Below are 117,763 nucleotides of genomic sequence, written 5' to 3'. Positions count from 1 at the left end.
TTTTTTTGAAAAAAATCATTTCCAAGAAAATTTCTCGAAGAGATTTTGAAAAAAATCTAAAACTATTTACCGTTTGTTGACAATCATTAAAATCTATTTTTTTAAGACGGTGAGGGATGATGAATGATAAAAAAATGGATTTTGATAAAAAGTTATTGAAAATAGATTTTCATTTTGATGAAAAAAACGATTTTTTTACTAAAATGATTTTTGAAAAAATCTGAAACAAACACAAGATAAAAAATTAGATTTTGTTTTGGGAAAAATAGATTTTTTCGGTGAAAATTCTGAAACAAACATGCCCGTATTTTCATTTTGATGAAAAAAATGATTTTTGTACTAAAATAATTTTTGAAAAAATCTAAAACAAACACAAGATAAGAAAATAATTTTTTTTTGGAAAAATCTGAAACAAACAGGCCCATTATGTTACAAGTCTTCAAAATAGTCTGAGAATATTCTTATCATTATTATTTTGCATTTTGTGTTAAATAATAATCTAAAAATTATAATTTTAACATACTAGCCTATATTTATTTTTTACATGTTTAAAGATATATCATAATAATAGAATGTCCCTTAATTTTGTATCACAAAAACAAAAATGTCCCTTAATTAAGAAGAATAACAGAATGTACTTTCAATGATCATAAGAATTATATATATAAAAAAAATTGATCATAAGAATAAAACATACAGTATTCTTTCTTTTGAAAAAAAAAAGAAGAGAGAATATACTTTTCGGGTAAAACATTTCATCCCCCACTATTAATAAAGAAAATAACAAGAGACACGAACCTAAATTTTTATCCTCGTCGTTTTCATGTCTGGTTTTTACTTTGAAAATGAAAACTTAACATCATTTCATATTATATCGGCCGTAATCCATGATTACAAAACCGGCATTGTGCGATTTTTTCAAACATTATCTCTTTTCAACCTAAAACTTACATTTTCCTCGATGCAATGCAACCAAAACATCAGCATTTGACATTTTAACAAATCAATATAATTCTTTACTGGCAATTAATTCCAACGTAACAAGAACATTTTCCCAAGACATCAACATCCATCGAAACTTATATAGTCACGGTGATGCGCAATAGAGCTCATAACCTCGAGAGACGTTTGATATTATACAGACTATAGGGAAACAGATGGATTCAAATGTTATTAATCAATTATTTCCTCTATAGCCTTGAAAAATCTCAACTAAATTAGCACCTTTGAACTTTCCTTTTTCAAGCAGAAATATATGTTTGCCAAAAAACCAAGTTTCTTGTATCTATAGAAAAAAGATGAAAGTGCCACGCTACTTGGATTCATCCATTGGGGCACAAGATTGAGATCTTAATTCCTGATCATCTTCCCTGGATTCCTCAGACTTGGAGACAGAATCCTCAAGAGCCTCAAGAAAAGACAAAACTGTGAACTTGTCTGCAAAGAAGAAAAAAAAAGTAATCAGCGATATTAAATAATTAAATCAATAAGCAGATACAATAGTTCCTAGAAAATAGTTCTTTCTATTTTTTTTCCTTCAATTTTCGTTTGCTTTCTTAAACACATCAAATTCCAGCTGCCTACACATGCCCAAACCCTATTGTGCACAGTAGCAATTCCCTTATAACTGCCACTCCAGTATTGGAAATCAAATTTGTGATATTGAACCAAATGGCAAAATGCAAATAAAGGGGGTGGGGAGGTGGGGAGAGAAACTTGGTAAACAAGCTCTGAATGTCCCTACAGCTCAGCTTAGATTGAAGAAGAAAACCAAAGCTGACGCTGAAGACGCATGCATCAGAGATTTGAAATCAATAACAATTAAAGTGGAGCTAACAAGTATGAAAGTACTACAAACTTACATTTACTTGGATCAACTCCAAACTGAGACAAATCTATCTGTCCTGTGCGAAGTACCTGTAGCAATAAATATATATAATCATGCCAAGTATTTTTTGAAATGAAATGTAAAAAAGAATGAGGGAGGTACTATGGCCTTTACATAAGTAAATGAATCTACTTGCTGACGGAAAGGTGGGCTCTGCAACAACTCCAATATATCTTCCGGAGACCAAGTACCCTACATCAAAGAATATTACATGAATAACTGAAAAAAGGGATACTAAAACTCAATCCCTAAATTGGTATATACCTCCGGCAAATATTGGGCTAGACGCTGCTCCAGTGGTAATGTCCCAATTAATGGCATTATCAGATCAGGCTTCAATATGTCACCAAGTTCCAAGCCTAATTAAATGCAAGAAAAATGTCAGCATAGAGCGAACAACATTTTGCCAAAAATACAACGATATAAAAAACCTGAACTTTCATGGTGCATACTAATGCCCTTCATCATGAGATACAGTTTATGTTGAAAGCTTAAATTTTTAGAGAGTATATAGAAAGTTGTAAAAGTAGATTGCAAGTGCAATTTGGTACATAAAATTTAATTGGTTAGGAGTCTTGATGCCAGTACTGGGGGACCTTTTCACCTTGTTGGAGAGCTGTTGTTTCTAACTCAATCAAGAGAAAATTAAGGGATTGTTTATTTGGCATGCAACTTTGTGGGTTATTTGGCTAGCTTGTAATGTTATTTTCTCAGGAAAAGCCCTTCTAATGGTGTTTCTTGGCAATGGTTTTTAGGGACTAGCTCCGGGCCTCCTTGTTTATTTTATGAATGGTTTGTAGATCCTTTGGGTTGTCTCTTGAGATAGGGGGTAGGATTTTTTGTTTTTTGTTTTTCTTTTCTAGTGTATCGGTGGGGGGGGGGGAGTACCACTTAATTTGTTTTCCATCTTGTGGGTGTTGTACTACTTGTACTTTCTTTCCTTTCCTATTTCTAATAAAGTTTTGCCATTCAAAAAATAAAGTTGTAAAAGTAGATTGAAATTTGAATGTTATAGCATGCAATTGTAATATTATCTGTTGACAAATCTATGATATTGTCTCAATAGATGGCAAGGTAAGGGATATAATGTGAAGTGATTACCTCCATCAGGATCAAGAATACTATCTGCAAACACATCATCAGAAAAACAACAGGTCAGGTCTCAACACAGTTAGAAGGGAATAGAAGAATATATCTCTCAATGAAATATATTACCTGCAGCAGGACCAATGTTACTCAATATTCTTTGAAGATCTTCCAATTTAACTGGACCAGAAGAAGTTACATCGCTAGTTGCATCGACGCCCAAGTTTGGAGCAAACAAGTTTGCAGCTCTTTCCAACAAAAAAAATCAAAACCTTTAGAGTTCAGTAGACAAAATAAGTAGACATGCAATGCAATCATAAGGGATTGATAACTAAATTGCCACGATAAATGCATGAACACATAGATCAATTTAATTTGGAAGCTCTCGCAAATGAAAACATTTGAATATCCAAAATAAGTACCTAGATGAGATGTCATCCTCGGCCATATCGTCAGAAAGTTGAAGTGGAAGGGATACATCAGGTTCTTCATCCCCAAGGAGCTCTGTTAGTGAGTAAATGTTGATGAGTACATTTCCCTTTAGTTCTAGGGATGAGAATTTCATTCTAACTATTTGCCTATGTCACTTTGAAAGGTTGCAAAGTTATGCATGAGTCAAAACCAAATAAAAGGTTGCAGACTTGAAATTTTTCTGTAATATTCTAAGCCCCTGTGTAAATAATCATAGTAATTTGTTTCACCTAATATCTATGTTGTCAATAGCGCCGGTAGTGGCTGCTATAGCAGTGAGTCGAGTCAATTTCAAGGTTGCCGAGACAGAGCAAGGCAGAGCGGCCATTAATGGGGTTGCGGGCGAGATTGCGGGTCGCGGGCGACTCGGATCTGGAGCGGCGCTATTTGTTGAAAACGGAATCAACACGTAAGATTGCACGTTTTTACGATCTTCAACACCCTTGCCGTGCTCGTTCATGGCTGGAATCGTAATATGGTCAGGCGATTCTTTTCTTTCTCCTTCGATTCCGGGTTCACGGGTCGGGTTATCAACCCAGATTCTTTAAATTGGGATTTACCTTCACAAACCCTAAAAAAGCACATGTTTTTAACTTCCTGTCACTGAAACGACAGTGGCTTTGCCTTCTTTTTGTCATTTTCCCCTTTTTTTTTATTCTGTTATGCGCTTTTCATTCTTTTCTTTTTTAATTTGTTATGGGCTTTTCTTTCTTCTTTTTTTTTTTTTTATAAATAAAAATATGGTTCTCTTTTTACAACTTGTTTTCAATAATTAATTAATTAATACTAACTGCTAATGTGAATTAAATAAACCATAATAATATTAATAAAAAAAATTATTTATTCTATATTAGTTTATAATTAATATAATTTTTATTGTCCGCAACGCGTCACTTAAATAGCGCCCGCGAGGCTTCCCGCTACCGCGACGCGTCAATTTTGAGGTTGTCCGCATCGCGTCGCTTTTCCGCTTTAACAACCTAGCCTAATATGCAGTTTAATGAAATTTAATATCCATCAAACCATGTATGTGCAAGTGAAGGATCATAGGGAGTCACCTCAGACTATTAGCTCTTTAATTAAAAAAAATGGCGCCACAGTAACCAAAAGGATGAAACAACCAAAAAGAACCAATGAGGAAATACTTATATCACAAACACTGAACAAAACCGTTACTCTATGATTTGCAAAAAGTATGGGGCTGTTAATTACTTTCCTAAGTGCCCAATGAAAATATATGATGCAAAAGCAGTGTTGCCAATCGTAGACTGCAGAAAACAGCAGTGCTGTAGTGGTTATTTGACAGCACTTTTTACTAAATTGCATATTGCAGAACAACAGCAGTTTGTTTAAGTTCCGCTACGCTATAGCCATTATTTGACAACAATGTGCACAAGTAGTCCTAAATGGTTGTTCAAAAATAAAAACCATACAAGGAATATCCAGTGCCAGTACATACATGCTCTACATGGGTACATATACCCAATACTCGCTTATCATTCGAGGACAAATCCGTGCATGCAAAACTACATGTTTTGTCGCTGAAATGTTTGGTTAGCTGCTAAATGAAACAAGTTGCTACTTCATTCTCTTCAAAATTCTACTTCATTTGCCTCAAAACAATGTTTAAAAATTGACATGGAAATAATGTTGCGTTGTCTTGGCTTCTCTGCTTTAATTTATATTAATATAAAAACTACATCACAGTGAAATAAGTACATTAAAAATAACAGTAGAAAGAAACTGATGAACCACCAGTAGGTTCATGTGCCAGTGCATATGAAGTAGCATCCTTATCTATTATCTTGTATATATATGTTGTATTTATTTCTAGATGTATGCTAATATTAAACTTGATGAGCAATTCACTGAAGCAGTTCAAAAAATTTCTTCTCTGAAATTCTCTAAACCTTTCTCAAGTAGGCAGAATTAGAATTGCAGGAATCTCCACTGACATAAGGCTGTTGGTAGAAAGGAATCTTGCTATTTTACAATTCAAAGCAAAAGGAGAGAAACTTACCTAATGGTCTGTTAAGATAATCATTCACAGAGCTGCACAGTTGTGAGTCATTCTCAGCATTAGATTCCTAGTCACAATAAAGGATCATGTAGAAATTAGAGATAAAAGAACCAAGAACTGGTCATGCAAGCAGAGTACTTAGGGAGACAGACAAGTGGGTATTCAGTAATTAGACAAACCTGCATCCAGAAGAAGAACTTTCTGTCATCACTATTAAACTTCAATATGTAAACCCTTCCAGATGTTTGATTAACCTAAGCAACCAATAATTAGAGACGTCAGAAAACTCAGAACTATCAAAGGAATTGTAACCAAGATATTAAAAGAAAAGCAGTGGAACCTGCTCAAAAGTAGCCTCATTCGGAAATATTATCTGATCCTGTGTTCGCTTAGGTCAAGAAGCATCAAAATAAATCCAGTAGGAAGCAAGCAATGTTTCAATTACAATAAGAAACAGTAAGGTTGCCAAAATAATAATGGTCAGGAAAAAGCAGGAAGAATAGAATAATGCTACAATATTTTCAAACATATCCTATAGAGATTTACTCCGTTTATATGCCTTTTGTTTGAATTTTTGTACATGCTACTCTTTCACAGACAATAAATTTCAAACAAAATCATCCCAACACTTATTCACTTCTAACATGGATTTGCTAGCTATTAAGCATTTTTTTTTAGTTATCTAGTTGAGAGAAAACTCCCCAAGACCCCAACAGTTTCCACAGGCCATGGCAATAATATACTGAAACAAGGGCCTTTCTTTCTCTTCAACATACAAAAGGCAGAGTGTGGAGGAGTGCTGTTGCAAGAAGGAAAGTAAACAAGAGAAAATCTGCCTTTTATAGAACAAATTATCCCATATTATCCATTACACACACACACACACACACACACACACACACACAGAGACAGAGAGAGAGAGAGAGAGAGAGAGAGAGAGATGATTAATACGGACATTTCTGCACTTACATGAAAAATAAATATTCAAGGTTATATTCTAGCCATTCACAAACAAATTAAAAATCTATCTGTTAACTACTAATTCAGGTTGACCCATATACACTGTATTTCAAAGGGTAAGCTGGAGTATCTCCTATCACATAAAAGATGGTACTCGCCTTAGGTGAATTGGGAATGCAAGGAGAGAAGACCAATTAGAAACATAACAGGAGAGTTGAGCAGATGGAGGAAATATTGGATTAGTCAAGTAGTATGAGGTGGTGTAAGACAAAGGAAACTACAACATGGAAAACAATCAAAAGAGATTTGAGATTAATGGTCTGGTTTTAAACTTAACATAGCATTGTGGCATCATATGATCTATGTGGCCAACCCCCACATAGTTAAAAAAATGTGGTTTGTTTTGCTACAATTCAACTTAAACTTTAGGTAAAACATAAACACTCCTTGTGTTTTGACTAGTTATAACATCGTTAACATGTAGTTTATCTTGTCAAACATTCAACCACTCAACTTATCATCTATTCCATAAAGGGTGCTAGATAAACCTCACAAGAAACTGAAAATAATATTCACTTACAGAAAATAATAAAAACAAAATCAAGAAACTAAGGACTATAAAACTATGAACCATGTGTGTATTGTTTGGGTACGTATTAGCCCGTCCCAACATCCTGATAAATAACAAAATTATTCAATAAAAAATGAAAAATGGGGTTTTCTCGCTCCTTTTGTTGATAATTTGATCTCTTCTCTAATAGCTTTCAGATTCTTTTCATATTTCCTACTATTCAAACATTCATTTTCCTATTTTCTGCTATATAAAAACCCCCTGTTCGAATTTCTCTGTGTATATTTATTTGACTCTGTACTGATTTGTAATGTAGTAAATCAGGAAAGGTTATAGGCAGAAATAATCAAGTGATTCATTTTGCACGGAAATTTAATCGTTCAAGCAATTCAATACAAATTCTAATCTCCTATTTAGGTGATTCAAATTCTTTATCATATCAATTCTATGACGTTCTACAATTTCGTCAAAATACATGCAACAGAAAGAATGAACACCAAATATACATATTTGGGGAGAAAAAAAGGATACATCTTCAACAACATTTAGTGTACGGTCAAGCCACTGAAAATGAACTAGTCCCTCCTCACCCTGAGACAAAAACAATCACTTCAAATAAAAACCACTGGCAAACATGGTTGAAATACTGAATAGCGATGTTGAAACTTCAACCAGACATATTCAAAAGGATGTTAAAAAACAAGAAGAAAAATCAACCGATATTCAAGTAAACCATACCCTAGTAATACGAATGAGTCCTTTCCGTGCATCAGGAACTACCCTTTTTCCCTCGAGAAACATTTTACCAGCACGAAACTCCAGCAATGTTTCCTGCCACACGGACAATTTTTCCAATGTAAAAAACAAACTGATCATTCATATTCATACCAACGAAAACAAAGAGCACAAAAACTACAATACATATACATCAACACTTCCATCCCAAATCTAACTAACTTTTTGTTTTTGGCTTTCACCGCCAGTATCCGGCCCACGGGACCACCTAATCTGGTTCGGGGGTCAGTTCTGGCATCAAGTAAATCTCCCTAACTTTGATGATTAACTTAAAATTACAATGGTAAGCCACACATTTTAAACATAAAATGCACACAATCATCTAGATGCAATATGAAGCCTTCATACAATAAACTATGAAGCAGCACACAACACAGCACATAAGCTTCCTGACAGAAATCCAAATAGTATAATATACAGTTTTTGTTTATCTCAAAAAAAAAGAAACAAAAAATCCTTTGTTACCTGAATTGCAGGAAAAGCGTCAATAGAAGAACTCATCTGGGTCCAGTAAACTGCAAAAGGAGCTACAGAACTTCAATAACAAATTAACATTAGTGAAATAAAACCCTAGAGTGAGAAATATGAACTTACAAAATTGATTAGTGAAGTGAAGAAAAATTGATTGATTGATGGAGCGAAACGAAGAAGGGTGTGAAAGCGAGGGTTCCGTTTATCTATCTCTGCCGCTTCCGACCTTACTACCCTTTCTTATTACCCCTTTGTCTTCATTAAAACTACGGAATTGACATTCACTTTCTTGATTTTTTTTAAATTATTTTTCAATTAAGCCTCTAGTTCTATTTAATTTTTTTTTTTACTAAAATTTAATTTAATTATTTTAATTTGTTTTAAGAGTCAGATTCATTAGTAACCGAAAGAGAAAAAAAGTGAGATTCATCTTCATTCTTTTACATATTTCTGACGGATCAATTTAGTTTCTGAAAAAAATAAAATTCAGATTAATTTATGTTATTTTTTTGTTGCAGACTAACTAGTTTTTGATTCGTTACCCCCTTCGAAAACATTAGCACGACTCAAATTCAAGACCTTGCAGATTTAAGACATATCTTTATAAATATACTTATGTATTTTTATAAGTATATTTTTATTCCTCACTCATCTTTTAAAGATAATAAATTACAAAAATAATCATATATTCTTAGTATAAATATACTTTTTGGGTTAAAGAACTCGTTTGTATTGACTTATACTTAAGTTTATGCAAAAAAGTTTACGTAATTTATGAAAAAACACAACTTATAAACACACAAATTTTCCTTGTAAAAACTTATGAATTAACGTAAAAATTTATTTATTTCCATAAATTATTTTTATAAACTAAAAAGTAAGTCAAATTCAAACGGCTCTAAATTTTACGATATTTTTTTATTTTGATGCATGATGTTTTTTTAGTAGTTGGTATATTTTTCAAAATTTGAGTTTTACATATACGTATCATTTATTTATAATTTTTTAATAATATTATTTAACAAGTACTCAATCCCTCAAACTCAAAACTTATTAAAAATTGTGCATTAAACTTTTCAAAAATCTGATTGTTGAATTTTCCAACATAAGTATTATGCGTGCCTATAGATTTTCGAAAAAGATTAATCATAAGTAACAACGTTAAAAATTGAAGAAAAAAAAATATACTACCGTCAATCAATATCAACCATATTTTCCGCCACATTACCCCACTAAACTTCACTTTCTTAATATGATGTGAAAGAATATTTTATTCTTATTAGTTGTCAGTATAAAATTAATTTACATCAGACCATGCATATTCTTTAAACTCTTAAAAATTACCAATATGATGATGTAGTAACTTAAAAAGGAAAAAGAAAAAAGAGATAAACACATTCACACCCTCAAAGGACGAGAGAGAGGGAAGAAAAAAAAAAAGGAAAGGAAACGGTAAGCGTTTTAGGCCGCGAAGTAGCGTTGAAGTTAGATAAGAAAAGCAATTCACAGTGGCAGTTTGAACTTGTATCTGTATGCCGTCTATTGCGAAACACAGTTTCATCAGACACATTCCCATTTCAAACAATAATCACTCACGCCGCCGATTATTCTTCTTTCACTGTCAAAATTCCATGGATATTAACCAAACTGAAAGAGATACTCATCACGTCCATTACAACCACACCGATCCCTCCAAATTCGCCAGATGGAACGCTAGGTATTACTATTACTATCACATTAATTCATTCACCTTTCTTTCATATTCATTCATTTTATTCAATTTTGTTACGTTTTGTTTGATAGAGAAAGCTTCGAATTCATGTACGCAAGACCTTGGCAACGAGTCAATGATTTTTACTTGAATACTGTCCGTGCCAACTCCTCTTTACACCTTCTATTTCAATCCCAGGTTAACCCTAATTTCCTACAACACTTTATCAGCGAAGTGCTTATGCATATAAGCTAGTATAACTTATTTTCATAAGTTACTTAAAATAAAATATTGTGCATTATTAAGTTTTTGTATGTTTACTGTTCTTAATTATTGACTTTCTAACAGACCCTTCCTGATCACGACGATTCTGGAGTTCCAGAAATTTCTGATCAGAATGAGTTGGAATGTGGTGTATCCAAAGATCGCAGTGGGAAGTGGGCAAGATTTAATTTCAAAATTGTTCTTTCGTATCATGGGGGTTCTTTTGATGGGTGGCAAAAGCAGCCAAGCTTATACACTGTTCAAAGGCAAGTTGTTCTTCTCACAAAAATATGTGGTATTGAGCATACTACAAACTATATACATTAACATGCAACGATTATTGTCCAGAACGATTACCAATAGTTGTTGAGTTTTTTTGTTATAGAATTAAGAAATGAGCACATTATGATTTTGGTCATATAACATGCTTTTACAAATCAGCTTTCTCCTTTTGTAATCTATTTAAAAAATCTAGCTTTTATTAGTTATGGTTTAAGTTGCATATAAATGCATTTGAGAAAACCATGATACACTATGACATGGTACAACATGCCTTTTATTTTTGTTACAGCATTAATACGGTAAACAAAATAAATAAGTATGTTTAAATGGATTTCTTTTTATTGGGTTGTCATTCTGCTTCTTGCACAAATTTCTTGATACAGCATAGTAGAAGCGTCACTTGGTAAATTTGTTGATGAAAACAAAACTCAACTGCTAAAGGACAAAGGTTTGCCTATTGAAGGTTGTGCCGCTGTTGCTGGTCGAACAGACAAAGGAGTGACAGCCCTTCATCAAGTTTGTTCTTTCTGTAAGCCGTTTCCCTATTCTTATTGATGCTTTTGCAATTTCCAAACCTTCTTATAAAAGAATAAAAGAATTGCTATATACTCAATATGAAAGAAGACAAAATTGGAGCCCCAAAATCCTCTCACAAACAGTTTCATGACAAATATTTTAGCATTCCAGGGCCATATGTTATGTATAACTAGTAAATTTAACGTAACTTGATGGTAAAATTGTTATGGATAAATGGGTATTGAGGTTGAGAAATTTGATGGTTCTTTTATCGCACTCTGTCAGATTTGGTTGAACCTTTCTCCCTAATCTAGTCTTCGTTTTGCACAGACACTTGGAAGAAGGATATTAAACCAAGAGAAATTGAAGATGCAATAAATGACGCAGCACCAGGAAAATTAAGAGTTGTATCTGTATATGAGGTAATATCCTTTTAAATAATATGCAATTTCAAGCTAATGCTTGATACAATTATCAGTTGCAATGAATACAAAGAAAAAGAAAAAAAACAGCTTGCTGGTCTCACATTTATAAATGTGATAACAATAATAATGTGAATTATTGTAGGTATCACGTGCCTTTCATCCGAACTTCTCTGCCAAATGGAGGCGTTACCTTTATATTTTCCCACTCACTGATGGATGGGATAAGAACCAAAGCCGTGGAAATGGGGAGTCTTGTGAAAGTTTTACATATAATGAAATTTGTGATTCTGTCAGCAAGGATGAGTTAGGAAATGAAAAGAAATCATATGTGTTCAGTGTACGGAAGGTGAACCGGCTTTTGCAACAACTAGAAGGAAAATTACTGTCCTACAAGATGTTTGCCCGTGATACAAAAGCTTCAAGAAATGAGTAAGAACTTCATGCTTGAATTTCTATCTCTGCAGTGCACATTGCAGATACTTTCGCATTGTACTTTTAGGGAAGATACCAGATTCATTGTTTGTATTTGGAATCAAATCTTAAATTGTATGGTGTATGCATTAGTATTTTAGATGAATGAGATCTATCATTTAAATGATAAGTTTTTGTTTGACAGCACTCAAGGAATGAGACCTACATATTTCCTTGGTGCTGACATTACTTTTAAGTTTTAAGAGGGGGATTGTCCTTTCACTGAGTTAACTGATGACTGTCATTCTGTTTCAGTGGTCCACCAACAGAGTGTTTTGTTCACCATGCTCGAGCTATGGAAGCCAGATTGCCTATAACTGTGAGCGACTTTTTAATTTTTAATATTTGTGCACTATGTAACTTATTTTTATAATTTTTTTATCCCTTTTTTGTTGCCCACAATTGTTATTTTAAATTAGGAGCTATTTGAGTTTGTGTCCTCTTTGTATGTTTTGCTGTGTTTGTGGACATGGCTTGTTCCAATTGGCAGAGGGTGCACACCAGCGCTCTCTACTCTAAGCTTCTTGTTAGCTAAGAAAAATAGATTCCTCTAAGTGGGGCACATGTGTTTGTGAAGATACATTGGTTGATCCGAAGACATGGCCACTACTGGTCTATGGATTCTGTTTTGTGTACTGTTCCCCAAGTTCCATTAAGTGGGGCACATGTGTTTGTGAAGATACATTGGTTGATCCGGAGACATGGCCACTACTGGTCTATTGATTCTGTTTTGTGTACTGTGCCCAAGTTCCATTAAATCACTAAATAAATCCACTTTATTTCTAGCATATCTTCACATTTATCCTTTCATATGATTTACTGGCAGACCAAACTTCAAATTCAAATTCTAGTCATACTCATTAGGTGAAACATTAATTGTTCATGGTTTTGCTCATTGTCGGACTAGAGAGGGAAAGTTTGTCCAAGTAAATACTGAATAGGGGAAGTAAGGGCAATTTCAGGGGAAGTAAGGTCCTCTCTATTTCTCAAAAGAAATGGGGAGCTCCATTTTATTTTTAGAAATGGTGACATGTATTTTGTATACTTGGACTTTTAATTTATACACTCAAATCATTAATAATGGAACCCTCCATTGTTTTGAGAAATATAGAGGATCCCTATCCATACCCTTTCTTTTAAGATTTATAAATGACAAATATATGGAAGTTTGTTTATGATGGGTTTCTTGGACTGGTGGCTTGATCTGGGTTTTCAACCTCAATATAATTTACATTGCACATTAAAGTGTATACTGTTTATTTTGGGGTACTTCGGGAAGTGAAAGTGTCAAGATATAGCAGATGATAGTTTTTATCCAGAAGAAAGGAGAGTTGAAAATAGTTGCAAACAAATGAAAATCAATTGAAAACAAAATCTGTAAACGCCACTTGACGTTAGTCCCAACTTTTTTTACATACACACCATTTATTTATTTATCTTCTGAGACATTAGTTGTTAGAAATGTTAGAATAGGACTAGAGAAATTTCTGAATCATACATTAGGTCATGGTGATTTTGCTTTTTTCTGCCTAGCATGGGGTTCTTCAGCTAGCATTCAAGATATATGGTACTACTAGTGGTTTCATTTCTCATGAACACTAACGGAATCTTGTCCATGAGATGAAAATTTTATCGTATTATTTCCATTACAATTCTTGACCATTTAGTTCAATTTGCATTGAAATGGATTGAGCTTGATATTGTTGGTTGTCAATTAGCCTAGATACCAAACATGTTTGATGCATCCAAGGATGACTTTAACCAATAACCACATATTTCTGATTGGAGGACACAATAAAACATGCAAATTATGCTATTTGTCCATGTACTTCAATATTAACAGATTTCACCTGTTCATAATATTTGCACTGTCATGATTTATATGCCTTTGGCTTCTTTCTCTTCATTTTCGTCTATATAACCTAGACAAAAATTTCTTTTCAGCGTTTTTCCTGTGAAATATTTAACCATGCCAAGAAACCCTTTGTATTGTGTTTGTATAATGCAAAAGCTATATGAATTTTTATGCCAATATATTTTTGCATTTATTGCATCTTCCAGGACATCTTTCAAGTCTTTTCCTTCCGAATGACAATAAGAATTTAATACTTTCTAGTTGTGCTTTAACTATTCTCCTTAGTTTTACAGAGTTCTTTGCTGTTGAAGAGAAACTTATTTATGTTTCATTTCGCTTGTGACATTTCTAGGAAAATGGAGAAGAAACAAAGGTTATGTGCATCGAGTTAGTAGCTAATCGCTTTTTACGCAAGGTAACCGTTGTATTTTTTATTTTTTATTTCTTGGAGGAAACCATATTCACTGAAGGTTTTGGCTTCTTCAATTTGGAACAATCACATCAATAAATTTTGTTGATGTAAACATGAAAAGTAAAGCAAAGTTTTATTGAAAGGTTAACTAACTCAATATTATTAGAGGAGTTGTAAGCAACACTCACTCTAACACACACTCTCTTATTGGATAAAATTCATGTAGGTTACCTTGGGTCCCATATTATTTATTTATTTTTACATGTTGACATGGCTGAGGCTAATCACACTTTTGCAGATGGTTCGTGTGCTTGTGGCAACCACAATTAGAGAAGCTGCAGCTGGTGCTGAAGATGATGCCTTGCTAAAGCTTATGGATGCCACATGTAGGCGTGCCACTGCTCCTCCAGCACCTCCTGATGGCCTATGTCTAGTTGATGTTGGGTATGTAGAATTTGACCGGGAAAAATGTTTCATCATGGAAGACTAGAGGTTTGTTAATTGTTAGTTGTAGAAAAGCAAATTTCTATGAAGAGATCATTTTTTAGAATGATTCTAAACTCTAAAGGGTCAATATTAAAAGATCAAACATTGAGGGGGCAAAGTGAAAGCAGTTGCATGTGTGAAGGATAAAATTATCAGGTGATCGAAATGACAGTAATCACATATGTGAAAAACAATCTGTGCTTAAAAAAAGGGGGAAAACTAAAATCACATTGCTCTTAAACTAACCTTAGTGCAGGGGAGAAACCGGAAGGGGAGCAATTTGGGTCCCCTATAATTGTGCAGGCGCCAATCTAAACTATTGGATCAAGATTGGACAGCCCATGTTCTGACTTGTATTTTGGACTCTTCATGCAAAATTGGGAGGAAACATTGCAGATCTGTTGTTCAGTATTGAACAATTTAGGTTGTGTGACTGTATCAAATTCATGATTCATTTGTTGGAGGGATTTCAGATCTGAATTCTCTCTTTAATTTGTGTATTGACTTAACTTTTCTCATTTTCTTTATTTATCAAATCAAACACAGGCACACATCCTTAAATGTTACCGTCTTCACTATTACAATATTTTGTTTCATTTCTTTTGTTTCATAGACGAAGTGACAAGTATCACCTTAAATTTACACAACTGCAATGTCTCAAGTTCAAACTCGGGTGAAGGTGTCCAACTGAACTAGACTTTATGAACGATAAGAAAAAATGTTTTTATATAAGTATTCATAAGTATAATCCTATTTGAATGTTTTTGATACCGTAATTACCCTTTTGATAATAATTGAGTATTACTTTTCTTTGAAATTTTAAAAAATATAGACTTGAATATTTTTATTTTTCAAAATACAATGTTTATTTGAATTAGTTTTTATTTAATTTTGAGTTAAATATATTTTTTGTCCCTACAAAATAAAGACCTATTAAGTTTAGTCCTTATTTAAATTTTATTGATTTTTTAGTCTCTATATCATTTTTCTACATGCAGTTTTAGTCTCTATATATATAATTTTTGTTGTAATTATGTTTAAAATATTATAAAAAGTTTCTTCGTAAAAAATGAACTCAAAATTTGATTCATTGTCCAAAAATCTGTTACTTTTGGTTTGAACTTTTGACGTTTTAAAAAAATCTCGAATTTTTAGTAAATGATACAGTACTTTTATATACAAAAAATCATTGAATATCTTAAGAGTTTAAGGATAATTGAATTAATTTGGTTTTAGCAAAAACTATAAATTTTTGTTAAAATTGTGGAGAATAAATATTTATTAAAATTTAAATAAGGACTAGAGTTAGAAGGTCCTAATTTTATTGGGAGTAAAAACATATTTAACCCTTTAATTTTAAAAAAAACTAGTCCCTTTAATGTATATTATTCTTTACATGAACTAAAAAAAGTTTTTATTATATATAATGATTAAAATTAAATAGAAACTAATACTTGAAAATTATCATGTTTAAGAATAGTTTGGTGCTAGAGTGGAAATTGATACAAGTTAGTGCAGAGAATGGATTGATGAAGCAAAGCATTAATGAACATGGATTGATGATGCAGAATGTTATTTATTGGCTTCTTTTTATTTTTGTATTGTCATAGGTTATTATTATGCAACCTTAAAAATAGGCATACAAAAAGTGTTATCCTGTTTAAGTTTGAAGGCTGTCCGAATAGTTCTAGATATTGTTATTGTTATGGAACCATGACTCTCTCAATTACATTCTCTGTCTTCTATTCTTAGCTCTCCTTTTCTATCTTCTCTCTCTTCCTTGTTTCAATGCTATCAAAACTTTTCCACCCTCCACCAAGCCTTTTCTTCTTCAACCCTAGTAGTTTCTCTTTTCTTTTTATCTCCATTGAGAATATCAAACCTTTACTGGGCGCACACGCCGCCCGTAGCGCGTGTGTGCCATATATCCTTCTTCTCTATGGCACTAATAAATCATATTATGAACAATAAAACCATATTCATTATATTGTTATGTGTTGTTTCATCTTATGCTGCTTCCGACTCTGAATTGCTCCTCAAGGTAAAGGAAAATCTAGAAAGACCTGACAATGTATTGACATCATGGAACGAAACAACAGCTCCTTGTGACGGCGATCATAGCAATTGGTACGGTGTTCGTTGTTATCAAGGAAAAGTTTGGGGATTGAAGCTTGAGCGTATGGGGCTAAAAGGGACCATTGATATTGATTCTCTTAGGCAGTTACCATATCTTAGAACTATTAGTTTCATGAATAATGAATTTGAAGGTTCTTGGCCTGAGATTAACAAAATTTTTGGTCTTAAGTCGATTTTTCTTTCAAATAACAATTTTTCTGGGGACATTCCTGGTGATGCTTTTGAAGGTATGATGTGGTTGAAAAAAATTCATTTGTCAAATAATCAGTTTACAGGTGCTATTCCACCTTCTGTGGTATTGTGTCCAAAGCTTATGGAGTTGAGATTGGATGGAAACTACTTCATTGGTCCTCTTCCTCATCTTAGACAAGCCAGATTGAAATCATTCACTGTAGCTAATAATCAGTTGCATGGACAAATACCAACCACACTTAGTAAAATCGCGGTTTCTTCCTTTGCCGGTGAGTAACGAATTTCAATTCTCATTGTCAAATTAATACGCACATGCACATGCATAAACATGTATCGTGTATGCATAAGTAACTATTGTAACTCAATGTGATATTAGTTTGGTGAAATCATGTTAGGTCTGTAAGTACAAATAACGCATGCACAAAATATATAAATATATATAGGTATTTTATTCTTGTTGGTCTGATGTCTCGAATAGGATACATTCTTATAGAAGGATAGTCGTAGATTTAAAAAAAATTGGGAGTAGTGTTGTTTAACATTGTAGTACAATTTGAACAAACCGCTATTGTTCTTTGATGCACTGTTTGTTTAGTACAAAATAAATGGGATTGATTTATTTGTAGTTACCTACTGATATAAACACTTGTGAGACCTCTTTGAAAGAGCTTATGACATATCCATAAGCTGTTTTCAGATTATTTTCATAAGCTCTCTAGGATAGCTGATGAAACAGTTTAAAGCTTCCTATGAAAAACAATTTGACTTTTTTTTCTTTCTATAGGTGTTTATGTTATATGCAGTTAGTTAAGCTGTTTATCCAAGCATGACCAAAGTATATATAGTAGCATCAATCTTAACCAGTATTTGTATGTTGGAAATGATGAGCAGGTAATGAAGGTTTATGTGGAAAACCATTGGCTCCATGTACCGCAAAGAAGCCGTCAATTGCAAGTATTTGTGTGGTTATTGTGGTTGTTTGTGTAGCACTGATTGTGATTGGAGCCGCAGTGTTTTTCATCCTTCATCGGCGACAAAAACGGGAGCAATCACTGGGTCAAGAGAATCCACCTTCAGGGTGCAACAACAACAAACTAGGACGGGGAGATATCGGTAATGACAGTATAAGGTCAACAGGATCAGTGAGTTCCACTCACAGCAGAAGAGGTGATCAGATGAAGTTGTCTTTTATAAAAGATGACAGAGAAAAATTTGATTTGCAAGAGTTGTTGAGAGCTAATGCTGAGATTTTGGGAAGTGGTTGTTATAGTTCTTCTTATAAGGCTTCTTTGACAACTGGACCAACAATAGTTGTGAAGAGGTTTAAGCAAATGAATAATGTAGGGAAGGAAGAGTTTCAAGAACATATGAGAAGGATAGGAAGATTGAATCATAATAATTTGATTCCTCTTGTGGCTTACTATTATAGAAAAGAAGAAAAGCTTTTGGTTACTGACTATGTTCAAAATGGCAGTCTGGCTGTTCGCCTTCATGGTATGTCTTATATATATATATATGTAGGAATTCATTTCTAACTTTTTAAAGGTACAATCGTTCAGGATAGCCAAGTAGAACCTTGACTTGAACAATTTTTTACCATACTTTACTTACCTCTCAATCGAACTCCAGATTACTATAGCTTTTTTTCTTGGGAATCAGAGAGTTAAGACAAAAAAGAGGCTTGATTAGTTTTTCATAATAAATTGAATCTAATCTTAAATTTACAACTTTTCAACCAAAATTGTACTTATATCTCCTTATGTATGCTTATGTGTGTATTTGTTCATTAACATTGTTTGCTAATAATTTAGTTATGCATGGCTACTTGTTATTTCAGGACACCAACAACTAGGTGAACCAAGCCTTGATTGGCCAACAAGATTGAAGATTGTGAAAGGAATAGCAAAAGGTCTTGAATATCTATACAAAGATATGCCAAGCCTAATTGCACCTCATGGAAATCTAAAATCCTCAAATGTACTTCTAACAGAAAAATTTGAACCACTCCTCATAGATTATGGATTAGTCCCAGTTACAAACCAAGAAATGGCCAAGGACATAATGGTAATATACAAATCACCTGAATATTTACAACAAGGAAGAATCACAAAGAAAAGTGATGTTTGGTGTCTTGGAATATTAATAATTGAAATTTTAACCGGTAAATTTCCAGCTACATTTTTACAACAAGGTAAAGGAAGTGAGGTGAGTTTAGCAAGTTGGGTGGATTCAGTAGTACCAGAGGAGTGGAATAGTTCAGTGTTTGATAAAGATATGGGTGAAACAAAGAATGGTGAGGGTGAGATGGAAAAACTTTTGAAAATTGCATTGAGTTGTTGTGAAGGGGATGTTGATAAAAGATGTGATTTGAAAGAAGCTGTAGAGAAAATTCAAGAAGTAAAAGAGAGAGATGAGACAGGTGACATGAAATGAAAATAATAATTTATTTTCTTCATGTCTTGTTTTTATCTATATCCCTTTCAAAAAACATATGTCACATTAATATGAGAGATGGATATATTAATTTACCCAAGGGGCATTTTCTCTACAGACTGCTTCTTCTGATGTACTGCTAGTTTATTTTGATAGTTTATAAATGATTGCTTAACAATATTCTGTAGATTATTTTGCATTAGGGTATTGCAACCTTGAGGAAGTGGCATACATAGAGCAAATTGATCACTTATATCCTCGGTTACGCAAAGCATTCATTTTGTAAACTCTCACATGTTGATTTTGTTAGGAGATAAGTCAATTGAGCTACTCGCACTCTTGTTGGTGCGACTAAATCTCTTGCTTGTTCCTATCTTTTTAGTGATATCCAACATGTATTTAGTCAATTATTATCAATGAAATGTTATAATCATTTGTTTGTTAAAAAAAGAGTAAAACAGCCTGTATTTTCATAGCTAAATGGGATAAAGCTCCTAGACAATATTCTATTGCGTATAATAGTTTTATACGATGAAACTTGTTACATTTTTTCCCTTTAATTTGATCAAATATTTTTTAACAGATAACTTTAATTTTTTATCTTCATAAATTATTTTGATTTTTTTTATAAGCATAATTTAATTTGATTAATTAAGCTTCGTTCAATTGTTTAAAAAGTAATTGATTGACGATTTTTACACTGTAATTAAAAGAATTAAAAAAATAATAAAAAATCTTCTCAAAAAAAGTTCAAAAAAAAGGAAAAAATAACTTCGTATAAAAAAAAAAGATTTTCGTATATCATTTATTTGTTGGATTGATCGTTGGATATTTTAACAAAAAAACAACTAAATTAATCGGATATATATAAGCTGATACAAAGTTATGTTCTATTATACATAGATAACTCGTTCATTGTGCAGCCTCAGTGCACACCACACTTGTTAAATTCATTCCTTATAATCGTTATTCAAAAACCGGCGAAAAATAAAATTAATAATTATATTAGCTTGGAGAATAAGCTATTTTTTTATTTTTTGTATAGTGTGTTTCATGTTTTGTCAAGTGGAAGGGGAAGTTATGGCAAATTATAAATGCATTTGGCGAAGAGGATAAATCCTCATAATATTTTATCATAAAAAAAAAAATACAAACTCATAAAGGATGGGTAGAAAATAAGAATTAGTAGGTAAAGATCGAGTGTAATCTACAAAGTCTAATTTATGTGCATATAAACGTTTTAGATATTAACTTGTTAATTTTTTGTCTTTAGGTATATTGAGGGAAACAATAGAAACGAACAAATGAGGTTGGTGACTCTTTTTGTCAATCAGAGAAACTTTGAGTGTCAAATTTGATTTCACGATGGTAAATTATGACTCTTTATCTTAACTCTTAAGTCATTTGAAGAGTAGTAAAAATCCCAAAATTTTATCATGAGCACCCTAATTTACGAGACATATCACAAACCTTCATTTATTTATTTTCATTGTGTGGGTGTCATTATTTGGTATATGACTTTGATGATTTGTGTTTTTAAAGATGTTTTAATTTTTCTTATATATTTATATCGGAAAATCTCTACCCTATAGTATGTTTGTTTTAGTCACTAATCTTCTAATCATTTGTTCTTTTTTTTTTGACAAATTCTAATAATTTGTTCTTAAATTGTATGTATGTTGTAGTTAGGTCGCGACTTCGTGACATTTTGCATTGGTGTATCATCAACCTTTCTTTTTTATTTGTACCGTAATTTGTTATGGAAATTTGAGCTCTTTTTTTTTTTTTATTATGCAATTCATTTGTCATTTTTTTTTAAATTGTCGTGTCTCTTATTTCATTTCTCTATCTTCTTATCCATAATTTCACGCTTATTTGTTGCAAAGTGAATTTTCACTGTGATCGATAATCAATACGATAATGGATCATCTCAAACTTTTTTTTTGTTATAAACTATTTCTAGAGAATAGCTAGAATAGAGAAGAAGGAGAGAAAGGGAGAAGAGAAAGGAATAGACTATTGTATTGTTCTATTCAAGGTGTGTCTTTTACATTGTGAGATAGTCATATATATAGGAGATTACATGGGCCAAGAATATGGGCCTAGACTAATGGACATCCACATCTATATTATTCATAACACTCCCCCTTGGATGTCCATCGATGATATGCCTCATTAAAACCTTACTATTAAAAACCCAGTGGGAAAAATCATAGTGAAGGAAAAAGAGTACAACATCCTTTGTGTGTGAACTGCCTCGTTAAAAACCTTACCAGGAAAACCCAGTGGGACAAAACCACGGTGAAGGAAAAAAGAGTGCAGAACATATTTATATCTCCCCCTCATAAAGACAATTATTATACATGAGATGAAAAATCAAATAATCTTCTGTACTAGCTGCTCCAAAGTTTTACTAAAAGTTGACTCTGTAGAAAAATTTGTCATATCTTCTTTATTATAGTCTTCTCTAAATTAGCATTGCGTCTGATATTATCTTCATGTTGAGTTGTTGCAGGAACCATCATTTTGTAATAAAACAACGAATTTCTTGTATGTGTTGAATTACAATCCTCAACAAAAACATCTTCTCAGCTTGCTTGATGTAGTGCTAAAATCTTCACATGATTGAATGATATTGGTGTTTCTTTAAGGTATAAATATTATGCTTGACTTTGTTCCAATATCTATGTTAGTTGAATAAAATACCACGACATGTATAACTATATATAGTAAAATATATCAGTGTCCTTAATTGAATTAAGATATGGTACTTCAGGACCAATTCAAATTGTTCATCACCTTTCTTGATGCATTACACGATCTTTGCTCAGATCAAATGACATCGCAACCATTTTAGTACACAACAGATTTGTCCATGTCAAACTGTTTTAATATTTTTGCTATATAATTTTATTATAAATTTGCGATTCCAAATAAACTTTGCGTATCCAACATATTTCTTTAATCTACAAATTTCAGAAGCTCTTCAGGAGTTCTGATAATATTTATAGCAAATGATATTTCTCAACAAATATATTAACATTTGATATATGGTACTTCAGGACCAATTAGTAGTTCACTATTGATGAACTTTCAACAATTTCATATAGAATCATGTTTTATATAAGGTTCATGATTCACGAAGCATTCTTCAATTACTTATTTTGTAAGAAAAATAACAATATCTCATAAGCTCTTCAGGAGTCTTAATGATATTTTTATCATCAATATAAGCCTCAGATATAAAAAAATTCATTGTCAAATATAACTAAAACCTTCCGGGATCATCATTATCAAGTGAGCCAGTCAAATACGTTAAAACACATATTTCACATGAATTGAGTATTTCATATGCTACTCAACTTAATTAATTTTTGAATTCACTTCAAGTGAATATGCTTCTTGAAAATCAATGATAGACATTTATCAATATACTTGAATAAGAACTCAGACTCTAAATATTTTATTTCCATTATTTTTCTCTTGAAAACTTATTCATATCGAATTATTTTCATTTGCAGATGAAATGGACTACGGGTCCAAAAACATTTCGCTTTGCAAAGCTAGTTTAATTTTGTATCAATTGCGTCTATCTATTTAGTCAATCATTTTATTGTCTATAATCCTTAATAGACTTTGATTTATGATCCTCATTGTCATTTATCACATATATAGCGCTTTATTATGTGCAAAAATATTGTCAACGTTGACTTCATCTCGGTTCCATCGTATTCCATTCATGACATAGTTTGTCGAGATCTCTATATTTTCGTAAATTACAGGTACCTGATAAGTTCTTCTGGAACTGGAAAATTAATTATGTCAAATACTATTTTCATATCCTCACTCGGGTCATCTTTGTTTTTAGCTCCTTTTCTTATTTGAGGATTTTTATCTTTGGAACCGATTTGCTTACCATGCTTCACGCGTGGTTAGGAATCATTTGCAATATTAGATTGTCCAATAGGGACATTCATTTTTATTGGAGCATTAGCAGCTGTTGATTGATTTCATAAACTTTGCAAATGAGTTATCTTTTGAACTTCTGGTTCATATTGATTTCTAAGAGGATCAAAATAACAATTATTAATTTATTTCTAAACATTTCAATTGAACTTCTAGTTCATATTTTTAGCTGCTTATTATCTCCCCCTAATATTGGGAAAACTAATTCACCAATTGATAATCAGCCCATAAAGCTGTAAAAAAATCTCCAATTATTGGCTCACTTTGGAGATTCATATAAAAATTATTTTCCCAATATTCTTTTACTACCCATTTAAATGCATTATATTGGAGCAATTGAGACGTACCCAACACATCCAAAAATGTTTATATGGGAAAATAGGTTTATAAACTAAAATTCAAATAAATTAGGGGAGAGCTTATGTATATAATAATTTGTTGGCATGATGCTATTCAATATCTCAACATACATGTTTGAGTGTTCCCAACTATAACTTAGAATGAATCTTCAGGTCCATTATTTTTTTGTTTGTATGAACATATTTCACAAGATGTTTGGTATAAATTTCAATTAACATATGATATTTATCAAATACTTTATAGAATAATATATATAAAATGATCTCTTAAAAATAATCTCACAAACTTCTGGTTGTGAGTTTATAACAAACATACATGTGACCATTAGGTTGATGCATCAATTCAAATTTTAGAAATCTAATCGGTCCACATGATCGGTGTATTGATTTACAAATATCACCTTATATATATTCTAAAAAAATAAAAGATGTTCATTTACTTAATTTATCAACTTCCTTTGGGAACTAGTAACACATAAAAATTATTAGATTAAATGAACTTCTGGCCATTCAATACATATCCATAGAAATTTTTCGCATCATAATAGACCAGAAATGACCCAACTGATCTTGCCAATGACAAAATTAATATGATTTATTTGTAAACTTCTGGTTTACTTGAACGTGTGCTTAAGTTGCACTAATATCATAAGTACACCACAAACTAGAGATAAAAGTTGATAATATGTCTCGTAATATAGAGATAAAATATCTCCGTCGTTTCTTGTTTCAATATGATATTCATTTATGTGAATATCCTTCGGTAACAAATTTCTTTAAGACTTAAAATATAAAATATATTAGCAAAGTGCAACTTTGTTTCTCGATATAACAATGCATTGACTCTTCTGGAGTCTTCAATAATTTTCGTACTACCAAATCTAAAATTTAATTTTTCATAAATAGTAGTATCGATGAATATTTTCAAGCTAAACAAATATGTTTCTACAAAAAAAATCTTTTCGGTGGAACACAATAAAAAAATAGTAATAATTTATTTGTATGAGAATTAAAAGAGTAAAAATAAAGTATAACAAATTTTTTTTTTTATGTGGATTTAAGTAGAATTAGAAAATAAAATATAGTAACAATTAAAAGATTTTAAAATTAAAATCAATCAATTGATTTAAATATGTAACCGAATAATTAAAATCAATTTATGTTTGCAAGGAATAATTTGTTGTTTTTTTTTTTTTAAGAGCAAAGAATAATCATTATTATGAGAGGAAGAAAAAAAACGTTTGAACCATGCATTCAATCACGAGTTTAATATATCAATAATATCCATCCAATGTATGTACAACAATGGATATACAAAATATTCTTGAACTTTTTTTCTTTTCAAAGTTGCTACTTCAAGAGCATATTCAAGAGACATAAATAATTCTTCTATTGATTTCCTTTTAATTTTGGTTCACCTTATACCAAGATCAAATATATCATATAGATTGTAATCATGTTGTAAAATTTTGTAAGTTCTTCAGGAACTTAACAATATATCTCTATCAACAATGGCTATGGAAAATTACAATTTTCCAATCCTTCTGGAATACTTGATATTAAACTTTTGCTTATTCAAGAACTATATCTTTAGGGAAATTAAAATATTAGTTCTTCAAGAATTATACCACCAATATTTATAAACATTGATTATGAAAAATTGTTCTTGAGCGATACTACAAGAAATGCTTTAATATTGAATTTTAAGTTCTTCAAGAACTATACAAATAATTTTTCATTAACAATGGTTCGGGAAATTCATATTCTTTGAGTAATCCATCGGAGATCATTATTATTAAAGCATTAGTTCTTCAAGAACTATATCACAAGTGATCTTCATAATGATTAAGAATAATTTATTCCTTGTGCATTCAATTGGATTTTCCCTTTTTCTTCTTTAGTTCTTCAGGAACTAATTTGCCCACTTTTTACTCTTTTTTTTTTCATTATTTTTTTCACTTCTAGTGAGAAGCCGAAATTTTAAAATTAACACAGTCATGACTATTACCACGACCATGACCACAATTTTTTTTTTCATGGTAATCGTATGTTACTACATTCACTTCTGGGAATGGAGTAACATCAGTGGGTTAGATTTCATTCACTTCTGGGAATGATTTTTCATTCATTTATCATTGATATATACTATCATCAAATAATAAAATTAAGCAAATAATTAGATAAACATAGTAAACACAGTCTAATAAAAGATAATTCCAATTATTTTTATTAATACTAATATAATGTAACGTACTAAAATTTTATAATGCAAATTAAATAGTAACATAATGAAATTAATAATAATTATAATGTAACATATGCTATGAATGAGATTAATTAGTATCTTATTGAAAATAAATTGGAATATTTTTATGCTTTAGCTTTACAATAAGATGATACATATTAAATTATTATTATTATTTATTTTTAATCAGCATGATATGCATAGATTATATATACACTATTATTATTATTATTTTTATTATTATTATTATTATAACAATAAAAAAATAAATTCAATAAAAATTATAAATAGCCAAAACTCTAAAAAAATTTGATAAAGCTATCCTTCAGGGATGCATGTATATGTATTTTGAATTCTTCTGGAATTCATAAGAAATAATTTATAAGAAGTTCTTCAAGAACTATATAACATCATTATAATGTAAAATTAATCATTTATGCAATTCTTCAGGAATGCATACAACATCGAGTTCTTCAGGAACTGTATAACATATATTATAATGTAATAGGAATACATATATTGGTACAATCCTTCAGGGATGTGTCCCAATTGAATTCATCAAGATTTCATGGAGAATAAAATTTGGATTTTTAAGTTCTTTAAGAACTATATAATAGATCAAATCAGTTTTTTTTTTTTCAATCCTTCAGGGATTGATATTTTAGAAGCGTAGGTTTATGAATCTTCAGGATTCATATTTTAAAATTTCATCATACTATGAATCTTCAGGATTCATATTTTAAAAATTTCACTACGATACTTCTGGATCGTAGGCTGTGAATCAATATGAAAAAAAAAACGAAAAAAATAGAACAAAAAATACAAGAAATAAAATTATCACCTCTCATGGTTGCTATACCTTTCTAGAGAAGGGAGAGAGACTATCGTGCTGATAACGTGTTATGAACTATTTTTAGAGAATAGCTAGAATAGAGAAGAAGGAGAGAAAGGGAGAAGAGAAAGGAATAGACTATTGTATTGTTCTATTCAAGGTGTGTCTTTTACATTGTGAGATAGTCATATATATAGGAGATTACATGGGCCAAGAATATGGGCATAGACTAATGGGCATCCACATCTATATTATTCATAACATTTTTCATGTTTCTTCGTGTTTTTTAATCTCCACCTCTAAAACTCTTTTTTTTTTTTTTTTCCTAAATCAATTTTCTCTCCTTTTCAATGGATAATAGATATTTCAACATAATATCCACAAGACCGAACTCAAACTAACAATGTCAATATCGCTAAGTTAGATATCTTCATATGAGTACAAACTCAAAAGCTTTAAGGGGCAAAAGAGAGTTATAGGAGGAGGGGAAGTCTTCTTTACAAACTATTGCTCTCTCTTCCATAAAGAATGCAGATGATTTCTCTTCGGGCCCCCCGTGTTTCTTTTATACCCCCCAATATTCCAATTTTGCCCTTGTGAAAAATTCGGTTCGCAGAAACCGAATTTTTTCTAGTGCAAATTCAGAGTAAATTTCGGTTTTTAGAAACCGAAATTTGTTTTCAAGGCAAAAAAAAACTTCGGTTTCTACGAACCGAAGTTTTTTCGAGGGCAAAATTGGAAACTCAGGGGGGATAAAAGATTCACGGGGGGTGGGGAGAGAAAACATCAAGAATGCATGCCAACCTAACTCCAACAATAAAAAGCCGATAAAAAGCCCATCCCAATGAACAAAAAGCCCATAATAACCTCAACGTAACCCGCGCAATAATTCCGAAAAACCCTTGAATTTCGTCTTCCCGCTCGCCAAAGCCTTCAAAGTTTCCAAACCCTTAAAATATCTTTCCCTCACACACACACACACACACTCTCTCTCTCTCTCTCTCTCTCTCTCTCTCTCTCTCTCTCTCTCTCTCTCTCTCTCTCTCTCTAACACCATTTCTCAAATCTCTTCACATCCTTTTCTCTTCCCAGTCTCTTTCCGTCATGGCTAGTAAGCGCAAAACTAGGTCATCCTCCACCTCCTCCGGTGACGTCGTAGTCCTTACAGCCGATTCAAATTCCGCCAACACTCAAACTAAATCAACAAAAAAGACTAGGTCATCCTCCTCCGGCAACGCTCAGAAAAAATCTAGGAAGAAGACGAATCTGGATACTGCTTCTTCTGCTGTGGAAACGAATCAAGCAAGTGAAACTGTTCCAGTGATAGTTGACGGTAACGATGAGGAAGATGAAGTTTCGAGCTCCAGATTTCTTGGAGATCCGGTTCCTGACGAGGAAGCTAAACTGCGCTGGCCAAAACGGTACCAAGAGAAGGTAATTTTCCTTTTTCTGGATATGCATTTTAACGATTTGTAGAAAATTGATTATGATGTTTCAAAATTCTCTGTGATTTTAGTTTCTAAATGTTGCAGAATCTACAAATTGAACATGATATGTATGTTGAATAATCTATGAATTGAACATATTGTATGAAACTTCTATGTGATTTGTAGTTTGTAAATGTTGCAAAATCAACTAATTGAACATGATGAAAGTAAAATTAAAAATCAATTAGGTATAGTGAGTAAATGCAATAGTTCAATGGTGCTTAAATATAATCTATTGAATCTTGATTTGATTATCTATGCCTATTATCTCATTTAAATTATATTTTATTGTGTTTTGGGAAATGAAGAAATCTACTTGTTCAATGTCAAATATATTGAATTTTGATTTGATAACTCTGACCATTGTCCCTTTTTAATTCTATTTTAGGAAAAGAAATCCACGGGTTCACGGTCTAATAGGTAAGTTGTAAATTGTGAGAACTATTCCTTCACATTATTGAGATATCAACAAACAAATGTGTGCTTGACGAGATCTTCTAATGTTCTTTTGGTGTTGTTTTTATGCACAATAGTGATGATGAGGAAATTATTCGAGCTCGGTGTCACTACACTTCAGCTGAAGTTGACGAGAGTGTGATTTACAAACTCTTTGATGACGCTCATGTGCAAGTGAGTTCTAATGATTGAAGTCTTATGTCTGAGTTCAAATTTATTGTTGTATCATCACTTTTATACATGATCTAAGGGCTTGTTTGATTTCAAAAAGAACAAAAACTCATTTCAACCTTTTTTATGTTTACATGTAATGCAATAACAAGCATGCCCATTACATACTTTCACATTATACCCCCAATATTAGACCCTCTCAATCATCTATGTTGTCTTAGATATAGTCTTAGATATCTTGAATGATTAAATGTAGGTGTAGAATTAAATAAATGAGATTGGATTTGTGATTTTTTAGCCACTTCCGAGGTGTTGATCCCTACTCTGCTAATAATATGACTACAGAGGAGTGTTAACAACACTCTCTTTTGAACACTTTCTTTAATACTCACTCTCTAATTAGTTGAAATCAATGTGAATCCCTCACTTTAGAAATAGATCCCATATAAAGTGGAGACCCACATGAATTTCACGCAATTAAAAGTGAGTGTTTGAGAGTGCTCAAAAGAGAGTGTTGTTAGCACTCCTCTATGATTATATGCATCGGTCACAGTAAGATTAGAAGTATTAAGTTTGCCCTTTCTTATGTCACATAGTAAAAATATGCGCTAGCATACATGGCTGCAATCCAGCTATCATTTTATGCTGATGCTTCATTATCAAGATGAATTTTTCTTTGTCTTTGTTATTGAAATATGACATTAGATTTAATATCATGCCATGCTTGTAGTTGTGATGGTATATTACTATATGTTATATACAAACATGTGTTGATTTTTTTTTTTTTTAAAAATATTCAGGGGCCGGAAGGAGGTGACCATTACATTTGTAAAATCATTGAGATGTTTGAGGCGATTGATGGGCGATTGTACTTCACTGCACAATGGTATTATAGAGCAAAGGACACGGTAAGTCATCTTTTATGAGATCTTATTATATATACAAGATTCAATCACAATCATTGTTTCAACTGTGACTAATTTCTTTTTGGAAATGTGCTGTAATTGATTTAGTTTGAATACTTCTTACATTGCAGGCCATTAAAGACCTTGGATATCTTATTGAACCGAAGCGAGTTTTCTTTTCGGAAGTCCAGGATACTAACCCATTAGATTGTCTTGTTGAAAAGTTAAACATTGCCAGATTACAGCTAAATGTATGTTAGCAAGTTATCTTTTTCTTGTTACTCTTTTTAAGTTTTCAATTCTAATTATTTTTGTTAAGTTTAATTATTCTAGTGTTGTCTGAATTATTTAGTAATTTTAAATAGATATGTAATCAAACATAAACTGATTGAAACTCTGAGTTTGTCAATAATTTGTATTTCTCTAGTTTAGTAATGACTAAATTTATTTTCAGGTGGATTTTGATGCAATGAAGGAAGTTATTCCACCTTGTGATTATTACTGTGATACACTCTATCTTCTGCCTTACCTCACATTTGTTAAATTACCATCAGGTTAATTTTAATTTTGAACTTTTGGTGTAGCAGTAATTATTTTCCAATTTTAAACTTCTCATTTTAGTACAATTTTGCTACTCAGAAACTATAGAAAATGGCAGTGAGTCTTCATCCACCATTTCTTCAGAAACTGAAGTGAATGGAAGATACGAGGTTAACTCTAAAAATGCAAACGTTGATATTAGTGAAGAAAGGAAAGAACCAGAGCTGAAGTTGCTTGATTTGTATTCTGGATGTGGGGCAATGTCAACTGGATTGTGTCAAGGTGGAATTCTGTCCGGTTCGAATATTGTTACGGTGAGTTCTACTTTTTTTTGTATATTTGAAAACACTCAATTGAATTCTTTTTGTTTTGGTCTTTGTTTTGATTTATGTTTTCGATTGTCTTTTTAATAGAGATGGGCAGTTGATCTTAACCAACATGCTTGTGAGAGTCTTAAACTAAACCATCCGGAAACTGAGGTAATTTTGTATTATTCTGATTGTATGCATGCATGTCTGCTCCTTTTTATTTTAGGTTTCTTCCCTTACTTTTAATTAGACGAAAAGGACGAACTTATGATGATATCAATGATGTAAGGGGTCAACTTAAAATTTTTAAACATAGAGGACTGATTGAAAACTTAAAATAAATGTAAGACCACGATTAATCCTTCAAAATTTCTTATATAAAGCATCTCTCTTTTAAGTTTATGAAGTTCAAAATAACACATGATACATTAAAATTAAAATAATAGTTTGATAATTATAAACTTCATCAATGACTCTCTTATTAGATTAGACGCTCTAATAGCACTCTTTCAATACTAATCTGCACTCGAAGTAGAAATAATCTGGGATGTTGTGTTTTAATTAATATGATAATAAAACGCTTTTAATGCTGAATATTGATTATTGACGCTTTGTTGACTACTAATTAGGTTCGAAATGAAAGCGCAGAAATTTTCCTCTCATTGTTGAAAGAATGGGAGAAACTTTGTTGTTATTTCTCTTTGATCGATAGCAATGTGCCACATGACGAATACTTAAACCTCTTTAGTGCGGAAGAGGAAGATGAAGAGGCTGATGGGACTGATTGCGAAGAGAGTAACAATGAGGAAATCTTTGAAGTTGCAGAAGTGCACGATATACGTTTTGCTGAGGCAAATAAGGAAAACAAACCTGGGTTATACTTTAAGGTAGTCTATGATTACTTTGTCTATTTTTTTCCATCACTGCTAAAATAACTGTTTTTTTTTTGCTCTTTTTGCTTGGATTTAATTAATTTGATCATTTTATTTTTTTATATTACATATTAGGTTTCATGGAAGGGCTACGAATCTGATGAAGATAGCTGGGAACCCATTGATGGTTTGAGGTTAGTTACTAGTTTCCCAAAAAGAAACATACTATACAGCTTTGTGTATGTCTGAATTTAATTTTAGAAGAGATAATAGTATTTTGGGAAGTGTAGAGTTGATTTTGAAATGTTGGAGTGTTAATGAATAGAATTGATTTTACCTCAAAACTTGCTTTTAATTTGAAGATGCAATTTAGAGTTTTGACTCTTGAATTGTTATTTGCATAAATTTATTATTCAACTCATTTTTACTTAAATATATCTAAACGTATTTTTTTTTTATATTTAAATCACTTTAAAAAAATTACAAAACTCATTCAAAATTAATTGTTGCTACCACATAACCGAACATATGCTCATTATTCTTGCAAGCTCCATTAGAAGCATGGTTGTATGTTTTCCACATAAAAAGCAATAATTTATTTTGAAGTAGTTGAACATTTGTAGTATAATGTAATTGCAAATGATATTAATAATATTGTGGTTATTTTGCAATATTTTATCTTTGAAATGGTTTCATGCTTCATTTTAGTTTTTATTGTTTTCTCATCAGTATTTGCATAATTGAATGCTTTTTTGTTTGCCATGTATATGTATCTTGTTGAAATTCCCATGTGGTGAACACTGATCATTTAAACTGTCTATGCAACAGTAATTGTAAGGAAAGGATAAAAGATTTTGTGATTCGTGGCTTCAAGTCAAACATTCTACCATTGCCAGTAAGTTTGAAACGGTTTTGAAAAAATGTCTGGAAAACTGTATCATAGCTAATCATAAAATCTAAGAGTTATTAATTATTGTTGTTATGTAGGGATATGTGGATGTAGTATGCGGCGGACCTCCATGTCAAGGAATAAGTGGGTTCAACCGTTTTAGGAACAATAAAAATCCCTTACAAGACGAAAAGAATCAACAACTTGTTGTTTTTATGGACATTGTTAGTTATCTTCGACCGAGATTTACATTGATGGAGAACGTAGTCGATCTCGTAAAATTTTCAAACGGCTTTCTTGGAAGATATGCATTGGGCCGATTAGTGCAAATGAAATATCAAAGCCGTTTGGGAATTATGGCAGCCGGAGCTTACGGGCTTCCTCAATTTCGACTACGTGTCTTCATATGGGGGGCTGCACCTTCGGAGGTATTATTTGTTAGTGTGAAAGCCATGCATTAAATTAATCACTATTAACTTCACATCTTCTGAATGTTTATTGAACCGACAAGTCAATTTTCTCCTATCTTAACAAAATCTAATCAATATTAAACACATTAAATTCACATCTTGCATGTCTTTCTAATTACTTAATGAACCCTATCTTGTACTTTTTTTCTGAAACAATGAAGAGCAAATTTTTGTTTAGCTTCGGATGTGAGGAAAACTGTGGTTGAGCATGTGAATTTTGGTTTATATCTGGTAATTTATTTTTTTCTCAAGAATTACTGATAATAAAAACAAAAACAAGTTCAAATTGGTTCTATTTTACATAGGTTTCAAATTGTTTTCCATTTATTTTGAATTGGTTGGTTTGATTTTGAATCGGCTCCAATATGTCCTTTGTTAGTTTGTTAGTATTTGACATTTCATAGTTGGTCAATTAGGTTTGATATTCAAGTTATTTTTTATATTGAATTTTTGTTTTTATTTATATGTTGAATTGGAATTATTTATGCTTTGCAGAAGCTGCCTCAGTTTCCTCTTCCAACTCACGATGTTATAGTAAGAGGTTTTGTTCCTTCAGAGTTTGAGGTAAGTGTGTATTTTTAAGTGTGATTAACGCCTTTTATTGGAATAATGCTTCATGTACATTAGGAGCAAAAGATTTGATATGAATGATGTTTATAACGTTTGCAGGGCAGCACGGTTGCTTATAATGAAGGGCATACTGTTCATCTGCAAAACAAACTTATATTGAAAGATGCTATTTTTGACCTACCTCAGGTATATTTTATTCTTTTTATATTTTTCCTTGTAGGTTTTTTTATGGTCCTAGTTTTTGTGTCATTATATGCATTAATATTTTATTTTACTTTTTACAAATGTATTTAGATTGAGAATAGTGAGATTCGGGATGAAATTGAATATGACAAACCTCCTGAGACAGAGTTCCAACAGTTCATCAGATTAAGCAAAAGTGGTAATATGTTCTTAGACATTAATATTTTTTCGATATAGAATCTAACCCCATTTTTTCTTCACAACTTATATTTTAAAAGTAATATTTGTTAACATGAAATTAGCGTGGTTTAGATTGAATGTTCATTTATTTGATATATATTATCTGCATTTTTTCAGTAATATAATATTTTGCTTATGTAAGTGCTTTATATTACAATTTTTTTGAATTGGCTAAATATGAAAATTCTTGCACACTTAGTTTATCATATGAACTTACTCTCCAATGTAGCAATTTGTGATTTATTTAAGAAATGTGCAGAAATGTTGGGTATTTCAAATGAGATGAAGTCTTCAAAGTCATTCCTTCATGATCACCGTTCTTTACAACTGAATACCGATGATTATCAACGCGTGTGTCGGATCCCAAAGACGAAGGTATTTATTGATCCTTTGCCACAATTGTATTTCTTTAGAATGTTTGAGTTAGTTTTATTAACACACATTCCAACATGTTTCATTGTTTTTGTTGAAACTCAAATGGTTCAACTTATTTGTAGAGAGCCTGTTGGGATATTAAGAAGTTTGTTAACATTTTTGAATTATTTGTTAACAATGATTGTATATATATATATGTCAGGGAGCATGCTTTAGAGATTTACCTTGTGTTCGTGTGCGGGACAATGTAGTCGAATTGAATCCTGATGTCAAGCGTGAATATTTGCCTTCGGGAAAGCCACTGGTAATAATTCTTGGATTGTCAAAATTCTAAATTGCATTTGAATAGAATTGTTTATGCTCATTATCAAACCATTCATATTCATGAAATGTTTAGCAATCAAGTTTTTGCATTATAAATTATCAAGTTTCTTGCAATTTGATGCTTTAATCAACCCTACAGGTTCCGGATTATGCGATTTCTTTTGTGGGTGGAACTTCACGATTGTAAGTTTTAATCAAGAAATAATTTTGATTTGTTATTCTAAAGTGGTAGCTGAATTATTATTATTGTTATTAGGCCTTTTGCTCGATTATCGTGGGATGAAACTGTTCCAACTGTTGTCACAAGAGCAGAACCTCATAATCAGGTATATTTTTGTATTTTAAATTTTATTTGAAAATCACTGAACAAAAGACTTTGGAAAACATTATCATTATATCACATCTTATAGTTTTACTTTTAGAGTTAGTTTTCTTGTACCAAACGATGAGTTGAGAAGATCATAGAGAGAAACAAAATCTCTTTTGAAAATCTAGCATTGTTATTATTAGTTACAATTTAGTGTTTGCATGGAGGATGTGAATGGAAGTTTTGTGATATCAGACATGTATAATGCATTATGTGGATTTGATGAGGAAGATTATGATATAGATTGGAAGAGGATATGGAAATTGCAGGCGCCGGAAATGGTGAGATATTTTGTCTGGTTAATGAAGCATGGGAGGATTTTATCTGACTCTCAAGAGTAATATGTGAGTTTTGTGGTGATCTTCTGGAAACAATTTTACATGTTATTATGAGAGATTGTCCACTTGTAATTCCTTTGTGGTTAAATGTAGTTCATTATTGTGCAATTTAAGTATGGGACAGTAGACAAAATAAGGAGTTTCAATTTAAGTATGGAAGCTGGTTGGAATATTGAAGTGGATTGGAGAAATTTTTTGTCTATGGCCTGTCACATAATCATGCTAGTATGGTGATGAGAAGCATAAGGATTTATTGTATTGCTGACATATCTATCAGTACCAAGGGAACAGTTCAGCCAAGCTCTGGTGGTTTGGGTGAGTTTGAACATGGATGGAGCTTGTAGAGATGGTGGTTATGTTGGGTGTGGTGGAATTCTAAGAGGAAGTAACAGTGAATGGTTGGGAGGTTTCTCCAGATTTATTGGACAAAGTAGCGTTTACTTGGTGGAGTCGTGAGGAGATTTTTGAAGGACTTGTGTATGCTAGGAGGATAAAATTTAGAGCCATTGAGCTGCATATTGACTCACTTGTTGTGAAGGCTACAACTTTGAATGGGACTGGCGCATGGTCCCTTAGTGAGAAGATTCGGCGCTTACTAGAATTAGATTCAGATCTTGTGGTGCATCATTCTTACCAATTTGAAGATGCATTAACCAACTATGGTTGTTCGATGGATTCAGAAAGTGTTTTGTTTGATGTTTCTCCTAGTAATGTTAAGCACTTATTGCTTGCTGATTTGGTTTTTGGCATGTGTAAAATTTTCCGCATCAGACTTGCCTGATCCCTGATGAAACAAAACTTTTATTTATATTGTATATGCAACTTCCATGTTTTTCTGTGATGCGAATATCTTGTTGGCACTTCAAAATGAAAGTTTATATGACATCCTTGATTTTTGTTTTACTAGAAAATTTTGCATCCAGATCAAGATAGAGTATTATCAATACGTGAAAATGCCAGACTTCAAGGTTTTCCCGATTTCTATAAGCTATGTGGACCTGTCAAACAAAGGTAACTAGCAATCTTATTCTATTTGTAGTCATATGGTTTCTATGCTTACACCGGATGAATTTGAACTATGAATTCATTTATTACTTCATATCATTTCTTGATAAGTACTTCCCAACCATGATGGATAATGATATAATAGTTCGAATTAATGCATGTTATCTTGCTTCTCCAAATATCTATCTATTATATGGGTGTACTACATTGAAATAATTTTATATATTGTTATAGGTACATGCAAGTTGGGAATGCAGTTGCGGTTCCAGTTGCTCGAGCTTTAGGATATTGTCTTGGCCGTGCATTTCAAGGTGCTTCTGATGATGAGTCATTGTACACCTTGCCCGATAAGTTTCCTATGATCAAAGGACAAATTTCCTCTAAAATCTGAAGTTGTTTAGTGTCTATAATTAAAGGATGAGTTTCCTTTATATCATCCGAAACATTTGACAAATTTGTATGATCAATTGATCATCATTATTTTGTAACACTTAGTATTCTTCAACATTGTTATGTAACACTTCTGATATTGAATTTTTTAAATATATATGATATGATATTCAAGTGAATTCATCTTAATGAATTTACATTGTGATATAAAGGATTTTTGTTTTTTTGGTAAATTAAAAGGAGATAGTATTTTCTACCCAAAAAAAAAGGAATTAGAATTTATTTATATATTCTTTTCACCTTTTTGAATTTTGAAACCAATTGATTGCAAATAACATGTGTCTGGTGCAATTCCACTTGCATAGCTAGCGTTAATTGTGTATGATGTATCTAATTTAATTTATTTATCAATAAGTATAAGATCTATGGATGGCTTTGGTTTCATTATAAGAAATGAATATTGAGATTATAATATTTAGTGAATTCCTTGTTTGTGTTATCCCTTCAAAATTCAAGTTGAATTTTAACAAAAGAACACAATAGTTATTTCAAAAAAATAAAAAGTAAAAGAACACGATAAAATCAAGATACCAAATTTTGGACATCAAAATGGCATTCTAAAGAGTGATTTTTAACTCTAAAGTGCTGGTTTTGGACGATGTTATACATGGTATTATCTCCCTCTCTTGGAAGTGGTTTGCCAAGAAGAAAAAAGGGTGGTTGTTGCTCATTATATGAATGGAAAACTTGCCCCATGGATTGCATTGGTGCTTCTTTTGGTTTTTGGGTAACCTTACTTGTTAGGTTGTCGCTCGTTTTATATTTTTTGAGTCAACTATCCATTGTCCTTAATCCCGTGTTGTAGGTATAATATTATTTGTACTTCCTCCCATTTTTACACACACAAATATATATATATTATTTTGCTGTTAAAAAAAATGAGTGTTTATTTTTTTTTGTTAAATATATTTAACTAATGTATGTATCAATAAAAAAAATATATATTTAACCTGATTTGAATTTTAAGGCTCTTTTTTGGTAGGAGAGAAAAAGAGAAAAGATAAATAAAAACACGAAAACCAGTGCATGTACCTAGTTTTCGTGTTTTTATTTCTCTCTTATCTTTTTCTCTCATATCAAACACATCCTAAAAGTTTGCATAATTAAAATAAGGGTCTTGTTAACATGTTCGCTTAGGCCACATGTTAAGATATTCAAATATAGAAACTCTACATTTAATGATACAAGAAATTTAATGCTCCAAAAGTTAAAATGCACAAATTAACATTTAATAATTTTTATTTTTATTTCCTTAACATGTGCCTTAAGGGCACATGTTAATATTCTCCTTAAAATAAAAGATTAATGCATTGTTTAAAATTGACGGAGTATGATAAACATCACAAAAAGTTCATAATTTAAATACATATTTACATGTCGCGGATTGAAAAATTTCTATAACTAGATAATAACCTAAGTTTTTACATATATTTATTAAAAAATTGTATTCTTACATAAATATTATTTACCTAGACAAAATAAAAACTATGTCAATTTCATCAAAGAATTTTAAACTAAATTACTCAAATAACATTTAAAACAAAATACATGAATAATATTAAAAGAGAAGATAATCTCATACATGACACGGACTAAAATACTAGTATAAAGAAATTCAATCAATTTGAACGAAAATATTTCAATTAAAAACAAAAATTGAATGAATTTTTTTTTGTTCTTACCAATTTAAGCTTGTTTGAGTGGTTCCTTTTGCCCTATCCTCTCATAGAAAAAAAAAAAAGAAAAACTAACCTCAAAAAACTAAAAAGTGAAAAACAAGAGAGAAGAAGAAACTGCACACATTTTGACCATTTCTTTCTTTCTTTGTGGCAATTCAACAAACACCACATCTCCATCATCGTCCATGGAAGCTCTTACCACACTTCACCACCGTCACCAACCTCTTTGTTCTTCTCTTCACCCTTCTTCTCTCACATCAACCACCGCTTCTTCTCTCTTTCTCTCAAACCCTTCACCTTCTTCACCATCTCCATCATCTTCCATTAGAGCTTTATCTTCACCATCACCCCCTTCTTCTGAATCTCTTCAAAATCTTCAATACCCAGAACTCAAAACCCCTCAATTTTTCAACCCTCTTGTTAAAGTTCCAAACTTTGACCCTCCTCTTCAAGACCCAGAACCTAAATCTCCTCAATTTTCAAACCCTATTCGTAAATTTCCCTCTTTTTTCACTGGTACTGTAGCTGCATCAGCTTTTCTCTTTCTGGGTTGTTGTCAAAATGGGTTTAACAAACCAGTTATGTCACTTTCATCAGTTGTTTCTATTGAAGAAACATTGGATGATGATAAAAATGATTCTGTTGAAGAATTTTTGGGAAGTAAACCTGATCATGTTGAATCTGTTTTGCATTTGAAGATGAAAGAGAAAGTTCATGTTGTGCACAGTTTCAACAAGACCAAAACCAATGATGATGAAGCTTGGCTTGTGTTGAGAGCAGAGATTTTTAGCTGCAGTAAGAATTTGGAGTTGATTAAAGTTGGATTTGAAAATATATTAGAGAAAGACATGGATTGTAACAAGGTTAATCAGGATCGTGTTCTCGAGTATCTTGAAATTGTTGATGACTGCAACAGCTATTTGAAGAGTATTAAGGTGGCAATGGATAGGTGTGAAAGGGTAGATGCTGATATAAGATTCTTTTGCAAGGTTGTTGATCATATTAGGGTCTTGGAGGGAGACATGGTTGGTGCTTTGAAACAATTTAAGCAGAACAAGAGTGAGTAACATGGAATTTGATTTGACGGTAGTTTTGATTCAGTTTCAACTATTGCTTATATTACTTTTAGATGATATGTTAATTTTAAGATAGTGACTTATTAAGATGTGAAGCTTTACTGAGAAGGCATAGACACATATATAGAATTAGGTATTAGGTATTGGAAATTTAATTATGAGTAACATGGCATCTTTGTCGTTGTATTGTATGATATGCACTATGTACTATTTCATGTCCTTGGAGCTTGCGTATTGGTATGAGATGTTAACTTATGCATAAATTTTTCACATTGAGTTTTCCCGAAGTTGATCAATTTTTTCTATCATCATTTGCTTTTATTGAAGCTTTTGCAATGGGTTTACATGTTTTGAAATATTGGAATTCTGTTTCTGATTTTGTGAAGTGTGTGAAGAAGTAAATCATTTTTTGCAGTTTGGTTAGGAGTGCTTTTGAATTGGTTGCTGCTAGATAATTCAGTTTTAGCATGATCGATGAATTAATTTTATTCTTTACAGAAAATTCCGATGACAGATATGTTTGAAATTTCTTCAATAGTCACTGAAGTAACAAGCTATGCATTGTTCTAGTTTTGAAAGTAATATCTGTGAACCTAAGTTAGGGAATCTCAAGCCAGAATCAATTTCAGTGAAGGGAAACACACCTTTAAAGTGAGGGGAGCATGAACCTAACATTCTTTTTAACATTTAGCATTGCAGCATTTAGAATGCTTACTTACGACTTGGCGTCTAAATGGTCTAATGATTTATACCTTGTTGTACCTTGGAATGTTGTTTAGCTTACTTTTAGGGTACAATTTTTGTTTACTAGTTGGCCATGTTTCTTTCACTGCCTTTGCCACAATATGCACATATTTTATTATGCAGTTTAAAATTCTCCAGTTGCAGAGTGAAGATATACTATAAACTCATTCATGTGTCTTCACTTTAGGTAGTTCATGGCTTTTAGCTATTGGTATCGGCATACCTTTGTTTCTTTGCCACAAATAGAGCATGATCTATTTAACTTGTTTCTTAAACTGAGTAAGGTTTAAAAGGTATGCAATGTTTTTAGACATATATAATCCATGCAAATGGAGCTAATGAAGAAAAAAAAGGGTTTCCAAAACCGTTTTTGATTGTCCAAACACCAAATCTGTGGAGTAGATTCGTTAAACTAAATATGGGGCTGTACTGGCCTGCAAGCTCGACTTGAAGGGCGAAAGATCACCTCAATTAGTCAGCAATGGTTGGGATGTGAACTCCTTAAACAGACCTAGTGACCCAAACCCTAGACAGGTAACTTGCTATGGCTAGGCTGAATACTGGTTTGGATATCACACTGTAACTGTGTGCTCGCTGTATTAAATATAAGCCGTCTGATCTTAAATGAATGGTAGAGATTGTTTATTACTTATTTTACAAAGGTATAATGCAAACCATCTGATTCACTACTACAACGTGCAACTGTGGGATTTTTTACTGCAGACAATCTCTGTCTGCTGAATACATGTGATCAAGAGGCGTGGTATGTATGCTCGTGATGGCGAAGTTTGAGATATGAATGTGTTTTATTTATTGAACATAGAATCCAACATTTGAATGATATCTCAAAGTTGTGAGATAACAGTGTGAAACATTTGAGTGTGTATTTGTTATTACTTGCATGTTTAGATTAGCAATCAACTTGATGGAATCACAGTGTACCATAGTGATATTGGCAAAAGCTACATTTAAAACTGATATCCACAAGTTCTTAAACAGTAGTTAGGAAGTTAGAACCTCATAATTAACGAAGCTATGTACTAAACAAGTCTTTGATTTATCTTGTAACCACCATCCAAATATGGTGCCTAACATTGTAAACATAAATAATCACAAAGTTAGAAATAAGAGGGTGCTATCTTTCCAAATTATATTCACAAAAACAACTGATTTTATATTTTTGTTACCGTCCCCCAAAGACTATGTTCTTGTGGCAAAGTATAAAAAACTAAAAATAAAATAATCAAAACATTGAACGTGGTTAATGAACTTTCAATTTTTAGATGAAATAATTTATTGATTAGATTTTATTTATCTCCCAGCCGAATTTCATATTAGTAGGGGCTCTTCCACTAGAAATAAACCAAACATTATATAAACATAAAAGTATAAAAAAAAGATATATAGTTTAATATAAAAAAATATATCTTTTCAAAAAAATGTAAAAAAAAAAAAGATATATAATTTTGTAACAAAGATAATTTTTATTTTATATGGAGTATGATTTAAATATTTTTGAAAATGATAAAAAAAATATTAAATCTAAAAAAGCAGATAAGAAATTAAAAAAATAAAATATTTAAATAAAAAAGAAACATATTAAAAATTGATTTAAAAAAATTATATGAAATATTTTCATAAAATTATTGTATCATTATTCATGTTGTACGATTTAATAAATCGAAATTATGAAAAATATAAAATTAAAACTAAATTATTTCTTTTAATTTTCTCTATCTCTCTCTGTAATTTGTATCCTTGTTGTAGTCCTTTAATAGTGGACATGTTGTCGTAGTCCTTTTTTGGTGGATATGTTGTTGCTGTCCTTGAACCTTGTAATATTTGGTTGATGAAAGATTCAAATAAATAAAAAGTGTATTATTTTGAATAAAAAAAAAACAAATCAATTATTATTGAGACTAAAAGTCTAAAACAAAACAGCAAAGTCAAAATAAATAAATAAAAAAGCTAATATTGCAGATACCATTTTGAATAAAATAACAAAATTTATGTCTATTTTAAATTTCTGTTGGTTTATATTATTATCCTTAATTCCTAAATCTACATGATGAATATATGAGTCAATGTTTGAAGGAACATTTCAAGATGTAGCAGTAGTACGCGTCATTATTCACTATATTTGGAAACTATTAGACTTATAGTTACAACAATACTTCTTAAAATAGTCACTAATCAGTTGTGGCTATTTTTTACTTCACTTAGCAATATATCATCAATAGCTTATTCATATATGTTCTGTCTCTAACCGAGAGGCCTAATACAAAACCTTTTAAATGAATTGATTTGACAAACACAAATTCATTCATTCATTCATTGATTCAATTGAAGTTAGTAGTAATAATAACAAACAACATAGGATTCATCAATATTGAGAAAGTGATCATTGAAGTAACATCATAATAATAATAATGTCAAGGGCTATTCAAGAGAAGAAGTTAGGTGCGGGACGTGTCGTCGCAGTAGCAGTTGAGAATAATAAAACAAGCCAATATGCAGCTAAATGGGCTGTTGATAATCTTCTTCCTAAAGATCAACATTTATTATTAGTTCATGTTAGACAAAAGGCTTCTTCAATTCCTACAACAAGTAATTCATTTTCATTCAATCATATATTATTATTATTATTATTATTTTTCGTGTAACACATTGTTATTGACTTGAATGATTCATGATTGCAGCTGGAAATCATGTACCTATTGATGGCAATGATGATTTGGCTAGAGTTTACATGCAACAAATGGACAACGAGTCTAAGGAGCTTTTCGCTTCATTTCGTGTATTCTGCAATAGAAAGAATGTAAGTTCTAACACATTACGGGATTCTGTCGAGGATGGATATCTTAGGTTCATTAAAATTAAGTTTCTTATATATTTTTGTTCTTAATATATAACAGATACAATGTAAAGAAATATTGTTGGAGGACATGGATATATCTAAGGCAATCATAGAAGGTATTACAACATATTCCATTGAACTTCTGGTTCTTGGATCACCATCAAAGAGTGGTCTTGTAAGGTAATTGATCATTCCACCCTGCTTATAAACTATTAGTCCAACAAACTATGGTTAATCTTAATTTTAGGGTACCGAGTTTGATTCCTGCAGATAAGATCTTGAACCGTGTTTTATTGTGTTAGAACATAACATAATCCATTTTTTTATGAATGCCATTCATGACAGAAGATTTAGGACAACTGATGTTCCTAGTCTCGTGTCGAAAGGGGCACCTTCATTTTGCACGGTGTACATTATTTCTAAGGGAAAAATTTCATCTGTAAAAACTGCTACTGCTCCAATACCTGTGAGAGCCATACAGCGTGCATTGCCGCCGCCACAACAGCTACATCAAAGTCCTGATAGAATGGATTTACATTCACTAATGCGAAACCACCCACCACGACGTATGATAATTTCTCTTTTAATATTTGTCACGTTGCAATTCATCTAATATGAATTATGTTTTGTCATTTTGTTTTGTAATGTTGCTCATAAAACTCTATTTATTTGTATGTATCTAACATTACAGCATCTGCAGAGAAGCTAACACACCATACAAGCCAACATCAATCCCATCAAGATGAAATCATGTAAGCAACTTATGAATCCTTGGTTGAAATTATATAAATAAGAGAAAAACTACTTTTTAGATTCATTGAAAATTTAATATATTTGGTCTTCATTATAGACCAAATACATTAGATTCTCAATGAATCTAAAAAGTAGTTTTCCTCTTATATTTAGGACCGGAGGGAGTATTAAGTAGACAACAAAAATACTTGAGCTATAATATAATATATTAATATGCATTATTGCCATGCATAAATTAAAGCATATGTATGCTAATATGATATTCTATGGACAGATCACCATTTACAAGAGGTGCAAGACCAACACACAGATCGTACGAGTCCTCAATCCCTGAATCCGATATCTCATTCGTGAGCAGTGGAAGGCCGAGTGTTGATAGGCTGTTTCCTTCTTTGTATGAAGAAATGGACTCTGTCCCTCGGCTTTCAGGAAGCACAGATTATGATGTCAGAAGCTTCGGTTCGTCTTTCTCAGGAGGTGCTAAGTCAATTGATCAATCTGAATACTCATTCAGTTCACAAGACAGTGGGAATGGGTCCATGTCATCACTACCAAGGATATCAACCTCGGTAAGCTTCGTTGTTCAGATTGCGGCCGCTAACCTTTTTCAGAAACCGTGTATATTAGTAAGACTTTTGCCTTGTATGCTGAGGAGGACAGATTTTAATAAATTTGTGTTTTGAAATTATAGGATGAAGTGGAAGCTGAAATGAGGAGATTGAGGTTAGAGTTGAAGCAAACAATGGAAATGTATAGTACAGCTTGCAAGGAAGCACTGACAGCTAAACAAAAGGTGCTTTTGCAGAATTTAATCTATTCCAAACTCCAAATATATAAAAAGTTCTAAAAATGTTACTGTCATGCCATTACCAACAAAACATTATTCTCCTGCAGGCAATGGAACTTCAGCGTTGGAAATTAGACGAACAAAGGAAAATGGAAGACGCACGATTCTCTGAAGAAACAGCATTGGCGATAGCTGAGAAAGAGAAAGCAAAAAGTAAAGTTGCCATGGAGGCAGCAGAAGCATCTCGAAAAATTGCAGAGTTGGAAGCACAGAAAAGAGCGAATGCAGAAATGAAATCTCAAGCAGATTCTGATCAGAGGAAGAAGATAGGAGGAGGAGACAGTTTCTTACACGGTCCTGCTCGGTACAGAAGATACACTATCGAGGAAATCGAAGAAGCAACAGGCTACTTTTCCAACTCACTGAAAATTGGAGAAGGAGGTTATGGACCAGTCTATAGGGCTGAACTAGATCACACTCCAGTTGCTATAAAAGTGTTAAAACCTGATGCAGCTCAAGGAAGATCACAGTTTCAACAAGAGGTACGCAAAATGGCAATGAAGAGTTTAAAACATGCACATGACTTATACCTAATTAGTGTTAGTCTTATTAGAGTCTTGCTAAGCAAGCTCTCGTAGTATTAGAATAACTTGTTGAGCAAGGCACTAAACAAATAGCTTGCAAAGGAAGGCTCTAATAATACTAACTCTAATAGTACCCAAAATCATTTGAGACCTGAGGAATGAATTATACTTGTAGATTATTGAATTAAATTAATAAACTAGGCTTTGACATTTGATTCATGCAGGTTGAAGTGCTGAGTAGCATAAGGCATCCAAACATGGTTCTCCTCCTTGGAGCATGTCCAGAGTTCGGTTGCCTAGTGTATGAGCACATGAGTAACGGAAGCTTGGATGATTGCCTCTTCAGGAGAAATAATAAAATGCCAGTTCTACCATGGCAACTACGATTCCGAATCGCAGCGGAGATTGCCACCGGTCTCCTTTTCCTTCACCAGACAAAACCAGAACCATTGGTGCACCGTGACTTAAAACCTGGAAATATTTTGCTCGACCGGAACTATGTGAGCAAGATCAGTGATGTTGGGTTGGCAAGGCTTGTCCCTCCTTCGGTTGCAGACACCGTGACACAGTATCGCATGACAGCAACTGCTGGAACTTTCTGTTACATTGATCCGGAGTACCAACAAACAGGCATGCTTGGAACAAAGTCTGATATTTACTCACTTGGGATCATGCTTCTACAAATGATAACAGCAAAACCACCAATGGGTTTGAGTCACCATGTTTCAAAATCTATTGAGAAAGGTACTTTTCGTGAGATGCTTGACCCTGCTGTGGAGGATTGGCCAGTTGAACATGCAATGCATTTTGCCAAGCTTGCTCTTCAGTGCGCTGAAATGAGAAGAAAAGACAGACCTGATCTTGGGAAAGTTATTTTGCCTGAGCTTAACAAACTCAGAGATTTTGCTGATGATAACATGCCTATGATGATGATGATGTTTGGTGCAAGAAATAACAACGTTTACTCACGAACCGGGTTTTCCTCATCAAATCAAGTAAGCCACATTCACATTCAGTAATTCACATTGATCACAAAACATGTTTTATTCTGCTTATATTATTAGTATTATTGGCATTGCATTGCATAACATAATCATGTGTTTTTTTGTAGGACACAATGAGTGATTCCCAATCAATGTCATATGAAAGCAACTCAAACTCAAGTACATCATCATTGGGAAAAATGTAGATTATGCAGTCCATTGTAAATATTAATGCTTCTTCCGGCTTCCTTTCAAAATATTAATGCTGCAAAAGGCATCCACTTCAAAGTCAAGTTTTAGGTTAATTTGTGATTGACAATACTACAAACATGAATGTAATTTGTAACTAATCAATTGTATTTAGAAATTTTTGTCATTCACGGAATGAGTATAAATTTGAAACTTTCCTTATCTTCGTGCACACGCTGATGATCAAATAATTTGGACATAACTTGCTTATTTTAAGTAGAATGAACAAATAAATCATGCCTATATTTCATTACAATATCCAAATCTTATTAATGTGCATGATCTACCATTTGTCTCGTTGGATTAGAATGTCACAATTAGCACCTAGAAAGCTTAGATTAAAATGGTTTGTATCATTAAATGCAAAATTTCTATCTTTAATTTTGTCAACATCTGTCCTTAGGGCGCGCACACATATATATATTAAAAAATTGAGGCTATGTACAATTGCAAATTGGGTATTGGAATCACTTCTTATGTGGAGAAATACTCGATATTTTAGTATATTACGTGTCAAGAGATCATATTATTAGATTGTAAGAAGAGAGTCTTTACCTATCTCTCTTGTTTTCACGACCTATCTATCATTGTAAAACCGCAATTTAGGATTTGTTCATAGCAGAATCATACTCAAATTTTCAGAACAGGTCCGGAAACTGCTGTTCGTTGTTTCAAGAGTTTGATAAATGACAGTGTATTAAAACAGTCTTAAGAACTGTTTCAACCGTTGTTTTCCGGAAACCGTTGTTCTTCGCACTTTATGTTGTAAACAAGCAATAAATGTACGTGTATTAAAACAGTCTTAAGTACTGTACAGAAAGCTAGATTAATAATAAATTCAACTTGCTGGGCTTAGTTTATTACTCTTATCTAAAATTGTGTTCTTAATACAAGAATTACAAACACAAAATGAGACGGTTCCTCAAATAAAACATTGTGAAACCCCATAACCTAGCACTAACATTTGGGACGATAAATTAAACATGAAATTAATTAATTCATTTTAAAATATAATTATTGAACAGTTTATTGTGGGAGACTAATCAAAATTTCATTAGAACTTTCACAAGCACGCACAGACTACATATTGATTACAACAATGCAAATTCTTTATAGGGGCGGCACCGCGTAGTCATATCCATCAGGCAGGCAAGGCAACTGGTTCTCGTTCTGGTTCTGGTTCTGTCACCTTGTTAACTAATACCATCTTCGGCGGTGGGGGCTGTATTGACATCGAGAAAGAAAATTTAGAAAATCAAACAAAATAAAAAGAGAAGTGGTGCAAGAAACACCAACTCTAATACTCTCTTTTCAATACTCCCTCTTTTATTGTGTAAATTTTTTATGGGTCCCACCACTACATGAATTTCATACAATAAGGAGGGGTGTTGAAAAAAGAGTTATAAGCTTCCAAAAGAGGTCTTTCAGCTAGAACTGGAAATATCGCCTCTATTTTCAATACACGCCAGGAACCATGATAGTTTTGAAAAATCCCGATTTATGATTTTAAAGGCATGTTCGGTGTGTTTTCCTATCAAAACTTTTCTGTATCAGCTCCAACATGGAGATATAATTTTGAAAGCCTTCACTAGGGGACATAAATATTATCAGCATTATATTAGGTTTTTACCACAGCCAATTCTTCCTCGTGCTTTGGAATAAAAGCAGTATCAACCTTGCCAGTTTTGAAATCCTGTAATACAAAAAGGATTTTGGATACATTAGTTAATTTACTTCTGAGTTCTGATTGACATAAAATACTATTAAAGGTACAAGACACCAAAAAAAAAAAACATAAAAGATACACCTACCTCTATGTCAAGGATAAGTTTATGATAATCAATTGTTGTAGGAACTCCTGCAACAAAATTGTAAGTGTTAACACTATCATCATAGAAAGTGAAGGGTTTAAACCAAGGATCAAGATCATCGCTGTAGACCCTTAAAACGTATAGTATAGAAAACAAAATGGCAAAGATCAATTGATTTGAACCCTAATATCAGAAAACTGCAACTCCTGCAATTAGCTTAAAACTGCAGAGGACTCAATTCCTTCAACAATCTCCTTTGTTCTTTTCACAAAGTGTATATGAACAGGGTGAAAAAGACAAGTATTTCACTTCTATCAGCTTCTTGGCTTCAGGCATGCAATTGACTTACACCAAGTACAGATATCTAAAGGATTATCACAATAATAAAAATCAGATTGCTTTACCTGTGATAATAGTGTCATCAAGTGCCCTTTTCATGCGCTCAATTGCTTTTTCTCTAGTTGGAGCCCATACAATCAGCTGCAAAATGTTCGCAAACTCAATATATGAGTAAGAGCTTCAGATTAAAAAAAAAACATTTTACAGGTGATTATTGGGCTTATTGCATCCAAGTCCTTCTCACCGCATCATATCTCAGCCCACAAGTATATTATTAGATCTTTTTTAAAAATATAAAGTCTAACTGTGAAACACGTGTGGAATATATTAGATCCTATTTACTATTAAATACATTGAAATGAACCCCTCAACTTTTTTCTCTTTTCATCCGTTCATTATTTCGACTTGACTTGTGTAGGGAAGCAAAGACATCAATCCAATGTCTTCTCGTCACTCAGGAAATACTTCAAGCCTAATCTTTAAACGGGTGGTGACTCTTGCTTTACACAAACAATCAATTGCAAATCATATGCCAAAAGGAAATGCATAATTTTCCTTTCTAACATTCACAGTAATGATTTACTAACTATGTCTGTCTATAAATAGAAGTCCCATTTAAAAAATTGTTTTGTGGCTAAACTTAAGCCTCCTTCAAAGTACTAAATGCATTAGTTATTATTTTTACAAACATACCCCTAATTAATTTACTTTTTTTTAGTGTCATTGTCTATAGATAACTTTAAATTGAAGATGTCACCTTATTGGTATTGATATCTATAACCTATCATTACTTAAAGCCCAAGCACAAAGAGATCACACACTTAGGAAGTACTACTCTTTTATAAATAAAAGTTTAGGCATGTTTTGTCTATGTGGCTCCCTAGGGTTAGGGCAAGATTCAACCAAACAACCCTTACAAAGGTACTTACACATTACCCACTAATGAGGTACCCACATTTGTAGCAGGATTTGAGCCTGTGTTTCTTGCAAGAAATGAGTCAAATTCTTATCATCTGAACCAACCTTTGCTAACAAACTTAAAAACTAATTGAGTAACAAAAGGAAAAAACTATGATTAGTAAATATTTGCATTAGATGTTGGTTTCATCTAACTGAATGCCTTTGGTGTGTGTGTGTGTGTATATATATATATATATATATATATATATATATATATATATATATATATATATATATATATATATATATATATACAGTTTCCATGCATTTGCTCTTCATGTAGAATATATAAATAGATGCATTATGTAGTATAGCAACTGAGATGCGGATGAGAAGTTACGAAGAGAACAGATTGGCACACCTTTCCAAGAAGAGAATCATAGCTTGGAGGAACAACGTAATCAGGATAAATATGGCTATCCATTCTGACAAATGGACCTCCAGATGGCAAGTATGCTGTAATTCTACCTGTTGTTTGAGGGGAGAAAATTCCATAGAATAATAAAATTTCAATTTCAATTAAAAACAAATATGAAAACCATAAAATCCAAACACTTGGCAAACCGTTTTCAAATGAGAGAAATAAGCTAATTGACCAAACTACCCAACATATATATGCAATCTATTGGATTAGGTAAATGTTACAGCTGAGGAAGCTGGTGTTAAAATGCAATTGTATTACAATTTGTCTTTTAACGCATTTATACAGAAATATGCTTTTGATGGATAACGATACCTGGCCCTGGTCTAAATCCCTTAAAAGCATCTTCTGCATTGATACGGCATTCAATAGAATGTCCTCTGAGCACAATATCCTCCTGTAGGAAAAACGATGATGAGAGAAAGATTCTAAAGAATTGCAAGTGAAATATTTCCTTCAGTACCTGTTTGTATCGGAGCTTTTCTCCCAAAGCTACACGAATTTGCTCTTCTATCAAATCAACGGAGGAAATCATTTCTGTCACGGGATGTTCAACCTGATTTCAACCAACACCCCACCCACACAAAAACAAAAGAATAAATTACTTAAACTAATCACCACAACTCACAACATTGAACATGTGCCATTTTGTTGTATCAAAATTTCTTGTCTAGGGTATCTTATTAGACAGACATAAAAATGGCAATGGATAACATGAAGGTAAGGTATTAAAGTACTAGAGTATTCAAGCTCATATCCACAATTAAGAAAAAGACATGTCCCCGAACCCATACTTGCACAGATAGCAACTTTATGCTCATACTCCTAACTATACATGACGGGATCCTATTAACCCAGACCCAGACCAATTACCTGCACATTAGTTAAAAGGAACATGCTCTCTCTTTAATGTGTTTTCTTAAAACAAATATGTTATGTTACTACTGAAGTTAATCAGATTCAAAAAAAAAAAAAAATCAGATACAATTAGAAAAATATCTGAAGCTCTTTTGAATCCTAATTACAGAATACAACAAAAAAATATTAGTAGGTATAGGGCAGGCTGGGTACTATAGTACTTAAATCTGTACAAAGATCCACATTTTTGTAATTTAATAAACTTGGGCTTGAGAATAAATTCAATCGATAAGGAAAAATTATATGCATAGCAGATGCCTATTAGGTTCAAGTACATTTATCATCCCTAGACAAGTATATCAGAAATCAGTTTCAACCTGGATACGAGTGTTCATCTCCATGAAGTAAAAAGAACCCCTTTCATCCAAAAGGAACTCAACCGTTCCAACACCTATGTAACCGATAGATGCGGCAGCCTGAACTGCTGCATCTCCCATTGCCTTCCGTAACTCTGGGGTCAATGCAGGAGACGGTGCTTCTTCAAGTAGTTTCTGATTACGCCTCTGCATTAAAAACCACAGTCAACAAAATTAATTACTTCAGGTTGGATCTCTTGCAACATTATTACAAAATGGGAAAGTAAATAATCAGAACACCTTTAAACTTGTTTGATAAAATTGAAACAATATGATTAATCAAGTTCAAAGTTTTGTAATTGTATTTTACATGTTTTATCCTCTACTTTCCAGCAATATCAGCACTCGTTACACTTGTGAAATTCCACAGAGAACAAAATAGAGCAGATACTCTAAAATGACCGGTATGATGACAATGTAAACATTTCAGATAAAGCCAAAAACATTACTTTAACCTTTTACAATAAGAATTAAAAAAAAGTTTGCACTCAAATCAGAAAAACATCTCATATATATTAAATATTATATTTAGTTTTTGATCTTCATTGAATTCACTAAGGTCAGATATGCATGTATATAGAACACAAATTTTCAAGTTTTGTTAAATGTCATATGACCAAAATGAATACAAGTACGCATAATATAAACTACTATTTTGAAACACTAAATTGAGGATGCTAGTTCAAAGCACCTGGATACTGCAATCACGTTCTCCGAAGTGAACAACATTACCATATTTATCTGCAAGAACCTGCAAGCGATAGAAAAAGAAATTGACGAATTAGACACAATGTTATCATTTATAAATGCAAGCAACCATTAAAACTCAGAGGTATAATGCGGTGAGGGATATTTGGTGTTTGGAGTTACTCTCTCCATTCCTCATTACTTGTCACTTTTGTAGAAAACTTTTGCTCTTACTGGCTTGTCGTTTTCAAAGTTCAATGCAACATTGATTATTGTTTTGTCAACAATGCCCTTACGTATTTATTACAGTAGATAAATAGGCGGAATGAGATAGTAAATAGTTAAGGGTATTATAAGAAAAAATAAATAATTCTATCAAAAGTAACAAAAGTTTTTTGTTTTTTTGGTATGTGTAAATAACCCTAAAACACCAACTATGAAAGAACGGAGGGAGTGTATCTTTTTCATTATTGAACAGATTTATTTAACAAAACTAAATGATGCAATCAATGTGCACAGTTGAATTTCTATTTCAGAGCTTCTGAGGCAGACACGGGACATTCATATTTGATGCAAGCAACCAATTATTGCATTAATAAGGAGTTCGAAGTTGTCCTTGAGCAATCCCTACCTTAATGTTTCTTCGGATCCACAATCTCGATAGATAAAATTCCCTCAAGGATTCTCGTAATCCTCGGGCTACAGTCAAATTGCAGATTTCAAAAAGAAAAAGAGCTACAGTCAAAAATTACCTGGAATTCAATGTGCCTTGGGTTTTGAATGTACTTCTCCAAATAAACCCCATCATTTCCAAATGCAGCAGCTGCCTCACTCTTAGCTTGCTGTAAAGAAATCAAATTGAAAACATTTACCAAAAAAGTGTCGCGAATGGGATAAACTCTAGAACTATTTATAATCACAATAACATCATCTCCCTTCCATCAGAATCCGTTCTGATGGTCTGGCCCTGAAATTTCTCCTGCTACAGATATGTATTCATGGCATAGCAATTATTTTCAATTTGAAACCGCAGGAAACCTTGTTTTACCTGTTGACCCCAAGTAAACCGCTAAGAACTCTTGATCCATTGAAAAAAAAAAAACAGATTCGAGGCATGAGCATTTCTTTCTTCCTTTAGATTTTTTTAATCTGATTATAGGTATATTTGATAGTTACGGCTTCTATATTTATATTAATTTGAGTTCAGGTTACCCTTTTTATCTTTTGCCTATGGCTATTCCATTTAATTTTAAACAGATAAATAAAAAAAATAAAAAACTGCAAATTATAATACAAACAACGTAACAAGAACTTCGATTCAGCAAAAAATACCTGTAATAACTTCACAAACTCCTCAGGTTCTTTAGCAAGACGCATGCCACGTCCTCCACCACCTGCGGTTGCCTGAGAAACATCGTATGATTGTTAGTCCATATAAATTGGCAAAAGGGAACTATACCCAGGAACATTACATGGCCCATTCAATTGGTTTAAGTAAGCAGCCAAACAAATCATAAGAATATATTAGAAACTAAGACATATTTTGAATCATAAAAGACAATAATAGAAACTAATACATATTCTTTTAAATATATCACAAACATAGTAATATAATTACGGTAGTAAGTTGAGTAGCCTGCAGTAGGACAAAAAATTTCCAGTTCCAAATGATAAACATATTTTGAGGGTCATACATGTCTTGTATATCACAAAGAATTTTAAAAAAATTATTATATAAATTTATTTTCCAATAAGATCCACCATCCCATGTATATCTCTACCAATCAAGGGACAGAAGGACGAAAATGTTGTAGGTTGTGGTTTGAAGGGAGCACACACACGAGTATATACATTTTGAGATTTAAGAGTACATAATGTAAGCATGATAAAAAAAAAAATTGGAATTCACTTCAAATAGAACAAGGTTGCAGATACAGAACAATAAGCCAATCTACCTTGATCATCACAGGGAAACCAATCTCATGTGCCAGCCTGATAGCTTCTTCAGTGCTCTGTCAAAATAATTCTTATAATTAAACTGATGTCATAGAATTCGAAATTCACTTCCAATTTTTTACTGAAGCTATCTGATGCTATCAATACACAAGAGTCTAATGGTATACCTGCAATAGTCCCTCACTTCCGGGAACAGTAGGAACATTTGCTTTCTTCATTGTTTCTCTAGCAGTTGCTTTGTCACCCATAACCCGAATACTGTCAGGCTGAAAGGTTTAACTAAATGTTGAGTTTTATGAACTAAACAAGCAGTATGTATTTGACATAAAAAACATTAAGTAATAAGACTAAGACACTAAAATTAGATAAAAAATTCTTTTAAGCCGCTTTAAGCTAGGCATATACTGGAAAGTTGTATAAAAGCTGGTCTTCAGTTATAAAGCAACAGTTTTCAATATGAAAAAGACAAACAGCAGAAACTCAGACATAACTTGGCAAGAACATTTTACGCATACAGATTAACAATACTATCATTTTAGTCATGCCACACTCCAATAAAACTTTCTTACTAAAAAATAGCTAGAAAATTTTGTTTCTTTTTGTTCTCTACACTACTCACATACATTTGGCCAGTATTAAACAAAAAAGCGAGTATTGTACAAAATGCAAAGTCTAGTCTACTCACATTTGGGCCAATAAAATTGATTCCATGTTCTCTACACATTTCAACAAAGACAGCATTCTCAGCTAGAAAACCATATCCAGGATGCAACATTGTGCAATTGCGACCAGAAGCAGCAGCCAAAATATTCGGAATCACTAAATACCTGTACATTATAAATGCCAAAAAAACGCAAACAGTTTAATTTTGAAAACAATATATTAACATAATGATGATGATGATTATATAGTAGTAATTAGGAATTGAATAATTACGATTGGCTACTGGGAGCTTCGCCGATGCAAACAGCTTCATCAGCCAATTTAACATGAAGAGCATCTTTATCAATGGTTGAATAAACAGCAACACAAGGAATCCCTAATTCATGAGCAGTACGAATAACACGAACAGCAATTTCGCCTCTATTGGCAATGAGAATCTTTTCAGCACGACAAGTTACAGGAAGAGCATAGGAATGAAGTGCTCGACGGTGTTGTTGTTTAGATGAATGTTGAGTAATTTGCCTCGGAAACTTCACCTTATTGTTCCCCGTCAAAAAACTACACCGAGAATGCGAATTCGATGATTTCAATCCTCCTCTGGCCGTAAATAAACCCTGGATCAGATTGAGAAATGAAATTAATTAAGTAATTAAGGAATGCGATTAAGTAAGTAAGTAATTAATTAATTGGATGAGATTAGTTACTGTGACGGGAACGGTGGATGGTGAGGCGAGAGATTTGCAAGCTGCTGACATTGTTGCCTCCATTGATGTGAATTGAGAGAGAGAGAGAATGAAGGAACAATGCAATGAATGAATAATGAGTGTGTTAGTTAGTTGGTATATTGGTGTGTGTGTGTGTGTGTGTGTGTCGATGAAAACGAGGGTGGGAGTGACAATGGCAAAGCCTATATTGGAGGCTCCGTCGAAATCTAAATCTAACAAACACACTTTTTTGTAGTTGTAATAATGGACTTTAGCAGTTGGAACTTTGGATGGAACAGTCAGGAACTTAGCCCTTACATTCTCAAATCTCAGCCGTTCGTTTATTCCAAAATACTTTGTTTGGATCGTTTGATTAAAATGTAAATTCATTTCTTCATTTAATCAAACCTAACCAAAAAAAATTATTATTGAAGTGTCTTTTTTTTAGGAATGAAGGATAATATTTCGAAAACGGTTCAAACATGTATCTCTCTTCTTTCATTCATCACATAAATACAATTCAAACCTTCCTTTTCATTTTTCTTCCACTTATTGTCACAAAGATACATGGAGAATAACTAAGGAGTTCTCTTGTAGAGATTGTTTTACGCATCACTATTTTCCTCGTAAATCACATTCAATGGATGTAATATAACTCAAAAGAAAGCATATGCAAGAATTAGCAAATGTAACTCAAAAAATGTTTTAAAGTACACATGAATTAGTTTTGCGCATCACATGTGATCGAGTGAATGGTTCATAGTTCACTGGCTGACAACAAGTACAAAAAATCTTTTTAAAAATAAAAAACAAGTACAAAAAATCATCTCTAATTCCTCACTTCTCACTCACTATATAAACATGTGCATCTCATCTTCCATTCATCACACAAACACGGTTTAAACCTTCCTTTTCATTTTTCTTCCTCTTAATTCTCACGTTAGTCTCACTCTCCCCGCACAATTTTATCTCACTCAATATAGGTAAAACATTTTTTTATAATATTTGCCAACTTTGATATTGCAGCAATATTTATTTTACTATTTTTACTTCTCAATACATTAATATATAACAAGTTATTTTGGTTTCATTTACAATTGATAATCTTTATTTTGACATTGAACAGAAGAATATGTCGTGGATGCAACCAAAACATAATGGATGGAAATTGGTCAAACCACATGGATACTTATTTTTACCCAGATTGCTTTTGAGATCATATGTGCATATAACACTTGACCATTTTTCTTCAAATTCATGTTATCTTTTAGACTTGTAAATATATGTGTATAATGTTTACAAAAGTACTGTGTTAATATAGTAATTGTTGTTTTGTCAAAAAAAAAAAATAGTAATTGTTGTAGAACGTTCGATCAGAAACAAATGGTTAAAATTAAAATTGTCTAAAATTGTAATAAAAAAATCAAAGCCGTTTAGTCACTTTTTAATGGTCAAGATTAACTACTGTGTATGTGGCATTTACAAGCAGACAATCTCAATCCATTCTTACTATAAATTATGGAAAATGCTAGTTAATGTTTCTGGGGCACAAATTAAGGATAAATAACTAAATATTACTATAAATTATGGAAAATGCTAGTTAATGTTTATGGGTTCACTAGTTAAGGACAAATAACTAAATATGATAAAAAGTTTTTAAAATTTATGTATTCTACTTTTTAAAAATATAAAAAAAAATAATGTTTCCAATACAAAATTTTCTAATTTTGATTTCTTTAATTAGTGTCCGAGACACTAGTTATTATTTTCTCTCATGCTTTAAAAATCTATATATTTAGTTTATATTATGAATTAAATTCATTATTTTTTGTCTCATACGGAAGACTGCCGATAATTAATCTCTTTCGAAAAACTTTTGGGACTTATAAGATGGGTTCTAACCAAATACCTTCCATACACAAGAGCCAGAATAAAACTCGTGACCACTTGAATCAATTTATTGGTATTTCCAAAATATTATTAATCACTCTCACTAAGAGTGCTTTTGATCTACTAAAAAATAAAGAATTGAAATAGACAACTTTTGTTATACCATATTTGATTTAGAAACTAATTATATGACAGGAAAAAATAGGTAGAATTGGACCGGATAATTTTTTTTTAACAAGGAACTTAAGGTGTGTTCCAACACTTATTCGTATCTAATAGCTTCCTTCGATTGAGTAGGAGCTTCACATTTAAAAAAACAAAAATATAGTAAAAGGAAATCCTGAATTCAAAATATCTAACAAATTTCATTATACATGTAAATAATTATGTATATTAAAGTACTTGTACCAATACTATAGTGTATATGTGCCCATATACTCAGTATTCATAATGCGAATCTTTGCCATACCTCTAGTTCCCACGAGCATCCCATTATTTTCAGTTCAACCAAAACCAATTATTCAAAAGATCACTAAAATAAATGTCAATCAAAATTTGTTTTGAAATGTTTACAGACGAGAATGAATCATCTGCATACTAATGACAACCTTACAGTAATTTCTTTGCTATCCCACTCCCCAGCCCCCATGCCCCAATGCAGACACAGGGTTCTGAAGTTAGACGAGTACAAGAGAAATATGCTACCAGTCTGAATTAATTAATGGACCCAATGGTCATACAACCACTAGGCCATCTATCACTCTATAGTGTACAACAACTCCTATACTAGGAGGATTTAAATTGAACAAAAAGTATTTACAAGAGAAAATTTGAGAAGGAATTCAGCGCACCAAGACAGGTGGGATGTGAAGGTAGCAGCTGCCCGCCAGCCAGAGTAATCAAGAATGTAGCGAAGGGTCTGCAGGTGAACAAGTCACAGATACAGAGAATTTGCAAAAATAATACCACGTCGAAGGCTTTCACTTGCTGCTGCAAATTTCTTCTCCAAGTCGGCTTCTCCAACTGCATCAGCCGCAGCACGCAACTGGATAGAGACAAAGACAATCGTCACATACCACAACTTTAAGAACTCATCATGTCAACTGAATTATTTCCATTTGGTTTCCAGACAATTAATTAGACTGAAAAAGTGTTATAGAGATAACTTTTAACATGAAAGGAAAATGGAAGAATTTTCCAATGGGAAAGATAACTTCTGAAGCACAAGTAAACAACTGCTATTTTAACCCCATACACTTCCTAATTTGGAAATTACTCGATAGCTTAAGTTTACAACTAACTCTGTTCAGTACATTCAGTTACAGTTGTCAGCTATAGCCAGTAATGTAACTGCAATACTAAACTAAATCAAATGCAGTAATACTTATATAGTTCAGATTATCAAAGGTATTCAAATCTATGATTTCTATTAACGTTTTATCTGAATACCTAAATTTTACTACAAATCAACAATGTTTACTACTCGTTTCCACTTTTATTCATAGAAGGGTGTATTTGCATTTTGCAACGTGAAAGTACAGGGCAAATCAACCATCGAAAATGAAACCATGTGGTTTACCTGATTCAAAAACTCATCGAGCCTTCTAGCAGCCCTAATGATACTCCCCTCAAAGATATCAGTCATTTGAGTAACATCAGCAAAAGTTGATCCCTAGGAGAAAAATAAGAAACAAAACCAATAGGTTAATATAAACTTACAAACCAGTACATTAACCACTCCTCTTTTCTCCTGAATGACTATGTGTCTTAGAATGCAATGTGTAATAGAAAGTATAAAGAAAAATCACAAGAATTAGATAGGGGGGAAAATATAAAATGGAAATAAAACCATTTGATCCAGTAATCTTCCAGGAATCAATAAAGTGAAGTTGCACGGCTCTCACAACGAATTAACCCCATGCCCGTGTTTGGAATTTCCTTCTGTGTTTTATTTTCCTTTGACTAAAGCAACAATATAACAAACTACAATCCCTGACTTCCAATCCAAACAGCTAACAAGCAAACCATGTACTACTAAATTATTCCAGAGGTTTCTCAAGTTCAAATAGCAATCTAGACAACAATTTAGAGTTTTGAACTAGTCAATCCATACATGTGTAATAGAAACTTTATTCTAGAAACTTATTCAGGAATGTGAATAAAAACTTATCCAGTAATAGAAACTTCACTAAAGTAGAGAAGGCATTCAAGTAAAAAATATGATATTACGAACCTTTGACCAAGAGTATATTACATCCATCAAGAAAGGCCTTACTGTTGATTCGACATACTCATCCACATTTACCTCCAATTTGCATTCATGTTGTATCTGTAACCAGAGTGTAATCTCATTTATAATTTAATTCACAAATTCACAAGGAACATTAAGTTAAATGATAGTACACCTCTGCTATCCTTCTTGCACTGTCTTGAAGCTGTTGTAGAGGTCTCGCAAGCTCTGATCTCAGCTGTATCTGCTCAGTTGATTTTTCTACTGGTATAAAACAACTTGCAAGGGCAGCAATTTGATGATGGTCAAGATCATTAAAAGTTCCTAATGGGCAAGGGAAAATGAATTAAAATAAAATAAAATAAGAATATGTAACCAACTGCAAACTATACAGGAAAAACAATGAACAAATGCATATTAATTCACCATTGAACATTAATTCGGTGACAAGGAGTTCATCGCCTGTGTCAATCAAGCAGGCTGCCCTTCCTTTCACTTGAACTACACTATCAGCATCAATATGGCCAAGCTTCTTTAAGACCCGAGAGCGATTTTTAAGTTCATCTCGAAATTTTTGCAGCTGAAACATAGATAATTTTTCCCAATAACTATTAAGTCCATCAAAACAACCAAGGAATCATACATCAGTTCAGAAAATAAATTAAGGAGCTCAGTTATCCATTGTCCACATTCAATCATAGTACACTCAACATTTGTCATGGATAAAAATATCAAATGAACCTCCCACCAACTATCAAGTTGCTAATTATTCACATTTGGTCACAGGCATATATATAATGCATAGCACACATTGTCTTGGCTCCCATTCAGTACCTGGGAGCCAAGTTGTATTCCAAACTCCAACTTGTATTCCAGATTAATAATTAAATGTAACAAATAATGAAGCCTCGGAAAAGTTAATACCTGGGAGTCCCGCATTTTTGCCTTCAGTTGTTGAATTTCATGGTTCGCTTCAGCTTTCCTCTCAAAGCACTTGATTTGATCCACATTTTGAATCTAACTTACAGCAAAGTGTTGTGAAACATTCAAACCAAAGACTAGGAACATCACATTTATACATACAGAATATGGATCAGATTCATTTTAGCAAACCTTGTGCATAGGATGATCAAACAACTTTTTCTCAAGTTCCTCTATTTGATTGACAAGCTCAACTATCTCCGAATCTCGTACATCCATGTCCTGGAAATTTATTTTTCTAAATTTAAAGAATAATACATAAACAATAGTGTGACTCTGTTAAAGATCACTAAAACTCAGCTGTGAGCATGTGCTAAATTATTCTTCCTCGCTAAAAAGTAAGACAATGAGATAGAGAAGTTATAAGATTAACATTGATGAAGAGGAAAAAATATGTTCAAGGTTTTGACTATGGAATGCAAATAATAAAATATTTCCACATATTGAGACGATGCAATGTTGGAGACCAATAAATTTGCTACAGATTTTGACATATAGTTTACATAAAAATTATGTGTCCACTATCATGTGAAACATTAAATAGCCTAGAACAGTCACCCTTTAATTCTGATGGAAAAAGTGAAGAACATACCACAATTTATGATAGCTGAGTATGGAAAATTTTACCTTTACAGGGTTAAGCTTTGGAAGACCTTGAGGAAAACGATTGCCTAGTTCCTGAACAGCAAGGAGTATACTTTGCCGAGCTTCCAAGGGCCGGAGATCAGGAGGTACATATATCCTTAGTTTACTGAGGGCAGCGATTAATGGTAATTGAACAGGCACCTATTGCAAAAGGAAGAAGTCAAGGAAACGTAACAGTCTTTTGGATATGTAAAGTGATGTGAGTAACACAACAGAGCAGTGAAAAAGTAGCATGAAAGTCAAAATAGCAGCTTACCACATGCATTTCACCTTTTTCTCCAGGGCGAGGTGGACATGGTTTTGGCCGTATACTGTTATCGTTTGAACCAGGTGAACAATGAAGCAAAGTGTCAACTATATAACCACCAACAGGTTTCTTAACAACATTGACTACAACACCCCAGCCCCAATCTGTCCCGCCTTCTCTTACTTTAATCTGCAAGATTAAGACGACCATTTATTTCAGTGATGTTTGATAGAAGAAACAGAAGAAAAATTAAACACAGAAGAACCAAAAACTAGAAATGAACAATTGTGCACAGACAATGGTAGGAAATAATTGACATTTAATACAGTACAATTTTTTTTTAAAATTTCATGCATGCATACACACACACAAACACAGACATATAGATGAATTTATGATATCATAAGCACATTTAAATGCTGATGCTCAGGGATTAATTAGAGAAGCAAAAAAAAAACCCAAACTCACTTCCGCACCGACAATAACGATCACTTACCAATCGACCAGGGACAAGAAAATAAAGAATCATTTCAGGTCTTATTATTTGTGACATCATCTTTTTCTCAAGCTGAGCTAAATCCAATTTCAGCTTATGATATTCAGATACTTCGGCCTACACAAATAATGAATAATAGCAAATATTAAATCGAATATCAAAATCACACAGGAAATATAATTAACAAAACAGATGGCCCAGGAACAAAGATTACCTCCCCTGCAGCATCAAGCAAGGCTACTTCCTGTTCCAGCATAGACACCCTATTTCCCATATCAGGTAAGGCCTTGAATATGGGCAACAATTCAGCAAGTTAAACATCACAGTGCACCAAACACAAATAAGGTTTTGAAGGAAAAGGTTGCATACAAACCTTTTCATATTGAAATTGATGAAATGAATTTCTTATCACGTGTTCGGCAGTGAACTGCCCTTCTGCACGGCTCATCAAATTTAAAATTGAGTAGTAGCTAAGCCTGAATGTACTAAGTAAAGGAGCAGGTTTACCCAGAACCATGTCTTTGAGGTTATTCATTTCCATCTGTGCCAAATAATCAGATAATGATTTAGTTCATAATTGCAAAATCCAACTAGTTTTAGTTTCCTGTCCAAAGTCAAACAAGAGACTTTGACATACCAATATTAACTAAGAATAGAATATGAACACAATATAAAAGCATCTAACTTACAGTCTTACAGTCAAAGTAAAGATGATTATTTTCTGTGTAGAATGTGTTTGGTACTTGGCCGAAGTATCATAACTTAGTTAGAAAATAGAAAAAAATGTAAAAAAATGACTAGAAAAACACTCACCTGCTCATCAATCATTACGATACAAATCCCACGGTCATCTTTACCACGACGCCCAGCTCTTCCACTCATCTAGAGGTAGGATATAATTAATAGTAAGTAAAATGCAATACCTCAATAGAATGTATAATTCTTCAACCACCAACACCTGAAACAAAAACCATTGCTCACCTGTATATATTCACCAGATCCAATATAACGGTGACTATCACCATCCCACTTCTTAACAGCAGTAAATACAACAGTTTTTGCCGGCATATTTAAACCCATTGCAAACTGTAGAAAAGTGAATCTAAGAATCCTTCCAAAAATATATTATCAAGAAAGAATTTTTTTTTAAAAAAACAGAAGCTTAAGAAAATCTTACTGTCTCAGTAGCAAAGAGAGCCTTTACAAGACCTTCCTGGAAAAGAAGCTCAACCAATTCTTTGATGACAGGAAGAAGCCCAGAATGATGGACAGCAATCCCTCGCTGAAGAAGTGGCAACATCAGCTCGATAGCAGGTAAGCTCCGGTCTTCTTCATTCAAACAGAGCACTGCATTCCGAAATACATGTTCCACTGTATCCTTTTCCTCTTGGGTATTGAAGTCAAGCTTAGACATCGACATTGCATGCTGCTCACACTCTCTCCTACTGAAGCTAAAGATGATAACAGGTTGGAATTTCTTTTCCATGATCATCTGAAAATCAAGAAATATATCAACTAAAATAAAGAGCAATATAATATAGTATGGGGATTAAAACATCATCGGTGTAATAAAACGACCCAATTCATCAACATATGTGCAAAGGACACTCTTTTAAAAATGCATGAGCTTTTCACATTCATAGCTATATGTCCAATCAATAATCATATCCAAACGCAACTGCTTATCTGTTGATATCCTCAAAATTGCAAGAATTAAATCCCTCTAAAATGCACCAAAGTATGTCAAACATTGCATGTTGCATCAAAGCTTTGGCTTCTTTACTTCTTAAAAAACAAGCGAAACTGGTTTAGGGACTTGCAACACATTTTCCAAACAGAGCAATGAGTTCCATGAAGCAGCAGTGACAGAACACTAACAGAAAAGGTAAGGAACACATTCTGAGCTTGCACACACATCGGGGGAAATATCCATGGCCCCATCTGTAACCCGTGATTGGTATTAATTATTTTACTAACCAGGGTGTCCAATAAAAAGACTTGAGCTAACAGGAAGCTTTAGATTTTCCTAGTAAAGGTTTTAAATAGCGGTCAAGGTCTCGTTGACGATTTTGCGATTTTGGCTGTTACGGGTGTTGCATTGCGGATTGCGGTCGTCGCGGTGAGAATTATTCACAGCATCGTAGAAATCTTATTAAAATTATTTGTACAATCATATATGTATAATAACTTAAATTAGAGATAGATATGAAGTTCTGAACTAGGGAAAGAGTTAAAAGGAGATAACACAATGTAATTTATGTTTAGGTTTGTACTAAAGGTGGGATTTTTACCATTTCAATTGAAATAAACAGAAATCACTTGTCTATTAGCATTTTAACACGGCCGTATTTTTATTTTTTCACTCCAAAAACGAGGGAAAAAGTAACAGCAGCTTCCTATACCATTTTGTCACGGCCATTTTCTCGGTAAAGGACTGTTTTTTAAAACCCTTAATAATGCTTGATTCCCTATAGACAATAAGCATATAATGTACCGATATGTTTACATTACTTAATTTTCCTAAAATTCTATATTTCAATAAAAGCCAGTGCAGATGAAATCATTATCTTAAGAATCTGACAAACAGAAGTCCCGAAGCTTCTCACAATATAATATTCAATAAGCCGGTTTTACATCGCCACAATAAATAATAATAAAATTACCAAAAAAACACAATCAGTTCCACATAAAATTAACTATGGTTCAATGACTAACGACACAAGGAAAGGCAAAAGTAACTGACCTTAACAATTTTGTATATATCAGAACCACCAGAAGCAGAACCACCTCTCCCACCTCTCCCATTAGTTTTACCACCCTTGCTCCCCTCACTAAGCTTCTGCTTAATAAAAGTATCCTGCAGCTTCACAAAATTATCCTCTCTAAACTGTTCATGCTCATCAACAACCAAATACAATCCACTCCCACCAATGGGAAAAACATAATGCTGCAAAGGCGTAGGTCGAAAATCAGTATAAACAACATGACAAGGTTGTTTATGTATATTACAAATCCACTCAGCAAATTCAGTAGCATTGGACATAGTAGCCGAAAGAAACACCATTTTAATAGCAGGTGGTAAAAAAATTATACTTTCTTCCCAAACAACACCTCTTTCACGATCCTTCATGTAATGAATTTCATCAAATATAACCCAAGCAACTTCTTTCAAAACTTCAGAACCACGATACAACATTCCTCTAAGAATCTCCGTTGTCATAACAAGACACGTCGCATTCGGAGATAATGTAACATCACCGGTCATCAACCCTACGTCTTTGAATTCTTGACTGAGCTCTCTGTATTTCTGATTACTAAGAGCTTTAAGCGGTGAAGTATAGATAACTCTCTGTTTATCTCTAAACGACATTGCAACTGCGTATTCAGCAATCGCAGTTTTTCCAGCGGAAGTATGAGCTGAAACTAATACCGATTCGTTTCGTTCGAGACACGCGATTGATACTTGTTGAAATGGATCGAGAGTGAATGGGTAGGTTTTTGCCATGGTACCATTGTGGAGAGGATTGGAAAGTGTTCCATGAAGTGATTCGTCTTTCGTTGAGATGTAACTGTTTGGTACTGCTACTTCGTGAACGCAAGTGCGTTCTGCACTGCGGCATTTTTTTGGTTTTGAAGAAGTGTCGCCGCCGGCGGTATTGGCTTCCGGTTCCGCTTCCGGTTCCGGTTCACTTCGTTTTCCGAGTGTTGTTGGTTCTTCTTGATCCATTTAGTGCTTCGAAGGTGAAAGATGATACAAATTTTTGGTTTGAGCGCAAATTGGAGTTGGATTTGATTTTGAGGCTTAAACCCTAATTCTCGGTGTTTTTGTGCTTGTTTAATTTTCTCTTCTTAGCTGCGCAACTTTTATTTTACTGTTGGCGTTTTTGCGTTGGAACTTCTTTGGTGGGCCTCAAAGGCCCAAAACTTGATTTTTTTTAATTTTTTTTTACTTTACGATGGTTTGCTCTTCGACTCCTGAATTGCTCATACTAGAAAACACACTACTGAAAGAAATTTTCTGGTAAAATTTGTACTATCGAAAGATATCTTCTGATAGATGGGGGACATGAGGGGGATTATGATTATTTTAGGGGGCGAAGAGCAACAATCAAACTTTATTTTTGAATTGAATTGAATGAATGGAAATGGAATGACATCATGAAATTAAATGAATGAAAATTGTTCACCCTTACATGCTCATAGGCTTCCAACTTTACCACTTACCATATTCACCCTTTCGGACGAGCTATGTCTGGATTGGCCGATTTGATAGTATATAACGTGTAAATTTGATCATAAAAATTTAAAAGGAAGTTGAATTTAAAAAATTTAAAAATTTGTCACATCACCTCATTTTTTTTTATATAATTGATATTTTTATATTTATTTGACCATACATAAGTCATATGGCATTAGTATTAGTAGATTTATCAACAACATTAAAAAAACAAAAATCATATGGACTAGTGGAAGACTGAAACTTTTTTTTCAATGGTGACAATGTAGCTGTCTGGCCATGGTTACAAAAGTCCCAACCAAAAGACCCCACCTTTCAATTCATACATCAAGAGACAAGAATTCCCCACAAAGGCAGATAGATACACTGAACTAAGCTGTTATATTTCAATTTCAACTATACTAACAGAACTTTTCTTCCAACTTTACAACAACATAATATGCATTGCTTAGAAACATCATTCTAGCTTCGCCACTATATGTTTCAGTTCTTCATATTGGCCAGTGCAGCAGAAGCAAGGATAGAAATGTCCGTAGAACCCCCCACAAAGGCGTCATAAATACCTTTACAACAACAATAATCTATGTCTCCTAAGAATAAATTAAGTTACCAACACCGAAGAATAGTTAGCGAATTCCTGGACTCCATTTAAGTATTCCCGCCATCAGAGCTGCTACAAGCCTGTTTTGGAAGGCCACCGTTGCCAAAATCTCCATCTATGCTCATTTGTTGAACTTCTTGAGGAGAGAGTATTTTAATACAGCGGACGCAGTTAACAAACTCCCTGAAATATCAATAAGAAACAATTAACATGACAAATTAACTAATTAACTAATAAAAAACAATATGGATTTTAAGTAGTCTAATTCTAACACATGCAACCACTAGTCCACTACATACTCCAATTCAGGAACGACACCAACAAGGTCCACACATTGGCAGACGGGATTCGAACTCAGGTCCGTGTGGGATATAAGTTGAATCCTTACCAACTAGACCAACCTTCGTTGGAAACTCACAGTGAAATTAGACAATACACAGACATATGGGAAAACTTCATTTGTCTTCCTTTTCCTAAGGAAAGAGAAGATACATCAACTCTGGAAATAATCCATCCATAAGGTAGGGCACTAAGGAGACAAAATGATTTTGATCAGAAACATTATTGTCCTGCATGTGAGGAGTATGCACGTGAACAAATGGTAAATCTGATGAGAAAAAAAGCAGTTGGACTTACTCCCAAGGGTCATCTCCCACTAGCAGAACATCATTTTCATGATCCACATAAACAAGTTTCCAACCTATCCTTTGTCGATCCTCCAGCTGTCCCTCAATACCAAACCTACGAGCCAGATCATGTTTGAGCTCCTCGTAACCTGAATATCTGGTTATGTCTATGGATCTTCCTACAGCTCCACGTTTATATACCTAAAAAATACAAAAAGCTAACTTTACAACAAAATAGCTACAAACATACTAATCAAGAAGATACTAGTCAAGAATTGCATGTCCATCACTAAGATGTGTTTGTTGTTAAAACAACAGCAATAGTAATAGTAATAAACCTTGGTATATGTTCTAATCCGTTGAAATTGATGTGGCGGCGGCGGTGGAGCCCATGGACCACTATTCAAGAAACTACTATCATTTATGGTGGAATCAATTGAATTAAAGGTCATATCAGGGACTCCAAATGTTTGTGAAACCAATGAAGATGAAAGTTCAGGCTGAGCATCATTGTTATTTTCATAGTCACCAAGCAAGCCTGAGGAAGAGAAATTATTTGACAAATCCTTGCCCGACCTTGTTGTGCCTTTGGTTACCGTAGAGTCTAGATTCGGTGGCATTCTCATTTGCCCATTCATGCTGTTGCCATATGCAATATTGGACCTAGCATCAGCCTGAACTTCCATATTTTGAATGTTGTCTCTACAAAACATCGATTGTGGATTGTAAGATAACAGGTTGTCATTCTGATGAAAGCGTGTATCGCTCTGAGAAAGGCCAGCTGAAGTTGTAGAAGACGACGTATCCAAACAATCTGTCTGGACAGCACCGCTGTTCAAGCCAGTCTGAGGGTAAAAATTCCCTTGATTGTGATTTAAAGAAGGCTTAGCTTCATATCTTGGAGGTACAAATTTTACCACATTTGCACTAGATGGCATGGTCTCTAAGGCATTTTGACTCAAGATCGTCGCAGAAGACTGAGCCGCGTCATCCCCTATTGTGCTCATAAGGATGTGGGATGTTGTCATTGGAGGAAGCACATTGGCACAGTTATTTGTGGAAGGTGAAGTGGAACAAGATGGAACATCATCAATAACTACCGATGGACCTGTTCCAGTTGCTGCAGTCCGTGTACTGCTACCAGAAGCAGATAAATGATTAGTTGTAGTTGCAGGAGGAAGTCCAACATGACTAGACATTTTAGAAACCGAGTCAGGTTGCATTTGTTGTGGTTGATGTTGAAGTTTTGGTTGCTTAGATGGATGAGAGAACTGAACATTGTTTTGGCTACTATGATCTGTCATCTGATGGATCATGGAATTAGTCCCAGGCAGTGAGTTTTGAAGTGTAGGAGGAATTTCAAACACTTGATTGGGAGTTAATGTCCTAGAGTTGTGTGTTACATCTAAAAGTTGCCTCTGCTGCTCTTGGTTTTGAATAAGTTGAGCAGGCTGCTGCAATGCAGATTGCTGAGCAAAGAATGTTTGTTGTTGCTGTTGAAGCTTCTGTAACAACTGAATCCGAATTTGATTATCCGACATAGGTAACTGTTGATTAATATGATCTGGCATAGCTGATCTGATCATATTTTGCTGTTGGTTCTGACCGATTATAGTCTGTTGAAGCTGCTGATGAAGAGGGTTCTGAGAAAGGCTTCTATGGAGTTGATGGTTTTGAGCAGATTGTTGTTGTGATTGAAGTATATTGTTCGTTTGGACGACATTCTGTGGATTAAGAACATGAGTCTGAACTTGACTTTGTGGTAAAGTTTGATTTACCAAGTTCTGTCTAGAATGATGTTGCTCTGGCTGCATGACTGTTCCCAATCCGCTAGATGTGGATGATGATAGCTTCTGAAGGTGATCGAGTTGTTGGGGAGTCTGAAGTATCCCTGGAGCATTGAAAGCTACATTGTTTGGTTGAGAGATTTGTTGAGTGGAGAATCCCAATTGATGAGCAATATCAGCTCCAGGAAGATTGTGTAGAACAGATCCAGACATGGAAGGCACGTGATTTTGTTGCAATGAGCTAGCCAGAGTGGGATTTTGCTGTAAGCTCATCCATTGAGCTAAGCTCATGCCAGGGAAAGCCTGAGGATCCTTCATACTCATATCATCACCAAGCCAAGGCATTGAACTTTTGAAAAGGTTACTGACATTAAATAGCTCGTCATCTGCAAAAATAAAAAATAATTAAAGAGAGGTTTCTACAAAGAGAAATCCGACATCACTTTGCAACTAAAAGGTGTGTATTAAACAGTTATTTACCAGGCATTCCAGGTAGTCTTGGTCTCTTTGATCTGATGAATGGAGGCGGACAGATGAAAAATGGAGCAGTAACGGGTTCGATTTCCCATATTGAGACCCTACTTCGCCTTTCTCCAGCAGTGGATTCATCCCAACCAACCTGAACATTTATTTATGTATAACTTACAAAAACTGCTTGAAGTTGAAGAAACTTCTTTTTCCAAGTACAAGTGATTCAGAGTTCATATACTTTTGATGATAAATTTACCTCATTGAATTGCTAAAAGATGACACAAACTGTACCTGCAAATTACGCCACTGAGAGTTTTTCCAGTTCACGGGATCCAGATCACTGACACCTGTAACGGTACCCATATATCTGCAATAAAATGAATGTAATATTCCATATCAAAATTATTTCTAAGTTAAATATAAATTCACAAACAATCATCTATCGTAATAAATAATAATACTACTTGATAAAATGTTATTTCTGTGTAAACTAAATTGAGAAATGATGTATTGTTTCAGTCAACAACTAACTTGCAAGCTAAGCTATTTACATCTCTCCGGTTATAACATTCAACCACCGAAATTCTCTTCATGACTAATTTTCAACTTAGCATTTTTCACAAAACTACTCTTATGATACATGGTCATAAAGTGAAGCACCTTCTTGTTCCCGAGTCTTCTGTTTCAAACATCATTCGAAAGCGCATCCCAGGCGATATTTGGTGGCTGTATACTGCCCTGTAGTACTTGGCCAATGGAATAACAAACTCTGAGGGACTGGCCCTGCACATAAAAGAAGGATGTAAGCTTATAAACTTTAGAACTGAGGATACAAATTCATATGGCAACAGAACTTGCAATCGAAGAAATTGTGTATTAATACTATCAGAATAAAGTCAGTGACCGATATTGACCTAGGATTATAAAACACAGTGAAGGGACTATTGTTTGCAGAAGCATGAGCTGCTGCAGCCAGAATTCCAATGTGCATACTATCGCTTGATAGTACTGAGGATGATAGATTGGTCGGTTGCCTGTTTGCTCGTCTGATACCCAAAAGCAACTGCTGTTTTTCATCTCTGCCAAGAAGCAAATATAGTAAGACTTTAAGTTACTAGCGTAAATGAGTTGAGCCAGAACGATATAGTTTAACCGCAGAGCATCAACATATTGAAATATAGCTTTGTAAACCACAAACACCAACAGAAGAAAAGATATCGAATATGACTCTTACCGTATAAATAAAACCGAGTCTCCAGCTAAAAGCTTCTTTCCACTGATAAATAGACTCCATCCAGTTGTAAGCAAGTGACGTTTTGGTTGTCCTGGCAGGAAAACGTGGATAAGCACAAGTTTCTGATAGTACTAAAACAATTTCAAACTTATAGCTAGATGAATGTAAACATACCACGATATATATGGCGGAACTTCCAAACGTTACCATGCAAATCCCTTGCCACAAGTTCTTGAGCAGGAGGTTGCGCAGAGAAATCCTATATCGAAACAGTAACCAGATTAAATTCTGAAGAAAGTTATAATCGAGGAATTGAAAAGGGAATAAAAATTAAAAATTAGCATACAAGAGGGGGGAAAATCTTCTCTGCAGCACGGCGAGGTACAGAGAAACCTCCATGAGTACTCGTATCACTTGCTGTCAGTTGTTTACAGAAAAACTCGGGTTGTGTCTTGTTGGACTTGAGAGTAATATCTGATCTTAATAAGGCATCCATGTCAAACTGCAAACATAACGTCAACAAATCAGTTGAATTTAGAAACTTTCCAAATTTATAGGAACTAATAAATAAGAACTGTTCCAGCCTTTGTTTACAGTGCTTACAGAAGGCACCGGTTGAAGTGTCATACGGGCATATACTTCATCTGTATCTGGATCTGCCTGGAAAGATAACCACAACAAAGGAACAAAATTTCAACAAAGAAAACTCTAGTAATAAGATAGACAACAATTAAAAAGAAAAATTCAGCTTACATGCAAGGTAAGACTGTGAAGAATACACGGTAACTTGGAAGGAAGATTGGAATAGTTTGGTACTTGCACATCCCCATCTTTCTTCAAAGATGCTGCAACCTGAAAACAAAAATCCATGAAAGCTACAAATTATTACTATAATTTTAACATGGTAAATTTTGGATAAACAACTTAATTAAGCACTTATAACATATAAGTACTTATGTATAAACTACTACTATTTCTTATCAAAACATAAAACAAAGTCAAATTGTTTTCATAAGCTATAGCGGAGGAGAGCTTAAGGAAATAAGCTGAAACAAAAAAAGACAAGACATTGATAACAGAAAAGGTTGTTGTGTTACTTGTTCGCTGTGGCCTTGAGGAAAGTAAACAACATGAGTTCCAGCTAAAGGAAGATTGACAAGAGGACCAGCACAAGCTTGCCATAGCTCACTGTTTATGCCGTTCTTCTCTCCTCCTCCACCACCTTCCGGAGCTGCGGCGACGGCGACGGCGGCGGAGGTACCTTCTTCTGCAGTAGTCATTGTAATCTGTTGTTGAATATCAGAGATTCATGTATCGGGTGACGGTGGCGAGTTTGGCCGGAAAATAGTGAAATCCGGTGGTCGACGGCGAAGAGCTTCCAACAAAATGAAACAGAACAAAACAAACAACTACAGTAGAGTAAGTGTTTGTTCCTCTCTCTTTCTCTTTCTATCTTTAAGACTCAAAAAACTTTTGACATTCTTTGTTGTTGAATGTTGATTGTTGTTCTTAAAGATCGAGTTATGAGTTTAGAGACAGCTTTATGTTCTTGTTGCTTCTATTCACATTGTTGGAACTTGGAACACCGGCGTTGACTAATTTTAGTTTCTTTTCTTTTTTCTTTTTTCTTTGTTTTGTTTTAACTACAATAAACCAAAAAGCCAAATGGTTCAAATATATCATTTCATACCCCAACCAACACACCCATTTCAATCATGGGTCCCAATTTTTTTGCTTCAAACCAAGTTTCTTTAGTTTATAAAAAAAAAAAAAAAAATAAATAAATAAAAAAAAATTACTACTCAAAAATATGTTTGGATTTAGTTCATGAGAATATCGCATATATTATACAGAGTCATAGTTGGTGTGGAATAAATATTTGTTCATTTGCATCAATCACGGAAGACATGTTTTTTGGCGTGTAGATAATAAAGAAGACTACTCGTTAAATAGTGTATAATGTATTGACACTAGTTTGCTTATAGTCCATAGTGAATGACAACTCATATGAAATATATAACCTCTCTCGAAAATTAAAATTTATTTATAGCGTATTTGTGGGAATTACATTTCCACACGAGACTGACTCAATAAAAAAGAAGTGAAATGCCCCGACATATGGAGAGGGACTCATTTTTTTTTCAATTTTGTGTACATTGTGGCTGACTTTGAATTTGAAAGCAATATTATTATTGTTGTCATTTTTAAAATTATACGGTTGTCAATGCATCAAAATGTAGCCTTGCTCACTAACATTATTTGGAGTATTTTGAAAAACATAACAATAAAGTCTAAAACAGTGTTACCAAACTAAATAGATATATTTTTTAACGCTCAATTGATAAGTTACAAGGTTGAAATGCTGCTCGTGTAGTGCCCAGTGTTAGCATGAGGAAGAAGTCATATGCGAGAGATGAAGATGTACATTTTATGTTGGCCAAAACAAGTGGTGGTCGCCTACATGAGCAATTCACATGGGAGAGGCTTTTGGTGCCATTAATTTTGAGTTGGACTCAAAATTTATTGTTTACATATGTTCTTTTCAAACATACGATGCTACAAAATTTTATGATTTATCATGAACACTTTAGTATCAAGTATATTTCAGACAAGCGAATAAAGTTGTTCGTGATTTAGTTATAACAAGTTAGTTTCCAATTATGGTTAAAATACATTATTGTATTGAACACATTTTAAATAATAAAATGTTCCAAACATTTTCCTTTGGAAATATAAATCACCCCATACTTTTTTTTTCTCCCTTTCATAAAGTTTTATTTCTCTCTAAGTATAATTATCGTAGTAGGTGATAGATGACAGACAGGAAATAGACTGTAACAATAAATTGATCTAAGTGGTAAGAAAGATTTGAATTTATTAAGTAAGTGATCATATGTTTTCATTGGCACCTCTGTATGGAGAAATTTTTGTTAAGAAAGAAGAGCTCACATTGCATGCCCCATAAATTATCCGATTGAGATTACTTGCTACTAAAAGGCGGTATAAATTTCATACCAATAAAATAGTAATACCACGAAAAGAGACATGTAAGAAAGAGATACGATAAAAGAGAGAGTGAGAGATTATTTATCAAATTGAAAATAAATATCAGTATGTTTATATTATAATTTTTCTTGTTTCATTTATTTTGATATTTTGGATAGTTTGTAATTGAGATAGCCTTTAAGTCTATTGAGTGTCTGACTTCTCTATTGATCTAACAGGCTCGATTGAGACAGAGAGTTATTTACGAATATTAAATGAGACAAAAATTTATTCAAAAGAAAGTATTCATTGACAGAGAGCTTTGTCGTCCATTTTGGTCTTCTCCAATTTAAAAGATTAATTTTTACAATTATTAGCACACACATAAAAATTTAGTTTACACGAAAAATAGACAAAATTTTGTTTTTGTCCGATCTCTTATCCACTACTTTGTCTGATCCCGCAACAAATTTTAAAGTAATACAATTAGAGTTGTATTATTCAGTTTTTATTTGTTGGTAAATCAAACTAAGCAATTTTTTTAGTAGTCTAATGACGAGACTCACATTATAAATATGGAAAAATAGAACTTATCCTCATTTCAAGTCGAATTTGATGCTTGAATCCGAAATTACTAACATCTACAATAATATCCGCAGTGATCATTATCAACTGAACTACTTTAACGAACACTAATTTAAATTTTAAACAATCTAACAGTTTATTTTCATTGCCAAAATTCATTTATTCCTGGACAATTGCTGTCTATGCCGGGGTCCTATTTATTCTTATGTTCCATCATTGTCTTTCCTTTTCTGTTTATAATCTTCTTAAAGTTGATAGTACTGTTAACCAACTCATTTGTTTCCATCAAAAAAGGAGAAAAGAAATTGAAATTATGGTCAACGGTAAAACTATAAGAGATTGTAAAACTAAGTTGTTTATCTTCTTTGCATTTGATTTTATGTTGAAAGCTAATTCATCTAATTCAGTAAGCAAGCAACCAAGACTATAAGAGATTGTATGTGTATGTCATGTGAGTCTCACAAACTAATACAACTCTATAATAATATGGTTAATTTAGTTATCATTAATATACTTTATATACAAAGTTGTTAAGTTGTGGGATGTTTAAAAGAAAATTAATATGCATATTGTTATAGATCGTACTATTTTTTTTTTTTTTGGACAATACTAATAAATTGTTTTAAACTAATTTCAAATGACCAATCGTTAATTGGTTCAATGATGATTAACGATGAACTTGATAGGGAGTACCACAGTTGAGTCTCTGTAACTGCAATCAGGAGGGGGCTGAAAGTACTTGATGACATAACTGACACTCAAATCAGATTAAACAGTTCAATGGGTCAGATACTGTGAAAACCAAGGAAAAAGAAAAATCAAATGTGCAATACGTACCATGCATGCATTGCCTTTGCATTAGTCTTTGCATATACTGTCTACTTTATTCACGTTCTATTGGACTTATTCACCGGTCATATTGAATTTGAAATCGGTCTTTGCATCCACATGATCTCACAACACAAAGGTATTAGATGACAATCTTATCATATAATAAATAAATAAAATTATGTAAAATTTCACAACATCAACAAAACAAATTTAAGTTTTGAATAATTAAATTTTTTATGTTCAATTGAGATATGTCAACCACTTAGACAAACCTCTTTACATTGATATTAATTAACCTTTGGCTTTTGGCTGAGGATATCTCAACGATATATCTATCTAGTCTTTGACAATAACACCAACAACAAAAAACTTTAGAATCAATGTAAAGAATATACACTGCCCAATGCTTATTCGAAAGAGAATAAGAATGTCATGCCATCCAAATATGACAAAGCGATGGTAATAATAGTAGTAATGTAATAGCATTTTTTTTTACAGAACAATGATAATATTATGTTTGAAACATAGTATGAAACAATAAATAAAAAAATTGATAAATATTATTGAAAAAAACTAAAATCAATAAATAATACTAGATTAATGTAACATCAACTAAAAAAATTATCAGAATTTATGTGCAATTACTTGTACCCGCTTTCAAAAAAAAAATATGTGCATGCAATTTTCTTCGGTTTGGTTTAATTTTCAAAAATAAACTTTAAATTTGATCCGATTTAAATTTTTTTCATGAAAGAATACCTAAAAACATACAATAATATTCGATATTGAGTAGTTTTCAATTTTTAGAATCGATGTTTATTTGTATTGATTTAAATATAAAAACATTTTGACGTAGATGTGGACAAGTTTGTGTTGATGGCATGGGACAACAAGAACAAGAAAGACCACACAATTTACAATGAGCAACATAGAAGTGTTGGTTCGATGATATCTTATAGGAATAGAGAGGACGAAATTGCATTAAAGACAAGACAAAGCACATGGTGGATCAAAAATAATATATGCTATTTTTATTTGTTCTACCTTCCATTGAGACAGGCTAGGCCAGCTCCTTGAAGTAGAACGATTGATCCATTCAATTATTGTCACAGAAAGTGACTCTAAAATGATGTTTATTACTACAAATATAATACTCTATAGTAATGTTTCTGGCAATGGCATGTGCATACTCAGCTATTTTATTATAAGCACCAATGAGCCACAGAATTCGTGAGCAATGTTACATTTTTTTTTTCAAAAGAAGTCACAGAACTATACTTTAGACAAATAAGCATTACAATATATTTTTGGTTAGATTAATCTATTTTAATCTATGTAGTTTTATAATCGGTTTAATTTAAGCCACACTTGATCCTTGTCACGTCAATTATATATTGAAGTTATGGTAAAGAGATTTTAATTTTATTTTTGATAAAATAAATTTAGGGTGAGTTGATGATGTTTCAGTTCAAAGCAGAGAAGACCTTAGAGTATCCACATTCCACAATGAAAATACTCATTTTTGAGTACTTAACTGGAGCCCACGAGTACATATCACTCATTTATAATTTTTTAATAATAGTACATAATAAGTACTTAATCCCTCCAACCCAACATCTCTTAAAAAGTTCTAAATATGTTATACCATTAACACTTCTCACCAATACTTATACATCTTTATAAATTGGACACACAAAAAGAAAATAGGTACTCATGCTTATTGTAGAACGAGTACCTATTAAGTACTCAAATGTGTATTGCTCCAATGGTAATACCTAATAAGTATCATGAATACCTAATAGGTACTACACTATTGAAGATGATCTTAGGACTCAAAAAACACTTACAAATAGTATTTACATCCACCTCCTTTCAATTTCAAAGACACTAGTGGGGCTCGAACCTCAAGACTTGTCTTTTTACTACAATATTATAATTACAAATTTATATCATCTGTTCTCCTCAATCCACTTAAATACCTCAAATATGATTACTTTTGATAGAAAAACAGGTAAAAAAACAAATAAAAGAAAAAGACATTGTTAGAGGTGGGAATAGGCTAGGCCGAGCTAGGCTTTGCCAAGCCTGAGCCTGGCCTGTCAAAAAATCGAAGGTCTGAGCCTGGCCTGTGGCCTATCATAGGCTTAAATTCTATGCCTGAGCCTGGCCTTTTGAAAGTCTGATGTGGCCTGTTAGCCTGTTTAAAAGCCTATTTCATATGAACATATTTAAATAAATAATTATATTTATTTTGAAATATACTTATGAACTAATAAAATAATGTTCCATTTGATATTTTAGAGAATTTGACTATATATGTCATCATATTTCAATTCTAGTTTATAATAATATATTTATATATGTTAAAAACTAATGTAGATTAATAAACTTAAATTACTTAAAAAGTTAATAGATTTATAATTTAATCAAAGTATAAATTTTAATATATAAATAATAATCGTAATAAAAATATTATTCATGTTAACTTAAATAGGCCGGCCTAGTAGGCCTCAAAGGCTTTTTTAATGGCCTGCGGCTTGACCTTTTTAGCTAAATAGGCTTATAAAAAAGCATTTACCTGCTCTATTTAAAGAAATAGGCTGGCCTGGCCTGAGCCTATGTAGGCTAGGCCTTAAGGCCATGTAGGCCGGCCTGGCCTGTTCCCACCTCTAATTGTTGGCCATGGATCACACACCTATACCTAACTATTTATTTCACCTAATTTGTTTTTGTGAAATAGAGAAGAAAAAAAACAGAAGCTGAATTTGCTCATGAATTTCATAATCAAACAATAGTTATTTTGACTTTTGTTAATCAAACAATAGTGGCCATATATTTAGTGATTACGTGACTTAGACGATGACCACATTTTAGTAGCACTAATAGGTTCCTAAGTTCCTTTTCAAGTATTCAAACAGTGTTTAACTGTTAAGAGATATTTTTGTGCTTTTTATTGTCCAGGTTCTCTGCTTATAAAACTGTCCATAATAAAAAGAAAATGTGGAGCCTTGTGTCGGTCAGTTTCAAATAAGTTGAAAATCATTTCCATTCAATGGTAAACCATAACATTGAATGTAAGAATCTTAGGACAAAATTATTGTGATACATTGATACAACGATACCCCAAAATTGTTCGCCTCACCCGCTATAATAGGTGTTGCAACAATTATTACAAAAAACAATGACTTTTGATGAAGCGGAATATTCCCATAACCTTCCTAACATCTCACCCTTCGCCACCCGCAAGTGAAACAACGTGAAGAATTTATTCATTAGAAAGGTATATTCATAATTATCAAAATGCAAACGTTGTATTGCATTAAAAAAATGAAAAAAAAAAAAAAAACCTTCTTCCCATACGAACAAGAATCTACTTTGAAAATCAAACTCTTTCTTTTTCCTCTTTGCTATGTTGACTATAGTACTAGTAGTATTCGATTATACAGGTAGAATTGGTCTCCCAAAAAAAAAAAGTATATTTGGGCTCAAGTTTTATAGAAAATATAATAATAATTGAACTGAAGTGATTTATAAATTTTAATTAAACCCAATTTAGAACAATCTTCAATCATACTTTGTTTTTAGTCTGATCTTTAACCATGCACGTGTTCAAGTCCAAATAAACAACCGTTTACAATCACAACTTAATTGTCTCTTAATTGTAGATTTGTACAATTAGTGAACACGGCAGCTCCAACCTTTCACGGGTCTCAAAGCTACGAACACCCACCTAACTTCTAAATATCTTACCAAAAGTAGAGAATGATGGACGAAATATACAATTATGTGTGTATTTAACCCTCCAGTATCCAAAGGAATAGGTCACTAATAATCCAAAGTTTGATCAGAAAATAAATAAATCATGAATAACATCGTTCCAGTTTAGATTCTTTGGCCGGAAACTAAATAAATTATGAACATCGTCCCAGTTTAGATTCAAATTTGAATTATCAAGAACAACTCATCTTTAACTCAAACTTGTTAATCACTTGAGCACAATCAAGTGGTTATAATAAAAGAAATGTATGTGAAGGAATATACACATACATGTGACATATTTAACTTGTTTTGCAATGAAAGGCAAATAATGTTCGGAAAGGTTTTTACACAAACTTGAAGAGGGAAAAAAAATCAAATCGAAGATGTATATCCAACCTTGCACCTCAAATCAAATATAGACTACATAAAAATTTGCATTCCACTGAAGAAATCTTACGATTGCAAATTTAAAAGGCTTTATAGCTACCATAACCAACTCTCAACAATCTTCACAGAAAAAAAACAAGCAATGCCATCAAAAGACTGTTTTAAGACTGTTTTAATAATGTCTTTTCCAAGAAAAACACAATCTATGGTTCGTAATATTTTTCACAGTTTCTGATTTGAATTTCAAATGTAAATCCAAAGAATCAGTAGCCAGTTCTCAGTCAAGAACTGATGAGAAGGAGGAAATTCAGGCTATTTTTGTTTGAATTATCTAGGTTTAAGCTTATACCGATTAGTGCATTTAGTACTATATTTATATAGGGGTTAAACAGATGACTTAATACTTTCACTGAGAGCCCATATAGCTGACCATATTTATACTTTTCTGGAGACCAACCTCAGTTGGTGTTATGTTAGATAATGTACAGGGACAAGTAATCTAGGAACAAGATATAGTTTATGAGCAATGACTGTGATAGGATCCCTCTGACTATAACTCTATGATAGGATCCCCTCTGACTATAACTCTTGCCATCAAGGCCTCAATTATATAGAGAAGATATTGTCTTTTAAATTGCTTAGCATGTAAGTATGTTAACTCCTGGTATGGGTCCAATAAAATTAAACCTATATGGCTCGGATGACCGCCAGTATAGAGGGGTGAAGAAGCAGACACGCAAAGCATTAGACTTTTTTGAACAGCAAAAGTATACTTGTATACTAAACCCACAACGGGGAGCAGTACAAGAGGTACTATACCCAATAAGAAACAATTTCCAAAAATGCTCTTATGGCCTAAAACTTACCCAAGAGCAACCACCAAAACAGCAAAAATATAAACATCCCAACCTAGCATAAATACAACTACCGAAGTAAGCATTCTAGAGGGAATTTGGTCCATTCCTAACTCAAACAAAACACACCAGGCCTGCTAGCCACAAAGCATTAGACTACAATGAGGCCTTTGGTCAAATGGTCGCTCACTTTGTATAGGCACTTAAACAGGTATTTAACCTCCTAGTCCTAGGAATAGAGCCCTTGTACAACAAGGGGAAAAAATACACTAAACTTTGACCAGTGACCACTGGCAGCCTAACTATCACAAGACTCTAACATTAGCTGTATATCTATATTCTATGGTAAATTAAACTATGAATACAAAGTGAATGAGAACTATTATAAGTAACTGAGCCAATGCACATATGTTGAATTGCATATATACTTACTTACAAATGCACCAAGTATGGAACAAAACACATGTTATGTTTCCACCCCAAAAGCGCATTCGATTCTTAAATTACACAAAACACAGAACGATCCGCACCATATTAGTGTGCCTACCAACAACTATCTATCACAAGTAACACAATCTTCCATCCTTTAACAACCTTACTTAAACCCAAAATATTGAAGTAGCTCATTCCTTATTTTGGTCTCAAAAGATAGGTGAAACTAAATTGGTTCTCCAAACATAAATTTTTTAGTATCAGAACATCAAAATATATTCATCGAGTTTTTTATTTGAAACAAAATCATCATCAAATTGTAGTAATAATAATTGAATATGCATCAAAATTGTGTTTTCCTCTAAGAAAAACTATCAATATTAAACATTAAGTCACAGTCACAAAACTAAATACCCTAAAAGACAGAACAATCTCAACAAACGAATTAAAGAAGCATAAGAACAAAATCACTTTCCACCTGCTCAACCAAGCATAAACAACAAGTACATAAAATCAAATCTCATACACAACATTTGAATATTGTAATTATTCTATTAATTAATAAGTCTTCATAAACTATCCAAAATCAAACAAACTACATTTAACAAACCCTAATTCCATGACATCTCATCACATCAAATAAGCAGGTGAAAATTCGAAGAGCAATCAGACGGGGCTGAGAAGCTGAGAAAGTGTTGGTTTGGGTTCAGAATTCATACCGATGATGATAATCAAAGGAATGAAACCGTAATGAGCGATCACCTTTGTTTTTTTCATTCCCCATGTTGTCCATTCCTTAACGGAATCAATCACTGAACGATCTTCAGCTCCTTTGGAACCCTTTGAGTTCTTCCCCTTCGCCCTCAGAGAAACCCTAGAAGCCATTGTTATTCGCTTTTTTTTCTCTGTGAAATTGGTTTGATCTGAAATAGGATTCGATTGGTAAAGCTTAAACCCTAATTATAGTGATGGCCGTGTCGTTTAAGTTTTTTTTTTTTTTTTTCTCAAAGGCCCATGTCGTTTAGGCTACGTGGCTCGATTAGATTGAATGCTCAACTTTGCTGCATACGACATATATATACTGTCGTTTAATCCAAAAAAAAAAAAAAAAAACTACAACAAAATAAAAAGCTGGCTTGATTTTATTAATTAATTGGTGTCTTTTTTGTTGGTAAGATGATTGTTTTATTTTTTTACCAAAAATTATTTATCAAGAAAGTGGGGTAATGTGGCGAAAAACATGGTTGATATTAGTTGACAATGTAAAATTATTGTACACCGTCAGTGCATATCAATTAAATTCAATTTGAAATAGCATGATATATATGTTCTTTTCTGATTTTTCTATGAAATTTGAAAATTAAAAATGATTTTATATCTTGACTATGTTATACTTACATCTTTCCCTACCTTCACGGTGCCTTAAGTTGTCGACATGTTATAATTATGAAAAATCTAGAATATAATCTATTTATAATTATTTGTTGCTATTTTCTCTTTCAATTTATGCTACAATGTTAGTATTTTTCAAGTGGTTTAATAGCTTCTTCTTTGATTCATGTTGCTAACATGATTGTTCTTTCCTATTTTTCAAGTGGTTTTTTTGTTTTCACACATAATAGTCAAATATATACACGTTAGTGCAATAACAAAATAAAAGAGCGGACAGACGGCCACTCTGTGGCCGTCTGCACGCTAGTGATCAATAATAACAAAGAATGAACAATAATGTTGTTATGATGGAGACCAACGATGATTGATGCATTGAATAATTTTGAGCCAAACACCCCGCATTGGGGAGATGGAAGTTATGAGTGGTCAAACTCTAAAAATAAAAAAAAATCGATGTCACCACAAGCGTGTCGACTTTAATAGGGCGTCAAGAGTTTTTTATAAAGTCATAAATGGTCATACAATCCCATAAAGAACTATTAACTTTCTCCACTTTATAAAGTCATTTATTTTTCGATCCCCCGCAACTGCGATCGGAAGGGGACTGAAACACTTGATGTCAGCACTGACCACCGAACCAGATTCAACTGGTGGTGAAAAAAAATCATCTATTTATTAGAATTTGAATTCTCTAAATTTGTTTTCCCTAAATTCATCTACATTCAACTAAAAATAAACTAAGAGAGAGAAAATATTATATATTTAGGTGCATTTATGTATGTTGTAAAGACCAAAATACCCTGGAGTTTTCCCTAAATGTAGAAAATTTAGGAAACTAGTATGATTTTAGCGAATCCAAATTCTATTTATTACTACATTGGCATAATGTGAAGTACTCATTACATACTTAAGCGCACAAATCAAAAGAGTTGACCTTTGATTTAACTCGTGAAGAATGAGATACACAACGAAGAACACGTCATTTTGGAAAAATAACGAACGCATAGATGTACCGAGTCGTCAATCACCCATAACTTTTGCTCCTTTATCAAAGGACTAAAACTCAACACATTCCGTTAATGGAGAACTCTAGAGTTTGTCAAAGAGTGTTGAAGTAAACATAAAATTTATTTTTTTTAAATTTTAATTTAATGATTAGACAAACACAAGTCCCGCAGAAACATGCAAAATTCAACGAGCAATGCAAATTCAACATCAATAGAGAAAGACACGTGAAAAACAAGCTTCACATATATGACGAGCCACAATGTGTCTCTCGTGCAAACATGGCTAGTGGAGAAAAGTCATCATTCGACTTGCTCATAGATGACTAGTCTCAATGAGACTTACTTCGTCATTTGACATAATTTACTTGATTTCATATGTTAAATCTACTATTTGGGCGTAATCTTCAACCTATCAATATTGGGCTTAAGCTACCATACTATATGGTTGTATAAAATAAATAAATGTTTTACATAAATGCTTTTATATAAGTTGTTAAACAATGTTCAAACTATTTTTCATTTTTTATTTTTGTATCTTAATCATCTCCGAGTTGTTTAACAAATTGTGTCTATCTTTCTATTTAAACAAAATTACTAAAGAAGTAGATTGAAAAATGTGCAGTCACTTTTCATGGAGTTTCCCAAGCAATTTTGTCTTTGTTTCATCATTCGAGCACCATGCTAAAATGATAACTCAAATTATTCTTCCTCTTTCTCATTTTAAATAAAACCATAACTCTCTTATTGCTTTGACTTTGTGTTCATCAGTTTTGTATTTGAACAATTCGACTATGATTTTCTTTATTAAAAAGTAAGAAAGTGTTGTCTTTTATTTTCCTGTATAAGACCCCTTGCATTTAATTTTTTAGCAGCTATGAATTTTTCTTTTTCTCATTTTAAATAAAACCACAACTCTCTTATTGCTTTGATTTTGTGTTCATCAATTTCGTATTTGAACAATTCAACCGTGATTTCTTTGATTAAAAGGTAAGAAAGTGTTGTCTTTTATTTTTCTGTATAAGACATTTGTACGTTCTCTTATGATTGTGATCAACTTTGTTTTTTTGTTGCTGAATGTGAGCTTTGTTAGCCTCATAGCGAGTTACAAGCCGCACTGTTTGAAGCGGAGCATTTGGGCATTACAAATATCATATATGGAGATCAAGATATGCAGATTTAACGTAATCACGCTATTTCTTTTGATACAATTTAGTATAATGAAATTGTTAATGGTATAATAACATTTTATTTATTTAAACTCATAGGCTGCATTTTATTGGCGGGTTATGATATCATCCCATTAGAGAGCACATGCATAGATATTTGAGAAACATGGGACCAATTGTTGTAGGATTCCATTGGATTAGCGAAATGGATGCGATCTGAGTAAGTATTTATTTGACTTAAATATAATTTTGGTCCCATATTTTTAAAAAAATGAAGTTTTGTTCCCCTATTTTAAAAATCAAATTTTTGGTCGATTTCAATTTTTTTTAGTTTTGGTCCCCCTCCATTTTAAGTTCAATTTTACACATGTGTCAAAATTAATTTTGACTTGCATTGCACATAACTTCATTTTGCATGAATATTATTATATCATTCCCTTAGTTTTTATTAACAAACTCACCGTAATATAAGACATTTTTTTTACATAAGTTCGCATAATAGACATAGACAAACGCGAAACATGTCTGTCTGGCCGCTAGTTTTTAATAATTAAAAATAATGACTTTTATCTTTTTATGTTAGACATTGTTATGCTTTTTTTGCGCTTGTTTGATCGTAGAACACATGTTAAAAAAATTATATTGGTATCGTATAGTCTTGTCGCTGCAAGACATATCTCGAACTCGTCATCTCTCTCACATTCGTGATCTCTGGAACCTAGCCTAGACACAACGCCGCTATGAAAAAGGGAAACGGGGAGGTAACTGCGTTTTGGGATATAGAGAATTGTTGTATACCAAAGAAGACTGATCCACAACTTTAGACAAAATCTTCAAGTCATCTTTCGTATGGGGGATTTTGGGACGGACGTGAAGTTCAAGGTGTATGGAGTAATGGATTAGAGTTGATCATTGTTCTTGGACCGACATCTTCCCATGGTTTTGTTGTATATCTCCCATCATAAAATTCTAACATCATGAATTCATCGATATTATACCCAGTCTTGTTAAATTGAAATTTCACCTTGTCCTTGATCGAAAAGGCAATCAAGTAGAGATCATTTTTTTTAATAATAAAACTGGCTGATTTGTCTTCCGTAATTACAACTTCAATCTCAAGTAAAGGGTATTTGTCTCTAGAACAGTGTGAACTTTGAAGCTCTTCAAAAACACTTTCGTCGACACACGCCATCACCCTGATCCAACTTATTATTTCTATATAGTTTTCAGCACTAGTCCCAACATCTTTGAGTTATGACATTATCGTGGGACGTGGATGAAAGGTGCATTACAAGTTCGTCGTGTAACTTTTGATTTATTTCTCATGTTTTACCGGTAAGAGATTTAATTGAGTCGTCACCCTAGAAATCACCATTTTATAATCTAATGGTATAATAACATTTTATTTATGTAAACTCATAGGCTTTGTTCAACATAAATTGAAAGGGCTAGCACATAAACAAATTTGGATGTTCAATTCACGTGAAAGATACGACAGTTGATTCATCTTCTTCATGGATGTTAGTCCTCCGCAATCGTTGTTTGCTTCAAGTAATCATACTCTTTGCGGGGTTCAAAGTTTTGCGACAAGGGTATATAAAGTATTTCAAAGAAATATATATATATATATATATATATATATATATATATATATATATATATATATATATATATATATATATATATATATATATATTAAATTAAACATTGTCGTAGTGATTACACAAATTAGAGCACTTCATTATAATAAGATATGTGATTAGAAACTTGGTACAAACGTGTTGGTACAAGGGCGGTACTCGTGAAAGTGTGTGGATAAGTGATTATTTTCAAGAACCGTAGAACATAACAAACACGAAGGGATCATCAACACAAAGAAGACTGATCCACAACTTTAGACAAAATCTTCAAGTCATCTTTGCGTATGGGGGATTTTGGGACGGACGTGAAGGTCAAGGTGTATGGAGTAATGGATTAGAGTTGATCATTGTTCTTGGACCGACATCTTCCCATGGTTTTGTTGTATATCTCCCATCATAAAATTCAAACATCGTGAATTCATCGATATTATACCCAGTGTTGTTAAATTGAAATTTCACCTTGTCCTTGATCGAAAAGGCAATCAAGTAGAGATAATTTTTTTTAATAATAAAACTGGCCGATTTGTCTTCCGTAATTACAACTTCAATATCAAGTAAAGGGTATTTGTCTCTAGAACAGTGTGAACTTTGAAGCTCTTCAAAAACACTTCCGTCGACACACGCCATCACTCTAATCCAACTTATTATTTCTATATAGTTTTCAGCACTAGTCCCAACATCTTTGAGTTATGACATTATCGTGGGACGTGGATGAAAGGTGCATTACAAGTTCGTTGTGTAACTTTTGATTTATTTCTCATGTTTTACCAGTAAGAGATTTATTTGAGTCGTCACCCTAGAAATCACCATTTTATAATCTAATGGTATAATAACATTTTATTTATTTAAACTCATAGGCTTTGTTCAACATAAATTGAAACGGCTAGCACATAAACAAATTTGGATGTTCAATTCACGTGAAAGATACGACAGTTGATTCATCTTCTTCATGGATGTTAGTCCTCCGCAATCGTTGTTTGCTTCAAGTAATCATACTCTTTGCGGGGTTCAAAGTTTTGCGACAAGGGTATATAAAGTATTTCAAAGAAATATATATATATATATATATATATATATATATATATATATATATATATATATATTAAATTAAACATTGTCGTAGTGATTACACAAATTAGAGCACTTCATTATAATAAGATATGTGATTAGAAACTTGGTACAAACGTGTTGGTACAAGGGCGGTACTCGTGAAAGTGTGTGGATAAGTGATTATTTTCAAGAACCGTAGAACATAACAAACACGAAGGGATCATCAACACAAAGAAGACTGATCCACAACTTTAGACAAAATCTTCAAGTCATCTTTGCGTATGGGGGATTTTGGGACGGACGTGAAGGTCAAGGTGTATGGAGTAATAATATAGAGTTGATCATTGTTCTTGGACCGACATCTTCTCATGGTTTTGTTGTATATCTCCCATCATAAAATTCTAACATCGTGAATTCATCGATATTATATCCAGTCTTGTTAAATTGAAATTTCACCTTGTCCTTGATCGAAAAGGCAATCAAGTAGAGATCATTTTTTTTAATAATAAAACTGGCCGACTTGTCTTCCGTAATTACAACTTCAATATCAAGTAAAGGGTATTTGTCTCTAGAACAGTGTGAACTTTGAAGCTCTTCAAAAACACTTCCGTCGACACACGACATCACTCTAATCCAACTTATTATTTCTATATAGTTTTCAGCACTAGTCCCAACATCTTTGAGTTATGACATTATCGTGGGACGTGGATGAAAGGTGCATTACAAGTTCGTTGTGTAACTTTTGATTTATTTCTCATATTTTACCGGTAAGAGATTTAATTGAGTCGTCACCCTAAAAATCACCATTTTATAATCTAATGGTATAATAACATTTTATTTATGTAAACTCATAGGCTTTGTTCAACATAAATTGAAAGGGCTAGCACATAAACAAATTTGGATGTTCAATTCACGTGAATGATACGACAGTTGATTCATATATATATATATATATATATATATATATATATATATATATATATATATATATATATATATATATATATTAAATTATACATTGTCGTAGTGATTACACAAATTAGAGCACTTCATTATAATAAGATATGTGATTAGAAACTTGGTACAAACGTGTTGGTACAAGGGCGGTACTCGTGAAAGTGTGTGGATAAGTGATTATTTTCAAGAACCGTAGAACATAACAAACACGAAGGGATCATCAACACAAAGAAGACTGATCCACAACTTTAGACAAAATCTTCAAGTCATCTTTGCGTATGGGGGATTTTGGGACGGACGTGAAGGTCAAGGTGTATGGAGTAATGGATTAGAGTTGATCATTGTTCTTGGACCGACATCTTCTCATGGTTTTGTTGTATATCTCCCATCATAAAATTCTAACATCGTGAATTCATCGATATTATATCCAGTCTTGTTAAATTGAAATTTCACCTTGTCCTTGATCGAAAAGGCAATCAAGTAGAGATCATTTTTTTTAATAATAAAACTGGCCGATTTGTCTTCCGTAATTACAACTTCAATATCAAGTAAAGGGTATTTGTCTCTAGAACAGTGTGAACTTTGAAGCTCTTCAAAAACACTTCCGTCGACACACGACATCACTCTAATCCAACTTATTATTTCTATATAGTTTTCAGCACTAGTCCCAACATCTTTGAGTTATGACATTATCGTGGGACGTGGATGAAAGGTGCATTACAAGTTCGTTGTGTAACTTTTGATTTATTTCTCATATTTTACCGGTAAGAGATTTAATTGAGTCGTCACCCTAAAAATCACCATTTTATAATCTAATGGTATAATAACATTTTATTTATGTAAACTCATAGGCTTTGTTCAACATAAATTGAAAGGGCTAGCACATAAACAAATTTGGATGTTCAATTCACGTGAATGATACGACAGTTGATTCATCTTCTTCATGGATGTTAGTCCTCCGCAATCGTTGTTTGCTTCAAGTAATCATACTCTTTGCGGGGTTCAAAGTTTTGCGACAAGGGTATATAAAGTATTTCAAAGAAATATATATATATATATATATATATATATATATATATATATATATATATATATATATATATATTAAATTAAACATTGTCGTAGTGATTACACAAATTAGAGCACTTCATTATAATAAGATATGTGATTAGAAACTTGGTACAAACGTGTTGGTACAAGGGCGGTACTCGTGAAAGTGTGTGGATAAGTGATTATTTTCAAGAACCGTAGAACATAACAAACACGAAGGGATCATCAACACAAAGAAGACTGATCCACAACTTTAGACAAAATCTTCAAGTCATCTTTGCGAATGGGGGATTTTGGGACGGACGTGAAGGTCAAGGTGTATGGAGTAATGGATTAGAGTTGATCATTGTTCTTGGACCAACATCTTCCCATGGTTTTGTTGTATATCTCCCATCATAAAATTCTAACATCGTGAATTCATCGATATTATACCCAGTCTTGTTAAATTGAAATTTCACCTTGTCCTTGATCGAAAAGGCAATCAAGTAGAGATCATTTTTTTTAATAATAAAACTGGCCGATTTGTCTTCCGTAATTACAACTTCAATATCAAGTAAAGGGTATTTGTCTCTAGAACAGTGTGAACTTTGAAGCTCTTCAAAAACACTTCCGTCGACACACGTCATCACTCTAATCCAACTTATTATTTCTATATAGTTTTCAGCACTAGTCCCAACATCTTTGAGTTATGACATTATCGTGGGACGTGGATGAAAGGTGCATTACAAGTTCGTTGTGTAACTTTTGATTTATTTCTCATGTTTTACCGGTAAGAGATTTAATTGAGTCGTCACCCTAAAAATCACCATTTTATAATCTAATGGTATAATAACATTTTATTTATGTAAACTCATAGGCTTTGTTCAACATAAATTGAAAGGGCTAGCACATAAACAAATTTGGATGTTCAATTCACGTGAATGATACGACAGTTGATTCATCTTCTTCATGGATGTTAGTCCTCCGCAATCGTTGTTTGCTTCAAGTAATCATACTCTTTGCGGGGTTCAAAGTTTTGCGACAAGGGTATATAAAGTATTTCAAAGAAATATATATATATATATATATATATATATATATATATATATATATATATATATATATATATATTAAATTAAACATTGTCGTAGTGATTACACAAATTAGAGCACTTCATTATAATAAGATATGTGATTAGAAACTTGGTACAAACGTGTTGGTACAAGGGCGGTACTCGTGAAAGTGTGTGGATAAGTGATTATTTTCAAGAACCGTAGAACATAACAAACACGAAGGGATCATCAACACAAAGAAGACTGATCCACAACTTTAGACAAAATCTTCAAGTCATCTTTGCGTATGGGGGATTTTGGGACGGACGTGAAGGTCAAGGTGTATGGAGTAATGGATTAGAGTTGATCATTGTTCTTGGACCGACATCTTCCCATGGTTTTGTTGTATATCTCCCATCATAAAATTCTAACATCGTGAATTCATCGATATTATACCCAGTCTTGTTAAATTGAAATTTCACCTTGTCCTTGATCGAAAAGGCAATCAAGTAGAGATCATTTTTTTTAATAATAAAACTGGCCGATTTGTCTTCCGTAATTACAACTTCAATATCAAGTAAAGGGTATTTGTCTCTAGAACAGTGTGAACTTTGAAGCTCTTCAAAAACACTTCCGTCGACACACGACATCACTCTAATCCAACTTATTATTTCTATATAGTTTTCAGCACTAGTCCCGACATCTTTGAGTTATGACTTTATCGTGGGACGTGGATGAAAGGTGCATTACAAGTTCGTTGTGTAACTTTTGATTTATTTCTCATGTTTTACCGGTAAGAGATTTAATTGAGTCGTCACCCTAAAAATCACCATTTTATAATCTAATGGTATAATAACATTTTATTTATTTAAACTCATAGGCTTTGTTCAACATAAATTGAAAGGGCTAGCACATAAACAAATTTGGATGTTCAATTCACGTGAAAGATACGATAGTTGATTCATCTTCTTCATGGATGTTAGTCCTCCGCAATCGTTGTTTGCTTCAAGTAATCATACTCTTTGCGGGGTTCAAAGTTTTGCGACAAGGGTATATAAAGTATTTCAAAGAAATATATATATATATATATATATATATATATATATATATATATATATTAAATTAAACATTGTCGTAGTGATTACACAAATTAGAGCACTTCATTATAATAAGATATGTGATTAGAAACTTGGTACAAACGTGTTGGTACAAGGGCGGTACTCGTGAAAGTGTGTGGATAAGTGTTTATTTTCAAGAACCGTAGAACATAACAAACACGAAGGGATCATCAACACAAAGAAGACTGATCCACAACTTTAGACAAAATCTTCAAGTCATCTTTGCGTATGGGGGATTTTGGGACGGACGTGAAGGTCAAGGTGTATGGAGTAACGGATTAGAGTTGATCATTGTTCTTGGACCGAAATCTTCCCATGGTTTTGTTGTATATCTCCCATCATAAAATTCTAACAACGTGAATTCATCGATATTATACCCAGTCTTGTTAAATTGAAATTTCACCTTGTCCTTGATCGAAAAGGCAATCAAGTAGAGATCATTTTTTTTAATAATAAAACTGGCCGGTTTGTCTTCCGTAATTACAACTTCAATATCAAGTAAAGGGTATTTGTCTCTAGAACAGTGTAAACTTTGAAGCTCTTCAAAAACACTTCCGTCGACACACGCCATCACTCTAATCCAACTTATTATTTCTATATAGTTTTCAGCACTAGTCCCAACATCTTTGAGTTATGACATTATCGTGGGACGTGGATGAAAGGTGCATTACAAGTTCGTTGTGTAACTTTTGATTTATTTCTCATGTTTTACCGGTAAGAGATTTAATTGAGTCGTCACCCTAAAAATCACCATTTTATAATCTAATGGTATAATAACATTTTATTTATGTAAACTCATAGGCTTTGTTCAACATAAATTGAAAGGGCTAGCACATAAACAAATTTGGATGTTCAATTCACGTGAATGATACGACAGTTGATTCATCTTCTTCATGGATGTTAGTCCTCCGCAATCGTTGTTTGCTTCAAGTAATCATACTCTTTGCGGGGTTCAAAGTTTTGCGACAAGGGTATATAAAGTATTTCAAAGAAATATATATATATATATATATATATATATATATATATATATATATATATATATTAAATTAAACATTGTCGTAGTGATTACACAAATTAGAGCACTTCATTATAATAAGATATGTGATTAGAAACTTGGTACAAACGTGTTGGTACAAGGGCGGTACTCGTGAAAGTGTGTGGATAAGTGATTATTTTCAAGAACCGTAGAACATAACAAACACGAAGGGATCATCAACACAAAGAAGACTGATCCACAACTTTAGACAAAATCTTCAAGTCATCTTTGCGTATGGGGGATTTTGGGACGGACGTGAAGGTCAAGGTGTATGGAGTAATGGATTAGAGTTGATCATTGTTCTTGGACCGACATCTTCCCATGGTTTTGTTGTATATCTCCCATCATAAAATTCTAACATCGTGAATTCATCGATATTATACCCAGTCTTGTTAAATTGAAATTTCACCTTGTCCTTGATCGAAAAGGCAATCAAGTAGAGATCATTTTTTTTAATAATAAAACTGGCCGATTTGTCTTCCGTAATTACAACTTCAATATCAAGTAAAGGGTATTTGTCTCTAGAACAGTGTGAACTTTGAAGCTCTTCAAAAACACTTCCGTCGACACACGACATCACTCTAATCCAACTTATTATTTCTATATAGTTTTCAGCACTAGTCCCGACATCTTTGAGTTATGACTTTATCGTGGGACGTGGATGAAAGGTGCATTACAAGTTCGTTGTGTAACTTTTGATTTATTTCTCATGTTTTACCGGTAAGAGATTTAATTGAGTCGTCACCCTAAAAATCACCATTTTATAATCTAATGGTATAATAACATTTTATTTATTTAAACTCATAGGCTTTGTTCAACATAAATTGAAAGGGCTAGCACATAAACAAATTTGGATGTTCAATTCACGTGAAAGATACGATAGTTGATTCATCTTCTTCATGGATGTTAGTCCTCCGCAATCGTTGTTTGCTTCAAGTAATCATACTCTTTGCGGGGTTCAAAGTTTTGCGACAAGGGTATATAAAGTATTTCAAAGAAATATATATATATATATATATATATATATTAAATTAAACATTGTCGTAGTGATTACACAAATTAGAGCACTTCATTATAATAAGATATGTGATTAGAAACTTGGTACAAACGTGTTGGTACAAGGGCGGTACTCGTGAAAGTGTGTGGATAAGTGTTTATTTTCAAGAACCGTAGAACATAACAAACACGAAGGGATCATCAACACAAAGAAGACTGATCCACAACTTTAGACAAAATCTTCAAGTCATCTTTGCGAATGGGGGATTTTGGGACGGACGTGAAGGTCAAGGTGTATGGAGTAATGGATTAGAGTTGATCATTGTTCTTGGACCGACATCTTCCCATGGTTTTGTTGTATATCTCCCGTCATAAAATTCTAACATCGTGAATTCATCGATATTATACCCAGTCTTGTTAAATTGAAATTTCACCTTGTCCTTGATCGAAAAGGCAATCAAGTAGAGATCATTTTTTTTAATAATAAAACTGGCCGATTTGTCTTCCGTAATTACAACTTCAATATCAAGTAAAAGGTATTTGTCTCTAGAACAGTGTGAACTTTGAAGCTCTTCAAAAACACTTCCGTCGACACACGCCATCACTCTAATCCAACTTATTATTTCTATATAGTTTTCAGCACTAGTCCCAACATCTTTGAGTTATGACATTATCGTGGGACGTGGATGAAAGGTGCATTACAAGTTCGTTGTGTAACTTTTGATTTATTTCTCATGTTTTACCGGTAAGAGATTTAATTGAGTCGTCACCCTAAAAATCACCATTTTATAATCTAATGGTATAATAACATTTTATTTATGTAAACTCATAGGCTTTGTTCAACATAAATTGAAAGGGCTAGCACATAAACAAATTTGGATGTTCAATTCACGTGAATGATACGACAGTTGATTCATCTTCTTCATGGATGTTAGTCCTCCGCAATCGTTGTTTGCTTCAAGTAATCATACTCTTTGCGGGGTTCAAAGTTTTGCGACAAGGGTATATAAAGTATTTATATATATATATATATTAAATTAAACATTGTCGTAGTGATTACACAAATTAGAGCACTTCATTATAATAAGATATGTGATTAGAAACTTGGTACAAACGTGTTGGTACAAGGGCGGTACTCGTGAAAGTGTGTGGATAAGTGATTATTTTCAAGAACCGTAGAACATAACAAACACGAAGGGATCATCAACACAAAGAAGACTGATCCACAACTTTAGACAAAATCTTCAAGTCATCTTTGCGAATGGGGGATTTTGGGACGGACGTGAAGGTCAAGGTGTATGGAGTAATGGATTAGAGTTGATCATTGTTCTTGGACCAACATCTTCCCATGGTTTTGTTGTATATCTCCCATCATAAAATTCTAACATCGTGAATTCATCGATATTATACCCAGTCTTGTTAAATTGAAATTTCACCTTGTCCTTGATCGAAAAGGCAATCAAGTAGAGATCATTTTTTTTAATAATAAAACTGGCCGATTTGTCTTCCGTAATTACAACTTCAATATCAAGTAAAGGGTATTTGTCTCTAGAACAGTGTGAACTTTGAAGCTCTTCAAAAACACTTCCGTCGACACACGCCATCACTCTAATCCAACTTATTATTTCTATATAGTTTTCAGCACTAGTCCCAACATCTTTGAGTTATGACATTATCGTGGGACGTGGATGAAAGGTGCATTACAAGTTCGTTGTGTAACTTTTGATTTATTTCTCATGTTTTACCGGTAAGAGATTTAATTGAGTCGTCACCCTAAAAATCACCATTTTATAATCTAATGGTATAATAACATTTTATTTATGTAAACTCATAGGCTTTGTTCAACATAAATTGAAAGGGCTAGCACATAAACAAATTTGGATGTTCAATTCACGTGAATGATACGACAGTTGATTCATCTTCTTCATGGATGTTAGTCCTCCGCAATCGTTGTTTGCTTCAAGTAATCATACTCTTTGCGGGGTTCAAAGTTTTGCGACAAGGGTATATAAAGTATTTCAAAGAAATATATATATATATATATATATATATATATATATATATATATATATATATATATATATATATATATATATATATATATATATATTAAATTAAACATTGTCGTAGTGATTACACAAATTAGAGCGCTTCATTATAATAAGATATGTGATTAGAAACTTGGTACAAACGTGTTGGTACAAGGGCGGTACTCGTGAAAGTGTGTGGATAAGTGATTATTTTCAAGAACCGTAGAACATAACAAACACGAAGGGATCATCAACACAAAGAAGACTGATCCACAACTTTAGACAAAATCTTCAAGTCATCTTTGCGTATGGGGGATTTTGGGACGGACGTGAAGGTCAAGGTGTATGGAGTAATGGATTAGAGTTGATCATTGTTCTTGGACCGACATCTTCCCATGGTTTTGTTGTATATATCCCATCATAAAATTCTAACATCGTGAATTCATCGATATTATACCCAGTCTTGTTAAATTGAAATTTCACCTTGTCCTTGATCGAAAAGGCAATCAAGTAGAGATCATTTTTTTAATAATAAAACTGGCCGATTTGTCTTCCGTAATTACAACTTCAATATGTAAAGGGTATTTGTCTTTAGAACAGTGTGAACTTTGAAGCTCTTCAAAAACACTTCCGTCGACACACGCCATCACTCTAATCCAACTTATTATTTCTATATAGTTTTCAGCACTAGTCCCAACATCTTTGAGTTATGACTTTATCGTGGGACGTGGATGAAAGGTGCATTACAAGTTCGTTGTGTAACTTTTGATTTATTTCTCATGTTTTACCGGTAAGAGATTTAATTGAGTCGTCACCCTAGAAATCACCATTTTATAATCTAATGGTATAATAACATTTTATTTATTTAAACTCATAGGCTTTGTTCAACATAAATTGAAAGGGCTAGCACATAAACAAATTTGGATGTTCAATTCACGTGAAAGATACGACAGTTGATTCATCTTCTTCATGTATGTTAGTCCTCCGCAATCGTTGTTTGCTTCAAGTAATCATACTCTTTGCGGGTTCAAAGTTTTGCGACAAGGGTATATAAAGTATTTCAAAGAAATATATATATATATATATATATATATATATATATATATATATATATATATATATATTAAATTAAACATTGTCGTAGTGATTACACAAATTAGGGCACTTCATTATAATAAGATATGTGATTAGAAACTTGGTACAAACGTGTTGGTACAAGGGCGGTACTCGTGAAAGTGTGTGGATAAGTGATTATTTTCAAGAACCGTAGAACATAACAAACACGAAGGGATCATCAACACAAGGCTGACAGAAATCATAATAACCAGCAAAATTCGAGACAGATACCTAAATGGAAACGACCAAGTCAAGGCTTAATTAAAGCAAATTGCAAGGCTAACTTGCCGTTGATGGATATTGAGGATTCGGAATTATCTTATGCAATGACGATGATGACGACCTCAACTACTTTTGTTTGAATTATTTATTTATTTATGAGATACTAATGAAAAGACAATCATGTCCCTCTTTGCACCACATAAGGTCACGTAGCCCATTGATATTCTTACATTTTCAATTTTTTTGTTATATGATATATATATATATATATATATATATATATATATATATATATATATATATATATATATATATATATATATATATAAAAGAAAAGAAAATACTGTGGAATCTCAATTGTCCTTATTGAAAAATTGACACATAAAAATTTTATCTAGATTGTTTAACAATGTTCAAACTATTTTTTTTTGTATGTTAATCATCTTCAAGTCGTTTAACCTTTTATAATACGATTTGAAGATATTAAACAATCTATTACATACATTTATATGTATCATGTCAGATAAAATTTTTAATTTCAAATTAATTTCTTTAATTTTATTTTTGAATTAATAATTAGTTGAAGAAAAAATAGTGAAATTGAGGGGTGCAAACAACAATCCGAAACAACGAAAGAAGTATCGTTTAGCAGTTGAAGGCTTGGGGGTTATATGGTAAAAGAATAGGAGAGAGAAAGATATTTGTTCGTTTTCCGTAAAACCCAAAACCCTACTTCTCCTTCTTACTGTGATTTGTATTATCCTTCTTCTTACAGTGTCTCACCTCCCATTTTCCAACTGATTCTAATTCTACCGAAACCTTCATTCAATGGTAGATTTTTCACAAATCTAAAGCAATACAAGACGAAGTAACTACTTGTATTTTGCTAAACACATGATATGTCCTAAAAAGGTTTTATAGCAAGCGAATATGATATTATAATATGAATCATTAAAACTGAGATTAATGTTGATGCACTGAGAATCAGTTTTAATGGTTTTTCTTTTCTAAAAATGATCTTCCAGCATATTACTACAGAGAAAGGAATCTGTACGCGCAAAGGAATAGACGAATAATTGGTTGCTAAATTCTTAACATATTTTTAACATTGCATGATTTATGCTGAAACACAGACACCAAGCATGACTTCGTTAATAGTGTGATTAACACCACAACCACGTTACTAGTACTCCCTAAGTGCTATTTTTGATATAGAATAAGTACAAAATGTTCAGTGCACAGAAACATGCCAACCTGTAGGTTAAATAATTGAAATCCACTTTTTTATTCAGTTTACATAATTATACTATTGAAATACACTTCAATCAATTTCCCAAACTCATCCTTACAGAAGAAAATTCCATAAGATACAACAACTGAACATCAACCCAGTGTAGTACTGTCATCTGGGTTTAGAGCAAAAACTCCAGTATCGAAAAACCAGAATGATTAAAGATTTCAAATTGAAATAAAAATAAAATATAGCTATCATCACCCCCATCCCAAACGCGTAAGATCTCGTCATTAGTATCTGTGAAGAAAGTTTTGACTCATCCAATCTAATTATATACTGCCTATTCCCGGTCATGATCTTGAAAGGGATACTCTCAGTAACTCGTGCAATTTGACAGTATGCAAATGAATTTGAACAGAAACAAGCCCCTCCATTTTCACAACAAAGTCAGAAAGGGTGGCGGAACTAGCTGTATTAAGTTAAAGCAGAGACTAATTCATATCCATCTGCCTCAATTGCATCTACCATAGATAGGTCGCCTGTCCTTGCAATTTTGCCGTTGTCCTGATATTTTAGAAGAAAAAGAAAGGTCCATTCATGTCATTTCACAGTATAGACATTGCATTCAATTTTTCATACACTATCTATAACGGGGATTGGGATTCTCTTTCGTATCATTTCAACATGATAAAATCATGTGAATGCATCTCAACCATGTACTTTTTTTTAAAACAAATCAATGGTATAGAATTAAAATTTTAAGTTAGTGGCCAATTATCTATCTCAAATCATGCTATGGTTGCGTTTAGAAAAATACATGTTGAGATGTATTCACATAATGTGGTCATGTTAAAGTAACATGTGAGAGGATCCTAATAAATGACCGTATAGTATGTTTATATCCAGATACAATGATATATGTTTATTTCCAAAGCACAAAGATATGTGTTTATTTCCAAATCCACCTTTATTCTTCAAATTAAAATAAAACTAGCACAGAATCTATGGGTCCCAATTCATGAAAGTTGCCAACTCAGCATCCAAACTTAATACTAATTGTATTCAGTTGCCGGTTCAACTACTTTCTTTAGGAAATCTACTTGTTCAGATTCTTCCTTCAATTTAATATTTAAGATTCAGTCTGCTCACATCTACTTGTTCTATAGACCTTTTTTTTCCCAACTTGTAAACTCAAAAACAATTCATATATTTAATGACATTCTTTTAACTACCAAAATCTCCCAACCAATTTTTCTTCATATTATCCCAGTAACCAGTTGAAAGAGGTGGAGGAGATTGAAAATTGGAGAAAGAATGTGATAAGACTAGCATTCTAACTTCATTTATCAAAACTCATATGCCAAACAATTATTATATGTGAAATTCCTTTTAGGATTTCATTACAAGGACTTATAATCTATTAGGTGGGGTAATCAGCATTTACTGGTTGAAGCCATAAAGGCCAGCCATATACTAGGGTCAGAGATAGACCATTTACCTAAAAATCTCTCTAAATAGTGTGGCCTATAGTTTTCTATAATCTCCCTCTACCTGTAACTATTAGACTATCATTCATCTCCTTAGTTTTGCTTCGACAAGTCTTCTCATCCATGCCCAAACCACCTAAACTATGGGATTCTATTATCTTCTCAACTACAATATAGGAGTTATCCAATTTTCTAATATGCCCAAAGCATTTATCATTTTCATCCAATGTACTTGAATCCTATGGTTGACATCTCTTGTTATCTCCACATCACTCGGTATAACAGATCTTTAGATACTTAAAAATTGTTGGTTACAACTACAAATATCAAAAGAAAATATTAAGCTTCCTGGAATAAGAACCATCCTAGAAATTGCAGGTATATGTCTCTAATAGTTATCCAACAAACTATAGAAGCTTCTTCGAAAAATATTACTTTTCAAATTAGTTATAAATATCCGCTCAAACCTTTGCTAAAACTGAGCACATTCACACAAATGTGAAGCAGTGTGTCAACTCCTAAAAACTAAGCACCTAAACCTCGCTGTCCTCAAAACTTAATGAGAGGAAAACTATCCGGATAAAGTATAAACTGAATAACATTAAAGATCAGTTGCAAGTTTGTAACTTACCATAACATGGACATGGGAAGGTTTCAAAAGATCAAGAATTCGCCGATAGTGAGTAATCATCAACAGAGAATTCTCCGGGGTAAGAATTTTATTAACTGCACTTGCCACATCCCTGAGTGCATCAACATCCAATCCTGAATCAATTTCATCCAAAATAGCCAAATCTGCCCCCAAAACGGCAAGTTGCAAGATTTCATTGCGTTTTCGTTCACCTCCACTAAACCCTTCATTGACATTCCTATTGAGAAAGTCAGGCTTCATGTTAACAAGTTGTAGTTTCTCCATTAAATAAGAAAAACCCTGCAAAACAGAAACAGAAATTCGCAAAGTTATAAACCACAAATAAATAAGGGCTACAGTCAGGGTTTTGAAAAAAGTCCCCAACTGCAATTCAGTCTCAAAATCAAGGTTTATGATGCAATCCCGACTACAATTAAGGTTGCATCAACTACATTTACACCCTGTTTGGATAAACAACTTAATTAAGCGCTTATGTATAAGCTATTTCTACAACAAAATATAAAATAAAGTCAAATTCTTTTCATATAAGCTAGCTTGGAGAGCTTATAGAAACAAGCTGAAACCAACTTATGGATATGTCATAAGCAGTTTTCATAAGGTCTCCAAAACAATCTCACAGGTGCTTATGTCACTAAATAAGCTCAAATAAGTCAATCTAAATAAGTCCTTAATAGCAAATTCTCCACAATATCAATGATTATGAGGCAAATAGAACCATAATTTAAAACCTATCTGCAACTGCAGCTACTATCAAGATTTTTTATATTTAAGCAATTACAATTAAGGTTATATAAACAAAATTTAACTGCAATTATCCACAATATTAATTGAGAAGAAAATGAATAATGAACCTCAAGGGGTCCAAGTTCAGGAAGACCAAGTTTTTTTCTTCGAGCATTATAAGCCATAAGAAGAAATTGATCATTTGAAACACCAGGGATAGCAACAGGTGATTGAAAACTCATGAAAAGACCTTCAAGAGCTCTTTCTTCAGGTTCCAATTCAAGCAAATTTTCCCCTTTGAAAACAACACTACCACCTGTAACTTCATAATCTGGATGACCAACCAGAACTTTTGCGAAAGTGCTTTTTCCAGAACCGTTTTTACCCATGATAGCGTGAATTTCTCCTCTGTTAATTGTGAGATTAACGCCTCTGAGAATTTCGACATTTGATTCTACGATTTTTGCTCGAAGATCGTTGACTTGGAGGAGGGGAATCTCGCTTTTCGCCGCCGCCGCCGCAACGCAGGCGAATTTCCGGTGAGTGTGTGGTTTGGTGGTCGGAGAAGAAAGGAATGGAAGTTGAAGGGATAGTGATGCGGCCATCATCACTAACTACTACGCTGTTGTGTTGTGTGCTAAAGAGATAGTGTCACTCTTTTTTCTTCTCCCTTCATCATTTACATCATTTTATCTACCAATTTATTTTAGTTTAATATTTTTTGAGGTAATCAGTTTAATATATTTGTATAAATTATATTTTACACTAATGTTTTTCTTAATTAATATATGAAATGACAAGTTATTGAAAATTCAGCACATTGCACACACAAAGTGGATTCACTAGGGTTCGAATCTCGATCATAGCGTCAGATCTAACAATTTTAATATTTTTGTCAATTAAACTATGATTTATAGAGATATATTTATCAAAAAGATATTCGATGTATTGTAAAATTTGTTTACATATTTGTAGGGAAAAAAAAACAAATAAAATGGGTTTACATTATTAGTGTATTATTAAATAATATATTAAGCGTAATAATGTACCTTGGTCTCATAATATTTCTCTTTTTAGAATTATTTGTTGGTTAATTTTGAAGATCATGAATTATAGACTCTATTGGGTAAAAAATAGCGGATAGCTGATAAGTCAGTTTATAGTGGACGAGCTTATAACAGATAGTTTATAAGCTAGTTTTTATCCTATAGTGAATAAACTAACTAATTGAATTTATAGTGTTTAATAAAATTAATGGTTGAACTAGCTTATAAGTATAAAATGACGTTTTCTTCAAAAAAAAGTATGAGATGACACTAAAAAATGTTTAATTAATATTTAATTATTTGCAAATAAGATAATAGAGTAATATTAAAAGAAAAAATGATAAGGTATAAGCTATAAACTACTGAAAATATATTGTTTGAAAAATAAACTATAAATTCTTTTTAAAAATTTGTTATCAAATAGAGCTATAATGTTTTTTCAATTGAAAAGTGGAGAGTCCAATTTCTCTATTTTATAAAGAATAGAGACTCTAGAAATCTTCAATAGTTCATGAGATTGTGAGTGCTGTAGTTCTTCTAGGTTCATGTCAGGTCGCAGACAATTTGGAATGAATGGATCAAACCAACCTGACACCTAAAAGTCAGTTTTCATAACTAGCAGCACCAGCAGGTCACTTTTGTTGCTACTAGAAACTTCACAAAATTCACAATCACTTTCTTCCATGGAATCATAAATACTCCTATTTGAGTATACAATAATTTTAGATAAGAATTGTCCACCCGCCATCTATGATTTTTTTGGTATTCATTAACCAACTTGTACTCTTGTAGACAAATGCTAATATGACTTCTAAGAACGCATGATAATTAATTTAATATAATTATTTTTTAAAAAGAATTCTGCAATGAATTTCTAAAAAATCAAATTATTGTATTTTTATTAAAAATTAAATTTTTACTTTTTAACATATGTTCTTAAGACACAAGTTAATAAGATCTAAACGTAATCTAATTAGTATACAATGTTTTGTTTACTAAAAAATCTATTTTCATAGTAGACTAGAATACATCAAAAACAACAAAAATTCAACCTTGTTATTATTGTAAGTAATATGAATTCATAAATAAACTTATGATCCAATTTAATAAGAGTAAAATACTCATAACGGAGACAAAAATATCCATTCATGCAAATTTGTAACAATGATGTCAAAGTCATTGATTTAATATGTAAAAATTGAAACTAATCTTTTAATTTAAACCAAACAAACACCATGACATTGACTAGACATAAAAATCAAATAACATCGCTGTTAAAAAAAATAAAATCAAATAACATTCCACAAAGAAAATGAGGAAAACGTCACACTTAAACAATGACATAATGAAAAAATCACCACTTTAATCTTAAATATAAGCACAAAATTTATTAAAAAACTTTTTTAAATCGATAGAAAAAGTATGCATTTGATCAAAATTTTAAACTAAATATATCAAATTTTTTGACAAACTTATATTTATATTTAAATGTCGACATGTAATGAAAGTATTATTTACAGCCTCAAAATGCATAGTTGCATATCATCCATTCAATACTTTGATAATATAAAATGAAATAAATGCATCGCATCGTTGCATGATAAACACATTCTAATATACATCTTATTTTTAATCAAAAAAAATATACATCTATTTGGATTGAATATACTACCGATGCACAATTAAAGTGAATAATTTTGATAAGTATAAAAATTAACTAATAAACATTATTTATAAACTTACCAGAATTATAAACTAAAACAATATACTACATATCTAAATAATATGTGTATCGAACAAGTTATTATTATTTTGGTAGTTTGTTTTAAGGGTGATCGTATCCGAACCAATTCAAAAGTAAAACATGCAATCCGAACCAATCCAAATCGAAATCGCAAAAAAACCTCATTTATTTTTAACCGCACGGATCATTTTTCTTTTAAATCGCATGGTTTGGTTTGCGGTTTTCATTTCACAAAACCGAACCAAACCACAATACTTAACTTAACTTTATCAACTATCAGCAATCAACCCAAATTGAATCCATAAAACAACAGGTTGTCAAAACATATCATTTCACGCAATCTAAAACTATATTGTTGGTATTACAAATAAGTTACTACGTATATGTAATTTATGTATATGCATATTGTATTATGTAAACAATAAAATAAATTAAAATTTTCTATGTTTATTTTGCAACAAGTTGAAAATATTGTCATATTTTTTATATCGTGATAAACCGCACAAATCGAACCAATCATAATCACATTGATTTGATTTGATGACTTTTTAAAAATCAACCGGACCAAACCAAAACGCATACATTTTCATCTTGCTGGTTAGGATAACTTTTATGTTCAAAACCGAACCAAATCGTAACGCGAGTAGAAGACGTCGACGTCTATTGGAAGCAAGAGAACACAAAAGCATATGGTTGCCACGTTAAACAAATGGATGGCTCATTTCGTTTCGTCTCTCACAACAAATAACCATCAACTACAAGTCACCAAAAATAAGATATTTCATTATTAAATTAATTAATATAATAATAACACAAAATCAGATATTTTACTTTCACAATTAAGACATTTTATTCTTGACGAAAAACGATTAAGACCTGTTCATTTAAGTTAATCTAGTTGATTAATTAATCATAAATTAAAAACAACGTACCACTTGTGAATATTAATACCTTTCTTTATATATATTCATTCATACTCAGAAAAGCTTCTTTGCAAAAAACTACGAGAGGTTCTTTTCTGCGTTAGAATCAATCAATCAATCAATCAAAATCCCAAACCGAACAAAAAAGAAAAAGAGAGAAACAAGAAACACAAAAAGAGGAGACACAGACACAAACACAAACCGTAACAACAAAGGTTCGTTTTCTTTTTTCATTTTCAATTTAATTGCATCTCATCATTATTCAATTTTCGATTTTTTTTTTTCATTTCTTTTCTACTTGCGTTGCTTACTCGCCAATTCACGTTCACGATCTCACCTAGGTTTTCACTTTCACACTTTTTTGTTTTGTTTTTGAATCTGCATACTTAATTCATTCATCACATGAATAATTCGTTCTAATTTGCATTAATCACTTTTGTATTATGATTTCTTAGCTAGATCCGGAATTTGAGGACACCCCAATTATTCAAGTTTTGTTTTTTTTTAATCTGAATTTTACATGCAAATGTAAATTTTCAATTTTTAATTTAAATTTCCTTCATGTGTTGTGGATATTCAATTTCATGGTTTGAATTGAGGTTCAGAATAATGGGATTTATTTATTTAATTATGTGTGTATATGTATGTATGTATGATTTTGGTGGAATGAGATTGATTTTGATTCCTTTTTTCCATGATGGTTTTGTTTTTCAGGTCTGTGGCTCCTCTTGTTATAATAGGTAGTTAGTTTTCGGGACCGAAAATTTAGAAGGAAAAGATGGATTATGAAAGTAATAGTTGGATTTGGGAAGGGGTGTATTACTATCCACATTTGTTTGGTGGTTTAATGGTTACAGCAGCTTTGTTGGGTTTGTCAACAAGTTACTTTGGTGTTATTGGGGTTCCTTCTTTGCCGTTGCCGTGTTCTTGGTATAATTTGGGGATTTTTCACAAAAAGAAGAATGTTGGGAAGAGGCGTGTTCGTGTTTATATGGATGGTTGTTTTGATCTGATGCATTATGGTCATGCTAATGCACTTAGACAAGCTAAAGCTTTAGGTGATGAATTGGTTGTTGGACTTGTGGGTGATGAGGAGATCGTTGCTAATAAAGGGCCTCCTGTTTTGTCCATGGATGAGAGGTAGAAATATTTGTGTTTTTTAAAAAATAACTAAATTCTCTTTTAGATGAAAGTGCGAATCCGCTACTCTGTTCGTCGTTTTATTATGTCAATGAAGGAAACTTGGGTTTGCTACTTTGCTCGAATGACTAATGTGCCAGCGTGGCTTGTAAAATAGTTAAAATGCTATATAGGTTATAGAAAAATCATGTAATGAACTCCAGAAATTTGATGCCATGTAGACTTTGTTATTTAATGCTAAAGCTAACTTATTATGATTCTGTCTTCTCCTGTATTAGTGATTTTGAAAACTAAATCTTGGAAGCTAACTTATAGTTTTAAAATGTATTTGTCTTCCAGGCTGGCCCTTGTCAGCGGATTGAAGTGGGTGGATGAGGTCATAACTGATGCTCCTTATGCAATTACTGAGAAATTCTTGAACCGTCTCTTTCATGAATACAACATCGACTATGTCATACACGGTGATGATCCTTGCCTGCTTCCTGATGGAACAGATGCTTATGCTGCGGCAAAGAAAGCTGGCCGTTACAAGCAAATTAAACGTACTGAAGGAGTTTCCAGTACAGATATCGTAGGTACTGAGTTCAATATTTATATTAGAAAGAAATCCAAGAGTTATGTGAATTGTGGCCACATACTTTTGTTGATAGATTTTTTTTTGTGGGGTGGGTGGGGTGCGGGTCCAAGCATTTTGCTAGGAAAAAAGTTGTCCTGCATGAAAAATCTTATATAATGACTGCATGTGCAATTAGTCTTCCTAAGATGAAAAATATAAACGGACTTCTCTAATTTGTGGTGCGGGGCTTCATAATCAATACCTTTCTGATGCTCCTCAACTATTTTCAATGATCATATGCATTTGATCTAACTATGTTTCAATACAGGAAGAATTATGTCTTCTTTAAACGATAAAAAAAATTGTGAAGACCGCAATGGTACTGATGTAAAACCCCAAGAAGAATGCCAGTCAAAGGTTTCTCACATATCCCAATTCCTACCAACTTCCCGACGTATTGTGCAATTTTCAAATGGCAAGGTATTTGGTTGCTTCTGTACTCTGCTCTTTCAAAGATATATTATCTATTTGGTTCATAATTCTACAAACCAATTTGTGTGTCAATAGGTGAACTTTTAGTTTAATATATTTCTGCAGTTTCATTAGGGCAATGCTAAATCATATCCATTTTAATATGGACTTGGTGCAACAAACGCTTATTTGAAATTTATGTTGCATTTGTTTTTTCCATTATAGTTTGCCAAACTTCTTGTTTAATAATCCATTGCTTATCTTATTTTAGGGTCCTGGACCAAATGCTCGTATTGTATACATTGATGGAGCATTTGATCTCTTCCATGCAGGGCATGTTCAGGTAAAGATAGGTTTCGTGTAGAGTGTGATTTATTTTATTCTCAATCAAATGCTTAAGTTTGTGAATCATCATGATCCACAGATAGGAACCATTTGATCCAGTTATTCTGATATTGACTGTCATTGATTCATTATTCTGTGTTCTATCAGACGCTTAAGAAGGCTAGGGAACTTGGAGATTTTCTTTTAGTTGGTATTCACTCTGATGAGACAGTGAGGTATACAGATTTTTATCATGTTGACTTTATGTATATTATTCTTGTATTCATGTCATCCATTGATGAGAAACTAACAAATTTCCTGCAGTGAAAGTCGAGGAAATCACTATCCAATTATGCATCTACATGAGCGAAGCCTTAGTGTACTAGCTTGCCGTTATGTTGATGAAGTCATTATTGGTGCACCTTGGGAAATTACAAAAGATATGGTATGTCCCCGATTCTACATTATCTGTATCTCATTCAAGCTACTTGAAGATTAGTGCATTGATTCGTACTACTACTCACTCTTTTTTTTTGGTAACAATTTTTCTGGTGTACTGTGAAGGATTTAATTCTTTTATGCGTGATGTCTCATAAAGAGAAATATTAGCACACCGCACCTTAATGTCCAGCTCTGGTCTGGGTTATATTGTGGAACCAGCATGATATATTGTGTTCAAAATAGAGTGTCCATGAATGTGCTGATAGCTTTTCTCGTTTCATGAAAAATCACCCCGTATTCTTGTTTTTACGTTGGTTGAATTGCAACTTCTTGTGCACATACATTGCATGCACTTGTGAGAAGGAATCTGAAACATTCTTGAACATAGTCTGAATCCATTTGATATTTTCAATTTTCATCTTCATGAAGTTTTTTTTTTGATCAAACAGATCACAACTTTCAATATCTCACTAGTTGTTCACGGCACTGTTGCTGAGAAGTCATTACCCGTAAGTTTACCCATTTTTTTCTCATGTGGAATACAATACAATATCACTTCCTTTTTCGACTGGCCTATTACTGAACAAGTTGTATTGTACAGAGTGAAAAAGATCCATATGAAGTTCCAAAGAGCATCGGCATATTCCGCTTGCTTGAAAGCCCAAAAGATATTACTACTACATCAGTAGCCCAAAGGATAATGGCCAATCATGATGCTTATGTGGTAATTTCTTTCCCCCTCCCTTATAGCTTTCTTTCTGATTATTCAACCAACCTTTGGAGTTTGAATTAATATAAATGGTTAATTGATGCTTCTTAAAGCTCAAGGTGTTATCAGTTCATATATCTAGTTATTTGAAAGTTTACACTATTGGAGCTTTTCTGTCAAAATTCTGATAGATAGTTCAGTTTAAGTTATGACATGGTTTTCTGATTTCTTTTATCATCTATTATGCAGAAACGGAATGCTAAGAAAGCGAAGAGTGAGAAGAGATACTATGAAGAAAGAAAATATGTTTCTGGAGACTAGCTTGTATAGACTTTAGTTTGTTATTGCTCTACAAACTTAACCCTGTGATGGAGATGCTTGATAATAGCAAGAAATCTATATACATTTGTTGTGAAGGACAATTAGTACAGAGTATTACATAGAATGAGATTATTGTAGATTACTTGGGGAATACCATTGTACTATAGTGTCCTGACATTTTTTCTTGTCATTTGAAAGGCTCCGATGTGGTTAGCCCCACAAGTTTTATGGCATTTGTATTTTTGATCTGGTTTTGCTCTATTATTTGCTGTATGTATTTTAGTATCTGTTGGAAGTTAGACGCATCACTTATGGTGGCTTTGCTTATATTTATTTCAACTTAATGGAATCATTTTTTTTTTGGAACGTGGAGAACATGTTCTATTGTTTCTCATGATTCATGAGTAAATTATAAATCCGCAGACATTGCACATGTGAACAGTGATGTTATATTTGGCCTCTACTCTAATATTTTATATTTTTATAATTTATACAGTACTCTTTTTTTGTTATATAACTTATTATACATAATGGCATAGCCAAGACTCTAGCTAGGGCCTAGGGGGTGTGCATTACTCCCTCCTACCTTAATCATAAGCAAATGTCATTTTCTAGATACATTATATATTCAATGTATCTAAAAAGTAACATTTGCTATACAATTCAATGTACTCTAAAAAGTAATATTTGTTTATGCCTTCATAAGCAAATGTCATTTTATTAAGCAAATGTCATTTTCTAGATACATTAGATATTCAGTGTATCTAAAAAATAACATTTGCTATATAATTCAATATACTCTAAAAAGTAACATTTGCAGGGAATATGTGCTTAGACTTTGGATAATTTCTTATGACGCCCTATGGGTTTCTTGCTCGCCTTCTTTTTACCCATACGCTTCTGCTACTTTCAAGTAGCAGATGTTTGAAAAACTCATAAGAAACTTCTCAGACTTTTGAGTCCATCATAATGCCTTATCACAGATCATAACCTTGAGTCCATCACACATTAACAATCTCTCACTCATGAATGAATGAAGTAAAAGATGAAAAATAAAATTAAACATTGAACTTTGTTATTTGAAGGGTCATTTAGAACAAATAGTACAACAAAAACTCCATCATCCCATCTAGGTCCCATTATAGACATTGACCAACTTCTCCTAGTCACTACTAGTATACATTTCCCATTCCTTGGTGAACTAAACCAAAAACCATATTTTTCTCTCAGCAAAACTGAAATATACGGTCTAGTCTATGTCTAGTGTAATCTAGACTTCTTAACACAACAACAAGACAACAATAATAACAAAGATTGTAACAAGTTAATGACTTTCAAAGTGTCCAAGTGATAGGAGTTGAAGTGTTTTGAGGAATCTGAGGTAAAAAACAATGCTGCTGGAACCCATCAACTTGTTGGTGTAGATTTAGCATTGTTGGATAGTTAAAAGTTGAAGAGGAGTTGTTGTTGACTTCTTGTTCTACATCCATCATAGCTGCTCCATCTTCTTCTTCTTCTTGGACTTGTCCCATTTCATCAGCTTCCATCAACTCCATTGGATTTGTATTGCTGTTGCTATATTCAGAATCTTCAAAAGTGTGAGAAGAAGAGGTTGAAGCTTGAGGTACCCAAGGCACAATAGCTAAATGACGATTATTATTGTTGTCATCATAATAATCAGTAGAAGAATCACATTGTTTTGACCACGATAGTTGATCTGCAATTAATTATATTAAATTAAAAATCATTCTTAATTACACAAATAATAATTAGATTTAGATATGATTTTATTTATTTTATGAACTCGGCCTAACAATTTTTGCATTTTTGTCCGTTAAGCTTATGAGCTACAGATTCAACTTGTAATGTCGTTTTATTGGGTCAAGGTCACGTGAATTTTTGAATATGCAAAGAAGGAATCTAAAAAGAATCCAAAAAAAAATAAAAAAAATGTTATAGGCACTAAAATAAAAAACATTATAATTAGTTAATTATTACAGACTAAAATCATATTCAAACTTAATAATTACAGACAATTAAGCAATAATAATAATAATACTGGAATTAGGGTAAAATACTTACTATTCTTAATTTCAGAGATGAGGTGAGAATCGAGAGTGAGAGAGTAAGAGGAAGGAGAATGAAGAATTGGCTTGAAGAGTACAATAGCTCTTTCATCGTTAGGAGCATCCAAGTGTTCATCATCTTCTTCAACAATTGGAGGCAATTCAGAATCCTAATCAGAACAAACGAAAAATTAATAACAAAAATGAAACAATTAGGTAAGAGAGAGTAATAGTAGTGGAAAGTAGACGTACGAGGCGGCGAATTTTGGTAGCCGGAGAAGAAAGAGAGAAATCAGAGAAGTCGTCGGTGATATGATTAACAACACCGTCAACTTTCCTCTTCAACGATTTGTAGTGTCCAGCCATGGATGAATGTTATTGCACAGAGATGATGAATCAAATAATTAGGGTTTAGAGATTGGGATTACGAAAGTTGAGAACGAGAGAGAATAAGAAGGAAAATTGTATTAGTTAAGAAGAAGCGGGTAATGTCTAGATTTCTCTCGAATTCCTTTTTCTTTTCCTTCCAAAACCTTCCACCCCTTTCCGTATGTGTCAGTGTGTCACTGTCCACTCTTTATACTAGTAATATTTTATTTCTTTTTAGCTGAAAATATTTCTTCATAAATTCATTAATCACATTGCTACTTTTATTTAGTATTAATTAATATAAAAATATTTTTTTTTTATAATTTTTATAACAAACAATAAAAAAGATACTGTAAAAAAAATATTATGCTAGGTATTTAACCCAAAAAATATTTAATTAAAATGACCAAATATCTTATAAAGTGGTTGATATTTTTTTCACATTTGGAATGATCAAATTCCTCATCAAACGTTCAAACTTAAAATAAAAATATTGGATCAAAATATAATTTAGTTTTTAATATTTTATATATTAAAACATGTATAAGATTGAGATCTTTTGGTGACTAAAATTTTTTAGTAGGAGAGAAAAAACTTAATGATTAAAATAATCGATACTCGTAGAAAAATGCAAATATGTTCTATAAAATTAAAATATATAAAGCGAACCAATAAATAGCTACAAAGATATTTACATTTACTTCTTTTCAAGGAAACGAAATCAACCAGCTCAAATAGTCAAAACAGGAAATACTCAGAGTTTAATGCTTTCCTCTTTTCTTTTCTTTTTACAGAAATTCCCGTTTAAGAAAAGTTAAAAAAAAATATTTTTGATTAGTTTAAAAACATTTTTAAGTTTCCTATGAACTAATCTATGCTTTAACTTATTTTAAATTTATAGTCATCAAACTCTCAAATCTTCTCTCTTGCGATCTTATTGTTTGTGGTGAGTCACTGATCATCTTCAATCAACCGATATTCCTCTTAAACTTGCAACGCAAACATAGAATAGAGAAGGAGAAGAAAGGGTTGAGAACAATAGGGGCTAGATTTACAAAAAATAAGATGTGTAAAATAATGATATATTTAAATAACTTGTGACATAAATTAAACATTGTGATTTTTCTAAATGAAAAAAAAGGTGTCCTATTAATTCGTCCTCCTTTTACATCATACATGATTCCATCATATGGGTCCTTGGAGTATGCTCCTCTCAAGGTCTCAGGTTCGATTCCCTCTGGTGCCAATTTCGGTGGGCTAAGTCCATACAGAGCCAAAAAACTCCGACTTTAAATGAGGCCCTCGCAAGTGGGCGGTGAGATTGGTCCCTTAGATTAGTCTGCTGTTCTAAGGTTGGATACCAAGTTTTTTTAAAAAATAAAATAAAATACAACATTTTTCTTCATAATGTTGCCATTCCTACATAAAGAAAGGGAAAGGGAAATTTTCAATGCATTCTCTATGCTTTGTTTACTGATCCAATGATTCATTTATGGTTCCAGCATACTGGAATACTGTATCTACAAGGCATCAGGATTCTCCAAGCTAGGCATTTACATCGGGAGTGCGCAAAAGGATGATGGAAGAGTAACTAAGCATGGGATACATATTGGCGTCAAGAAACTGAGCATACTGTTGTATTGCAATATCTCTTCCAGGAAGATCAGGTGTGAGAAAATCATATGGTGCGGACTTGCTGGTGTCTATGAGAGGTTCCCATCTGTATCCAGGACGCTCTGGCAAGGTTATTGTGAAAGGTAAATGACTTGTATTGAAAGCAACATAAATTTCGCCCTTGACCGAGTCCATCTGAGTTGATTTTCATGCCAAATAAGGGGGGAAAATTAGTCATTTATGGAGTATCCAAGCAAGGGTTACACAAGTAGACAAATAAGTTCAAAGCATAGGAGCTTTAGTACACTAAAATAGCTTAAGGGATGGAACATTTTTTTCTTTAGAAAAAGGGTTAAAAGTAAATGAAGCTACTGAGAGGTCAAAAGTTCTACTGATGCTAATCTGGGCAGGATAGCTTTGCATGAAGGGTATTAGTTTATGTCCAGGATCAGCTCAACCTATATTTCATACCACATGACAACATAACACTGTTAAACATTTGGTACTTCAAAACAATGGCTAAGAATAAAATGTTTCTTTTCACATCAGTATATATTGGAATTGGAGATGTAACGAAGTAACTTTTCTCAAGTCAACATACATCTTCTGTCAAGGGGATTTCTGTTCAAACCATATATATATATATATATATATATATATATATGTCATCCTTACAACAGCAGCACCAAGCTGATTATTCCTAAACCTAGAGGATCTATATATAATATCTCAATAATGGCTTTCAACTGTTGCCAGATGTAGAGTTGCTTTAGCCCAATTGGTATTATCTTTCAACTTTTGGACCTTTGCAACTGAGATAGGTTTCTAACTAATGTAAAAGTCCTTACAAGTTTAGAAATGTTTATGGAGTATGTAAACAAGGGGGCTTCTGAAAAAGTTGAGATACACAAACTAATTTCAACTATGTAGTGTAAGAAGCTATTATCATTGCAAGATTATTTCAACTTTCTTTTCCTGCAAATGCTTGTTGTTCATTGTCAAACATGTAAGGTCGAGGTTTGGTTAGTGCAGAGTTGAAACACGTACTAAACCTAAATTTAAAGTCAAGATCATAAGAAATAGATCCTAATATGTGATTCCCACAGATTTTTACCAGTAACCGAACTCTTATATCCCTATGTCATGGTAACAAATTATCATACCAGGGTAAAAGCCACAAAACGGCTACTCTCAGACCAGTCTGGTGTTACAGGAAAATGACCATGCCACTGCAGCCTCTCTGATGTTGGGAAGTCATCTAAGCCAAGAGATTCACATTCCCTGCAGGATTACAGCGTTAGAACATGTGAAGAATGCTAGAGTCCAAGAAGAATGCAAAAAGTACTTACTGGCGGAACTTGGTCAAAAGACGGCAAAATCTGAAGAAGTCTGATGAGGATTCTTCCTTTTTATCCCATCGGAAATAATTATGCTGCAAAATTGCTGAGGATAAGTTAATGGAATTGACAATATGGTGGGATGTGCATTAAAAAATTCTTGTAGATAAGGGGATCACATAATTATCATGACAGTAGGTATTGTTGTTTCCCCCTTTTGTATGTCCATATTCATCGCCCATATATATCATCGGAACTCCCTGGTAAGATAAACTAAAAGTCAGTAAACAAACCTGTGTTGTCAACAATATCATCTACATTTAAATTGGAATAACTTAATGAATTTAACAAAAAAAGCATACAACACAGCATTACACTAACGGTTTTGCCATCAAGTGTCCTCGGAGACTAGTTAAAGGTTTAAGAAATGGGAGCATATATGTATTGAAAAATGCAACATTTAATGCATTGATAAAGGAAACAATTTCCAATAAATTTCTTAAATTTTATTCTTTAACCAGAGCCCAGAGTGCATGGTTAGCATTTGCCTTAAACTAAAAGTCATTTTAGATTTTTATTGCTCCTCAGTCTGCCGTATAAAAGTCAGAAGAAACTGTTTCAGGCTCCTGTGCAAAACTTGTTATTAGCTACTTAATATGTAACAGAAGTCCTAGTGGTCCAAACAAATTTCTAAATAAAAACTGTGCTGTTGACTGGGCTTTACCTGGGAAACCATGAGTGTAAGAAAGAAATTACGCATTTGTCGTTTCCTCAATTTCTTAACTGAGGCACTGACAAACTCCCCCTCCTACATTAGTTCAAGAAATGAAATCAGAATTTAATAGTAACTCATTGATTAAGATTCTAATACTCTAAGGAGCTATTTGAAGGATTCAGAAAGTGAGGTGTGGCGTGACATTTAAACAGTAATTAACTAAGCCTAGAAATGCATAATATCACAATATGTGCTAGTCTAAACACAAACATGGGAGAAAATAGATTCAACGTTCTATTGAATTATATAAATATGACAAGATATCAGGCAGGAATAGAGATAAAGGCCTATAAGTTACACTAATGCTCGGTTTACGATGATAAATTATAGTTTTCTTCAAAGCAGAGATTAGTAATGACAGACTCTTCATAATAGCAAACTTACACACCCTAAATCATATAAAAACATGATGATGGATAGGTAGTTAGAACACGATCTAAACGTAGTTTAAAAGCCCAACTCATATGTTGCATACAGCTGAGGGAGATGGGGAAAAGAAGAAACATGCAACAATTTGGAGAAGGATTACAAAGACACTGTTTTATAATGACAGTAGTACACAAGACATGTTTGTGTTAATGAGTATGGATATCTATGACTAACAATAAAAGAAAATATATAAGACCCGCATTTTTTTTATTCATTTCACATTAACAAATTGTCTTGCGCACTTCCAGGTACATGAACCTAGTATGCCTGATTAATAACAGTAAACATATTGGATTTTAGATATTATCATGAATAGTGTAATATTAATGATGTTCAGTTTGGTCGAATAATCTTGTGATGATGTACCACCATGCAGTAGAAAGAAAATTAGAGGAAAAATTACGTTAAACACAACTCTGAACAGGTTTTTAAACATCTACCTCTCCACAGTTCCAGCTATTATTATGATTTTCTCCATCATTATTGTCTTCTCCATTGGGCAAGTTATGCTTCTTGTTATAAGTGACCAAATCAGCTAGAGTAAAGCCATCATGAGCACATACAAGGTTAATACTATTCCATGGTTTTCTTCCTCCCTGTGCCAAAAATAGAGAGTAATGTCCACCACACAAAAGAACAAGGTAGAAGAATAGACGATAACAACAGAAAACATAATCCCCTGAGAATAAAATATATTATATTGAGCAAGTTAAAGGACGGTGAAATGGGATGTTTACATGCATAAATTTGAAATCAATAAGAGAAACAATTCAAACAACAATGGTTATGACTACAATGATCATCATATAAATAATAAGAATAGAAGTGGGAGAAACTACTACTGTCTAGTACTATTACTATAGTGTGACATGAGACAACAGATAAACCTGATACAAATTAGGACTCCCACAAACGCATTCAGCAAATGCTCCTGCAAAGCCATCCGTGCCCTTGATAAATTGGCGTACTGTGTCTCTATACTGAAAAATTCAAGAATGGCACATTAAATAGTTCATACACTCACAAGTACATGATGTAACATACAATTTGTAGAAAATTGGGGGGTATGCAATAGTCAATCATTAGGTTATAGAGAATTGCTTACACTGAAAGCAATGAACTAACAACATAGGGAGCATGTAGAGGAAAACAGCACTAGTCAAAGGTAAATAGTAGCCTACAGACTATGATTAAATTTCAGCATCTTAGCTTGCATAAAGGGATTCAATAAGATTCTAGTTAAATGTATACATATTGATATTGTCACTCCTCCGGTTGTTCTAGTAGGACTGCTATAGAACAGGTGAAAATTATTCTGCTAATAATCATACAATTTTTTTTATAAAACTTTAATCATACAATTTAATTGACTACAATATACCAACAATTTCCTTCGAGATTGAACGATTTGAAAAAGGCATGGCATTGCTATGAAGTTTGGATCCAGCTCCTCTAAAACAAAGAGTATTACTTTTGAGGATTCTTCGCTTTAGAGGAAAAAGAAAGTAATCTCATCCGTTGATAAATAACAACGGTTGATACATCATGCACAGCATAACAAGTCATGGATGTGTTGGATTGTCAACAATAATCATATTATAAATGAAAGTTCTAGAAAAAATTAAACCTTGCACTCTTATAATTTCACATAAACAGACTAGAAGGTTAGCTAAGTTATATGCTTTATGATGATGTGATGCAATTATGATGTTTTATCTATGTGTTGTGTAGTTCTCTTTTTCTAAGCCACACACTTGTGAGTTCCATTCAAGTTGTGCTACTACATCCTTGCATTTTTTTGTCACATCATAATGAGTTTATAACAGATGTATGTCTGCACTAACCTTCCCATTCCATTCTGACCAAATACCCCAGTGAGGGAAAGTGCCAACTTGGTAGAGGCCTCCAGCATCCCAGGCTTCGGCTATAAGCTATAAAGGAGAAATCAAGAAACTAAGCATATTTAGCTCACTGCTTTCAAACAAGTGAAAACTAATCTATATGATTACAATGACCAAATCAAAATAATTTGAGGGATGCCCGAGCCAGGCTGACTTCTTGGCTACTGACATTAGGCACTCGATCTAGGTGAGGCAATAAAATAAACAGTACCTAGAAGGAAACATTTCCTTAAAAGGCATCCTTTTGTCTGTGGCTATTCAAGTTCCAAAAGTGAAACTAGTTAATAACCACTAACACTAAGTGCCTGATGGGATTCAACTGATTATGATAGCAAGATATATGATAAACTGAAAAAATGAAGAGAGCAGGGAAATGTGGCCCTGTGTTATTGAATGCAACCAGAGAAATACAATGAGGCAATCAATGGTGGGCTGCTTAGAGGGGGTTCCAGTTGTAATTGATTTAAAAGAACTATAAAAGTTGAAAAACCTTCACTCCGCGAAGTATTGGATCATTACTGATCATATCAATCAATGGTGGGCTGCTTAGAGGGGTTCCAATTGCCAGCAAGTCACCTTCTATTGGAGCACCAAATACATTAACTCCATTCCAGAGACTGGTGACAAACATGGAAAGGAAAATTAAGTACAGAAAGAATCATTCTCCAGTAAATTTCTGTACCAATGCATTATATAGTTTATAACCTGCTACTCCTGGTCATAATAGAAGCAAGATCAAAGCGAAAACCATCCACATGCATTTCCGTTACCCAATATCTGTTGCATGATGAGAGAAAATTAGCAAGGCCTTCAATCTAATTTGGTAGTAATTTCTAACTCCTTTTAAATAATAATTGAAACAAATATGATCAAAGTGAAGTGCAATAAACTGAAAAAATATACAATTATACATTAAATATATAATGGACCAAAAGATATAGCACTGTTGAGGTAAACCATGTTAGAAGTGATATGCTACAAAATATTAAATCATTAATCCGGTATCTAGAACTTATATATTCTTTGATGGCTTTAAGGAATTATCCCACATGCACCGCTACATCTGGTGTACGTTAAAAGGTTTA

The 117,763-nt window shown here is 32.8% G+C and overlaps 14 protein-coding genes across 23 annotated transcripts in view; 6 read left to right on the top strand and 8 right to left on the bottom strand.

Annotated features, from left to right (window-relative positions):
- Positions 1 to 986: 986 nt before the first annotated feature.
- On the bottom strand, positions 987 to 8,563 carry LOC123915587 (26S proteasome regulatory subunit RPN13). Of its 2 annotated transcripts, none has more exons than XM_045966757.1 (14): positions 8,386 to 8,563; positions 8,257 to 8,306; positions 7,735 to 7,827; positions 7,528 to 7,587; positions 5,806 to 5,844; positions 5,645 to 5,719; positions 5,466 to 5,532; positions 3,397 to 3,478; positions 3,104 to 3,222; positions 2,990 to 3,013; positions 2,153 to 2,247; positions 2,003 to 2,080; positions 1,863 to 1,917; positions 987 to 1,437 (listed from the first exon to the last, which is right to left on the bottom strand). In XM_045966757.1, the coding sequence occupies exons 2-14, from the start codon at positions 8,290 to 8,292 to the stop codon at positions 1,313 to 1,315; spliced, it is 948 nt and encodes a 315-aa protein (XP_045822713.1). In that variant the 5' UTR covers positions 8,293 to 8,306; positions 8,386 to 8,563; the 3' UTR covers positions 987 to 1,312. The 2 variants fall into 2 exon arrangements, with proteins under 2 accessions (XP_045822713.1, XP_045822714.1); XM_045966758.1 differs by having other exon boundaries at positions 8,257 to 8,318; positions 8,386 to 8,501.
- A 1,093-nt stretch (positions 8,564 to 9,656) lies between these two features.
- On the top strand, positions 9,657 to 15,250 carry LOC123915586 (tRNA pseudouridine synthase A). Its single transcript, XM_045966756.1, has 9 exons — positions 9,657 to 9,979; positions 10,066 to 10,171; positions 10,322 to 10,503; positions 10,903 to 11,048; positions 11,366 to 11,457; positions 11,603 to 11,889; positions 12,187 to 12,250; positions 14,139 to 14,201; positions 14,497 to 15,250. The coding sequence occupies exons 1-9, from the start codon at positions 9,795 to 9,797 to the stop codon at positions 14,686 to 14,688; spliced, it is 1,317 nt and encodes a 438-aa protein (XP_045822712.1). The 5' UTR covers positions 9,657 to 9,794; the 3' UTR covers positions 14,689 to 15,250.
- Positions 15,251 to 16,184: 934 nt separating this feature from the next.
- Positions 16,185 to 20,026, top strand: LOC123915585 (pollen receptor-like kinase 1). Its single transcript, XM_045966755.1, has 3 exons — positions 16,185 to 17,281; positions 17,904 to 18,506; positions 18,850 to 20,026. The coding sequence occupies exons 1-3, from the start codon at positions 16,624 to 16,626 to the stop codon at positions 19,443 to 19,445; spliced, it is 1,857 nt and encodes a 618-aa protein (XP_045822711.1). The 5' UTR covers positions 16,185 to 16,623; the 3' UTR covers positions 19,446 to 20,026.
- Positions 20,027 to 27,651: 7,625 nt separating this feature from the next.
- Positions 27,652 to 36,916, top strand: LOC123915582 (DNA (cytosine-5)-methyltransferase CMT3-like). Of its 4 annotated transcripts, none has more exons than XM_045966752.1 (21): positions 27,652 to 28,281; positions 28,723 to 28,754; positions 28,868 to 28,964; positions 29,762 to 29,869; positions 29,998 to 30,117; positions 30,321 to 30,420; positions 30,551 to 30,720; positions 30,820 to 30,885; positions 31,344 to 31,601; positions 31,722 to 31,780; positions 32,415 to 32,481; positions 32,574 to 32,903; positions 33,441 to 33,509; positions 33,615 to 33,701; positions 33,810 to 33,897; positions 34,198 to 34,313; positions 34,516 to 34,617; positions 34,777 to 34,820; positions 34,894 to 34,963; positions 36,250 to 36,353; positions 36,582 to 36,916. In XM_045966752.1, exons 1-21 carry the CDS (start codon positions 27,952 to 27,954, stop codon positions 36,736 to 36,738), a joined length of 2,574 nt encoding a protein of 857 aa, XP_045822708.1. In that variant the 5' UTR covers positions 27,652 to 27,951; the 3' UTR covers positions 36,739 to 36,916. The 4 variants fall into 4 exon arrangements, with proteins under 4 accessions (XP_045822708.1, XP_045822705.1, XP_045822706.1 ...); XM_045966749.1 differs by having other exon boundaries at positions 27,653 to 28,281; positions 30,506 to 30,720; XM_045966750.1 differs by having other exon boundaries at positions 27,864 to 28,281; positions 28,865 to 28,964.
- A 1,381-nt stretch (positions 36,917 to 38,297) lies between these two features.
- Positions 38,298 to 39,839, top strand: LOC123915584. Its single transcript, XM_045966754.1, has one exon. It carries the CDS (start codon positions 38,662 to 38,664, stop codon positions 39,541 to 39,543), a length of 882 nt encoding a protein of 293 aa, XP_045822710.1. The 5' UTR covers positions 38,298 to 38,661; the 3' UTR covers positions 39,544 to 39,839.
- Positions 39,840 to 42,725: 2,886 nt separating this feature from the next.
- Positions 42,726 to 46,499, top strand: LOC123915583 (U-box domain-containing protein 35). The gene is made up of 10 exons (XM_045966753.1): positions 42,726 to 42,903; positions 42,996 to 43,114; positions 43,212 to 43,333; positions 43,508 to 43,719; positions 43,845 to 43,905; positions 44,181 to 44,475; positions 44,598 to 44,699; positions 44,801 to 45,235; positions 45,502 to 46,272; positions 46,389 to 46,499. Exons 1-10 carry the CDS (start codon positions 42,726 to 42,728, stop codon positions 46,464 to 46,466), a joined length of 2,373 nt encoding a protein of 790 aa, XP_045822709.1. The 3' UTR covers positions 46,467 to 46,499.
- An 836-nt stretch (positions 46,500 to 47,335) lies between these two features.
- On the bottom strand, positions 47,336 to 55,635 carry LOC123915580 (biotin carboxylase 2, chloroplastic). Of its 2 annotated transcripts, XM_045966747.1 has the most exons (16): positions 55,325 to 55,635; positions 54,894 to 55,234; positions 54,643 to 54,784; positions 54,125 to 54,223; positions 53,957 to 54,013; positions 53,334 to 53,405; positions 52,754 to 52,843; positions 52,006 to 52,065; positions 51,276 to 51,461; positions 50,504 to 50,596; positions 50,356 to 50,437; positions 49,981 to 50,087; positions 48,725 to 48,800; positions 48,321 to 48,367; positions 48,140 to 48,202; positions 47,336 to 47,731 (listed from the first exon to the last, which is right to left on the bottom strand). In XM_045966747.1, the coding sequence occupies exons 1-16, from the start codon at positions 55,385 to 55,387 to the stop codon at positions 47,651 to 47,653; spliced, it is 1,659 nt and encodes a 552-aa protein (XP_045822703.1). In that variant the 5' UTR covers positions 55,388 to 55,635; the 3' UTR covers positions 47,336 to 47,650. The 2 variants fall into 2 exon arrangements, with proteins under 2 accessions (XP_045822703.1, XP_045822702.1); XM_045966746.1 differs by having other exon boundaries at positions 50,356 to 50,596; positions 55,325 to 55,614.
- A 1,924-nt stretch (positions 55,636 to 57,559) lies between these two features.
- On the bottom strand, positions 57,560 to 65,766 carry LOC123915579 (DExH-box ATP-dependent RNA helicase DExH10). The gene is made up of 16 exons (XM_045966745.1): positions 64,557 to 65,766; positions 62,991 to 63,305; positions 62,795 to 62,899; positions 62,627 to 62,695; positions 62,187 to 62,354; positions 62,028 to 62,099; positions 61,814 to 61,930; positions 61,327 to 61,506; positions 61,053 to 61,211; positions 60,558 to 60,647; positions 60,369 to 60,461; positions 59,871 to 60,024; positions 59,620 to 59,768; positions 59,448 to 59,543; positions 58,794 to 58,886; positions 57,560 to 58,259 (listed from the first exon to the last, which is right to left on the bottom strand). The coding sequence occupies exons 1-16, from the start codon at positions 65,538 to 65,540 to the stop codon at positions 58,149 to 58,151; spliced, it is 2,955 nt and encodes a 984-aa protein (XP_045822701.1). The 5' UTR covers positions 65,541 to 65,766; the 3' UTR covers positions 57,560 to 58,148.
- Positions 65,767 to 66,277: 511 nt separating this feature from the next.
- Positions 66,278 to 72,591, bottom strand: LOC123915578 (auxin response factor 19-like). Its single transcript, XM_045966744.1, has 13 exons — positions 71,867 to 72,591; positions 71,523 to 71,621; positions 71,373 to 71,429; positions 71,116 to 71,271; positions 70,944 to 71,028; positions 70,770 to 70,860; positions 70,450 to 70,614; positions 70,196 to 70,318; positions 69,827 to 69,902; positions 69,545 to 69,683; positions 67,616 to 69,450; positions 67,288 to 67,478; positions 66,278 to 66,834 (listed from the first exon to the last, which is right to left on the bottom strand). Exons 1-13 carry the CDS (start codon positions 72,047 to 72,049, stop codon positions 66,699 to 66,701), a joined length of 3,336 nt encoding a protein of 1,111 aa, XP_045822700.1. The 5' UTR covers positions 72,050 to 72,591; the 3' UTR covers positions 66,278 to 66,698.
- An 8,456-nt stretch (positions 72,592 to 81,047) lies between these two features.
- On the bottom strand, positions 81,048 to 81,568 carry LOC123915577 (mitochondrial import receptor subunit TOM7-1). The gene has a single exon (XM_045966743.1). It carries the CDS (start codon positions 81,485 to 81,487, stop codon positions 81,269 to 81,271), a length of 219 nt encoding a protein of 72 aa, XP_045822699.1. The 5' UTR covers positions 81,488 to 81,568; the 3' UTR covers positions 81,048 to 81,268.
- Positions 81,569 to 97,651: 16,083 nt separating this feature from the next.
- Positions 97,652 to 101,225, bottom strand: LOC123915576 (ABC transporter I family member 6, chloroplastic). The gene is made up of 3 exons (XM_045966742.1): positions 100,641 to 101,225; positions 99,769 to 100,068; positions 97,652 to 98,214 (listed from the first exon to the last, which is right to left on the bottom strand). The coding sequence occupies exons 1-3, from the start codon at positions 101,118 to 101,120 to the stop codon at positions 98,125 to 98,127; spliced, it is 870 nt and encodes a 289-aa protein (XP_045822698.1). The 5' UTR covers positions 101,121 to 101,225; the 3' UTR covers positions 97,652 to 98,124.
- Positions 101,226 to 104,091: 2,866 nt separating this feature from the next.
- On the top strand, positions 104,092 to 108,420 carry LOC123915575 (ethanolamine-phosphate cytidylyltransferase-like). 2 transcript variants are annotated; one of them, XM_045966741.1, is made up of 10 exons: positions 104,092 to 104,440; positions 104,940 to 105,365; positions 105,705 to 105,940; positions 106,250 to 106,401; positions 106,664 to 106,735; positions 106,885 to 106,952; positions 107,041 to 107,161; positions 107,607 to 107,666; positions 107,759 to 107,881; positions 108,116 to 108,420. In XM_045966741.1, exons 2-10 carry the CDS (start codon positions 105,004 to 105,006, stop codon positions 108,185 to 108,187), a joined length of 1,266 nt encoding a protein of 421 aa, XP_045822697.1. In that variant the 5' UTR covers positions 104,092 to 104,440; positions 104,940 to 105,003; the 3' UTR covers positions 108,188 to 108,420. The 2 variants fall into 2 exon arrangements, with proteins under 2 accessions (XP_045822697.1, XP_045822696.1); XM_045966740.1 differs by lacking the exon at positions 104,092 to 104,440 and adding an exon at positions 104,480 to 104,566.
- Positions 108,421 to 109,221: 801 nt separating this feature from the next.
- LOC123915574 lies at positions 109,222 to 110,808 on the bottom strand. Its single transcript, XM_045966739.1, has 3 exons — positions 110,506 to 110,808; positions 110,270 to 110,423; positions 109,222 to 109,904 (listed from the first exon to the last, which is right to left on the bottom strand). The coding sequence occupies exons 1-3, from the start codon at positions 110,617 to 110,619 to the stop codon at positions 109,522 to 109,524; spliced, it is 651 nt and encodes a 216-aa protein (XP_045822695.1). The 5' UTR covers positions 110,620 to 110,808; the 3' UTR covers positions 109,222 to 109,521.
- Positions 110,809 to 111,688: 880 nt separating this feature from the next.
- The window catches only part of LOC123915573 (isoamylase 1, chloroplastic), a 9,501-nt gene continuing 3,426 nt past the window's right edge, over positions 111,689 to 117,763 (bottom strand). For 2 of the 4 annotated variants that reach the window (XM_045966735.1, XM_045966734.1), the window contains 10 exons: positions 117,384 to 117,455; positions 117,169 to 117,295; positions 116,622 to 116,708; positions 115,665 to 115,757; positions 115,218 to 115,373; positions 114,298 to 114,381; positions 113,753 to 113,833; positions 113,586 to 113,668; positions 113,400 to 113,517; positions 111,689 to 112,431 (listed from right to left, as the gene is read on the bottom strand). In XM_045966735.1, the coding sequence (XP_045822691.1) occupies positions 112,168 to 112,431; positions 113,400 to 113,517; positions 113,586 to 113,668; positions 113,753 to 113,833; positions 114,298 to 114,381; positions 115,218 to 115,373; positions 115,665 to 115,757; positions 116,622 to 116,708; positions 117,169 to 117,295; positions 117,384 to 117,455 (1,165 nt within the window). In that variant the 3' untranslated portion in view covers positions 111,689 to 112,167. Of the gene's footprint in view, positions 112,432 to 113,398; positions 113,518 to 113,585; positions 113,680 to 113,752; positions 113,834 to 113,867; positions 114,200 to 114,297; positions 114,382 to 115,217; positions 115,374 to 115,664; positions 115,758 to 116,621; positions 116,709 to 117,168; positions 117,296 to 117,383; positions 117,456 to 117,763 lie in introns of those variants that run through there. The other 2 variants (XM_045966736.1, XM_045966737.1) reach the window with 2 other exon arrangements.

This window comes from Trifolium pratense, linkage group LG3 (genome assembly GCF_020283565.1).
Source record: "Trifolium pratense cultivar HEN17-A07 linkage group LG3, ARS_RC_1.1, whole genome shotgun sequence".
Lineage (NCBI taxonomy): Eukaryota > Viridiplantae > Streptophyta > Magnoliopsida > Fabales > Fabaceae > Trifolium > Trifolium pratense.
This window is presented reverse-complemented; position numbering and strand designations above follow the sequence as displayed.

What these genes read in the sequence shown, in the direction of transcription:
- LOC123915587 (XM_045966757.1), bottom strand. Translation starts at nt 8,292, where the DNA reads ATGAGTTCTTCTATTGACGCTTTTCCTGCAATTCAG. An exon ending in CACTAAATGTTGTTGAAGAT is followed by an intron (nt 5,845 to 7,527) that starts GTATCCTTTTTT and finishes AAGCGAACACAG; the next exon opens with GATCAGATAATATTTCCGAA. An exon ending in TATTCTTGATCCTGATGGAG is followed by an intron (nt 2,248 to 2,989) that starts GTAATCACTTCA and finishes GCATTTAATTAG; the next exon opens with GCTTGGAACTTGGTGACATA.
- LOC123915586 (XM_045966756.1), top strand. Translation starts at nt 9,795, where the DNA reads ATGCCGTCTATTGCGAAACACAGTTTCATCAGACACATTCCCATTTCA. An exon ending in TTCGCCAGATGGAACGCTAG is followed by an intron (nt 9,980 to 10,065) that starts GTATTACTATTA and finishes TTTGTTTGATAG; the next exon opens with AGAAAGCTTCGAATTCATGT. An exon ending in CTAATCGCTTTTTACGCAAG is followed by an intron (nt 14,202 to 14,496) that starts GTAACCGTTGTA and finishes ACACTTTTGCAG; the next exon opens with ATGGTTCGTGTGCTTGTGGC.
- LOC123915585 (XM_045966755.1), top strand. Translation starts at nt 16,624, where the DNA reads ATGGCACTAATAAATCATATTATGAACAATAAAACCATATTCATTATA. An exon ending in CGCGGTTTCTTCCTTTGCCG is followed by an intron (nt 17,282 to 17,903) that starts GTGAGTAACGAA and finishes AATGATGAGCAG; the next exon opens with GTAATGAAGGTTTATGTGGA. An exon ending in TCTGGCTGTTCGCCTTCATG is followed by an intron (nt 18,507 to 18,849) that starts GTATGTCTTATA and finishes TTGTTATTTCAG; the next exon opens with GACACCAACAACTAGGTGAA.
- LOC123915582 (XM_045966748.1), top strand. Translation starts at nt 27,952, where the DNA reads ATGGCTAGTAAGCGCAAAACTAGGTCATCCTCCACCTCCTCCGGTGAC. An exon ending in TTGCCAGATTACAGCTAAAT is followed by an intron (nt 30,118 to 30,320) that starts GTATGTTAGCAA and finishes ATTTATTTTCAG; the next exon opens with GTGGATTTTGATGCAATGAA. An exon ending in TAAACCATCCGGAAACTGAG is followed by an intron (nt 30,886 to 31,343) that starts GTAATTTTGTAT and finishes ACTACTAATTAG; the next exon opens with GTTCGAAATGAAAGCGCAGA.
- LOC123915584 (XM_045966754.1), top strand. Translation starts at nt 38,662, where the DNA reads ATGGAAGCTCTTACCACACTTCACCACCGTCACCAACCTCTTTGTTCT.
- LOC123915583 (XM_045966753.1), top strand. Translation starts at nt 42,726, where the DNA reads ATGTCAAGGGCTATTCAAGAGAAGAAGTTAGGTGCGGGACGTGTCGTC. An exon ending in TATTCTGCAATAGAAAGAAT is followed by an intron (nt 43,115 to 43,211) that starts GTAAGTTCTAAC and finishes AATATATAACAG; the next exon opens with ATACAATGTAAAGAAATATT. An exon ending in CACTGACAGCTAAACAAAAG is followed by an intron (nt 44,700 to 44,800) that starts GTGCTTTTGCAG and finishes ATTCTCCTGCAG; the next exon opens with GCAATGGAACTTCAGCGTTG.
- LOC123915580 (XM_045966746.1), bottom strand. Translation starts at nt 55,387, where the DNA reads ATGGAGGCAACAATGTCAGCAGCTTGCAAATCTCTCGCCTCACCATCC. An exon ending in GAAGTGAGGGACTATTGCAG is followed by an intron (nt 54,014 to 54,124) that starts GTATACCATTAG and finishes TTATTTTGACAG; the next exon opens with AGCACTGAAGAAGCTATCAG. An exon ending in AGATGAACACTCGTATCCAG is followed by an intron (nt 50,597 to 51,275) that starts GTTGAAACTGAT and finishes GGTTGAAATCAG; the next exon opens with GTTGAACATCCCGTGACAGA.
- LOC123915579 (XM_045966745.1), bottom strand. Translation starts at nt 65,540, where the DNA reads ATGGATCAAGAAGAACCAACAACACTCGGAAAACGAAGTGAACCGGAA. An exon ending in GTGCAAGAAGGATAGCAGAG is followed by an intron (nt 59,544 to 59,619) that starts GTGTACTATCAT and finishes CTCTGGTTACAG; the next exon opens with ATACAACATGAATGCAAATT. An exon ending in TAATATACTCTTGGTCAAAG is followed by an intron (nt 58,887 to 59,447) that starts GTTCGTAATATC and finishes TTTTTCTCCTAG; the next exon opens with GGATCAACTTTTGCTGATGT.
- LOC123915578 (XM_045966744.1), bottom strand. Translation starts at nt 72,049, where the DNA reads ATGACTACTGCAGAAGAAGGTACCTCCGCCGCCGTCGCCGTCGCCGCA. An exon ending in CTCAAGGCCACAGCGAACAA is followed by an intron (nt 71,622 to 71,866) that starts GTAACACAACAA and finishes TTTTGTTTTCAG; the next exon opens with GTTGCAGCATCTTTGAAGAA. An exon ending in ACTGTGTTTTATAATCCTAG is followed by an intron (nt 70,319 to 70,449) that starts GTCAATATCGGT and finishes TTTTATGTGCAG; the next exon opens with GGCCAGTCCCTCAGAGTTTG.
- LOC123915577 (XM_045966743.1), bottom strand. Translation starts at nt 81,487, where the DNA reads ATGGCTTCTAGGGTTTCTCTGAGGGCGAAGGGGAAGAACTCAAAGGGT.
- LOC123915576 (XM_045966742.1), bottom strand. Translation starts at nt 101,120, where the DNA reads ATGATGGCCGCATCACTATCCCTTCAACTTCCATTCCTTTCTTCTCCG. An exon ending in CTGAACTTGGACCCCTTGAG is followed by an intron (nt 100,069 to 100,640) that starts GTTCATTATTCA and finishes TCTGTTTTGCAG; the next exon opens with GGTTTTTCTTATTTAATGGA. An exon ending in CTTCCCATGTCCATGTTATG is followed by an intron (nt 98,215 to 99,768) that starts GTAAGTTACAAA and finishes CTAAAATATCAG; the next exon opens with GACAACGGCAAAATTGCAAG.
- LOC123915575 (XM_045966741.1), top strand. Translation starts at nt 105,004, where the DNA reads ATGGATTATGAAAGTAATAGTTGGATTTGGGAAGGGGTGTATTACTAT. An exon ending in GGGAAATTACAAAAGATATG is followed by an intron (nt 107,162 to 107,606) that starts GTATGTCCCCGA and finishes TTGATCAAACAG; the next exon opens with ATCACAACTTTCAATATCTC. An exon ending in TTGCTGAGAAGTCATTACCC is followed by an intron (nt 107,667 to 107,758) that starts GTAAGTTTACCC and finishes TGTATTGTACAG; the next exon opens with AGTGAAAAAGATCCATATGA.
- LOC123915574 (XM_045966739.1), bottom strand. Translation starts at nt 110,619, where the DNA reads ATGGCTGGACACTACAAATCGTTGAAGAGGAAAGTTGACGGTGTTGTT. An exon ending in CTACCAAAATTCGCCGCCTC is followed by an intron (nt 110,424 to 110,505) that starts GTACGTCTACTT and finishes TGTTCTGATTAG; the next exon opens with GATTCTGAATTGCCTCCAAT. An exon ending in CATCTCTGAAATTAAGAATA is followed by an intron (nt 109,905 to 110,269) that starts GTAAGTATTTTA and finishes AATTAATTGCAG; the next exon opens with ATCAACTATCGTGGTCAAAA.